This window comes from Trichogramma pretiosum, unplaced genomic scaffold, assembly GCF_000599845.2.
Source record: "Trichogramma pretiosum strain Unisexual culture from Peru unplaced genomic scaffold, Tpre_2.0 scaffold7, whole genome shotgun sequence".
NCBI lineage: Eukaryota > Metazoa > Arthropoda > Insecta > Hymenoptera > Trichogrammatidae > Trichogramma > Trichogramma pretiosum.
Genome location: NW_019641639.1, coordinates 596,608 through 738,098, shown reverse-complemented (window position 1 = coordinate 738,098; position 141,491 = coordinate 596,608). Strand labels below are relative to the sequence as shown.

Here is a 141,491-nt window from a genome sequence, read left to right as displayed (position 1 = left end):
TATATTTTTAACATATGACTTAGGCACAGTGCTGTTAACTGAAAAATGCCCATTTCTGACAAAAATTAATAGCAGCAACCGACCTACACCACCTTGTAGAGGGGGTATGTGGGAACATGTAGGGGAATTTCGTTGCGTATTGGACAATAACTTTTTTTTTTAACAAAAAAAACAAAAAAACGTAGTCCGGTTTTTGATTTTTCTAATATATTTTCGAAACCAAGGCAGCTACCGTGATACTTCTATGTTAAAATGTAGGAAATTTAATTACCTTTCCAACTAAACGAATTTTGTTTCGTCCGGATCGGATTAGTATTTCCCGAGAAAAGTAGGTAAATGTTCGGAAAAACGTGATTTTTGGGCAATTTTCGAAAATTCACAGCTCCTTCAATTTTCAGATTTAAGAAACGAAATTTCGCAAAAAGGTAGCTCTCATTATGCAGAATAACTGTGCGAAAGCTAATTTATAGTTTCCGAGAAATTCAATTTGCAATTTTTTTTTTGCGAAAAATTAGTACCTTGGTTTTTGGCATGCAAAATCTTTGAAACTTAAATTTTTGAAATTTTTCCAACGAATTTGAAAATTAGAATGTTTATTCTTCAAAACATATAGTCTGTTGAAACCTTTTTAAAAAACGCCCGCCAATTTAACGCATTTTTGGAAAAATTCATTAAATCTCGCCAGGCGGGAGTGCTAGTGCGACACTATGACTGTGACACAAGTGATACAGGCTTATGTCTACAACTACTCCACCACCACCTTCCAATCCGGTTAAAACAAGAAGCTTTTGGTTTTAAACTTAAAGAATCAGATCGCCAGCAATACATTTTTGGGGGTTTCAATAATTTTTTCTGAAGCACTGAATTATTTGAAAAATCTAAAAAAAACAAAGTTTTTTAGATTGTTGAAAGGTCCTTCTGTGAATTTTTTTAGATTTCACAAACCAAAAATTGTTTCGAGATTGATTTTAATGGAATCGGCAGTCCGTACAGTAAAATTTGTGGTGTATGCAAATGATAGACGGATTAGAATCTCGGATTCCGGACTGTTTTTCTTGCAACTCTAACTTATCAAAAGTGCGTCCAAATCTGAGGTCTTCAGACGAAAAAATCTGAACCTTACCCAAATATTTTCAGTATAGCTTTAGTACTAAAATATGATAATTTATTTTTTAATTTATTTTTCATTTTTTCATGAAAATTGGATTTAGTTCGATAATAGGTATTCATGTAAAAATTGCACAAATTATTATATTTTGCATCTAGGGAGTGAAAAACTGGAAAGTCTCAGAGCACGTGCAAAATATACTATTTTATCACTGCGTGCAAAAAGTGTTCATTTCCAGCACAGCTAAACCTCTATAGAAAACCTCTTGCATCTGTTGTATCATGTACTATTTTGCGCACGATTTGCCCTAAAAAGACGAGTGAGGGCCACGGCGGCATTCATACACTGGGCCCAAAATAGTATATTTTCACTCCCTAGGTGCAAAATATACTATTTGGGCTCTTTTTACATAAATAACTATTATAACAAAAAATTTTTAATTTCTGCACTTATTGATATTAATACTTTGACTTGGTATACGCTTAAATTAAATTAATTTTTCATTCAATTTTTTAGTATAGCTTTTTTACCAATTGTGAAGAAAAAAATGTCTCTCGTCAAACCTGTAACTAACGTTTTATTTTTTTTTAATCTTTGAAATTTTATCTTTAAAAACGAGTCTTAATCTCAAAATTCATTTTCCAACGCAGGAATGCACCTGCCTTTTCGTCTTACTTTTGATGATAAGTGCCAAGAAGCGATATATTATTTTGAAATTTCAACCATATATTAACTGAAAGATATAGCAAGAAGCTAAGTCAGTTTGATAGCAATAATAGCATATAATGAATCGTCGCTCTGGTCTTGAGTAGAATTCGCGGTAAGATTGAAATAGAAGCATTTGGTTTCAACTCATATTTCTAACTCGAGTACCAAAGCGATACAAAGTATGCTTGATATATAAGCTGATTAAAATGAAGCGACACATTGAACGTCTCTTGGTGTACCTTCAGGTTTTTCTGTCTTAACGTCATCAGCGATTATGATCTTATGTATACTTTAAAAAGCAGAGGCGTTTCCAGGGTGGCCGAATAAAACCGGTTCGTAGAAAAGCTACTAATGTTGCACTCGAGCAAACTCATCGTACTCGTTTTCAATTTTGCAAACTATTTTTTTGCCTCAATCAGATATTTATAAAAAGATACGTAATTGTGCATCACTTCATGTAGCCTTTACGAATATGCCATGAAAACTGTTTGCAGAATCAGTAAAGTAGCTTTCATAATATGAAAATTTATTGACTTTACGGACAAGCAACTTTCCGAGGAACTGTATGTAAATTTAAAAAAAGTATTATCGTTATTTAATATTCATTGACTCACAATATCTACATAGTTTTAATATTTACCATGCGATACAAAGTTCATAAAACAATTCAGAAGAAAAACACTTGCCAATCGTTTTTATTAAATGTAAGCTTGAAATTTATCAAAGTCATTTTGAAATACAAGATTGTGGCCTAGTATATTTTAATCGCGAAAAATTTAATCCAATTCTATAGTTTGTGGTTTTATATGAAATTTATATTTTAAGTAATGACCACTTTGTGCAAATCTGAAAACGCCCTACAAGTGAAGAATACTTGAAGCTCAACAGCGCCATCTTCAGTTTGTATCTCACTGGCTCTTTCGGCAAATACCAGCTCGAATCTCAAGTGTTTACTTACCATACATAGGGTAACTCCGTGTTGTTTATCGTGGTCATCTGTTGAAAATATACACTCCTATTCAAACAGAAAACTTTTTTACCGACAGTTACGAGTGCATAGAATTTTCGATAACTCGGCGAAATTTTAAAGTTAATTCTCATTCTAGTGCCAAATATAGTTTAGGTTGCATTTTTCTCTTGCGTAGCTTTGAATTGAGTCTAATAATTCGCTCCATAAAGACTACAAGAATAATCCATACATGAATGAAAACTGCAAATATAGGTAGTAAGTAGCTTTTGCTTACTCAGCTTATCGATGGAGTGGTTTATAATATGGAGTTTCGTGCATTTGACTGTAGGTTCGCAACACTCGAACTACCCTAATTTATGAAAAATCAATTTCATACGGCAGAAGCAACAATATATTATGAAAAAAATAATTTTATGCGTTATATTCCATTTAGAAATTTGTATTTTCATGATTTATTTTAGTCTTTAAATAAATCTTAGAGCCCCATGAAAAAAACCTTGGTTGCAAGAAATAATCTATCGTTTTACTTTGAAGTCTTAGAAGAACGTCTATGCCAGAGCTTAGTGAAAGAGCTTAGCGAATGATCGTTAAAGAATAGCATCCAAGATATAAGTTCGCTGAGCGTGAAAACGAGTTCATTGGCTAGATTTCCGAGGTGTAAAAGTGTTATGCCGCCTGTGGCTTGTCGCATACTCACCGGCATTCTCAGCGTGTTAGCTAAGCTACTCTAGCATTATAGACTTAATGAAGTGGATAACTTGAGGCCTTCTGCGCCGGCACGAGCACGAGAAACTATAGGCAGATACGGTGACATCGTGAGGCCTTAGAAGATGCTTAGCGTCCGCGTCTTTATCCATATAACTGCTAGTCACAGACGAGCTTTCTATAATTATCAACAAATAAAGTGGCGATCTTTTTTGCATTGTCCTTCTGGTGGCTCAAGCGCATTGTTATTTTTACATAGAGTTTCCTCGATGCTTTTTCTGTTACAAGGATAATTGTAACTTTATCACACATGCATGGAAAGGATCAAAGGGAAAATCACATATTTGGTTTTATTGCAAGAGAAAAGACGTTTTAATTATTTTTTTATTAAGTTTATTTTATATATCGACAACAACACGTCATACATTAGAAAACAGAAGGTTTCTTGAAGCAAACTCGAATGAAAAGTTTTGTGGAACAATCCGAGAGACACTATGTGAGTGTGCCGCGCCTTCATCTATTGAGTCGTATATATATAATATCGTGTGTCTCGCATTATGTGTGTGTCCCGTGTGTAAATATTTTTTGCTTTTAACTGCCTTGTCCGATTGTGTAATATTCATGTTTTTTTTTCAGGATTCACTGGCTGTATGTATACCATATTTTTTATTTATTGCGTGTTCTGACCTTTTCATTGTTTTTATTCTTTATTTTACACATTATTTTATTTACTTCTCATATTACATCCGTATCATCATTATTTTTATTTTTTTCTCCTATTAATTTCGTTTTGCGTTTATCTTTTGTTTTTCACATTTTTTCATTTTGCACATTCGCACCTTCATTCGCTCGTCACATTCTCTCAATGTTTTTTGACTAATCGCGTATTTTCTCGCACATTTTTATGAACACTCGCAAATTACTTTGTCACTCGCTCGCTCAATTTTTTGAAATTGTTATATTACCCACAGACTTTCGCATCAATTTGGACTCGCACTCGTTTATCTTGGTGTAGCACTTCGTGTGTATCATTATTTTCTCAAAGAGTGGCCTTCTGATGCGTGGAGTATGTACAAGGCCTGTAGGTGGAGGCCGCTTGTTACACACTGGCACACAAACATGTACAAATGTCAATTATTCAAAACTAATATACAATTTTTATAAGACGTACAGCGCTAAGAACAAATAAACAACACAAACGCCCATCGTCAAATCAAAAAAGGATCGCGAAATCAAAAAATTTGATCGCAAAATTTTTAAAGAACATAAATTTACAATGAAAATGATATCTACTCAAGCGGAATAGTTCACTCTTGCTTCGATGACGTTGACTTACACGATTTCGTAGAAATGACGTCGAAGCAAGAGGGAAGTCTTTCTAACACTTGTGCGACGATGTGGCTTGCTCAAGAAGGGGTGGGTGGGTTTGCATAAAAATGCTTCGAAAATACATTGTGACGTAGTTGCGGACGCGAATCGACGGCCTTTTGACGACTATATATCCAAAAAACTTTTTTTACAACAGCCTGTAGCGAAACTGTTATTATTTAGATAGACTTTTCGCAATTTTTCATTTTTTTTTTCATTTTTATATCCTAAACGCCCGAAAAATTTGCTACATCGAGAAAGACGTTTGACTCTTCCGAGATTCAGTTCAGTTTTTTTTTTTCGATATATCCCTAACTGGAGGGATGAGCGAGGGTCGAACGAGTAGTTGCCTCGAAGCTCGCCAAATATGTATAAACGACCCAAAGTCGAAAGAGACGAGTTATCACCAAAAACCTCAACGTCTCCTCTCGCAATGTATGTACAATTTTACAACCTACAACAAGCTGCCCGACTTATACATATTATTATTTTTTCATTTACTCCGCATCACCCGCATTCTCGTGAGCTTGACTTGTTTCATTATGCTTGCTCTTCTTCGTACATGAGTAAAGAACCTAGACATCATTTTTTTACACTATACTAACGAAATCTAAACGTTAAATTTTTTATCATCTCACTAGGAATAGTAAAATTTTGCCATATCGTTAGTATACCATTTTTTCATTTATAGAAATATGCTTACAAAAATAGAATTTAGCGAGACGTCGGGGGTAGTGTGCGCCGCAACTGATTGCGTTTGGGACGGGCGAGCTTCTTTGTTGGCGTTTTTTTTTCAAAAAGTTTTTTTTGTCTTACTTACTTAAATTTTTTGTTTTTAATTTACCTAACGTCTTGAAAGAGTAAATTTTTTCTTATTCCGAAATAGATGAACGGTCGCTCGGAAATAGAGTCAAACGAGTCCTCGACAATAAAGCGCGCAAACGCTTTAATACTTTTTTACATGTAGTAACAATATGATATAAATATTTTTTTAGTGTCATTGGCCGCCGTGTGCGGTCCTCAATACAGTTAATTTCGTGTGTTATTATTTTTTCGTAGTCTTTTATCGATTATTTAGTTCCGTTTAATTTTAATTAAAATTATTTTTATTTTTTACCGTCGACATTTTTTATATAAGAATTACTTTCCATTTCAGAATGACTCGCCGGTACGTACTTTTTATTCATCTTCCAAACATGTACAGTGTGAATTTTTTCATTTCCAAAGTGTATACAACTCATATTAACTATGCTTATTTTCACATCTCTCTTTTTTACGTCATATACAATATTTCACTTTTTTATAAATATAATATTAGACGTAGCAGTCATGACAATATAAGAACCATGTAGTAATCACAAAGATTTATGGGACAATTATACAATAATCAATGACAGTGGAGGCATCGTGACCGCAAAACTCGGTGACATTACAAATTATACTCGTGTAATAACACAAAGCTATACTTAAACTCTCGATTTTTTATACACAATAACCTCACCTCTTTTCTTTTTTGTTTAAATTTAACTCACGATACACTTTTACGCCTTGCGTTCACCAAACGTCAAATTAATTTTTTTTTTTCATTTAGACTCGTCATTACAATATTACATTAGTAGATTACAGTTAACATCGTACGCTAGCTTTTATTCAATTAATTTTACATACTTTTTTTAATACGCAGTATGATGGTTCCAAAAACGGTCACCGGCCAACCAAATTTTGTTCACACATCAATACATAAACGTTCATCATCAGTAATCGAAGTAATTTGTACTTGTAGCCATATATTATAAATATTTTTTCGATAGCTCGGCTCGTTTCATTATGGTTTGCGCATTTTTTTGTCAACCATTTATTTAGCCTCACTTTGCTTGTGTGATTTTCGGATCGAGTCATTCGCGCGTCTAAAACTTATCCACTTTTATCAAGCCATGCATACCGTGTTACACAATATCATTACTCATAATTTTTTTTCTTCGTGCGTTTTATAAATCGCCGCTAGCCGGTATTACTCCGAGGCCCTCACACATTTCATGTTTTGATACGAACATTCAAATATTAAACTTTACTGACATATTTTTTTCATCGCCTTCTCTCTCGTACCACGCATCAACATCATCAACTTGTTCCATTATTCTTCTTTTTTTTATCTTTACCATAAATTTTTTCGAGACCCGTCGAAATCTTTACAAACGCGACAGCATCGTCTTTTTTAAATTAGACAATTTTTTTTTTATTTTATTTCCTTTTGTTGCGCTTAAATCTTATCGTAGGTATCGAGATATCGTTGCCAAAAATATATAAAAACCAAGATGCATTCTCCCTCTGAAATAAGCAGGGGCGCCGGATATTGTTTTACCTAAACATCACGTCATGCCTCGAAAGACGCGATAATTTCGTTTATTTTTTCGCACTTAATTTTTATAGCAGCTATACGGCATCGAGAGAAAGAAAAAAGAGACAAAATCTATATTGATTAATACATTATTTTATAATATAAACATCATCGATACTTAATCTTCATTGTAACAAAGATTAGAGTTTAAATTATTATGCCCGAGATACAGAGGTGTGGTCATTGCAATTGGCCTAATAATCACTTCGAAAAATTTACAATAAACTTTTTTTGCCATTCATTCAACGTTTGATTCGCAATCGCACAGTCAATACACATTATTGTTATTATTATTAACTTATTCGTCGCAATTATGACGAATATTGACATAAAAAAACATGCCATACATGCATACCACCTCGCATGCTTATGATTTCTCGTTAAATTTTTCTTTGTTAATATACGAGTATTTTTACAATAATTTTTTGTTTAATATTTTAAAAGCATCCTAAACCACGAGAAATAGCTCTTTTTATACATCCTAAAATTATTTTTACTCCCGTATTATGGCGGACGGGATACCGTTGCTGATTGCATGACACTGACCTCTTGTTTTTATTTTTTTATATATATCGATGATGAAAATTACGTCGAAAATTTTCGATCATATTTTTTTTCTATATGTTTAGATTTTTCGCTTTAATACCGAAAAGTCTCTTTTGTCTTTCTCTTATTATATTTATGTGTATTTCAACAGTCACATGCATTAAAACCATTACTCGCCCATTTTCGATACAATCTTAATCTAAATTAACCTTTCGCGCTTACATTCTCTCATTCTCTCATCAATTGGCTGTGTCTGCAGAAAAATCCTCCTCACGCTTTTTATATTTTATCATTTGTTGCTGTTATCCCCTTTTTTGCCCTCTTAATGCTCGAAAAAAACAACCATAATCCTTTGTCGATTGTTACATATATACTACGTTTTTGCATGTATTATTTTTTGTTTCATTTTTTGCTTTGATATTTTGATGGAAATCTCATTTGTGGGTATTTAAGATACAATAACATACTATACGTATATGGCTCTACAGATGTGTACGCTTGCACTGTAACTCAAAATTTGTGTCCGTATGTTCATTTTTCCGTGAAAAAGTAACGTTCACCAATGAGTTTCAGATATATTTTATGCGGATAATCGTTTGATTAGGCCTTTCACTCTCGCTCGTTTCTTCTGTTACATCTCTCTATGCCAGAACGGTTGATAACATATGATCAGAAAATTTTTCTTTCGGCGTTTATCATTATACTCATTTGTCATCGTTAATTTTTCACTTAAAAATGAATTTTTGGTTTGATATTTCATTTTTTAGTGGTTTTGTTCATTATCATAATGTGGATCCAGAAACTTAGGATTGATTCCCGCGCCCGAGACTCGAACAGAGCTGCTCGAACGTTTTCAGATACTCCTACCCGCGTTATGCTTCTTATTAATCATTGGAAAGGGGACTGCATTTGCGGTACGACACGCGTAAATTCGCTCGCCGTTTGAATTTTATTCCTTATCGATTACGCGCTTCTTTCGAAAAGAGCTTGAAAAGCTCACCTACGCACCGTTTTATTAATATCAAAATACATAAAAAGGGCCTTGATAGTGAAACTAGGATGTTAATTTTGTCTGCTTAAGAAATAATAAATTAATTTGCATAATTTTCACGTTGCCAATTAATTTGTCTAAACCCGTGTACGATTGAGAAGGTAATGTTTCACTCGACTCGCTAGATCGATCGTTTGCGAGTTTAAGAAATAAATGCTTTTCTACCCTCTCGATCGCACCGCATAGGCCGAGACAATGCGTAAATTCGAACCGCAAGCAAGTCCCGATAAAATGCAATATCTTTTGTACTGCTTCTTTCACATATTTTTTTTTTTTTTTAAATAAATTCTTGTTGACCAATGGATCATTCGTCCGATGGTACCTTCACTGTATACAAATATCATTAAGTTTTACAATTACAATTATGTTTAATAAATTACGGCATTGTATATACGCATTGTCATGGGAAATGAGAACCAGTCTTATGGCACCTAACACCTTGGTCGGTGCAGGTATATTTCTGTAACGTAAAAATATATACATCCTCTGTGTTGTATGTATAGTGCTGCTCTGTAACTCAAAATTTTACATACTGCTTTTTTATTTTCATCCTGTACAAAAACGTTTTTCAGCTACGAGGCTCAATATTCGCCCTTTCAAGTCGGTGAGCCGAGACTTTGTTTCACAACGACTTTTCCACATTTAACAATAACTCGTCATTATAATCCGTCTAAAAAACGTACTTGTAGTCTCGCCTTGACGTGTATTTTCGAGTACTTTGCTAGGAAAAACAGATCCACTTATCACTTCGCATTTTTATAGAAAAAAGTTAATGCTATCCTTTGCATGGGATCGTTATATTGAGAGCACCGTCGTTCTAAAGTTTGAACGAAGTATCACTTATATTATCTTTTTAAACTTATTTAAATACGTCAGATCTGTTTCCTGGATTGATTATAAAAAAAACGTCGCGATCATTGTATCGTCGCAAGACTGGAGGAACCGCGTTTCGAGATTGATTGTTAAATGTGAATTCGCGTATGTGTATCTCATCTCGGCTCTCCTCTTTTTTGAGGCGAAAAAACGAAGCGGACCCGCGGGTAGGTCGGTGGTTGATTCTTTTTTTATTTTACTTGTAATTATTAAGTAAATCATACGTCATTTTCTGCATTATCTGTATCTCATCTGTTTTATTTTTATTAGTATACTGTGTTATTTGCATGATGTGTATGTATCTGTTTTTTTCTGTTTTTATTTCTTTTATCTTTTTTTGTTACAAACTGCACGGCAACTAGTTTCAGTTTATTTCTTTTATTTTTTGTGTAAGTGAGATGTGTACTTTTATTCATTTCTCGTTCATATAATAATTACTGAAACCCGGACTATAGATGTTTTCTCTTAGAATTTTTTTTTTTTTTAATATAGAGAGGCTGCAGCGTTGACGCACGACGAGCCTCGTGTCTCAACAATAATCGCGCGAGGATCGTCACGCGCAAGCATCTATTCTGTTTATGTTCTTACTCTCGCTCTTTCTTTCATTACCATTTTTTTTCTTTTAAATAGCGTGTGACCAAACATCTTTCCATATCTTATCGTTATTAAATTTTTATAGTTAAATATCATTAGTTTCTATGTAATTGTTATATCGAAAATAACGAATAATATAACACATATTAAGTGATCGGATATGAAAAAGTAGGGACTTGTAGAACGGGGGAGGTAATAGCGGATAAAGGGTTAAGGAGAATCTCTAAGGGGATACTCAGCTTGGGCAAAGAAATCTTTCCCATGTTTTTCGAGTATATCAATCGTGCTCCGTTACAAAAAACATTTAACCTAAAAATCATCGCGCACCGGCTCGATCGTAGTTACATTCGTATTTTTTTTTTCTATCGAATACTAACCGCGTTCGATATTCGCGCATCAAGTCACTTGCTATTGTTGAAAACAACATTTCTATACATCCAGTAATTGGCTCATACGATTTGCTCATTGATAATTCGATACGCGAATCGATCGGTGCAGTGGTGTATGAGGCGGTGGAGCTAAAGTTACATGGTCTCCCCACACATGTGCGTGTTCAACGTGAATAAAAACTTTTACAAATTTGCCTACGAGAATCTAGATTGAATATATATGCCTAATACGGTTATGTGGTTTGTTACAATGATTAAATGATTTTTTCTGCTTATCTGCTTTTGCTCTATATTTCGTTTGGTCTTGACTATTTTTTTTTGTTTCATGAAAGATTGGATATTTTAATATTTTATTTTCTGCTATTTCCCGGTTCGTTTCATCGGTTCGGTTGCAGTTTTTGGCGGGTTTGTGTTCTGTTTTGGCTGACGATTTTTATCATAAGAAATTTTTTGGCAAGGGTATCGATACAAAGTAGAGAAAGGGGTGGTAGGGGGGTAGGGTTCAGGGATACTGATTACAGATTATAGGCTATTAAGTTTTGGTTTAGGATATTGTTAAGTGTTCGTAACTATTCTTGCCGGGGAGCTTAATCCTTAATCACTTGATTATTAGAGCGGATGACTGATACACCTGATAAAATACAAGTTTTTTCCTTTTACATACAGCTATTATTTTCAATATACGGTAGGTAGTGTAGTATGTAGTTGTCGACACACAATTCAATGATTACTGTTTTTTTCTCGTTACTGTTTAATACTGCTTTACTGTTTTTTTAATGGTTAATATTAATTAAGTTTACTTGTAGTTTAGTTAGTTTAGCTCTTACGTAACTCCGTCAATAGTCGTTTAATCATCATTTTCCATTATTAAATTGCGGTTAAAATCTACGTTTGTATTTGAAAAAAGGGAGTGAGGTGGGGGAAGTTTTTGGAGATTTTTTCTGGAGCTCGTTCAGGACAAAGACTCCAGGTTCGAGGATTTCGAGGATAGTGGGAGAGACCATAGTACACGTATGAATATTATGTAATTATATTTGTAGCATAATAAGTGGATGACGTCTGAGATACGGGGAACGTATCGACTGCTTAATTTAAAATAGCGTTCCGAACTCTGTGCCTAAATAAAAGCCACTCGATGTATTACTTATTTTTGAACTATTTTCATACAGAAATAAAAGTGGGAGATGTGTCGAGTGTATTTGTGTAATTTTGATTTTGTATATAGTCGCGATTGAACTTTTCATCTCCTAATTTATTCGATTAATCTTGCCGCGATGAATTCAATTTTGCTCCTTTATGTTTGTTCAGTGTTTTGTAATTAGTAGAAGAAATCAAGGGTTTTCATGGGACGTTACGGATTTGTGGATCATATCGGGGTAGCTGGCAAGCACTAGTCAGGCTTTGGGTGGGCGATCGGTCTATGTCGGGCCCTTTTGTACAATTTTAGTATTTTTTTTTTATCGTATAAAATCAACACTGAAGGCACATTCTATCGGACGAGTCGGCCCAGTGTGTGCTGTGAGTGAGATTTTGCGCGGAGCCCGTTGTAATCGCAGCTTACCAAATTTTTTTTCTTAAACATTACTCCGTGAAGAATTACTTTTTTGTTCGTCACATTTGAGGCATTATGCACCTCAACAAATGATTTCGTCCAACGCGTAATTTTTAGCATTATCGAATTTGTGAAGAAGTGGTTGGCGAGTAATTCTAATTTTTACGCGTCGCACGAATCAAGATCGAAAAGGAATAGGAAAAAGTCAAGTTGATAATGGACTGGGTGTTGATGGATATCGGGTGAGGATTTTTTAATTGGTATTTCCACAAATATAATATTCGATTGATACATAATTATCGTTATTGATTATTTAACTTTTACACGATACGTTAACCGTTTATATTACTTTATATTGAAGTGGTATAGCCGCGACCGGGTCCCGCGTGAGAGATACTGTTTCTTCATTATGGCTTTATTTTGAGATCCGGTTGCCTTCCTTCTATTGCGTCGGGTTTGGGGGTCAGTTATTCTTTTTCGCTTAGAGTCGAAATGGCTATTTCAAAATTGAGAGCTGGACCAGTGCTTGCCCAAGACACATACCCAGGTGAAACAATAAGAAAATCTCGGGTTCGTGGCTCTTCGATCCGACTCGATTGAGGATTCGTCGTGTGACACTCGCGCGCGCGCGATCGCAGCGCCAACTTACGCGACTTTCACTCCCTCGTTGCGTTCGTTGTGTGACTGTTTTGTGGATTTTTCGCGGGTGTGAGATGTCCCGCGCCCACACAAACAGCGGCTATGGCAAATTTCCGTGAAAACTAAGGCCGGTTCGTTCACAAGACCCATAAGCATTGTGCCGTGAACGTTATAATAAATATGTCTATTGTATCTGTTATGTGGCAAGCGCGACGATGGAACTGGCAAGTGGACACGCTTACTTTATTTATAGATAGAGATATTTACATAAAAACTATTGAAATGTAAAAACGTGTGTGATTTGTGATTTGTGAGGACCGACCGGTACGCAAGTCAGGTCTAAGGCAACGGACGAGTGGCACGGTACGCAGTTAACCACTCGTGTAAAAATACTGTATACTTCAATATAGATATTATTTTTATTACTTTACTTATTTAAAATCTCATTTCTCGCTTGTTCGCGATCGTTTCGTCGTCGCGTTTATTTGCTCGTATAAAATGTTATATATAATCATCGTTACAACGTATTATATTTATAGTTCGACGTTCCACTTGCCATCGATCGTGGCGCTCGTTATATATTTGATAACTGAAAATCAGTAGTTATTCTAAATATTTTGTGCATTATATATATTAAATAACTCTATGAAGAAAGTCGCGATCGGTAATGTTGAGCTGAGCTCGCGTTAGCAAGTCGAAATCATCGTTCGAGCGATCGAGTAGAGCCACGCGGAATCAGGGGTTGCGGGATCAGAGCCTGCGTGTAATATTGTGTATTTCGTGGTTACATATTTTATAATACAAGTATCCGCGTTTTTTCTTTTATCTAAATTCGTTAAGTCGACATCGGTATATCGTCATTAAAACTCTGTCCAATACTAATTCGATTATAATTCAATATAACTCTTATTATTTATCACATATGCACATTCGAGGGAGAACATTTCGAGAAACCCTTAGAAAAACACATTAATTTTTATTACTCGGAACCGTAACGTAAAGTTAGCTTTCGGCATATTTAACTAAATATCAACCGATAAAAATCCTACAATTATTGACTTTGTATCCTCTGATAACAGCAAACTAACAACAATTGGGCAATTATTATAATTATTATAATCAATATATAACGATTGCACAGTTAACGCATACAAAGAATGACGAAGCATCATTAAGAATAATACGCCAATTACGTTGAGCTTAACGCTGCGAAAACAAACGAATAATGATGATGAAAACGTAAATTCAACAACGTCTTTAAGAAGTTTTTTCTCAGTAATAACGAACGAATTCAGAGGGTTTGGATTTTATGCTTACTAATAAGTAATTTAGCAACTGACCAATAAAAAATCAACTAAATATACAACCGGAACGAGTTACCTCGAGCTTCTTTATCCTTCCTAGGAAATATAAATAAAATCGATCTGTCTGATATGTTGCGATGAAACCGCTAGAAAACAGCGCTCTCATTTATTTATTTATAAAAATGACCTAACTAGACGTCAACGATGAGCGATACACGTGAATCTGCAAAATATATACGCTCACCGCTAACGGAGTGTAGATGCTTTGGTGGAACTCCCGACTGCTTGTGCCGGAAGCCCATTTGGTGGCTATGGAGTTTTTGCGTTTTATAAAATTATATTTTCATAAAAATCTGTTCAATTTTTTGAAAACGATAACTAGTTCATTCGAAAGATTTGTGGTATATTGTTCAAACATTGCGATCGATCTTAATAATAGTTGATGATTGCGTTATTGTATGCCGGGGTGAATGTATGCATCTCGATTAACTCGTTATAAGTCTATAATGAACTAAAATTTATGTCCTCCTGTTTGTTTTTTTTAATTTCATTTCAAAATTTAGAATTTATTTTCTTTGTCTTCGCATCAATAAAATTTTTATTTGATTTGTCAATTATTTCAAATTCTCCGTTAAATAAGTAAGTGTTGATCACGATCGTGTATTACAGGTTTAGGAGGGTATTATCTTTTAACGCACAGCATAGAGTTCCAAACGCTCCTTAGTAGTCTACATACATTCAATACTTAAAACAGATCAATCAACTATCATCGCCTATTTGTATTATAATACCGTTAGATTAGTTTTATATAATCGTAAGTTATATCAATAATATAATTATATTTATATATATTTTTTTTATATATATACTTTTTTGCTTATTCTTATACAATAGAGATCATTAATGCTGAGTTTTTTATCATTTTTACCAATGTCCATATTACACATAGAAGTCTCGTTTTTTAAAAGCTAGCGCGTATAAATGATGGGTGTAAGAAACGACCACTTTCCCAAAAAACGTTGCATCCCCACCGGACACGCGACATAATTAAAGGTTCCTTGTTCATTTTTTTTAACATTTTTTTATCATTGCATTCGTTATTATCAGCTTCCTACTTGAATTTTCTCCCATAAGACGCCCTTTTATCACTCTCGCGTTTATTTTACGTACTCGAAGCTAGACTCTCGTGCTGCACTCGATTATTCAATGTTTTTTTGAGCACGAAAATCTGCTTTTTATTTTACTCGTAAGAAATTTTTAATTTTTATTTAAGGATTCGTATACGACGATAAAGCGAGGAGAAACGCAACGTGACATTAGTGTCGTCGCGCGATCCACGAAACGAAAAAAGTTTATCGCAATATTCATTATTTTACCTTTTTCCGATAAATCATTCATAGGTAGACCTTTACGTGTTTTTTTTATCATCGATAGGGTACCCGTCAAAACCGGTGCACAGAACCGTTTGCGCATATTTCATTCTTGATATCGTAATTGGCTATCGTGAAACGCTTTTTCATACATTGATTTTCATAAACTTCACATAAACCATGTACCGGATTTTCTTCGTCTTCCATTTTTGCAAAAACCGTAAAGTAGATCATTCAGCGCGTTTATTATAAGTTAGATTTTTTTGAGTTATCATACACATAGTCAATCATACAATAATAACCGTAATGAATATTATGATAATAATAATTGATAAATTGTTTAAGTTGTCTTTTTCCATTAATGTAGTCGATTTTCTTTTTTTATCAGTGTTATTATTTTTTTCATCGGTTAATATCTATTTTCAGATAGTATACTATAGTTTAGTAGACTATAGTTAGCAGACTACTATACTATGGTCTAGTAGACTATAGTTTAAAGGGTATCGAGAGAACTTGGAAGCGAATCTTACATATCTCCAGTCGGAAAGCGAGAGCGTTGGGACGATTTGTGACTGTTAATTTTTTTTCTATTTATATACCAATAGAGAATAAAAAATTCATTTCACTTTCAGCTTTTTTTCAAACAAGATACACTCGCATTTCGACAGTAGGACCAATTTATAATTTACATTTACTACTACGTAATAATGAGCAAATTCAAATCTCATTTTCATTTTCGTCGTTTGCAAGCTGTATACTTTAGTGAATTTGCGCCACATGACTGACTGCTCGAATAAATCCAACTACGATTCTCGCTTAATTCATTATTCTTATTTTTCTGCATATTTTTTTTATTCAATTGTCTTAAATAACCTCTTTTTCATCTGCACGGGCGATTGATTACGATTATGATCAGTGTGAACATTTTTTAAATATTTTTTTTTACCTTTTTCATGTTTTTTTTTTTTTTTTATTATACTTTTATAACTTAAACAATATATTTTTTTACTAGCATTAGTCACACAGGCCAGTAAATTATGAAGCATATAACTGGCGTGCATGTCCTGAAATTCTCGCTTGTGTCTCTGATTATAGCGCATTTTTCTTAAGATCGACTTTTGGCTCTTTAGACTGCTTCTAGATTTTCTCGATTCTTCAAAACTTTCACGGTCTCGTAATAAAGACAATTGATCCTAAATAAGATGTGTTATCATTCGAAGAATAAGCAAAATTGAAAACCGGTGGGCCGTTTTTGTGCAAACGGCACTATTGTCAGTGATTTCGTGAGATGATAAAGTATGAACTGTAAGAACTGAAAACTAGTCAGTTGTTTGCCGTGTCGGTTATTAATGAATCCGGAGGAAAATCACGCACAGTCAATTTTTCTTCGTTTATTTGAAACAGATTCGATTCTCTCGACTGAACGAGTCAAACAGTACGATCTTCTCTGGATGATGCGATAAGTGCTTCCTTTTTCATAATACATTTTTTAATTAATCCTTTAAAAATTTTATATCTGTTTTCTATTGCTATTTCTGATTTACAAGGTATATGTTAATTATTCAATATTGCATGCTTAATGTTACAATTGTGTCCACTTTCTTTACATCACTGCATCTTTTCAAGGTACATCTGTCGGGTTAGATTGGGTTTAGGAGGTTTGCACTGTACTACTTTTAATTGTGAGATGATTTAGAAGTTTATGTTTTTGAAGAGTTGAAGCTTTTTTGCTTTTGCTTTTTACGTGTGGAGACTTTTTGTTACGGGACCTTCGCTTTTATCAGAGATCACCGTAACGTTTTTTTTTTTTGCAATCTATTAGTTTTTCAATTAAATTTTTTCTTATGATATTTACAATTGTTATAAAACCGTTAGATAGATTTGTGAGCTGAACCAGCTGGCCTAATTAATGCGCATCTGATTTTTGTTTACATGTCTTGTAGACCATTGCTTAATCGATCAATTTGCTCCATGTGAATCAAACAATAACGTGCCTAAGACAATACATAATAAAAATCGCATTAAGAACTTTTTCTACACTTGAAGCATTTGCTTATTTTTATGTCATATAGTCACGAGAATAGTCCGGTCATAGAATATAGTTCATTTGTTTTATGCAGAACGATGAATTTCGACTGATATCGCCAAGTCGCCTTTTTTACTAGTTTTATTTAGGATTGACTTCCAATGATACATCAGTGATACGACAACTATCTACAATAAACTGTCGCTGATCGGCGCATGCGATTCTGAGTAGCTGTTATAGCCGGTTATATCCTTTTTGTCTTGATTTTTTTTTCGATCTTCAGTTTCCCTTTTGTTTTTTACAGTCCAAACAGGTGCCCCTATTGAGCTTTAATAGTATCGTGGGTCACCCGTTCACTCGCGTCGACGTGTGCAGGAAATGTTTTGTTTTTCTTTCTTCTTCTTTTCAAACTCTTTTTTCCCCGTTATTATTTGAAAAAAGATATTTGTCCATTGAATATACTGAAGGGGTCGTTTCGGAGTGGTTGTTGAAAAATTTTCTCTTCTCATTTGGATCGTAGGGACGCGCGACAATTGACCGCACGGGCGGGTTCGCATGATTTTTTTGTCATAATTTGGTCATGTACTTTCCTCATCTATTCTTTAATCGTTCAGATACTTAGAAAGGAGAAGAAAAGCGATTCCATTTCATGCCGATGATAATCCGTTGTTTTTGTTTCTACTTAAGTCTTGGTCGCTTCTCTCGTCCTTCGAACAAACGAAACCTGCCCGACGGCGATGCGCTGTCCATTGGAAAAGTGTATACTAAGGCCGATTTTGGTTAAGAATACATTTTGATCAACTTTTCATTTTTTTCTCTTAAATGTAAGGCGCAAACGTGAAAACTTGTACTTTTCCTTGATGTGTCCTTTGGATTCGGGCCGAAACTGCGTGTTTTCGTGTAATATTCTCGCTATATTGCGTTTTAACTGGTGGTACTTTTCTCATCTTCTTGTCTTCGTCCGGTACACACTTGCGAAGATGAGTCGATGATATTATCTTCATGATCGTCCGATGTTATAATATGCGAGTATGATGCGTAGGTGTAAATGTGTCTCTCGACATCGCGCTTTTGTAATGATGTGTTTTTTCTGTAAAGTATTTGGTTTTTTCATTTTTGGTGTATGCCGAAAAACAAGAATTTCTGTCGCCTTTTGTATATTTTTTTCTTTAAAAATTTTTTTTTTCACAGTGCTTTGGTAAAGTGGTAAATTTTCCTGATTAACCCCAACTTCACTCGTCGTCGTTTGAAAGTCGTTTTTCATTTCCATATTTTCGTCTCTGCGCAACCAAGAAGAACTCAACAAGTCAGATACATAATATACTAAAATGCTGTGAAAAATCCAAGTGTATTTTACGCATGCTGTTGGTAAACAAACTCAGACGTAAATAAATGTGCCGGAAAAATTGTTCAGTTACGTTCACGTCGAAATCGTTCTGCTATTATTTTTTTCCCCATCTATACATTGTACACGTGTGGCTGCGTACGCTGCGTAATTATTCTTAAAGTAGACAAGTTTCCTTTCTCTATTATCGCGTTTTTCAGTGTTCCATCGCAATCGTGGTTCGCTAGAATAATGCCTCTGAAATCTCTCGCACTGCAAGTATAAGTTATTTGTATATTGTGGGCACTGATCGAGACGACGCGCGTGTCTATACGCGGTGCAACTCGACGGAGACTATTGCAACGTATTATTTAAAATATTTGTTCAAAAATATGTTGTGTTTTTTTTTAAAGCTTTGATTTCTGTTTCATTTATCGATTAAAAAACTGTTGAGATTATGTTTATTGTGCGTATGGAAGACATGTACGTGTCATCCATTTCATCCTATTGTTAAGTTATGGTAAACGCGAGATTATCAGCTCGGAACCGATCCGATTTCCACCGATAGCCAATGGTATATACTATTGTTCATTTACATTTATATAAACTTTGAAAAATATAATATGGTAGAGCTGTGTTTGATCATCATCGTCTTAATCACTGTCAATAACAACGCAATTATTTGCCCGCTTTCAAGTTCACAATCAAAAAGTATATGTATGTAGGCAATAATAATCATTTCATATATTATTATATTGTATAAATATATTGTGTGCAGGTGGCTACCGGTGAAAAGCGCGTGGCCCGAGTCATTCTGGGAAAATATAGTAACAAGACCAACAGATTTATTATACAACTAGCTGACGTACGATATGCGATGGAAATTGAAATTTTCGTTCGTTTGCTGCATAAATTACGATGCTATAACAATGTGTGTTGTCTCGACGTAGACTCAAGTTACACCAAAGTCCCGCGAAACGCAGAAAAACAATTTCCACAATCTTTCTATTCGGAGCGGCGTACTCTTCTATCTGGTGCTCTTCCACTGCAGCTTCTTTTACCTTTTAATTTTAATTATCATATTGAAAATGGCATTAGCAATCCTTCGATTGAGCATTACTAATTGCTCGCGTGCGGTGGAAGCGATAGACGAATTTGCAACCTCTTTTTATACTTCTTACTATTTGTTGTAATTTATATAACGTGCTCAGTTGTTCCAAGAACTTGGTTGTTTCAATGATTTTTTTTACATTCGTTGAAAAACGATCCTCCATTTGCTTTTTCACATGTTATCGTTAGATATTCTAGTCGAGTGGTCTGTACAAAGAGGAAGTCGGTTTTTGTTTGACATTTGAAGTTACATATATATTAACGAAGGTACATGTAAAATAAACTTGATTACTTTTCTGCTTCTTTTTCATTAATATTATGTAATTATTAATCTTATAATTATTATTATTCAATATTTCACAATAATAGAATTGCCGGAGGGTCTGCGTTGTCTTCGAGGACTTGGACTCGAGTGTTAAAATGAGGTGTTATGAATATTGATATTCTCACACATCAACGTGGTCGCTGCTCCGCTCGTTTTATTTAATTTAAGTTTTTTTACCAATTACGTCATCAAGAGATTTTCTTAACTCTTTCGTTTCACTAATCTTCGAATCTTACTTCTCTAAAAGTTTTTATCTGTTAAAAAGTACATACACATATTTATGCTACTCCCACTGTCTGTTGATTCGCATTCATCCTTCTTTTCTTAACATATAGTCTAGTTATGTTTATTATTTCAACGGATTTTCTTTCAATTGCGAGCATCTTTATCACTGTTCGCATTTTACATTATTATCTACGGTGCCAAATTCGAGCTTTCGAGCTGGATGTCAAACTCACTTTTTCGCTTTTTGCAAAGATTCTTTCTTTTCCTCGACGATGTCATGTACGTGGACTTGTACGGTTAATATGCGCAAGAAATAAGATTTTATAATATTCGTATCTAACATGCCTGAAGTATAGCCGAAATAGCAAAATTTTTTTTATCATTTATAACATGTTTTATTGTCCAAAACAGAATGTAAAATAAAAATTCGAGTTGAGTCGTGGAGAGCCCGGTAAATCAGAGCCTCTCCCAGGAACTTTTAAATTTCATTATGCGTTTTTGCATTTTTTTACAATATTCTCTAATAATACGTTTTCTTTGGTCATTATACATCTTGAAGGTAATGTTAATTCAACCATATCCCTATTTATTTTTCTTCGTAGTCTCCGAGTGCATAGTGCCTCTCAGTTATTTAAGTCTATTAATCAGATGCGTTTTCTCTTCCATTATCTCAGCATTTTCTCTCTGGTATACGCCGTCAACGGAACCATATAGATTCCAATCTCATTCAATCTCTCATTCACACGCTCAATTCCGAAAATGTAATTTTTTCACTCAACATTCACTCTGAACTCACGTCAATCTTGATACACTCAAACGTTTTTTGCCAAAAGTGCGTTTTATATAAATGTGTATGTGTCTCCGTTTCATGTTCTACATAATGCCAAAAGAGTTTTGCCAAAGAATAATTGTCCACGAAGAATGATAATAACTTTAACGACTTAAATTTTTTTTCCTTTTCGTCTACATCTTCATCGTTTCGTCTTACTTTTTACACTTAACGGATACTATAATTTGTTCAATCACTTCATTTTTGTAGTCCTTTAAATTTATTCACATACTAAAGTTGTTTTTTTTTTTACAATATATTAGCGAACCTCCCGGTAGGCAAGGAGGCTGGCTTGCTCTGTATAATTTTTTTCATCATAGTTGTCGCTCACGCTTTGCAACACTCATTCATGCCTGATACTTTATTAAATTTTTTGCTTTTAAATACACTCACTCACTCACTTATTCGTACACTATCACTAACATCATCATCTCTTGGTAAATTTCTTTTATTTTTTAATTATCCTCGTCGCATCTCGCTTTTTTCGTCTTTTTTAGGATCGGTTTGCGCCGAACGTTTCCAGCCTATGAAATGACTCCGAACTCAGTCCAAAAATCGCTGGTTTTTTGGAATTTGATTAAAATTTTGCGTAAAATTTACGTTTTTGAATTTTGATGACCCTTATGTAGAATTATGAGTGCGTTCCTTTAGCAATTGTAGGTTGAATGCACACTTTGTGTATTTGCAACAGCGATTACGTTTTAATGGCGCAGCGATGGGATATTATTTTTCTGCGTCATGGCGAGATCGCGAGATTTACGGCTTGAACGACGGTCGCATCAAGGACACTTGACTCCCAAACGCTTTTTTACCATCCACATTAGTCAAACCAGAGATCGCACCTTTCTTTACTTTTACGTTTAAAGATGGGTTGAATTCTTACCTTTTCAATTTCTGACGCATTCGATTTATTTCACATTTCTCGAAGGAATGAGCAGCCAAAGTTTGCGCGAAGTTTATCCTTTCATCTATTCACACGCACGAACGACAGTATAAAAAAATACTCGGTGTATATCTGTTTAACGATAAATCGATAAAAATTGTCGAATATAAATATTCGATAGAAAAAGAAGCGTATCTTTGAATGAAGCAACGTACGACATCGCGAATGAGCTTGATTCCTTTTTAAAACCGAAAAAGTTTGCTATCACCGTATGAAGAGCTGGAGTATCGACAGACTCTTCCGACGCACATGTTATACCTATTTCAAATAATAAAGTGATTGAGTTTAGTTAAAGATCGTCATCGTGACAGGAGTATCGACTGTGCACAAATTACGAAGAAAATTAATATTCAATCTGTGAGTTCATTATAAATACATGGAAAAAGTAATCATGCTCACGCAAACGAGTCGATTTATTATATTTATATATATAAGCGAGAACCGGAGTAGTAACGTCGACGGTTCAGCATGATCTGTCAATTATATTGTATTATATTGGTATATAGATCGATCGCGGCGCGAAAGAATGAATAAAATTCAACCACGTGCAAGTGTGTGGCGTGTGGCTCGTGCCGCTCATCCCCTCTGGAAATTGTCATTTATCTTTTGTCCATTCACATAAACATATCGGAAATCGTCATATAAACCGCGTCATTAACCATATCCGTCTCTGCAGGTGATAACCGAATTTTACCTCCTTCTTCTAATTAAAGTCGCAGCTCTCTTTTCTTTTTCATCTTTTCGTTTAGGCTTAACCACGCTATGCGTTTAATGAGATTATCACACAGAAAAAATTGTTTCACGCGATGTCAACAATCGAGTTGGCGTAACGCGCACACGCAAATCGAGTGTCTTAATTTTTTTACTTAACTTTTAATTTTTTCTTTTCATAATTTTTAAAAACGTAGTGATTAGTCTCTTTCTCTTACTTTTTGGTTTACGTCGAAATTTCATAACGCATTCTTTCATTCTCTCACAGTTTCAATTTGCCATTTTTTTCACCTTCGTCTCTAATATTTTTCTCTATCATCACGCACAATAATTTTTATTTATAATAAGCACGCACACGATATATGCACATTTTATTTGGTTTACACTGACCTAAAATCCCATAATAATTTTATGTCACGGTTTTACATCTAAAATCTTTCACGCACGCATTTTTTATATATATCCACATACATATGACGTACGCATATATATATAGGTATTTATATTTATATATGTATTCATCGACTAGCATTTTGTTCAAAAGATTTTTTATTTACTTTTAGCTTCTTAAATCATCTCTTGCCCTTTTTTGGTTTATTAAATTTGAGTTTTTTTATCTCGTTTACTACGTCAATTTAATTCCTTTGAGTTTTCCTCCAATTCTTAAAATCTTACAAGCAATCACACGACTTTTTAAAGCAATTTATAATTGCACGGAGGGCATGCTTTCATTTCTTATATAATTTTTTGTTTGCCCTAGCGCTACGAAAAAACGAAGAAAAACTTTGCACCCTCCGTGTTCGCATTAAGTCTCCTTTCATTTTTTTCATCCCGGATGCATACGTGCATCATATTATCGCGTGTTGACGCAAACACTGTTTACATATTTATTATATTTTCAAAGTTATTTTTCTTCTTTTTTCATCAATATGCTCCTAGTAGTCGAGAAATACGCTTCTTTTTTCACGCCACAACTCTTCAATTGTTTTCTCTTTGAAATCTCTATGTTTACGGGTTATAATATTTTTATTCTGTGGCAATCGTTCATGCCCATATTATAATATCTCGCATCATCTATATCACTTCCTTAAACGCGAAAACTTCGTAGTTTATAATATATATATATTTATATATTTTGTATAAGAATCGTAATAATCATCGTTATCAATAGTTTATTAGTTTTTAAAGGTAGTTTATGTACTCCTGTACCACGTTTTAATTTATCTTTATAGGTATTCATGTGTCGTGTATTTATATTTAAATATTTTGTAATTATAGTTTGCAAGTATTTAACATTATCCACTATATTACTCAAAACTTTACGCTTTTCGTGATATCGTTTCGAACACCTATGATGTTTTCATAATTTAGCATCTTGCTGCGTGTTTTCAATGAAATCTTTAACGCGCTCACTAAAATTCAGCCATCGCTATCGCATGTAACTTCAGTTTTATTGATGCTAATCAGGGATTGTTCTAAAGATATGAAAAGGCATCATCCCCCCAAATATTTTCATGATTCGAATTTTTATTTATGCACGATTAGCATTGGTATCGTTTCAAGTATTCTTATATTCTAACGAAGAAGAAGATTTTGCCGTTAAACCTTCGACAACTCTTTCAAGTTTGCTATACTTGAACCTCAAGATCGACGCATCTCGTTGTGAAATGGGAAATTTCTCTTAGATCATCAAATTTTATTACCGATCTTGCTCCATACGATTCATATGGATTTATTTTTATTTTTTACGAATTTAGTTATGAGACGTTTAAATTATTTAAAAAAAATATTTTAGAAATTTAGCGGCGTCCCTTTTTTACACTACCTTAATAACACTTCTTGAAATTTAATTAATATGTTTGTTGTGTGGTTGTATATGAATGTATTAAAATTCAATCATAGTGTTATCAAAAAAAATTGTTTTCAATCAACGTACTCTGTTGCATTGTCAAGTGTAAACTTTTTTACGTCCATCACATCATCTTTTTTGTAATTTAATATTAAATAAATTTTGATTTTTAGGAACATTTTGCCGAACTGTGTCGTTCCATACCGTCACTCGTCCAAGAGACTGCGTGCGTTTGAAAGCACCGCTGAATCGCAAATCCAAAAAAAAAATCGCGACATTGTTATAGATCCTGAACCAGACACGCGTTTTTGCGCGTAATAAGTTTTTTTAGGCACAAAATGTTTATCAATTTAGACCAAACGACGAAAATGCCACAATCCAAACATTCTTTACATGTACATATATAAAGAATGTCCTTAATTTTATTTATTTTATTTATTTATATAAAATATGTACATGCCACTAATAGTATTATTTCATAATAGTAATATTAATAGTACCGAAACATTTTGTTTTCTTCATTGAAATATTTATCACTCTCTCGCGTTAGGCCAAAATCGAACGAGGAATTCATTCATTCTTTGTTTCACGTCTGCCGAGCAGCGAATTTTTTTTATCTTTTTTTGTTAAAATATTTAAATAGTTTCTTTTGTCGCGCGCGCACTGGTCGGGGTTTCTTGATTGGATTTGCGGCGCAGCACTGAAAATTGATTAAATGCAAGTCTTTCGAACGCGAGACGTTAGCGATTCCAAAACGTAGGCCGAGACGTTCTTTGACAGCAAACAGAGCAACGTTAACCAATTGAGTTTCTTTTTTTCGACTCCAATTTGAATATGTGGTAACCACATTTCAAGAGCATATATTCAAGCTTTAAAAAATAAAACCCATTTATCATAACTAAGCAAAGCATTAAAAAATACACATAATTTAAATAATTTTTAGGAAAAAGGAAATTGGGTTTAAAATGATAAATCATAATAAATACATTGCATATTCATTATTTTTTGTTTTATTTAAGTGATAATAATGATAATAATACCAATAATCATGCGAATAATGATAATAATAATAATAATAATAATAATAGTAATAATAATAATAATAATAATAGTAATAATAATGATAATAATAATAAATCATAAATAAAAACTAATAAATCGGCTCATATTAATTAATTAAAAATTTAGTGACTCGTGACTAGGTTAAGACTCACCGCTTGCAAAAAAGTGTATACGCGTGGTGTCATGCTACATGAAATTATAATATAAAAATCAATAACTATAATATTATACAAGATCAAAAATAATAACTAAAATACAGCATTTATAAAGAAGTTAATTGTAAACGGAAAATCAAACGCAGATCAAATAATCAAGCGGCAGAAGTGAGACATAAAAAGTAAATATTGAATACGCCGATCACATAAATAATAATCTTAAGAGACTGGACATTGCTTAATTATTTGCAAATTCGTAATAATCAAAATAACGCTGAATCGTGCGATTGCAAAATTATCTAATAAATATAATCATCTTGTACAATTGTAAAGAGAACTTTCGGCGATGTTATTTTTGTGGATATGACAATATCATCGTCGAAAGTGTTGCTATTACATCCGTGATACTCAATGGAAAAATCAATGTAATTAGCTCGGATCATATTAGTAACTAAAATTATAAATATATATTTTATAAATATTTATATCCGTAATTTGCATATTATTTAGCGAAAAAATATCTACAAAGTGCGATCTTTCAAACGAACTGAAAGACCGGGTAATGTACTGTAATTGTACAGCCACGTGCTTCGTTTATGAATGTGATGTGTGTAATTTTTTGACTCCATTTGTGCGTGATTTTTATAACACTTAAAATGTGGACAATGTTTCGTCAAGTGTAAGTGTATTTTAGTACTTAATACATTGTACAATCTAACGAAAAACAATTTTCGTTTAATTCTATACATATGAATTTTTAAAATCAATTTATTTTAATATATAATCATTTTTTATCCGTATAAATATTCATTCATTTCATCTTCTTTGTATTATAATCTACTCTTGATAGATACGTACCCGCGTCTGGTTAGTTAACATTTTTGTCGTTTTTTTTTATATAATCGAACCAATTATAGGACGCCGCTTTTTAGATAAATTTTTAGTACAACTTATAATTTAAGGCTTGAAACATGCTTACATTTTTGCTATTGACTTGTTTATAATTTTGCATACAATTCGCGAATAAGAAAATTTCCGAAACTTTCGACAAATTTTATAAATATTAAATCAAATCAACATTTTAATTTTCGAAGATTCTAAAGAGGTTTTGAACGATTAAGATAGTAAGTTTACGAATAAAACTCATTTTTTTTAAACCTTTAAATGTGTTTATATAAAATGTGTCATGTTTGATTTTGTGTGTAAAGATATGTTTATTTTTTATTCCTAACAATGAAAAGAAGTTTTGTGAGAATTAAAAATGATAAAAATCATTCGTTTCTAATTTTTGACTCAAAACATATGATTTTGTACACTCAAGGATCTGCACCTTTACGTGCTCGAACCAAAATTGATCAAACGTTTTTCGCCAAATATTAGACAAGCAAAATTCCACAGATAGTTTTAAAAATCATATCGGCATTAACAATGATATCAAATGAAGGCGGACAGCATTCATTTGACATCACTGTCAGAGCCTTAAGATTTGTGTATGAACACGATTTTGAGTGCAAAAGTAAAAATTTCATTGTTTCTTTCAACGCTAGATCGATCTCAGTAACGAATTCGAGTACGTTTTGCTGAGTTCACTTTAAAATTGTAATTACACGATTTCACCATGTACTTAAAAATTGGGTCTTATCGATTATGTTTTACCATTAAAAAAGTAATTAACCAGATAACGTAGCTTCTGTGTTTTTTAAACAAGCTTAAAGTTATTTAAATCGATAATTTTCTTTGCATTTGTACAAACGGCGCTAAATAATTTCCTCAGAATTTCCCACGTTTCTTTATCAATTACGACATGCATCGATAATCGTTCTTCCATTCAACACCTGACTTACTGAACTAATAAAACTGCGTAACGCTTTCGTGTCCCCTTTTTTATCGCTTCGATGCGTTGACGGCGGATCTTCGTATCGTCTTCTTCGTTTTCTTTATCGTAAACGTATCACGAGACCAATTTTAGAACACTGCTTCAAGAGTCCACGAAGGCGAAATTCGAGCGCCGCGCAGGAGAACAGCTCAATATTTTATATATCACAACGACGCGGCGACACAAACGTTTTTGTTTCATTTTTGTAATTGACAAACAACACTTCATTATCCATGTGATATCTACACATTGTTTACGTTCAATCACACTATATTTTGTTCCGCTTTTTTATGGTCGTCGCTGTTTGCAATTATTTGCGTCATTTTTTTGTCATCGAGCTTTCCGTTTCGAAGCTCGACTCAGTCCCTGAGCGTCTCTCTGCGACGGCGCGACCTTTGGTTCACTCTTGGCTTACATCACGCTCAGTTATTTGGTTTGTTCGCTTAATTACGTGACTTTTTTTCGAAACTTTAAGGATACCTGCTATATCATATATATTTGTAATACGTTCAACCATATCGTTATAGTTAAGGGAGGACTTATAGCTCTTATGTATATCTCGTACTGATTGGCTTTTTCCAAACCAACTTTGTTACTTAGCGATAGTTTTGTTGCGATGCACTGAATCGTCGCGATGATCCCTGCTCGTAGTCCTCTTCTCCGTAGTTGCAGTGGTGCACTAGCAGTAGTAGTAGTAGTAGCATTAGTAGTAGTTAGTAGAAAAAGTAGCCGCGCGAGGGCTTTCCTTTTTCTATTAAAGTTTTGATAGGCCACGACGAAGCGACGTGTTTCATCCCATTTTTCTAATGCAGTAACAACCGAGCGTAAAGTGAGTGGCCGCGCGGCTTCCTTCACTCGAGTTGCTCCAGAAAATTGGGAGTTTTGAAGTACTCCGGCACAGGATCGTCCAGCCTTGAGATCACTTTGTAAATGGATTTCTTCCAGGACTGTTCCGTATCCTTACCACCTTGGATCGCCTTGAAGAACTCTTTGAGAGTCTCTTCGACGACCTTTCGGAAGTTCGATGGTACCTGCAATGATACCAAAAAACGATCGTTAGTTATTATTGTCACTTATGATGAGTTATTTTACCAAAAATGATTAAAGCTCAGTAATAAGACTAATGAAAATAAAGTATGAAATTGATGAAGTTGGGTACTGATAAACAAAAGAATGGAAAAAAAACAACAGCGAGCGCGTGTTCTGTATTGTGCCAGTTGCGCACCTGTGGGTTCCATACCTCAATGTGATTATTTCGGTTGTAGTGAAGATTTAGCACCCGGTAAATCTCAGAATCTCCGACGACCTTAAGGTCTTCGACGCATTTGATGCCTTCGGCCACTGCTTGTCTCGCATACTTCTCCATTTGAATGTAGTAGAACTCCCTGCGGAAATGAAAATAACAGTAGGTTAGTTGGTTTCTAAGCAACAAACTGCATTAACAACGTTATTTATTGCTATTGCTTGAATGAAAAAAAAAAAAATGAATAACGATTGAAGAATGCGAAAGACGAAGCTCGAGTGAACCCGATAGCGCACTCGAAGGGTAAAAGAAGCGTATACGTTGGGATAGGCATATGCAGTGCAGCTAACGAGATCTTATCGAGCATCAATTTTTGCTACCAACATTCGAACGAGTTGCGAATGTACACACGGAGCTTGAAACTTCTCTTATTATTCGTTAATGCTTGGACGGTTTCTTCGTATGCGCGAGCGTGGCAAGAGCACAAAAGACACACGCGCTTGTCTCTCTCCAAGTGTATAGACGTAGCGCACACAAGCGATCGCGCGTGCAATATGGAATACTTGGCAGCCGCCGTCTCTTTCTCTGTCTCTCTCTCGACGGGCGAGAGATGCAGATACTCCGTTCCGTACACCACTCGTGTACATCTCTTTCTTTTGAGCTAATTAGAACAATCCGGAGCGTCGAGCGAGGTCAACGTCTGATGATCCTCGAGGCCCTTTTTTCAAAGTGACGCGCGATAAGAGAGAAAAGGCGAAAGAGAGTGCGGGTAAAAAAAAAGACGAAAACACATTGACTGCACGGCTCGACGTCTCTATGCGCGTGTATACATGTACGTGTGCGCATGGCATTATATATGATGCTCATCTTCGATGCTGATGCGACAATCTCGCGCGCGCCGAGAATGTGCCGAGGCACTCGAATAAGCCATTCCGCGTTCTCTATGATCCTTAGCCAGCGAAGCGTTCGGAGCTTGTATCGGAGCTTGACGCGCGCGCACACCTAGAGTGTCTAATTAAAGCCAGCACCCATCGTCTCTCTCGTTCGCGCCGCGCTGTCGTCTCTCTTATCGCCGTCAGAGAAAAGGGCTGATTTTCAGACGTAATACCGGCGCATCGGATGTATAAATCTACGCGTATATAGATGCACCTCAGGCAAGTGACGTACCGAGCGAAGAAGAGCGAGCTGGAAAAAGTGGCCGAGCGCGAGATTTGCCACTCTTTTTTTTTCATCGAGGGAGTCGCGTATATACATAGGTGCGCGCGTTATAGACACTTGAGAAGGAAAAAAGGGCGTGGGCTCGCGCACGTAAGCGCTCAGCGAGCGAGCGGATTGCGCGGCTTGCTGCGTTGGCGTTCTATTATGAAATTACAGCGATAATTAGGATCGTAATAAGCCTCTTCAAGGCTTTAAAGTAGCAGTGAAGACGTGGTCTGGCGTACTTTTTTATACCTTTTCGGAATTTCCTTAAGAATCAATTTTGTCGAGATATCAATTTTTAAACTGTATTCATTGAGATGCTATAGATACAACGTTAGATTTTATCTCGAGCAATTGCTATTCGCTCGTGTTTTGATATTCGAAAAAAGTTGACTTAGATCGCTTTACAAGGATAGAAGATAAGTTTCTTTTGCTTGCTCGAGAAACGGTTTGATGTTATTCACCTCGAACAAATTCATTAGCCGCGTCTACGGTTACTTTCCTCGCAGCAGCATCGTCCCGAAGTCTCTCCAAGGGGGTAGGCTCAGCGCATAATGTTTAAGTTTTAGCAGCGCACACGATGGCGTCAAAAGTCGTTGGAATTGTGTACGTAGGTAGGTATATGCGCACACAGTCAACGTCTTGAATTTCACGTACTCGTCTTTCTACCCTCTGTACAAAAGTTGCGGCAGTGAGAGTCAATATATAGCAGTTGCAGCGCGCTGCAAGCAAGCCTCTCTCTCTCGCAACGGTGTTCCCCCTCCGAAACCGAGAGAGCGAGAACGTATGTGTAATCAATGCGCGCGCTTTCTTACTACGCCACTAGAGCCGGTCTTGAGTCTGAAAAATGTCTTTCCCTTCGTACTCTCAACGGTCGTCAGAAGTAGTTGTCGACGTCGTAGCTGTACACCCCTTATGTATGAACAGTGCGACACACGCACAAACACATCGGTGCTACCGTCTTGGTTTCCCACGAGAACGAAAGCCGAGATGTTTTTAAAGTCCCCGGTAACGCCCAAAGTTCATTGTGTCGCAGGCGACTCTATTATAAGAAAGAGAGTGATAAGTCGTATTTCGCGCGCACACAAGACGTTTCAAAAACAATTAGCCGTACACCTGAGGGGTTTCGTTTCTCTCGCTCTTTCATCTACATCCATGTATATTCTACCGTACGTACGGAGGTTGGCCTGCGAAAGGAGGGTCGCAGCGCTAACAAAAAAGCGACTTTTTGGCGGGATTTGTCATTTTTTCTCTCTACTCGCGATCGTATTTAACTCGACTCGTGCGCTGGGGAAAGTCAGACTTTTTTCCTAGCGTAGTACGCCAAGTTGGTTACGCAACTGCACTTTTCAATAAGTTAGAATAACATTACTCGGGGACAATGAGAAATTTTTTCTCCCCGAGCAACTCGTGTAATTAAGACTAATAAGAAAACGCATCAACACGCAAATGCGTTGAATATATATCGCTAACGCGAATGTGTAGCGCGAGTGCGTGCATGTATCGCTTCGCGCATGCAGCTCAGAAAGTGAGAAGCGTAATTGCCGCGACATATCAAGGCAATTTCACGAGGCTAGCAGCAGCAGCTTTCGTTTGAAAGGCGAAGCGCGCAACGATGCACCTTGGCGTCGAGGGGGTGCAGCAGTAGCGACATGAAAAAAAAAAAATAAATAAAAAACAGAGCGAGAAAATAAAGTGCGCTCGCACACCTACGTTGTACGCTATATACGACGACGGAGCCTCGCTACAGAGAGCATCGCAGAGCATGGCTCGAAAAGACGCGTCGAGACGTGTGAATGTGAACGCGGGCGCGTGTGTGGCATGCGCGCGCGCGAGCTTATAAATGTTAGCGTCTTGTAAGGCATGAAATTCACGCGTAACGCTTCTATTCAGCGAGGGTGCTACGATTTCAATGTGAAAGGCGTCGAACCAGAGATGCCGGTGCGCGAATATTATACACACGTATACGTATAGCATTGGCGGACGACGTGCTGCTCTTCTTAATTGGTAATTAAGCCTCTCGCTCGGAGCAACGCTTCTCACACGTGTGACTTTTTATTCTGCTCGCGCGAGCTTGCACGACTGTGTGTATGCGAGGCAAGGCTGCTGCTGCTGCTGCTCGCACGAGGCAACCTTTGCTCCGACGTACATCATTGAGGCACTGCTGCTGCTTGGCGCGCCTTATCAAACGATTAGCTCGTTGCAGCGTGAACCTCGTTCTTTCCCGCTCTTCACGAATGTATATAAATTACGTAGAGCTACGTTATGTGTGTACATGCGAGACACGTACGTACTTTTTTCTGCTCTTTATTTAATTAGTTTAACGACGGTTTGATGTTGAGCGTGGTATAGAAAATCGCCGAGTATCTCGGGCGTCTTGGATTTTAATCAACGCGTTTTAGCGATTCTTTATTCCCGAACGAGCCCACATTCGTGTATATTAATAAATAACGAAATTAAGACGAGTTAATTGATCCTCGCTTAAATTTCAATGCAACACGGCGAAGCGCATCAATATTTGTCGTCTACGCAGTCGAGCACAGGCAGTTGATGGAAAATTGCTAGTACGTATCGCGGCGATACCGTGCGGCAGATGTGCCCCGTGCTGCAGCCAGTGACAATCAAGTGTCTTGGCTTTTGCGAAATCACTCGGTATATAACGTACGCCGATGCGTGCGCGTCTGCGCACAATTGCAATGGGACGAAGCAACGAAGCATCGGGCGCACACACATGCACAAATTTTATAAAGAAAAAAGAAAAAACATCGCAGTGCGTATGCGTGTGTGTGTGTGTGCTACGTGCAAGTCGCGCAGGGGTAGGGGTAAGCAGGAGTCGTACACGCGCCAATCTTACAATGAATACTTTTTTGCCCGGCTATGTGCGCTCTGCAGTCCTTATAGCGTTCTGCATAGACGTCTCGTTTTCCCCTTTGCATCTGGCTTGCCTTTCGCGATGCTTTGCCCGCTCTCTCTCTCTCTCTCTCTTCGCATATAAGAATCGACTGTAAACGAGTCTCCCCCTTGGTTTGGCCACCCTTATTGGTGGTGCTCTTCTGATGGCCGTAGTCCAGGACTTCTCTCTCTTTCTCTCGTGCATCTCGATTCTCAATCACTCGGATTTTTTTGCGGCTCCCAAAGTTTGCTCGGATTAAAGCTTGATGTTTTCATGGCGTTTATATACATATATATAAAGCAGCTCGAGCTCAACTCTCTTGCTCTTGGTTATTATTATCATGATAATACTTTTTTAGATGATGCCAGTCGAGATGTTGGATGCTCGGCTGCTGTTCTGTTCCGTGCGAGCGCAGAAAGATGCGCACACGTGCACTGTCTCGTATTCCCTTGATATATGAAAATTGAATGACGTATTGAGAATATAACGCGCGTGCAGCACTTTGCTGGCCGACTACGCCTATTTATTTCACGCACATATTTACTAATCGCTTTCGATTGTTTGCACTGGCCCGATGATGCCAGACGTACGTACGTATTCCCGATGAATGAGGCCGATAACAAAATCAAAAAATGCCTGGAAAGCAGTGGCGATGCGCGCCTCTTGCATAGAGAACGAGCTCGATAAGCCGTGAACTTACGGCCAGCACGTATCCAAGTCTGGACTAAGCTGCAGTTGCAGCAGCCGCAGCAGCGCTTTGAGCAAGTTTCACTCTTGGTTGCTCGCGAACTGCCAAACCCTTTTTTGCCATTATATATATGCGCACGTAAACGATGCACTTAGAGAGTCCACGTTTGGCTCCGGCCGTGTTCTCGCCTGGGTTATATATATAAACGCTGTTTTTGTCGCCTCGCTGTCGACGTCGTCGCTTACTTTTTATCACGTGAAAAGTGCAACGATCGATGGACACTCACTCGCACAGAGCTTTGAGATAATGCATCTACGGCGCGCGCCCTCCCCCCCGCCCTACTACTTTTCGTCTCCAAAGTGATACCGGCTGCAGAGCCCCGTGTCTACCTGTGTGCATTCTTGTAGACGCAAAAATTTCAATGTTGCTTTTGAGGTTGAAATAATATACCGAGCCGACACACACAGGCTGCGATGTGCATGCAGCAGCGGCGGCGACTCTGCTTAAACAAGTACACGAATATATGGACTTTATACTTTGTGGACATCATATTTTACGCGAATTTGGTTCTTCTTTTTTTATCGATGATGCCTGCGTCGTTGGCGAGCGAGCTCCACGACGCGGGGAGAAAAAATTCTCGCCTATGTTTTCGGGGAAAAAATTGCCGTTGACGGCGAATCGGGCACGCGCTATAATGCACTGCTATATACAGGCGGACAATAGCGAACACGAGAAAAATGAGAAACGAAAGCGATCGCGAACGATTAGCTCGTGCTGCAACGGTAGCCAAGCCTAGTATACACCGAAGAAGAGACATTGCTCTCTCTCTCTCTCTCTTTCTTTCTCTCTTTTTGTCTTGTCGTTCACTTTTGCACACCCTGGGGAACTCGAAAACATATATACGGGGTCCGTACACGAAGCGGGACTTGAAAATTTTGCACATCTGCTCTCGGGGCTCTTATGCGCGTCCATATATATATACACGTCGACAACTAGATGAAAACCAGTGACCCTATTTATATACGCGGCATATTACATACTCTATTGAATCCTTCGATTTAAGTAGACAAAAAATAACACAGCGGAGATAAGCCATTGCACGGGTGTGCAAAGTCGATAACGAATTCGTCGTTGTTCTTTATGGGCTTGTACGGGATATTATTGAAATGAGTGAAAGGACTTGGAAGACTTTGAAGCGAAATTCTGTACTTTTTACGCTTTACCTCGTCTTTATTGTAATGGACTCGCTGCACGAGATTATACTCACATAAAGACTGCAGACAAAAATGTATAGAACAACGCGATGGGGTCCATAAGATATTACCCGTCAGTAAAGCTGATTTTTGCGCATTCATATAAACTGGTTTTCGTGGACTATAGATACTGCGAGTTTGCTGCTTATATAATAAAAAAACAAATAAAAGATATAAGTTGAATTAATTGACCTCAACTTTTTCTTTCTCAATACTTTCAATGAATGAACTGCGAAAGTAACGTAAAAGTATTTATAAATTGTGAAAACGGAGCTCATCAGGCTAGAAAATCCGAGGTACGTAGGATGCATCCGATAAACGCGTTACATCATTTACGGTTCGCAGTCAACAGCAGTACGAACAATTGCAAGTAGGGATATGCAGAGGCTATCGAGTTGGCGAGATATTTTCATCATCGCGTTATAAACTCGTTGAGCTAAGAATCGGAGTTTATTTTTAAATTGTGTGTATGCAACCTTTTCTCAATGAACTCGATGCAAGCAGTCTACACGCGCATACGGGCTGTTTCGCGATAAAAACGCACTCCTCGCGCTAAATATCGCAAAAAGGTCGCCGCTATTTTCCTTCTGCTTAAAGAAGCTTCGAGCAAGAGTAAAAACTTCTAACTAGTGCACGCACTCATTTTTTCATCCATCCCTTTGAGACAATCTAATCGCTTGGCATAAACCGACATAGTTTGCTTCCAACGCGACTCTCGAAGCGGCTGCGTAAGCTTACGTTCTAGAAAACAGCCTGACAGCCAAATGTCTCTTTGTGTTTACCAAAATAAAGATACCCCGCGAAAAACTATTGCCAGCTCGCTACTTTCTTCTTCGCAGAGAGAGCTTCTCGCATGTTATCTTCTTCGCCCTTTGACCGACCCCCCTGCGACTCGGTGCGTCCGCCGTTCAGCTTGTTTTCGTTCGATCATCCACGTACAAGCTTTTTCTTTTTTTTTCTCCTCGAATGCGTTGGCAACAAAAGGCGCGTTGCACAAGAGAGCGAAAAAGACGAAGCTGATCGAGCGCGTTGGGGTGATTTTTTGGACTACGCGCCTCTGTTCCGCCGTAGATGTTTTTAATACTGGGGCACTAGGTTAGCACGTGTTGAGCAAGAACGATACGTGTACGCTCGATTCTCTATCTCTCTCTCTCTCTTTTTCTCGGGGGCTAAGAGATCGTCTAAAGAGAATTCGACCCTTGCGCGAGCGGCAAAGTTAGAGCGAGAGAGAGAGAGAGAGAGAAAGACTATGTTTCTCGTGAGATAGAGGATTATAACGTATGCAAGCGGGTGTGAGCAGGCCGATGGGTGTGACTGTGAGAAAACTATTGCCGTGGGAGAATTGAAAAATATTTCATTACAAGAAGCTTTTAAACAGTTTTTACATTTATCTGTTCGAGGTAAATACAGATAAACCCCCCCTTCGCTTGATTGACATTGCGCTCTGGACTCGAGCTTTTTTTAGCTTTACATTGTTCGTTTCTTCGTTTTCTGCGCACGATACACCCGTTACCGCTCATGAATATAAATACGGCAAAATCGATTGAGTAATTTGTTATACAGCCGAAATTATGCATTGCTTACACAGATGAAAAGTTGGCAAAGTTTATCGAAAAACTAGAAGCAATATAGCTTGAAGTATATACACGCGTAGTAAAAAGAAAGACAACGTAAAAAAAGAAAAAATTGTCTCTGTATACTTTTCGTGGCTTTTAATGTATCGTACGAAAAATTATCAAATTATGACTCAGAGCCTATAGGCAGACTGTTTTATACGATACACACGAATCGGTCCTAGAGCTACACAAGTTTTGCTTATGTGTCCGAACATTGATTGTGTATATACTCATTATTTGTTCGATCGAATCTCCATATGTACAATGGTCTAGTTGTCTTAGAGCGAAAGCAGCCCAAAACAACTAAAATCAATACGATAGACTCTTGCGAAGGCCCGACAATGAATTCACAACGACGGCTTACTGGTAACCCGTATGTAAGATAGCGAAGAGTTTACTTTAGCGCGCGCCAAAGTGTCTCCGAGAGCCCGCATCGACTTGAGCATTAGGAGCTGCAATTATACATACGCCGAATATCCTTATTTACGTATGTAACTGTACATTCGAACGTGCTCGCGACACACTTGACTTTTGAGTAGGCACAAGCTACAATGCCAGCATGTTCCGTTTGTCTTCGAGCTACGCCGAGCATATTTTTTGCACATACTCTAGATGCAAGAGCCTTTTGCGATTGGAAAAAAAACCAAAGACATTGGATAGTCGAATTCGCGGATAAAAAAACGAGAAATGCTTTTCAATTTTTGCACTGGTACGTGTACAATAGCGAATACAACGATTTTTCTGAGCCTCGAAGAGAATTTTTAATACCCACAGACGTGGTTGCTGTTAAACGAACGAGAAAAAAGGGATGAATGTATATACCAAGAGAAAGGGAAGAGGTAGATCCGAAGGAAGAAGCGTTTTAATCTCGCAGGGCGATTTCATTTGATCTGACTTTCTGGTAGGCGCGGGTAAAGGACAGATGCAATTAGCTAGATATCGTTTTGCTGACAAAAATATCGGATAGTTCGACTGCGAAGCTCCGCCTGTAATATATATACACGCGATTGTATGTGTTGGTGTGCGTGTGTGTGTGCGCGCGCACGCCAGTGTCCCTCCTTCTCTTTTTTCTCGAACTTTTTCGCATTTTATACTCAAATTAGTCGAACCTCAAAGGCTAATGAAAATCCCTTTTTGACGGCTTGAACGTCTGCGGAGGGACGGATGGTGGCGGTATGTATAAGCGAATGAAATTTCAACTGCATACTTGTCAAAAAATCAGTTGTCGACATTGCCGCGAGTTTTCGAAAAATTTTCCATGTTATTCCGTGGAAACATGCATGCATATAATGGGCTTACAGGAGTATAGAGCGTAATCGGCTTAAAATTTTGAAATTTCGAATCGAGTGCTCGTTTGTATATTTGCTGCAATCTGCACGTATATGCAATCAAAAGAATTATTTCTTAACATATTAACGATGATACATTTTAAGGGCTTATGAACTCTTCTTTTTTTTTTTTTTTTTTTTTATATAAAATTTCAGCTCAGGCAAGGAAGAAAATCAAGTTTTAATCGATTGGAGAACAATCACTTGAAGTCTCAAGCTAGACGTCCAGTGGCACTGCAGTGGGGCGGCAGCAGCGAAATATGTCTAAAAACCGATAGGCCGTTCCGTAGCACATGCAAAGGGCAAAAGTTGAATTTTTGTCCGCTTCGGGCTTTGGTATATCTCCTGCACGACCACTGATTCATTATTCTCTCTCTCTATCTTTCTCTCAAAGCGAAGAGAAACGCAAAATCGAAAGGGATGCTGCTATGGGCAAAAAGAGGGAAGTAGCAGAGGCCGGCGGGACGATGCAAAAGCGCGGCGGACGCGCGCTTCACATTGCATAGCGAGTAGAGTAGAGAAGAGATAGATCTCTCTACGCGAGCGCAATACGCTCGTCGCAATACGGATGTGTTTTAGGTAAAAGTAAAGGTGCGAGTTCAGCGGCACGCATAGACAGACGGACGGATGGATAGTGCTTCAAACGAAATCAATTCGGCTATAAGAGACAAGCATGTGCCCTGCGTGTGTGTGTGTGTGTGTGTGTGCTTGTATGTGCGTGAACGCAGCAGTGCAGTCGAACATTGCAGTTGCAGTTCTGTAGCGCGGCCCCCTCCCCCCACACTCCTGGCCGTGTGCTGGACAAATGTTGGTCGAAGCGCAGTAATTTCACGCGCCGCGTTTCCAATTCGACGTTTGAAGAGGCCGCAATACTACCGCGCGCGCGCGCGCTCCCTGCGAAAGAGGCGTCGATGACAGAGTTGACGCTCTCCAGCCAGCGGACACTGCACCCTGCGCACACTTCGATTATGTAGCAGCGGAAACGTGAAATTTTTTTCTTTTTCGTCGGTCCTCGAATTTTCAGTCGAATTTATCATAGATCTACCGATGAAAATAATAACTAAATCGAAAAATTTAATACAAGACGAGCGAATTTTTCGCGCTATACATCCGTGGGTATTTTTTTTTCGGCGCAGTAGCAGCCCGTGATCCGACTAAATTAGCATCGTCGTTACACATACACACAGGCGTACGCATACGAGACGCAGCTCGAGCGTCGAACTTTGTACTCGTCGACGATGCTGCACACGGCTACAATATATAAAGAGTTAGCCGGCTAATTCATTTTGATAAACTGTTTTCCGAGCCCTCTCTCTGTCTCTCCTGCCTCTCTGCATCCTAGCGGCTAGCGTGATTGCGAATTAAATCCTCCGGTGCGGGGATAGCGCGCGCGAGGCTAAGCCCTGAGCGAGGAGAGAAAGCGCAAATTTCCGTATATACGCGTCGCCTCGCCCTCCGCACAGGCGCACTCCTGCATGTATATAGGTATATCTATGTATGTGTGTGTATGGCGCGAGTGTGCGGCGTTCGACATACAAAGCCGATTAGACTGGAACATATTATCATTCGACATTTTTGGTTTTAACCCCTCTGCCGACAACCACTGCCTCTCTTCTCTATCTCTCTCGCTCACTCACTTTCTACCCTGAAACGCAGCTACGTAGCATCGGTTAACGATTGACTGCACCAGTCTGCGCGCGCGAGAGTTGCGATGCATTTTGGCGTTCTTCGCTTCGAATATAATATATACTCGTGCGCGCGATCTCACGCAAGGCTGCTTTTATTTCGCCTCGGATGCTTTTTAGGTTCGCGCATATATATCAACTATCGCTGAGCCTATCTTTTTGTTATCCCTTTTTCTTTCTCTCTCTCTCTCTCTCTCTCTCTCTCTCTCTCTTCTGAATTCTAATTTCTAATGCATAAATAACATATGCACTTTCATTATTTGAATCGAGACAGCACAACAATGGCAGTCTGTTTTGTTCTTGTTTCACTTACGAGGATGCACTTTTCTATTCACAAGAAATAAGTACGAAAAATTCATCAAACGAAAAAAAGCAGTACGAGAGCAGAGCAATGGCAGTGCAGACGAACGAGGAGGGGGGGGTTAGGGAAGAGAGAAGAATAAATCGATCTGAAGATATGTTCATTTTATTGCAAAGCTCGTGGATTAGCCTTGCATCGCTGCTGCTTACAACGAGAGTTATATACTCTCTTCAGCAGAAAGTCTGTGATACCTCTCTGTCCCAGCTTTTTCCAGCCTCTCTCTCTCTCTCTCTCTCACTTTTTCCCTCCCTTATACATCCCTACTTCATTCTCTTTTCTCGAAACACAACGAAACCACCCCCGCGCGCGCAATAGCTAGCCCCGCGGCCAAGGTATTGTCTGTCGCCCAGCCAATACCTTCAGCACGGGCGCTCATTATCACGACTACTGCTGGCGCTGCGGCGTTGATGCTGATGCTGCAAAGGAGACTCGCAAGCCCGCGCTCACCACAAGAAAAAGGGGCCGAGCCTTTTCTTCTTCTTGTTTCCGAAGCTCGGCTATCGTCCTGGGTAGTAGTGATACTCGTCTTTTTTTTTCGTATATAGTGTTTTATGCTGCGCTGTTGTAACAGCAGAAAAAAAAGAATGGCACAATACTAGTTTCTTTAATGAGGAAGAAGTGACCCCAGGTAACCGAACCTACACTATCAACAAAATAAGTAAACATCATCTTGTACATATGGGAACCATTCACACCCCGTGTTTTATAGATGGCAGCCCGGAAAAATTAGAAGAAACAAAAAGATTTGCTCACAACATTATCCAAAAATACACTGGAATCGTATGTCATTTTGATAAAAAATACAATACGTTTACTAAAACGTTAGAAAAAAACCTACGGCTACTTCAACACCTACATGTAGTGAGGCCAAGCTTCCACAAAATGAAATAAAAATCTGATATGAATGAATCACAATATACGTCGTATGAAATATTAAAGACAGTCAAAAAATTGGAATTCGATTATAGTCTTTTTCTTGGACACTCAGATGTGAATTTATCTGACGCATGCAAAGCATTCGCAGATAATAAGCATTTCCAGCCACCGTTCATTTTTGGGTTGCGAGTTTTTACAAGTTCGCCCCCCAGCGGCTTGTGTGTGAAAAAAAATGTTCATAATTTTTTTCATTTTCTATACCCCAAAAAGCAGATTTCAGGAGAGTCAACCATATAAATTAACAAAAAGTGTGCGCTGCTGTTATAACAGCGCAGCACATAACAATAGATACACGAGTCGAAAGGAAGCGAATTCGTATCTTTTGCCATTTATAATATACACGCCCAAACATTAGCAGCAGCAGCAGGAGTTGCATTCATTCAAGCCCTTGCATTTCAATACCATCTCTTGATGTTAATTAGCCATTGTTGAAGATTGAATCATATTCTTTATTGAATCGTACTCAGCTGTTGAGTCGTTTTTTCATTTCTCGTCTTTAAAGGAAGAAATTCTTGAGATCGCTAATTACGAAAAGTTGTTCGAAAGCAAACAGAAGGCAAAGATTTAAGAAACTTGAGAATAAATATTTGATCATAAATATCGAAATCGACCAGCGGCGCTTCCAAGATCAAAAAAGACTATTGCAAAAGTTTGCGTTCGAGCACTGCGGTGAGCGAGTCTCAATGCACATGAAAGTATACATCGGTGGTAAAAGGAAGAAAAAAGCTCGATGCAACTCGCGCCGCTCGGCAGGAGGAAGGGGGATCGCGAGCTACCGGCTCACACGAGCAAAAGCTCGAGCTGCTGCGCTCGCTGTAAAAAAAAAAAAAACGTCATAAGAAAGAAAGACGAAGGTTTCCTAGCGATAGAAAGTTGAAGCAACAGAAAGAGAGCGAGAGAGAGTCTATACACGGTGTAGCAGTCGCGTTCAGTAGTAGTCACTAATTAGCGCCTAAGAACGTAATTAAGTAATTTTTTAATTAAGCGCGCACGGCAGCGTTTGCCCGTTTATAAACAAGAGGGAGAAAGGGAGAAGGAATGGAAGAGTACGCTCGGTCAGACAAACTGCGTGAGTGTATCGTGCGTGGCGGGGGAGCAAGAAAAAAGTAAGCGTGTGCCTCGCTTTCTTCTTTTGCCGCGCGACAGAAAAATGTTGCCGTCTCGTGTATATGCGCCACACTCGCTCGTCTACGTCGTCGCACCCTCGCAAGAGAAAGGTGTGTAAAGAGGTCAGAACATACGTACTCGCATACGCGAGAGGGGTGGATTTCATTAACGTACGAGAGTCCCGAGATTCGCAGCTAAGAGACAAGGTATCGGTCTTAATTGCTCGGCACTTTCTAAGGACTTAATAGGCCTACGTAATATTAGCTACGTGCTTAATTGATGTACTTAATAAATATTTTAGCCATGTAAAGCAGTAACTTTTGAGGCAATTTAAATAAACAAAGTGCGACATATTTAGATGGATGGATCGCATCTACGACTTGTAGAGAGAAACGAGAAGTAAAAGAGAAGAGAAAAGATTAGATCTTAACTTCTCGACAGTAGCTCGTTAACGAGTCTCGTCGAAAACCTCGAAATGCGTACATTCATCTTGATACATGCATATATATCTCCGTGGGTGTGTAGCTCTATATATATCGAAATTGCAGAGAAGAGAGAAAGAGAAAAGTTGAGGGGCGAAAGAAAAAGTCCGCAGCAGCAGCAGCTCTTAAACTTAGGTGGACGACGCGATATAAAGCGAGGCGAAAGGTCTGTGTCTCTAGTTCTCTTTCTTTCTCTCATCATCTTTATCCGTGTATATATACGTATATAGATAGGTATATATGTATAACTGCAAAGCTGCAGAAAAACCCCAAAGAGTTACCACTCCATTGTGCCGTGCACTGAGTTTTTAATTAAGGAGCTCGAAGCAGCTTGGAGTTCCTCCGAGTCGGAGCTAGAGAGAAAATCCTTCCAAGCAGTACGGCGCTACGATATATAGATAGTGGCAGCGGCGGCGGCAGTAGCGACCTGTAGATACTTTTTGAAAGGCCGAAAGCTTTGGGATATACGTAAGTTTCCGGAACTGCATACCGAAGCGAGACTCGCTGTGCATCCTTATGCAGTAGCTTCGGGATGATGCATATACATATATCAAGAGAGTTGCATAGTATAAATAAACAGCAGCGAGCGCGATAGGCGCAGAGAGAGAGAGAGAGAGAGAGAGAGAGAGAGAGAGAGAGACAGAGTTTCTTTTACGCTTTGTCATGCGAAACAGGCTGAGAAGTGGGCTCTCGTTCGTCTTTGACTTGTGCATTACCGTTGCAAGCTCCCCCAAGTACATATACCGGAGCGCATGGCATCGCCTTGTATATCGTTTCGCGGCACACTACATAGGTACGCGACTTCGAGAAAGTGCAGGATTCTGTACACATTCGAGTTTATTCGCGTAGCTGTGTGTGGGCGCGCATACACGCCAAAGATCGTATCAAGTGGCGCGATGCAGTTATCTTCGGGACTTTTTGCCGTATACATTACGAATATTGTTTGCCGAGCGCGCGACTGCTTCAAAGGGTCGATTGTTATCGTGGGCTATTTGTCCGATCGATCGGGTGAAAATAAATCTCGACTTTTAGGCGTCTTTCGCCTCGTTACTCGACTTATTAAAATATTTTACAGTCGGCGAAATAATAACGATAATGAAAGAGAAGCGGATAGCCGAAAGGAGCGGGAGCACCGGGCGGCCTCTAAAGTATACATAAGTATTTAAAAGTCGACGAGTTCAAAGACTTTGTTACAATAAGTTATCATCTTCTTCTTGTTCTTTTCATTAGAAAAGAAGCAGAAAGATAAGTTTTGTATAATCGCGATACACGCTCTCTCCCCCTTTCAACCCCTTTTTTCGCGGCCTGTCCCGTTTACCGGCTCTCTTCATACGTATGTACTCTTGAGCTCTTCGTCTTCTTCCCTTATTCACGAAACTCGGCTTTGTCTCAAAGGACTTCGCTCATTTTGCCGCTGGAGGATCTTGTCCCTTTTCTTTTTCTTTCTCACTCTTCGGTGGCAGATATTTCTCTTGCTCTTGTATAACTGTATTCTGCGCGCGTATGAATCTCGAGTGTTAAAGTGAAAGACGTCGACGTCAGACTCACCTCTTGCTCATCTTTTTCCTTCTTTTTTTTCTCTCTCTCTTCCTCTCTCGAATGTATATTTTTATATTGAGTAGAAGCAAGACCTTTCTCCTTTTATTTCAAAGTCGTCAAGGATCAAGTCCACGGTTTGTAAGTACATCTCTTTCTGTATATTCTAGCGCACCTTCGTAACGACAACGACGACGTCGTCGACCCTCTTTTCGATCTAAACCGCACTCTTGTACAAACAAATACGTGAAAGACTCTCGCGCAGACGCATCTTTTTTCTTTATATACTCTCGCTTGTTTCTCTGTTGATATTCTCGACGCGTTCTTCCGTAAAATATATGTTTAGTTTTCGCATTAAACTAAACAATACGCAAAGCGCATCCACGTTTTGCAATAAATTTTTCTTTTCTTTCTCTTGCAGCGGCGTTATTAGTATACTCAGTAGCTCGCCGCGTATATCCATTGCAGCTAAGAATGATGTGTGTAAAAAAAAAAAAACTGCAAATGTATGATAAAAAATGCCTCGGAGGCCAGTTTAGATCCAGTATGCACACATTCTTGCGCGCACGGCACACACACACACACACGCATAAGGGAAAGAACGAAGAGAATAAAAAGAAAGAAAAGGCGCGCCTCGAATTTCCTCTCTCATATTCTTTTGCAATAAGGGCAGAATAAGTGACGTGAATGTGTGCATGTGTGCGCGCGGGCGTACTCCGCAAGCCCGAGCTCGACGCGAGGCTGTTCTATATAAGCTGCTCTCGAGCAAACACACCTATATCATAGGCTAAATGGCCTTTTTCATACACCTGACTTCTGTGAGCGTGCACACACATATACATACGTACCGAGTGCGCGCGTATGTGCGCCATCAGGCAATCTTGAGGGATTAAAACACCGCCGTGGGAAGATGGTGAAATGCACATATATTCCAAGTAGAGGGGTAAAAAAGGGTTGAGAGGAAAAGAGAGCTTGCAAGTCTCGCACACATTTATATATACGTACACGGCGAGGACGACGTCGCACGCTGCGCCCGAGCAATGGCTCAGGCTCTTCTCCGAGAGAGCTGCAGGCGTATACATATGTGTGCATATAATCGAGCCCATATACGGTTTACTCTCAAGATTTTGGGTAATCCCCGGGACTTGTTCACTGCTGTTAGTTAATTAGACGCCTTTTTTAACTTGGCTGTGCATGTATGTCTGCGCGCTGCTGGGCTTTTCCTTTTATCCCGGAGCAATATAAGCGCGTATATAATACGCGAGGCACGCGAGCCCGTGTGTGTACGTATGCGCTTACGTGGAAAAGGTAAGAGTGCTAGTCTCGAGAACTTCAGTGGGCGCGCGCGCGCGGGTAAGAGAGTCTTCATATAGACTGCATTCGTATATGCGAGTGTGCGCAAGGTGCAAGTGCAAATGGGGACTAGCACACGATCTTGCGAAAATATTTGCCTTGACATGAAATCAAGTTCACTGAAATTAGATTGCAGCTACTCAAGATTGAGACTTCGGAGATTTTACCTTCACGCGTGATTAACTAATGACACGTGATTATCAGTCGATGGATTTTACGTATCATCGAATCAATTTCTGAATAAAGCATCGGTATTCCTACCCAAGGCCGAAATTGAGAAATCAATTATTCCCATCGAACTAGGGGCGCGCATGCGAGCTTGCATAACAAAAGAACACACGCGTAGCGGTGTAATGTACACATGTAGGAAATTCGCGTTTAGAGAAATTACCGAGTCATTACCGCGTGGCTTTCTTCTTCCTCCCTCTAAATATACATTCTGCGGGCTTGTGTAGTATTTTGCGTGCTCGCTGCTAATGCTCACGAGCAAAGTAGTAGGTAAGTTAGGGAGATGAACGCGCCGATAAGAAGGAGCTTGCGAGGCGTTGACGCGCGACCCAGCTATATACATATATACGCGCGGATCGTATATATTATTGACACACAGTCGCGCTCGTAAGATGTCAGCCATAAGATAAGTAGTCTACGAAACGATGTATACATTATGCTCGTCCTTGTTTCCTTTTCACATAATTACTCCATCTGCTTTTATATTGCTATCTTTTTCCCTTTTTTTATTCTTACTTTCGCGAAGGTGAAAAAATGTCGATGCAATTGACTACCCTGGAAAGCAAGGGGAAGAGCCAGAGTTGTCTAAATTCTAATAAGGATTTTGTGGAACTGCTCAATAATTCAATACGACGCGACTAATTTTTAAATGGTCTCAAAACGATGTGAGAAAGGGATGCGTTGGTAAAAAAATTATAATGTAAGAATAAGCGGTTCGAGGCTTAATTTTACTGAAACGCCAAGTGCGCATTAATACTTTACTCGCAACTGCTTGGTTGTCTTTTTTATTTTGCTCGGCGCGTTGAACACGCGACGATTTCTTCCAATAATGAATCGTGTATATATATGCCGACATTATTTCGTTTCTACAACTCTTTATGAATTCATTGGCACTCTACTTCTTTCGTCCAGCGTGGCTATATGACGAAAAAAAAAAATAACGAGCCAGCGAGCTTGCGATTATAAGCAATCATACTTACACATCGACAGAAATCAAACTTTTATAGAACTGTTTTTTTACATCTGACCATTACTCGCGGCATATATATCTGCCGGTACGACATAAAACTCTTGCCATCTACTCGCTGGCGCACATTATACGTACGTATACAGACACAGAAGCTCGCGCGGACAAACTGATAAGATCAGAAGCGCAAAGTCATCGCGTGTTAAGCTCGGCGTCGTCGTCGTGGTATCTGATAAGCAGGCGTAGTAGCGGCTATTTCGTGCGTTTTGCTCCAACGACCCCAATCGCATCATGCACGATGTGTATATACGTATGTATATAGGCGCATTTACACGTGTGCTTTTGCAGTCGCGCCGAGGCATAGCATTTCATCCGGACAAAAGCTGTCGATACGTAATACGACGGGCATGGGCTACTACTGCGAAGCGCCGCGACAGAGAGAATATAGAGGCCAAGAGATCGAAGAAGCCGATAGAACGCGGGGATATATCTGCCTGGCCGCAAAGATGTCTGCCAGACGTATACGATGTTGAAGCGTCTAGTGCGATTGCGTCAAGTTGTATAGGCGACATTTTCCATTTACATTGAAAATTCGACTCCAATGAAGCAAATAATTATTTATCGACGTCCGCTTGATTTATTTTTTATTAAAATTTTGATCCGTTATTATTGTGCTTATTGCACTTGCTCATAAATCATCGAGCTTGAGCTTTATTTTCCTGATGTACACTTTTTTTATTATCCCTTGAAAGACGAGCACGGGCGAAATCACTCGGCACGTGTAAGATTTTAGCGTCGCGATAGGTGTCTTCGTGTGCCGTCCACGTCTATATATGTCCGTGTAATAAACATAAGATAGTAATAGCAATCGTGCACCCCGTGTGTGTCGTGACAAAAGCATAACAACACGACTACGAGGCATTTCCTCGACGCGAGGAACCCATGCATTAGCCTATCAGATTGACACGTGCTTTTTTCGCATCGCGCACATGCTAGCTGGTGGCACACACACACACACACACACACACACACACACACAACTACCACCTCGTGTGCAATGCGCAAAAAGAAAAACTCGGACAGAGGGTGGAAAAAAAAAGTAGGAAAGACGTCGTGAGATGGTGATCAGCGATTACTGAACATGCATCGCGGTAAAAATAGAAGGACGCGCGAGTAAATAATTTCGTTCTTGCGCGCTGCGAACGTGTTCTTCTATAAATGAGAATGGAACACATAAAAGACGAAAAAAAGGAAAAAAAAATTGCTAAATTATATGGAGTGTTCTACGTGACATTGCACGTGCATATTTGCATACGCACACACAGTTGCACACACTTGAAACTCAGTCAATTATAGCGGCTAGCAGTGTCCATCCGCAGATCGATAATTAGCGGGGTATTACAAAATTCAAAGTGAAAAACTTGAAAATAAAAAGAGAGAAACACGAGCGGCCGGCTGTTACAGGCGAGGCGGCAGCACTGTTTTCGACAACTTTTGCTCTTTAGATTTGAAGCATGCAATGGTGCACTTTTATACAACGAGATGCATTATTTCTGAGCATTGAAAAGAGACGACTTGGTCGTCACCGCCGCCGCTGCCGTCGTCGACGACTAGCGACGACTTTTCAGGTCTTTGGTTTTGCGCGTACATTGCTATGTGCGCTGAACAGAAGCGGCAGTCTCACGAAACTTTTCGAATCCTCAAGCGGAAAAACGCGAAATAACTTTTTAGTTCCAAGAGAGAGAAAGAGAGAGAGAGGGAGAGAGAAAACGAGCGTGTTTCATTGCAGGGATGGTAAAAAAAGTATATATATAAATACTTAAAGCGAGCGGTAGAACGAATGCAGGGGGTGAGGAGAGTGCATTTCTTGTTTGCCTGGCGCTGCCACCACACGATGTGGTGCAGTCTATCAGAAAAATCGAGGAAAAAGAGCATGAGAAAAGAGGGCGACTGAACCGAGAAGCGAGACTGGCACTGCAGCATTGAAGCTGCTACACGAAGGGAAGCTTGTCGCAGTCGACCAGGACGTTGTAGCAGCGACGAACGAGCGAGAGCGAATGAACGAACGACGGCTTCTGTGAATATGTGCGCCAGTGTCCCCGGCGCTTTCGCTATTCTTGCGCTCGACTTGAGTAACGTCTATGTAATGGTTGGGCATGTAGCTAACATCCATCCGCGCGTCTTTTCGCTTCCTGTGGCAGCCTGAACGAATGTAATAGGGCGAGCAATGCGGAAAGGAACACAGAGTAACTCTTGTGCGCGCGTGCACTTGCTTGCTCTGTCTCTCTCTCTCTCTCTCTCTCTCTCTTTCGTTTTTTTTTCTTTTTTCAGACTCGCGAAATTTCCGCCAACGTACATCGAGCTTCATCATCGAATCAGTAAAATAATCCTCTGCGCAAGGCGACGCGCGTAAGTAGAGTTTTGATAGTTAAAGCATTCGGAAGGTAGGTATTACAAGCTCGTAAAAGTAATCGAGCAAAGCTTATCATCGCGTATAACGCACGCGAATGGCAAAAGTAGTCAAAAGGACGAGATCTATGGCAGGTTTTATTTTTGATCCGTGCGTACTTTAGCTAATTATAATCAAACTAATGCTTCGCTTTCGCGAGCGTTATCTCTTAGCACGTGTGCGCGCGCGCTGTCTTCGATGCTCTTTTCTACCTGGGAATATGTGTGTCGAGCTTAATACGCGTTATCCTTGAAGCCAGCGAGCCGGTAGTACATCTTTTCCGAGGGGCGGGATAATTTAGATTCGAAAGGAGCGAGAGAGAAAGACACACCCCAGCGCGCCGAGCGTCTCCTCAGCGCACCCAACCTGTTCTTTCCGCCTTCCTCCCCGAACAAGGGAGTGGTAGCTCGCATTTGCATTTTACTTGCGGTCATTTTCGCGTTTTAATATCACTTGGCCCGAGTAAAACTGTGTTCTTGGATTTGGACACGATCGCGCAGATTGGAAATTCGGGCAAATTCGTTCTCTCTATATATTACGTATGCGAACAATGATCTGTGAATTCATTGGGATTGACTTACCGAAAGTTGGAGAACCACTTGACGAGCTGCGCTGTGTTGTTCTTGTTGAACTTGATGTCGGGAAAGTACATCTTGAGGACGGCAGAGGACGGATACCTCACCCAGAAGAACATCAGCTTGGCTTTCCTCAGATGCATGGGTGTCAACGTCGACGAGTTCACTGTGGTTAAGGCTTATACGAGAGAAAGATTTTCATGTTTTTTTTTTGTTTATGCATAATCAAATTTCAAAATGAATTCTTATTCGACTCGATCGTTTGTTTCGGAATTCAGCCCAAAATAATGCAAAGAACGCGATCGCGAAAGCAGTTGGTTTGTTTTCCGTATCGCGCGCCAACATCTCAAACTTAATCCCGTTTTCTTTTTCCGATACAGATAGATGTGTGTATATATAAATAATGCTGCAAGCGGATTAGAAATCATACAAGCTGCAATGGACAAGATTTACGCCTACCGCCGAGTAAACAGCGGGAGAGAGCTCGAGGCATAGACGCGCGAAAATGCAGTCTGTTTTGTCTACGACGATGATGACGCTGACGTAAAAATGTACACGCACTGTCGGCCGTATCCTCAGATGAAGCCTTACACGAAACTCTCCTTATCCGTAATAGGATCTCGTCGTGTGGTTTCATCGCCTATTCTTTTCATTGCTTTAATCCGCGACCCGAGTACTCGGCGAGCCGAGCGCGCGCCTCCGCATTTACGTGCATATAGATTTATCTCATTCTTTTCTTATATCCCCGGAGTACTCTGTCTCGAACCCCTTCGCCGCTATTTTAATTCACTTGTACTTCAAATGCTTCTTCGATCGTGGCTCGCAAACGCGAATAAATAACGCAGCCGCAAGTTTCGCCAACGAGTATAGAGAGCTCCGACTTTTTACTTTTGTTTTTATACTATATATTCGCTCGACAAAATCATTAGAGTTGGGAAAAATGTTTTTCGTGCGTCCTCCTCCTTCTCCCCCGCGGTCGCGCTTCCGCTGGGCGCAAAATCATCGCGCGCACGGTCATCGTAATACGGGGAAAAACAAAAAGAACTTTTGTGCTGCAGAGCTGCACGCACGGGAGAGCTTGCATCTCTCTAGTGAAAGAGGAAAAAAAGAGCAGTGCACAAGCGAGTTTGTTCTGCGACCGAGTGGTGCTTTTAATGAGTTTACCGTTCAAAGTCATGGCTGATCCTTATAATAAAGCTCGCAGCTCGCTCTCTTCTCTGCTGCTGCTTCTACTGCTGCTAGTAGTACGGCTGCTGGCTAGTCGAGTATATACGTTATATATTTTTCGGTGCAGCGCGAAACGTCCGAGAAAGAAAAAAGAGGGGGTCCAGCAACTGCAGCAGCAGCAGCAACGTCAGTGGCAGTATATTACTGAACCTAGCCCCTCGGTAAAATGCGCCATTGATTTTACATCAAAGGCCGCTTCGCTCGCTCTCTCGAAAAAGCCGGCAAAGAAAGGCCTCGGGGCAGTAGCAGTAGCAGAAGCAGAAGCAGCGGTAGCGATCGAACCTACAATACGTAAATGCACACACACACACACACACACACATACGTACACTCACACATTCTCGCGATGCATACACGTATAGCTAGGCGTGCATCGTACACGATGCAGCAGCGGTAGCAGCAGCAGCGATGCATATATACGAGACGACGCGCGCCCCCGCCTCGTCTTCTTTGGAGCTTTGGCTATACGTGCACGGCACGTTAGCTCGACTCTTATGTACACTTACACATGTACGCCCGAGAGTACGAGGATCCCGACGATGCGCTTCTTTTTGCATGCGCAAGTTGACAGAATGACCTGAGAGAGAGAAAGAGCCAGTACCGTCCCCCCTCACTCGCTGATGCACATTTATGACATACACGGCTAGGTGCTATTTTCGAAAGTTCGTGCATGCGCGCGAGAAAGAGAGCGAAAGAAAAAAGGAGCACGCGCTCGAGCGGTGGGAAAATTCTCTGCACACGACTGATCGCGCGAATGACTCTTTTCGCGCTGACCACTGGAGGATGAAGAAAAGAGTCGATATTTTCTCGCTCTCTCTCTCTCTCTCTCTCTCTTGAGCAAAAGTGACCTTCGGCACGACGAGGTGGCAGCTTGGCAAAGTAATTCGCAAACAGAAGCCCGCAGCTCGATCGAGATATTGCATCGCGCAACGATAATGTACTTTAAGCTCGTGCAAGATTCCGTTTCTCGAGCGTATATGGGTGTGTTGCAGCGGTATAACATTCGAGCACGTACTCGCGGAGAAGCCAAGCTTAGAGAGACTGAAACAACGTCAGTTGCCGTATAGAGGGCCGTACAGTGCAGCGGCAACTTTGGTTCTTGCCCGAACCAAGCCAAACTATGCACATTGCCGTCTGGGCGCTATACATATATTTGATAAAGGAGTGGTGCACACACACACACATACATACAGGCGCACGAGCAGCTAAAGTTAAGGGCAACTCTCTCTCTCTCTCTCTCTCTCTCTCTCTCTCTCCCGGCAGCTCACTAGCGTTTAATATAACATTCATACGAACTCGGTGTGCGTTAAACTTTGCGCGCTACTGTGTTGGTCTACTCATATAGGCCTGAGCGAACGAGAGGCGAACCTTTGGATTCTCTCCGGCTTCCTCTTCCTCGTTCGGCCGAATGTTTGACCGGGAACCGACCGATCCCCAACTCCTCGAGCTCTCGGGCTCTCCCTCTCGCAAGGCTAAAGGCAACTTCGGCCAAAGTTTCGCGATCTTTTAGCGTATATACTTAAACTTTCGCGCAACTGCTCGCCTTGGACGACGATCGCAAAGTAACCAACTGCTTTCGAGGCGCGTACCGATTTAAAATCGCGATGCGCAAAAACGAAATGAAAATATAAACGAATGACATATATCGTTCTTGATCAAGTATTAGAAAAGGATATTGTAGGCTGAATGCCGTCGTAGCTGATCTCGCCCGAGTTGCAGTCGCTACCCCGATCGTTGCTGTCCATCCTGAGGTGCGCGTAGTCGGGATTGCCGTGGGCCGCCGCCAGCAGAGCCGGATGCAGCATCGCCGGTGGATGGGGCAGGGGCGGCGAGTCCCTGAGCTCGACGCCGCCGCTGCCGGGCGGACTCGCGGGCAGATGGTGCGAGCCCGTGGGCGGCACCTGGCCCGCGTGACCCGCGGCCGCGTGCGGATTGAAGAACGGCGAGTACGGCGAGAACACCTGGCTCTCGTGCAGGCTGGGATTGGGGATGGCCACGGTGGTCGGCAGCGAGACCGGCAGCATGGGGACGCCCTGGTAGTGGCCGGGTCGCGGCGGCGGCGGCGGTGGCGGTGGTGGACTGTCGGCACCCCCGACGCTCCCGCTGCCGTTCTGCGAGCAGCTGCTGTCCTGCGCCAGGATTCTCGATACCGTGCGCGGGGTTATTCGTGTATCCGTTACCTGTGGAAATAACTAAGAGTTACAAAATTGAATGCTCGGCTTCAAATGACATTGGTTCTTTTTAATTCGATGCTTAATAATATCTTATGAATAATTAACGTATAAATATTTTCAATGCGATCTATGGTTATTAGTTCGATTCGTGTGCGGTGTCTGGTCAAAATTTTGATATCGACTTTGATCTTCCAGATGACCGTACCGAATCGATCTTGGTGAAAATAAGAAGCGAGATAAATAAAAGTGAATCGATATCAATGCCACCTACCTTATGGCGCTTCTTTTTAGGCGTCATGACGAGCGACAGAGCCTCGTTCTGTTCCGAGTCCCTGCTGTCCTCGTTGGCCCTCATGCTCAAGTATTCCTCTCTGCTGCGCTGCTCCCTCTGTTCGCGCTCCCGCTCGCGCTCCCTCTCGCGCTCCCTCTGCTGCTGTTGCTGCTGCTGCATCGAAGCCATGGCGTATATCGTCGGCGGCTTGGGCTGCTGGAACAGGCTGCTCGTCGCCCGGGCGTGCGAGGGCAGCTGATTCAGCTGGTTGAGATTGTTCTCCGCCAGGCCGCCGTGCTGGCCGGAGGCGTGCGACGAGCCGAGACCGGCGATCGGCGAGAAGCTCGACTGGCCAGGTCCGGCCCCGTTCAGGGGTCCAGCGCGACCCGATCGGTCGGACTGGGCCTGCTGCTGTTGCTGCTGAGCGCCCCGGTCGACGACCTTGGTCCTCGGTGACTTGCGCTCGAGGTACTGGCTCGCCAGCATGAGGTCTTTGTTGAGGTTGTTGAGCTGCTCGGCCGCCGCCTGTCCGGCCTCGGCCTGCTTGCCCAGGAACTTCTTTTGCTGCACGAAGCGCGACACTATGCTGTCGATGAGGTTGTTGAGATAGGAGCTGATCTCGGTCTTGAGGCTGTCGGCGAGGCCCTCGAGGTCGGCCCCGCTGATGTTGGGCATGGTCGAGCTGGCCGACTCGACGGCGCCGCGCAACGCGCTCAGACTCTCGTGGAAGTCTTTGTGCTGGACGGGCGTGCCAGACTTGGACATTCTGGCCACGGCCGTGGAGGAGGCCTGGGGCGTCGACGGGCCCACGCTGTCCTGCCTCGAGGGCGGCTGCGAGGGCGGCTGCTGCGGCGACGAGCTCCTGCGCTGGGCCTCGCGCTCGCGCTGCAGCTCCCGCTCGCGCTGCTGCTGCTGCCTGATGGATAGCACCTCCTCGCGCTGCTCCGCCCGCTGCAGCTGCTGCTGCTGCTGCTGAGCCTGATGCTGCTGCGCGGCGGCCTCGCGTTGCGCCTCGCGTTGCGCCTCTCGGTGCGCCTGCTGCGCCTGCTGTGCTTGCGCCTGGGCCGCGGCCGCCTGTTGCTTGAGCCGCTCGGCGTACCTCTCCTGCTCGAGGTAGAATTTTTGATTGACCATGTACATGGCCGCCGCGGCGGCTTGATCGTGGGGCAGCGCCGCCAAGGCGCCGTTGTAGGGCGCGGGCGGATGGGGCCTGTGCGGCCGTGGGGGCAGCTGAGCCGCCACCGTGTGGTGACTCGGCGGGCTCGGTGGCGCGTCCACGCTGTCGTTCGTGTCGGGGCCCATTCGGCTCGAGAGCTCGATGTACTTCTGCTGCATCACCGCCACTTGCTCGTAGAGCTTGTTCAACTGGCTCTTGAGATTGTCCTTCTCCTCGCGCTTCTGCCGGATCGTCGCGTAGTCCTCCTCCTCGTCGCTCTCGTCGTCGTCGTCGAGCATGGTCACGTCGTTCAGCACGTGACTCGACTGGAGCACGTGATGCACCTGCTGCTGCTGCGGATGGTAGAGCTTGCGCTTCTTGCAGCCGTTCACCGCGGGCGCGGGCTGCGGCAGGGCCGGCGAGCTGCGCATCGAGCTCACGATGTTCTCGACGCGAGCCCGCTTGATCTCGGTCGTGGGCGAGCTGCTCTCGGTCTTGGGCAGCACCGGGCACGGCGAGTGACTCGGCGAGCGCTTCAGCAGCGAGTCCTGAAGCTCCTCCTTGACACTGACCGAGCCCGAGCGCATGCCGTTCGGACTCGAGGGCAAGCTCGCCTCGCAGTCGGAGCCGTCGAGGTTCGTGCCGGGCTCCATGCCGGCCTCGGCGAAGGCCTCTTCCATGGCTCGCGCCGCCGACGCCGCGTCCTCCGCACTGTCTTCGGCCTCGGCCGGCAGCACCGGGTCACGATCACTGTGATGACTCCCGCTACCGGCGTTACCGTCCCCACTGTCTTCTCCACCACTGAGCACTCGCGCACTTTCACTGTTACTGTTTTGTTGCGTCTGCTGCTGCTGCTGCAGCGGACTTTCACGTTGCTGCTGCTGTTGCGACTTCAATAGTTCCGTGTTGTTGTTGTTGTTGTGTATGCTGTTGTTGTTGTGCATGCCGTTACTGTTGAGGATGCTGTTGTTGTTGGTGTTGGCGGCCTGATCGACGAGGGTGGCGCTGAGCTTGCGACCCTGGAGGATCTCGCGCAGCATGTGCTGGGCTATGTCGGGCGCCGTGGCCGGGTCGTCGCAGCCGACCACCGGCTGCAGGGGATTCGTCTGCGCGGCGTCCATGGCGCCGATGGCCCCGCTGAGGCCGTGGCTGCCCTCGGGCGATGCACCCGCGTCCGTGGCCTGTTTCACTTGCCGGCCGAAGAGCTCGTTGAGCATCTTGCTGGGCGGGCCGAAGCCCGGTGCCCCGAAGAAGCCGCCGAAAGCTGCAGCGGCCTGCTGCTGCGACGAGGTCGAGGACGTCGTCGTACCGGCGGCACTGCTCGACGAGCTTAATTGTTGTTGTTGCTGTTGCGTTGATTGTCCTTGACTAGTCTGAGCCGAGGCTAGGCCAGAGGACTGCTGTTGTTGCTGCGAAGGCGAGTGCTGCTGCTGCAGCGGGCTGTGCTGCTGACTGCTCGCGCTCTGGTGGCTCGGAGACAACTGCTGCTGCTGCTGCGACTGCTGACAGCTGTTGGGCAGGGGGCCGCTATTGAATATAGAGCCGTAGAGGCCTGCAGCCGAGCTGCCGAGAAAGGACGGCCGCGAGCTGAAGTTCGGTATGCTGGAGTAACTATTGCGCGGCTCGCCGGCGTCCACGCGCTGTCTCGTGCGCTTCTGCTTCTTCAGTAGCTGCTGCTGCTTGCTGTCGGTGCTTGCTCCGTAGAGGGCGAAACAGTCGGTCTCCTCCTCCGATGACATCATCGGCCGTCTGGTTGGTCGGCCCCCCGAAGGCCTGCGTTTCCCCTCCCCGCCAGGGCTCCTTCTGCGATCCCCCCTCTGTCGGCCGTCTGGCTATACTCTGTGCTGCTACTGCTGCTGCTGCTGCTCCGCTCCGCCGTCTTCTTCGCTGTGGTAGCTGCAGGATTGCGGCTCTGCTGCGTCGCGCGTCTGCACTTCTCTCCTTTCCCGCTCGCGCGAGCTTCCCCTTGCTTGCTCGCTTGCTTGCGTCTGGCCGACGCACAGCTGCAGTGTTTCCTTCCTCGCTCGCTGCACTCCGCTTCTCTCTCTTTCTGTCTTGCGCTGCTTGTGCCCAGCCTTCTCCCACTCTTCGCTTCTTTCGCGAATTTCGATGCTTGGCTGCTGCTACTGAGTTGGCGGCACGCGACCACGCGTTGCTTGCTACCTGATGGCAATGACGACGATGATTGTGGCTGCACCTCGGCTGCACTATTCCGTGGGCCGATCCTTCCGCCGTGGAATCGGGCCCAGCGAGCTGTCCTGCTTTGGCGCCCGCTGACTGCCCGAACGACACCTGCCGCGATTCTTCTTGCTGATTCTGCCGCTTTTAACGCTGATCAAGTCGGCATCAAGCCAATTTGCCTGGCCCGTGGCCGCTGCTCGCTGCTGCTGTCTTGCGCTCTTGCTCTTAGGCACTGGTCCTGCGGATCTCCTGCTCCCTCCGGGGAGCTGCATTTCTTCGAGCGAGCCAAAGGGCTGTTTGCCCCACCCCCACACGCGCCCGCGCTTTCACTTACGCTAGTTTGATTAGTGCTTGCTCGATCTGTTCATCCAAGATGCTTCGTTACTTTGATTTTCGACTGGATCTGAAAAATACAAAAATCACAGTTTGTTAGTAAAAACGAAACAAATCTCAGTAACATTTTATTTCATATGTTTATGTATTTATAGGCAACTAATTAATCGAAACGTCTCGTCCTAGATTATAGACTAGATTTATTTATCTATTGCAACGATGGTCGCTCACGTCTTTTAAAATTTATGAACTTTGTCTACGCTTTTGTGCTAAATCGTCTGAGGCATGAAAAGTAAATGGAAGAGGTACTATGATTTACTCTGGGAGATATGTTTTTGTGTACATACTTTTAAATAATAATGTAGGAAAAGTTAAAAAAACCAATAGTAATATCAAAAAATTAGCAATTGTGAAAAATCGTAGATATTACATGGCAGTAAGTGATAGAATAATGTAAGTTTTTAATAACATTTTTCGAATGTAAAAATTTCCAATCCTTCCAAGAAAAAGAAAAAGAGTATAAGCTGATTAAAATATCGTCCAATGTAAAGTCCGAGTGCACGTCTCGGAACGCGTATTAAAGTACGATACAAAAGACGTAAAAAATAAAGTTATTCAGATGAAGGGCCACTTTACTTTTCAATGCAGTTTGACTGTAGCTAAACTTCTGCGGTCTCTCTTTCTTTCTGCGCGCCCGTATATATTTTTAAACTCGGAGCTCAAGGCAGAGCGAAAGGGTTTAAGCAGATATCGATGCCAATTACAAAATATACGAGTACTTTGCAGCAAAAAAAGAAAGAACGAACTAGCAGTTGAGTTTCGCGCAAGGAACGAAGCGCAGAAAATTTCGACAAGATTCAGCCAAGTACAGAGTGAATGACGAGCCTTTCCTTACGTATACACGAGTATCCAGCGTATAATTGCAGTAAAAAAAAAGGAGTTCGCCAGCCGTCTAAGGCACTTATTGTACATGTACAATAAGAGCTATGATATAAACTTTGAAAGACTTTTGCAAAGTTTCCGTACGCGCATTCGAGAAATTCCAGCGTATCATTTCTGCATGCAGCTTCTCTTTTTCAACGAGGAGGTATCGTTCGACCAGACAATTATGCTCCGAGCTTCGGGCTTGCGAACATTAAAATTCGAGTGCAGCCTATTATCCACTAAATACAATAACGTTGAAACAGGCCATCGGAGCAACTTGGAATTTATATTTGAGAAAGTCACGAGGTTTGAATACATCGTTACACGTACGAAGGAAAGCAGATCGATCGATGTCCAATATACAACGCAACTAGGCTCTGTAGCCACGCGCAAGACGTCAGCAAGTGTCACACTTTCATATATTTATAAACTTATAATAAAATCGTGTCGCTTTGACGCGAGGGAGAGAATTAAAAATTGACTCGAGGGTAAAACTTGTCTCTTTTCCATACATAAAAACGTTATTGCACACCCAATAACGTAATTATGCACACATGTATAGGATGCCACAGTGCGTCACAGCTCTCTCTCTCTCTCTCTGCGGCAGAGATGTTTGCATTCAAAGTGCATGACGTCGAGCTCGTAGTGCACGCATATACGACGTACACATAGGCACGGACGACTACATGCTTGGCGCGTTTTATTCCCAGACGCGCTTGGGCACGGTTATACGAGAGAATCGTCAAGTAGCCCTGCCGACACGTATTATAGTACGCCACCGCCGCATACGTGTAAGGACCAGTCTTGTATCACACTTGGCAAACATTCCGTGCATGTGTGCGACGACTGAAAACAAAGAGCACCCGAGGTATAACATGTAGCTAGCTAGCTGCTGCGAGCTCAGAGTCATATCTTGGGCTCGCAGGGCGCGATGATTCCCTCCGCGCGCGTACCTATATGTATGCACGCATGAGAATGCGATGACTGCTGCCGCGGTCCCTTATTACGAGCATCCTATTTTCTTAGCAGCAATTATGTGTCCCGTCTCGATTTCTAGCTTTATTAGCTATTCTCTATTTCGCAGACTGGCCAATTAAAACATGTTTTATATCGCGCTTGTATGCTCGCCCTCGTTTACCTTTTTTATCCGGTTGAAAATTAGTCGCGCGCGCGTGTCTCTCTGGCTACTTCTGGCCGCTCTTAGATAAGGATAACTCGTCGATCAATAAAATTCTTATCTGTACCTGCGTTAACGATTACGAAAATTATCAGGATTTCTCCTGCGTTAGGCCTCGTTACAAAATCAATCGTATATCTTGACCGTCGCTGGAGTACATGCTTTACCGGGACGTTATTTGTGTATATATTCGACTCCAAACTCGACAAAAGCAAAGCCCGTCGCTATTTGTATGTTGTATGTATATCGCCTATGAGGAATATACATCGCGCATAAGGCACGCGAGTATATATTATGTATATAGCCGTGGCGTGCGCGCGCGCGCCAGCGAGCAACAGCTGAGCGAAGGGCACCTGCCCCCCTGCGTTCAGTATACATACAGCGAGTGAGAGAGAGAGAGAGAGAGAGAGAGAGAGTACGTATAAACTATACATACATACGTGTACACACGGTAGAGTATAGAAAGAGAAGAGAATCCATGAGCGCACCCACGTGCCACTCGCGCGCGCTCGCGCCGACCGTTCAAACGCAGATGCCACTCTATGACTATTTGTGCGCGTGTTTGTGTGCGCTATATTATAATGTGCGACGACGGCTATTATTCCGGCAGGGGTCTTTTGACTTCTCGACGATCGATTAAGCCCCCGAAAGAACAAAACGAGATCCTATGTGTATATAAATCGGCGCGTATCTTTCGATGCGCTTTCCTAAGAACGCGAATATCGCTAACTATATCTCAAGATGATTAATCGACTCGATAGTCGGCAGAATTTTCGCGAGAAAAATTAGCCGAGCGGATCGTTGCGTGTCTCGGCAGAAATCGATTCGATGTCGGTCCTGTGCGAGGATAAATTAAACCTTACGCCAGGTATTGTGCATAAACAAACTTATCAGGGAAACTCGATCCCCGTTTCGAACGCGGCGACTTTCACACATACTAATCGCGACGCATTCTTTTGTCAACATTTTTTTTTTTTTTTCATCGTACACACCTTGGCGTTATACGAGCGACTCGTATTATACTTGGCGCGGCACACCACTTGCTCAGCTCGGTATAGGGAGGGTGTCGGCGGAGTCCGAAGCAACAGCTGGCCTTCGGGGTCATTATATCGCGCGCGCGTCTTTCCGCGATAAGGTCAGAACGAGCCGTTCTTTGCCGGGGGTCCCTCGGCTGCACGGCGATCGCGGCTCCTTATACGTGTGTGGTGTATACATGCATCGCGGTGTACGTACACAACGTTGTGCACCTTGACGCGCTCGAAGCTCGCGTGGGAGAAAAAGCGGAAAGAGCGGAAACTAGCGGCTACCTATATAGGTGCCAGGAGGAAGTCGCCGAGTACATAGCGGAAGACTAATTGCAAATACTCTATGCCGTGTACGCGGGCAAATCTATACCTGTATAGGAAAGTGCATGCGTATGTGCACGCAGCGGCGACGGCGGCTATTGTCTGCGCGTCCCGCGCGTAAGGGTTCACGCACTCGGGATCGACCGGATACGTTTTTTTTTTTTTTCATACGTATCACGGAGAAAGTGCACGTGGTATTTTAATGCACAAAGACATAGTTTGTTGCTAGGAAGCTGTTGCAGTGCTGCTTTGTCCTATCCGAGCCGTCATGCTTCGGCTCGCATCGATACGTCAAGCTATCGCCGCTACTCCGTCCTTAAATATATACGTCTCTCTCTGTCTCTCTTTTTATTATATTGCACGCACAAAAGTCATAGCCTCGTTTTCCTACCTGCCAGGCGTCTCTGCCTCTTTTTTTTTCATTGTGTTTTTTCATTTACAGCGTGACGCAACAATGATCACGGCGTATCTTTTCCTTCTGACCTAAACTCGTATACATAGCTGTAATGGAATAAAGGAGTCGAGCTTGCAGACTGAATTCCAGATATTATTGTAAAAAAATCCATGTTTCTGCGGCGCAAAGGTTAAAAAACGCTACATTAGCAGAACAGACAAAGGCACTCCTTCAACCCTTAACGAATTCCGTTGAAAGCGATGCTTACATTTTACCAAATAAGACAATTCACGAAAAGTAATGAGCGAGCGACATAAGCCTGTGGCATTTGGCAAACTCGCGAGCTTCACGTGCATATGGCGAATTACATTACAAGTACGGGGCAGCTGAGGGTGATAAAAAAAAACACAAGGAGATTCGACTCGGGTACACTTAAACGCACACATGACGTAGCATGTGCATCGGAATTCACGTTATATACTCGGCGCAGCGACGCAAAGACCCATTACACTCGAGACCCCGCGCGTATATATAAGTTTTTCGCTCGTGGGTGTCATGTGCGACTCGGACAAGTTCGCAGGGGGGCCTCTCGCTGCCTTCCCGGTGCGCGCACTAAACGCGTACATGGGAACCCAATAACGATCAACGGTCCATGTCCATGTGCCGGCTCGACTCGTAGCAGCCGCACTACACACCGACGCTTAAACTCGCATAATAATGATAGCACTTCCTCTTTGCCACGCTGTCTCGTGTACATGTATTAAAGCCTTTTTTGCGAGGAGCACGTGAACTTACGAGTCCAAGCTACTGGGGCTCTTGGGCAATGTGCGTAAGGGCCCCCCTTCGCGTTCGTTAACCAACACCGACGAGCCTATGGTTATAATGTAATATCGATCGTTGCATTTACCTGAACGTCGGAGATGGCTAGAGTATCGATACCCCCCTTGGATCGCGCATGCAGAGCTATTACGAAAAATAATGACAGACTGCTCGGGCGTAGAGGTCAGCTCGTTACCAAGTCTACGGATCGATGTAAATAAATTTTACAAAAATAACACGTGTTACGGTTTCTGCCTGAATTCTCGACACATTCCTTGAGTGAAAAAGTAGCATCTACGGTTATCATCGTGACCCAATTCGTAACTCGTATAGTGAAGCATTGCTCCGATAGCATATAGGTAACAATTGCACCATGTAAAGTTAGGCAAACAATGGCTCGTGGCTGCCGTCTTAGTGCATTCGATAACTACACAACGAGCGATCTATAGCAGTACAGTCTGATATAGCTCCTAGACGTGCACGTAGACTCATCGTATAATGCACCCACGTACTTAGGCATTCATAGGCCCTAATATATGTACAAATACAGCGAGCAGTACACGAGGCTTGCATCGTCACGTATACGGCAAAGCGAGCGAGCAACAAGTTGACCGATTCACGCGTGCATTATGGTATATATACATCGGATCCCTGCGCCGGTCAATTGGTCGTTTATGATATAAAATAATCCTGTATATATACGGTTAATTTTGTTATTACGCGTACTGCCGGGCGCTGGGATAATGCGAATGCAGCACGCGGAAAATTTGAAATTTTCTCATTGCCAAGGTATTTCGGGCGCCTCTTTTATCACTGGGCCCCCTCCCACGTACATACATGCGGATAATTTTCATAATTTACAGCTGGTTAAATGTCACTTTTTCGCCCACCGCTGGCAACTATACGCACGTATACTTGCACGCGTGCGCGAGCGCGAGGGTGTGTGTATCGCTGAATTCTCGCGAGAATTGATGGTGTAGCTGAATCTTTTTGTGCACCCTAGAATGTGTGTGTGCGTACATTATATATATATATGATATGTAACCGATGAGTCGATGAGATTTATATATTAGCGTAAGCGCATGTGTGTAATATTCGAGCCAGAACAATGACTATGGAAATTTTGCGTACAACTGATCATCTCGTTGACTTTGCTTTGAGATACTTTCGCTTTTTTCACACATCCGAACGCTGAACGATGTACCGGTATACTTTAGGTCAGGTTCATCGATGCACCGAGCTCAGAGCTCATAATACCTAGACTATTTTACTCCGTCTGCATTCGAAATGAAATTTGTTGCTCGTGCAGCAAAGTCATAAAAATCTAACGGACAAACGAGCTCGCTCGGTACATTGAAGATCCTGACGCTCGCTCGCAGTTAGTCAAGCAGCAAAGTTCACGTTGTCGAATTTTTCTGAAAAACCGGAGATAGCAAGTAGATCCCTTCGGTACTATACACGCACGCTGGAGCATGCACTTTCACGCTGCACAACCATAACTGTGCAATGCTGCTACAGCAGTGGAGCTAACAGGGAAGGGAAATAAGTATAAGGAAAGAGATTTAAAAGATGACCCTGTGCACTTATTCGTACGTATATATACGAGCTATACTTGCACGACGGCCCATACAAACAGTTCCTCGAGAGACCCTTAGCTCTTTTTCCCAAGGTGCTCTCGCTCGCTCTCGTTCTCTCTCTGTGCATTCTCTCTTGCTTCCGAGATTTTTCAGGAAATATTTTCTTCAATATAAATGCGAGTATATAGGCGCAATATGTAGGTACATGCGCGCTATATGTGCACGTATTATAGGGGTGTCGAGCGCGCCTCGTGCGTTGTGTTCCCATGACTTCTCGTTTGCCGCGAAACGCACCGAACGCCGGTTTCTTCTACCCTCCTCCTGCCTTATACTTTATGTGCGCGCAAGTGTGTGCCTATGTGTGTGTATTCTTGTGGGAAACGCGCAGTTATGTGCGCGAGGCTCTACGCGCTCACAGCACGTTTGATATTGAAGGACGTAAAAAAATCTTATGCCACTGCGCGCCCTTCTTGATTCGCGTCGCGAAGAAGCTCGGCAACGGTTCTTCTTACACGTACAACACAGCTACCCGTATGAAATCTGCACGAATCTTTCCGTGGTACGTGAATGCTGCACTTTTGTTTACTTGCCTAGGATTTGATTTTTCTGATGAGGGGTGCTTATTCATGATACGTAATGCAGGCTTTTTTTCTCTACGCTCGGAATCTTCGAGATGACGAGATTTTTTATCGATTAAAATAACGTGAGAACGAGAATTTATGAACTCTACGTAGCAAGAATGACTTGAAAACGAGAAATTCATACGCTTCAAAAGTTTTCGGTGCTGACATTTAAATTCAAATGAAACAATCATATCGTTTTCTTACATGATTCTTTGAAAAATAAATATCAAAAGAAGCAACCTATGTAGAAAGAATAAATAAATTTGAATTTTCCGTAGACCAGTGCAGAAGCTGCGGAAATAAGAAATAAATAAGGAATTCTGGTATCGTTGGCTTACACAACGGACTAACGTCTTTGCCCGGCTAATCCAAAAATTTAAAGGGACCCTTTTCGATTCACCCCTATACCTGGCTACATAGTACGCCGAGTCTACGAAAGAAGGCGAAGGAGAATAAGAACTCGGAAGAAGAAAGAAAAGAAGCTGAAAAAAAAAACAAAATGGGGGGCCCCTCAGGTGTGTGCGAGCTGTATACAACAGGCTGTTGTGGAGAGAGATCGGTGACCTATACCCGAGACTATTTAAATGCCCATGAGTTTACAAGTCCCCTTCCTTGGAAGACTTTTACCTTTGCCCCAGCGTCATATGATTGCGAGCGGCAAGACTTTACCTTGCTCAACTCTGGGATAGTCCGTGTGTGTGTGTGTGTGTGTGTGTGTGTGTGTGTGTGTGTGTGTGTGTATACACTATAGAAAGGGGAGCAAAGAGGTAGGCCCACTCGCGTGCCAGCTGGCTCAACTTCTATATCTTGGGCATACACGAGCGAGTAACCGACGTTTCGGCTTCTTGGCCCCGAGACCATTGTAACGTCTTGGTAGCAAATATTATACATACATACGGGAGTTATCGCATTGTACGCTCAGCGTCTTTAAGAAAGTGCCCGCCAAGAAGACCCCTTCTTGTGTACGAACGCCTTGAGACGACGACGCGTGCCGTGTGTGCTCCCGAGTCGTAACGTACGACCGCGCTAAGGGTGTGCGCTCCATAACGGACTTTTCTCTTTCGCTCGCTGCGTGCGTGTAAGGCGCGAGCCCGACACATGGGGCGACCGTCTTGGATCGATAGTCTTGGACGACGACGACGACGACGACGACGACGCTCGCTCACACGTACGCGTAATAAATATGGGCTGTTTGCGCACGAGGGGGACATTTAAGGAACATCAGCGACTGACGGTTAACGGAAATCCGAGCTGACTTCGCTGCGCGCCCGTGCGCACAACAGAGGAGGAATGCACGATTTGACTTTTCCAATTAACTTATCGAGAATGCGGTTTTGGCCCGACAAAATTATGAAAAATGTTTCTGACTTGCGTGTCGCTGCGGAGAGCCCGAGCAGAAATTTTTTACGATTTTTCGCGTTGAAATCACGTCGTATATCCTAGCGTCGTCGTCGTAGCCGAGTAAAAAAGTAGCGCTATATTGTCTCGGAGAATAAATCGCGATACTTTTCGACGCGCGGCTGAACTATGTACAACTGCTGCTGCTGCTGCACAGCCACTCGAGTACCAATAAAAAGAAAAGTCGCGCGAGATTACGAAACGACGATTGCAAGAAGGCCGCACGACGTCGTTCTGGCTCGCGCTCCGTGAGACAATTGCAACCAGCTTCATGACAAAACTTTGTCCATTGAATGTAATTATGTACACGCATAAGGTCGGGCAGGAGCAGGAGCGAGAAACTGCAGCAGCTCGAGCCGAGCGATATTGTGAGCCGTATATAGCCGCGGCGCGCGTCTCTCGCTACGGAAAAAAATGCGCGCATTGTTATTATATCCGCGGGAAAAGTTAGCTCGGCGGCGGCGGCGCTCTGGCTTGCTGCCACAGGACTTCTTGCCCTGCAACTTTGCGCTATATAATAATAACTCGCACGCGCGCACACCGCCAGTTATACGATTGCAGAAATAAGCAGCAGAACTGGCAGCTTTAGCTCGCGGTAATGCCAATATGGCTGCTGCCGCTGCTGCTCTCAAGTGCAGGCTATTTCGAAGCGAAGCAGCAGAAGCAGCTCCTTCGCGGAGGAGTAAAACACGCCAATAAAAGACTCGGCGATGCCGTGTCGTAGTCGCGCCCACCTACCGCGTGTATATATAGCGGAGTCTCGTTTACGCCTCCTACACAGCCTCGAAGCAATTCGCTGCCAGAAGCTTCTGCACTTGTTTTTGTTGCGTTTTTACGTAACTGATCGCGAGTCTTCGCGTTGCAAGTGGCTCGTCGTATTTTTACCGATATCTAGCACAAATAATGACTTACTCTATTGAATGGCAAACTCGAAACGCGTAAATCGTACGCTGAAAATAGCAATCGACGTTATTTGTCCGAATGGCATGGATAGCGTTAAAAAGTTTCAATGATCGTACAAAATACGAGCTATAATTCGTTGCTCGAGTGACACTGTTATCGTTGCGTAATGCCGCATTGGCCATCGATGCACCAGCTGGCACACATCATTACATTAATATTCTCATTTGAAATATATGAAGACAGATCAGACAGATTGAAATGGCAATAGGAAAATATTTCAGCTTCTTAGAAAGCTATGTAAATAAGCTACAGGAGAAAGCGGGAGGGGACGGCGAAAAGGTGTTAATGAAAGAAAAAAATCAATACTCGCTGAGACTAAAAGTCTACTCTACATGGGCAGGCTATATACGCGATACGAACTGCGGAGTCTGAAAATGACAAAAGTGCAATGCATCGAATACATTAATTCTCCCTTGAGAAGATGCCGCCACTGCACATCATCGACAGCAGCTGCATCGAGTTCGTATACATATAGTAGCATCGACAAGACGAGGCTATAGGGCTCGCTCCATAGGTATACGATACATGCGCGTATATATATATATATAGGAACGTGCGCGCGCGCGAGCGGTCCGATCGTTTAAGCCAATCACGCAGTGATTGAGTGTAATGGACTTGCTTCTTGTCCCCTTGGCTACTCTGCCGCCGCGTACTTGCCGTACGTCAGAGGCTCTCATCGAACTCGCTTTGGCCTCGCGCCGCCAAAAGATGCTCGAGATCTTACGCTGGCTTTGAGAACCGCCGCAGCTGACCAGCTTCGCGTAAATGCGCTCGCTATTTGAATTGCGCCTTTGCTCCGACAAACTGAACTGCGCTTTCAATTACTTTATTTTGGTAAACTTCGATTTTTCAATCTATTTTTCGATAAAAATTAAAAAACAAAAAAGTTTGAATAATTGAAATGATATATGCATCGAAATATGTTCTTCGACAAAACGTTTCTTTTTTCAAGAGTCATAAGTTATGTAAAAATTTGCGCGTAGTATTAAAAACGTATAACAACGATGAGATTGTGATAGTAGAGTACAGCGAAGTGTTAGAGAAAGAGAGACAATCTCCTAATGCGCATAAAGACTCTAGCCAAGCAGTGGTCAGCGCAACACAGCATACATTCATATAATAATGAGGAAGGTGACTTCCGACGATATACGATGCATCATATTATATATAATATTGAATCCACACACGCGCGAACGACGGAGCTACGTATGACGGCGATGATGATGATGTCCCCGATAGATGATACGGAGCACCGGAGGAGGAGGAGCAGCAGCAGGAGCTGCAGTAGCAGAAGCAAAGCGACAAAGGCAAGAAGCGGTCAGTAAACAAGCGTCGTGTAATACAACAAGTATATTATATTACACATATCTGCAGTAAAGCAAGGAGCGAACGACGTGCGCGCGAGCACGAGAGAGAGAGAGAGAGAGCGACAGATATAGCGAACCCTTTTTCGCACTTATATATTATAGGTATCGTGCCGTTCGAGATTCACGCCTGCACACCGAGATGACGTACTAAACGTCCAAAGGCTACTTAAGCACGTCCGGGTCGCCGCTGCTACTGTCGGAATTATTAATCGCTCGGCGAGTCTACACTGCGGCTGTGCTCGACGGCGCGGTCGTAAACGAATGTACGAGCGATTGATTTGTCTCGCTTGTCATTTACTTACTGCGCTGCGCGCTTCTTACTGTTTTTTCTTGCGCGGCATAATATCGTGTGTAGCGTCCACGCGCGGTCCCCCTAAAAATTCATATTATACGCTCTATCATCTGTCACGTGTTTACATATACGGAAGTCGAGCGCTGATACGTTCATCCGTTTCGAGGAGACGGATACGACCGAAGCTTTGATTTTTTTCTTCGAGCGTAATTTATACGAAATACGGGGCCCATGATCCCATAGGCCAGTTCACTTGCTGCTCTACACTTATCTTCGCGATGATTTGGGAACTCGAGCGATGAGTGACGATCAGCGTTTTTCTCGGGGCATTAATGAAAGCGTTTAGCATGCGCGCGCGTACTTATAAAGCGCCACCATTGACGAATAACGCGAGAGCGAAATTGTATTTTCCAATTTGCAGAGGCGAGAAGGACAAAAGCGCTTGAGAATCCGCGGAAGAAGAAATTCACACAGCGACACAAGATGTTCCGCAAGAAGCTTCGCGCGCTCGTCGTCATTTACATTGCGCGTAATTTATCCATAAACTCGCGCGTACAGCCGCGAAATGCACTGCAGACGTCGCACGATCATTTGACTCATCAACGAGCGAGCAAGTCACGCGCATGTATAATAGCCGCGTAAAGTGCACCACGCCGCGTTCGAGCAAGTCCGCGATTTCAATGGGAATGTAAGCCTCGCGCGTAAATAGGCGAAATAATTTTTTGTCACTTATTCGTGTATTTTGCGAATAGGAAGACTCGTTGTTATGCGCATTCGTTGCGCAGATTAACACGGCACATCGTCGTTCCCGCAAGTGTCGGACTCCGCGCCAAACGACACTGGTTAATCCAATTGAATCAATTTGGGTTAAACTTCAAGTCGTCTAAACAGCTTGTTTAGTGTCGCACATGTATATATTGTGTACGCGCCTGTGTGAATATATGCCACAATGCATACAAATTCGTTTCCGGCTTTTGCACACATACATTCAACTTGCTGGCTTCATTGTGTCTTGTCCTTGATGAATTTTTTCAAAAAGCTCGGGCTTTTTATTTTTTTGGTTCATTTTTTAAGCTGTCCGAGCAGAACATTGTATATTACATAAGCGTAATTCAAAATCACTGCATTTCTTGAGATATGTGAAGACGCATGACGAAAAGGGGTGTCTATATTGAGCTCAAGTCATCATCAAATCGTTGAATATAAGCATGCATATTTGCTTCAGGTACACATTTACCATGGGCTTTAATAGGCAACGAGAGTCATCTTCAATTGAAGGATTAAAGGGTCGCGATGACTGTTTTCTGCCCCCGAGGACCTCGAAGTAACGTAGCTTTGTGCTGCGCAAAGCTGATGACGACGGTTTCAACGGAGTAAACGTCGTCTTCTCTCGTCATCGTTATAATATGTCCTGAAGAAAATTAATTATTTCTCGCCGCGTAGATTATTCAGGATCTTGAACTAGCGAGCGGCAGCGAGATAAAAATTGAGAATAATCGATAAATATTTAATTTGAAACTGTCTGCAAGATTAATTTCTGTCAATCTATCCGCTAATCTAGGAGAACGAATTTTTTCTGGAACTCAATTTAACTTAACTGCACGTTCTCTTTTCTCCCTCTCTCTATTTCTCTCCCTGTCTTCCTCTCTTCCTCATACTATATAGCGGGACTTTTCAATGCACTAGCAATCGTGCAAAATAAGCTCCACACGCTGATACGCACATACGTGAATGTGGGAGCTGCATATGTGGAGCCTCGAACTCTGCTCCGGCCGCTCGGCACATTTCTGCACATCTATCTTGCTTCACTTTGACGGACTTGTACGACGATGGACCTTGGCGACGGCAGCGGCGGCGGTGGCAACGACGACGCGTCGACGACGGCTACGACGACGACTAGGGTGGGTAGTCAGTGAAACCGATCGATCACAGCACTCCGTGCATCGGAAATTCCTCTTTACTTTTCATGTACAGTATATACGCGCGTTCACATATCAACGAGAGAGAGAAAGAGATCTGCCTGCATACAAGAGAAAAAGCGTTAATTAAAAGAGATTTGCTTGCTTGCACCAGACGGTTATAATATAGGCGAGGAGAAAAAACGAAGACGTGTCAGAGCAACGAGAGAGCTGCATATATGACGAAAAATAAAGAAGAAAAACTCCAAAGCTACCTGCAGCAGTGCGATCGAAAGATAGGATGAGAAAAAGAGAGCGAGCGGATATGTATAAGAGAACAATTTTTCCATTGCAGAAAACGGCGAGTAAAGAATTTCCTTTTTTTTTTTTTAATCCTTTGCAAGCTCGTATAGACGGAATCGTGTAGACCTTTGCAAGTTCCATATATCTCTCTCTCTCTCTCTTATATATGCAAAGCCATATATAGTACGATACACGATGTATTTGAATCGATCGCTTTTTGCCTTTGACGTAAAGCTCTCGAGCTGCAGCTCGGAGATTTTTCCCCCGTTACGAAATCTACGCGCTGCGCCTGCTCGTCACGATTTCAACTTTTGCGCGTGCACGAACGTGCTCGCAAGCTGTCATTATTAAGTTGGCGTTGATAATTGAAAATACTAAGAGAGTAAACACGTAGATCGTATACGGTCCTTCCTCGCGTGGCTGTATAGCATTGACAATCGCTGCTTTTTCTCTATACATCAAATTATAATCTAGAGAGTCAACCAACCAAGGTAATACTTTATGCATGTATATTATAGACGAGCGCGTATGGACTCCTCCTCCCGGTGACCCTTTTTTTTTTTTTGTTATTCATTAAGTTAGGAGCGTGCATCGGCACGGCGGCGCAGCTCGCCTGTCCTGGCGCGTCGTATATATGTATTTACATTTACAAGAGAAAGACTGTATAAACAAGGGAATTCTCGCTTATTAGCCGCACACACGGGCGAGAGTTTAACCGTGGAGCTTGCAGGTTGAAAGAGCTCGGGCGCGAGAGAAAGAGGAACGAGGCATTTCTCTTTGGCGTATTGTGCGCGTTGCCGGCTCTCGCGAATATAATGCTCGCGTCGAGCGCGGAAAAAAGGCAATATACGTGCGCTCGTGGAATAAAGGCATGTCTCTGCGCTACTACGCGCGGAATATAAGTATGTCTCTATCGAATCCGGAACTCGTATATAGCGGAGCGACAATAGCGCGGAAGGCGATACACTTGGACGATCGGGGCCGGTCAAACTTTTGTCTGCGTGTCTCTCTCTCTCTCGTCCGCGCGCAAAGAATCATCGTCACTCGTCGCTCGAGAGTCGAAGCTGCGGCCGCGGCGCACAGAGAAAAAGAGAGAGAGACAATATCGTTGAGCGATAGATTGCTGGGCAGTCGAGCTCGTCTCCTCGAGAGAGCGATTGCCGTGTCGATTATATCGTACGATATATACTCAAATTGACTTCCGAAACTGCGAGAAAACGAATCGAAACTGCGCCGTCACGCACTTCTGGCTCCTGGATGTAACGCGGCGAAAAAGACCCCCTTCGAAGCGAGAACGCGCAGAAAGATATTTGTCGCGAGCGATAATCAGCGCGGCGGCCTCGCGTGTGCATTATGCGAGCCAAGTGTCCGGAAAATCAACATTAGTTCCGACCTCTGGAATGTGGAAGCAGAGTTCGTGAGCAAGAACCGATACGTGAAAGAGAGAGAGAGAGGGAGAAAACATAAACTTATTTACGCACACATTCGCCAAGAGGAAACAGCTCGCGCTCGCCCCGATCTTCCTTCGGCGCAGTGCGCGATACTGATTATCAACGCAAGTATGCTTTTGTGCTTTTCGGAATACAATAAGCTGGCGCGAGTAGCTGAGCGGAAAGTAATTTCGAGTTACAGCGCGACAAGTGCCTCGGGCTGCGGTTAATAAATTTTCTATCGTAATTTGAGAAGCCCGCGCGTCCCATCAATCAAGTTCTTCGTCTACGATAATATCTATATACATCGGGTGCTACACACTCGAAGGAAGATGAGACGCAATTTAAAGATTGTTCTAATCTGTGTGCATATATGAGCGTTGGCTCGTATCATGAATAGATAATGGCCGCGTCTATCATTGCTCGCGTGCGCGATAAAGAGAGAGAGAGAGAGACACCTCGCGCGTCGATCGCACAAATGTGTGTGCGCTGGCACACAGAAGCTAGCGGAGCAAATTATTTGACGCGCAAAGTGGCCTCGAAGACAAATAGCGTATCTCTTTCGAACAACGCGCGTACTTAAATGTATAGTCGAGCTTTATGCATCATCGTCTACGTAATTGGTAAGGATAAGGCGATAGACCACTGCGAGCAAAGTCGTTTGCTTCCCATTGAGTCTCGTTAGATTATAATCGGGTAGAGTCGTCGACGACGACGCCGATCGTCCTAAACGGATGGAAAAACTTTTTTTCAACGAGTTATCTGGATTCGTAAAAGTCAGAATTAAAAACTGTACCGAATATCACGAAAAAAATACGACGTACGTGGAAAAGATGTGGGCCCGTGTACGTATACGCTCGAGTATATGGTACACATACACACGTAAATAGCCGGGTCAGTTCTCAGGGCTATCATCGCCAAGCGGCCGGAAGACTCACTTATAGACCCGTCTTGAGTTACCCCTTTACTCGGTCGCAATGCGCATGTGTGTATCGCGGATAGCGACTAGCGAGCGAAAGACAGAAAGAGAGAGGAGACCCCCACCACCACCACTGCGCTGCTGCTGCTGCCGAGCTCGCATGCATTTATGTACGCACATACATCGAGAATAAGATGCGCAAAAAGGAATACAGTCGTTGAAGGTGGAGGAGGGTGAGGATAGCGACGAGAAGAAGAGACAGTGCATATCTGTATACTCGGAGCCGGAGTCGCACGGCGCAACATTTCCTCGTTCTTATTTCCGCTCTTGAAGATATTTCGCTGCTGCTGCGCCTGCGAGCACGATACTGTGCCGCACTTGTCGCACGCGACCGAGAGAGAGGCAAGGACGCGCGACCCTTGCCGTACTCTGCCCACCTATACGTATATATGTGTATAATATTCATTGTGTACACACGTAATATACCGCGCCGCAGCTTACCGCAACTATTGGTGTAATCTTACGACTTTCTCACATGCGAAGGAGTATACGTGTCATGTCCCCTGCGGGCTACGCGAGATGCACGAAAAATTCACATGTGTCTTGATTTTGCGGATCGAACCGAGGAAGCCCTGTGGGACTCAACCAACTGGTATGACTCTTCGCTGTATCCGAATTGAAAGATCGCTCAGTGCGTGTATGTACAGTCGAGTATCGCTGAATCAAACAAACTACAAATTCAATCGAATTCGGCCGGAAAGTAAGAGCCAATCGAAAATTTGGACTATCTATAGGAAGCATGCAACTTCGTGACTAGTGCCATTTAAAGGCCAACTCGAATGTAGCTAGGCGATCATTTAGCTAAGTGATAATTGAAGCCTTACGTAATGGTGCTGTCAGCGTGGCGAGTGCAGCAGCAGCAGCAGCAGCAGCAGCGCCTCGCAAGGAATAATTGCTTTCAACCCGATTTCCTCCGGCTCGCATGTGGCCTCCTTAACCCTTGCGTATTGGTGGCTGCACATATATGTACGAGTATACATGTACGCATATACTATACATAATACATGCGAAATGAGCGTATACTTGTTGCAAAGTACGTACGCGAATCGCCCTGTGTACGAATAGTATTCAACGGGCAGCTTTTTTCACCGTTTCGTAGGTGCTTAATATACACGAGATACATGGGTTCGTTACAATCGATATTCACTTGTACACAGTTCTGTGCGCATTACACGAGCTCAATGATCCCCAAAGCTGCTGCTCTAATCATTTGTTTGGCTTGAGAATTTGTCTATTTTATCGTCGTTGAGGTCATTCTGCAATCATTCTTATTCATTTCTCATCTTATTTTTTGACACGTTTGTGGTCATGTATGTTCGTATACTAAATAAACATACAGATACATATTTATTGTATCAGTTATACAATGTCACTTTTCGAGCATGCTTCATAATAAAGTACTTTACTGACTCTCACAAGTTTTTTTTTCGTTACTATGTTAGAACTTGACGACGACAACAAGCAGAAGTGACACCGACACGCATTTAAAAAACATACAAATAAAATACGACTACAAGAATTCATACCCTTGTATCTGCATCCAACGCGATTTATTATCGTCTCGGGAAAACTTTTTTATATACATTTGAGTTTTTCTCGCACTTTTTCTTACGAGCTTTTTTCTCCATTGTCGTTGACGCTTATGTTTAAGTACAGAATCAATTTTATTATATCACCCGCTCGAACTAGCTGAAACTAAGTTTTCTTGTTCTTTTTACGAGCAGTGCTGTAAATTAGTATGTATAAACAGCACTTGGAAAAATAACTTTACGAGTCTTTTTCTACGCAATAATTTTCTGTCTAACAGTTAATGATGTACAAATAAAAAAGTATATTTTATTCTTTGTGATATACTTCTTGATTTGAAGCTATATCGTTAACAATCTTTATCATTCAAAAAAATTATCACTCTTCAACCAAATCATGTATGTTCTTTATAATAGCTACTGAAGCTGAGATTTTTGATAAAAATTTTCAACAATATTTAATATGATTATTAGAACAAAAATTGTAAGTCAGAGTTTATCAAGTTAATGCACATTACTTTTTTACAACATTTTTTCAATAGCTCACAAGAAAATAATTAATATTATTTTATTTACCATTAAAGTATTACTGATATGTTTAAATAGAGTTTTAAATTAATGAATTTTTTCTTCAAACGCATTATTAATATCTCAGTAACTCTAAATCATGTGAACAGTTTTTTTAATAAAACCATTCATTGTCTTACAATATTCAAACTGTCAATCTCAAGCCTATATGCTAAGCTTTCTACAATCGTTTCACGAAAAACGCTAATAGCAGAAAAATCGAACTGCGTATTGAGGCGGAGGGTTCGGTAAGTAGAAGGGTTTGCCACGTACATGAAATACTACACAAGAGTTGTTAGTGGTAAGCAATCGATTTCTCATAAAGACGCAAATTACCATCATATTTAAATCAAAGATTCGCAAAAAAATAATCGCTAAGACGTTGATAGCACAAGACGTCAAACGCTTCATAATCCGAAAAAAAAGATGATACTCAAATATTAAGTACTGTGCGAGCTTTAATGGGTGAGAAGTATGAGTCATCTTTTATTCAATGAGAAATTCCCTATGATCAAGCGAAAGTTAAAGAGCTGTTATGAAGTTAATATTATGTCAGCCTTTTGTTAAGAAGTACACATTTGACCTTAACAGCTATTTAAGAAGATTTTCTTGACAAAGAACGAAAGAAAAAATGTACGTAAAAAGTAATTGAGAAACAAAGGTTTACAAACGCTCGAACAAATGTATCAAGTCTTGCATAAGTGTTTGTGTGTATACCGAAAATCATAGAGCAATTTTTCGTCCTCTCAATGATTATATTAGGCGCGCACGCGCGCTGCGCGCACTTATTATTACACGCGCCTCGCTTGCTCCCTTTTAAATATATATCCGAGCGAGGTCGCAAGCGCAGCACACGAAAGACACCGAGTCATCAATTACCCAAGTGCGTGTATATATACATACATAATAACATCCCAAGGTAACACGTCGTCATCGGTGCAAAACGTTCATTTGTTCCTTTCGTTTGTTTTGTGCGCCTCGGCGCATCGTGTCATTTCGCGCCAAATCGTCTATGCATGGGCACGCGTGCGCGAAACGTCGAAATTATTAATTTCACGATGCAAGGCAGCGAATCGATGGCTTGTGTCTCCGCAATTGTTAATTTACCTTCTCGTTTTTTTTTTTTGTTTTTTTTTTCATTTCGCTGCCAGTTCGCTATGCAAGAGGTCCTCCCCGTCCACTCAAGCTCGACTCGCTCTTTACGCGCTTTTCTCATATCCTGCACTCGGATCGGTTCCTCATTTGGCCCTGTCTACGAAAGTGCAAAGAATGGGGCAAAGCACGGATACGTGATTGTAACAAAACAACGGACATCCGGACGCGGTGGTGGAGCGGAGAGTCGCACAGGTATCGCACCGCGCTCATATATGCACACGTACATATACCACGCGTATATGTAATTCGCGCGCACCGCACTGGGCGCTAGCGTGCCTACGTCTCCCACCACCCTTTGCCGTTGATCCGCGTGCCCTTCCTTTTTTTCTTCTTCCGACTTGCTCTGATTTTACGAGCGATTATTAGAAAAACACTTTTTGTACTTTTAGCCTCGATTTTCCTGGCTACGAGCGCTGATTGACTTTTATGGCTCGAAAACAGGAAGCCTCGCCTCGACAATAGTTCCAATTTTATTTTATTTCCTTTTTCCTCTTTCATATTCAAAATATCACACTCGAGCGAGTATGTGTAATTTTTGCGACGTTCTTAGTATAATTCTTGCATTTCTTAAACTTTAAATTACTGTTTTACTTAGAAAAACACTTACATACATCTTTGATATAAAGCTAGCGCGCTCGTAACGCGGTGTTTTTCGCACTTTATAAAGATGCGCGCAAATTTTTATTGTCCCAGAAAAAGCAAGAACGAAAGAAGCGCCTAAGAAAACGTTCTCAAAAGAGGCATTGATGCGCAAAAGACAAGGAGTCAGTGAAGGTATTCTTTCTTTTTTCGTTCAACGTTTAAATTCTCCTTTCAACGAAAAATAAGAGAAAAAGCATATTTTTCTCGAGTACGTCGTAAGTAATGGGCGTCTGATTTCTGCGAGGCAGGTAGCAGTAGGTTTACTTCTTTCTTGTTTTTTTTTTTTAAAGTAGCTCACCAGTCGCGCTTTCTTTTGCATGCTCGCGCGAGCTGATTGTTGGCGTATATAGCGCAGCGTCTTTTGAAGACAAAAAAAATGTTTGTGGTGCTGCTGGCGTAACCCTTGCGCAGCACAACTTCTCAGCTCTCTCTCTCTCCCTGTGTGCGCGGGAGCAAAGTCACACTGCTTCATGCAAAAGGTGATGCTTTATAAAAATTTACATGCAGTCGTGCGACCTTTTTCTTATATATAACAAGTGCACAGTGAGAAAGAGAGAGAGAGAGAGAGAGCGAGTGCAAGCATATTATGCAATAAGTAAGTACTCATCGTACTTGGTAAAGAATTAATTGGACCCCTGGATACACTCCGGGCGTTTGAAGTACAGTCGAAATTCGCTACTCAAGCTGCCACCCAAGAAAAGAAAGAAATTTTTGTACTTATTATATTTCTCAAACTGGAGTGTCAATTAATTAACTCTATTATACGCTAGAATATCATTTCCACGCGAGGAAATTGAATATAGATAAGAAAAAGCGAATGAGTGCTGTCGCTCGGGCGTCGCGCGAGAGAAGATACAAAAGAAGACGAAGGCGCACGGATGGAACAAATAGCGGATGTGCAAGAAGTGGCACTTGTGCGATTAGGACGGCCTCGATTTTGCGCGAGCGCGAGAGAGATAGAGAGAGACGACGCGACCAAGTTATTGCGCGCGAAGAAGTAAGTCGAATGAATATGCATGCCCAGCAGCGCTGAGAATCAAGACAATCGAGACGCTGACATTCAAAAGCATCGCAACATGTATACACGTAGTGTATCGTGCAGTCTCAATCAGAGCTCGAGTGACAGATATCGCGTCTAACTGTTTAATTGAGAGCCTCGATCTTTATGTCTTGGCAAATCAACGACATCCGGTCACGAGAGGCTAGACGTTGCGGCGCTGCTGCGACACAGTTCGAGTTAGCAAAGGCGAAAGACCTTCTCGTTGAAGATGCTGCTGTATGCATACACTCTCGTATTCTCCCTCGAGAAAATCTTCTCTCGTCACGCAGCGTAAGAATAAGGTTTGCCTTAGCTATGGGTATGCTCTCGTGCTTGCCGAGCTCGCTCTTGATTATAATCCACCGTCTTGGCTTTGTAACGAGCTTCAAGGATGACGACGCCGGCCTGGAGCTGATTAAAGATGCCCTCCCGAGCCGCGCATACTTTTAAACTTTATACTTCCCTTCTCCGATGACTTACTGCGCGAGCAGCACTGCACTCGAAAGAATCTTCTTCGTGGATGCGCCTGGATGGAATATTCAAGAGCGGTTGGGTGACCCTCTTGCACTTGATACGGTATGTACAAGCTCGCAAGACGTAGTTCAAGATGTCTCTAAGAGCTGACTTAATTATGTATACATCTCGCAATTTAGAATTGCATATCCCGCGTGCATTAATTATCTGCAAAAATTCGTTTTGATACGCCACGGGCTATAGCACTTCGATGGACAATAAAATGTCGCTGCGAAAATCGAAGCAACGAGAGAGGAAAGTAAAAGTTGAAATTCGACTGCGTCATGCGGCATAATCGCGAGGGTGTCGGACGCTCTTGCGACGAAACAAGTGTAGGTGCGTCTCCCCCACGGCGCCTGAAACCGCATGCAGCTTCCTTGAGAAATGTCTCACCCCCTCCGCGCGCCAAAAAACAGCGTTGACGCGACGACGACTGCCTGCCCGCGCTATATACATACATAGGAGGTATACGCGCACTTGCTGCTGCTGGCGCTCTCAAAGAAAGGAGCTGCCGCTAGCTAGCTAGCTAGGCTGCAGTGCCGCAGTCGCGCGCGTATACGCACCGAGGAGGAAGCTATGGCTCAAGGATATATGCTCGCGACGCGCGGGGGTGCCAACAAGTCTTGGGGAGCTGCGAAGAGAAACGGAACAAAGAGAGACTGCAGCAGCAGCCGCACAGGCTATACGCGTATATATAAGGTGGACTCGAGGATAATACAAGGGTCTGCCAAGGCGTTTTTAGACTCGTATCGTGCGGGGGGACAAGGCACTGCACGACTGCACGAGCGGTACAGAAAGAGAGAGAGAGAGACTGCGCCAGCAGAAGACGGCAGAGTCTTATATACAATGTCCCGTATATATTCTCGGGACGAGCTCCGACGTACTTGAGAGAGTTTCTTTCTCGCTCGCGAGCTCTATTATATACAACTGCTTTCTCTGTCTCGCGTGCGTATACGTATATAGTGCGGGGGAAGACGCACCGAAAAGTCGGACGCAGCGCGCAAGCTCGATACGTACATGTAAGAGAGACAGAGAGAAAGCCCTTGCATATCTAAACTCGGATCGTTCACTCCCTTTATTTCTCCCTCTATCTCTCTTTCGCTTCTGCATTTCTACCCTTACCATTCACTAGTACTACTGCTGCTTGCAACTTTCTTACATTTCTTTGCTTTATGCATCATGTTTTTGGTATTTTTTTTTTCAATTTATACTTTTTCATTCATTCTATAGGCTACAGGCAATAAACAAATATTTATAACGATTTATGTGTTTCGCTCATTTTTTAATGCCACCATTGCATATAGTTCGATTATGTTTAATAAATAGAACGAGTACACTTTTTTCTTTCTGTACGAGTATTCGGTAGTTGTGGGAAAAAAAAAGATGAGTTTGAGGTGAACTATCAATGTCAAGATTAATTACGAAAAAGTCACGGATGCAGCAAGAGCTGAGAGATAAATAGAAACAACGACAAGTAATATCCACGTGTATAAAGCTAGGACGCTTTTTGAGAAAAACAATAAGACCAGTCGAGCAATCAGTCACGAATGCAGAAAAGAGAAAGAGAAAGACGTGCATCTTGTATGTTCAACGATGCACGTCCAGAAGAAAAAGAAACAAATACACGACATCTTTGTTCGCTCGTCGATTGAAAAGAGCCCCGCTACACCGTAGAGATATTTGCTAGGAGGAGAGGATGAAAAGAAAAGTCTAGCACTGCGCCCATTGCAAACACGACTGGATGACGATGACAATAAGTTCTCGATGCTGCTCTTGAAAAATGCCACTGTGGCCTAGCTCGAACATACACGCGAATACAGATAAGAAAAGCTCATGGCTGGAAGAAAATTAAGAAAAAAGAGTCGTGAAAGATATACGCTGCACAAAATGACAATATATAGTCTTTGGAGCTTTTTCCTCTCATTGGCGAGTTGCGAGGGAAAATGAGCAATCAGGAAACTCCTGTGCGATTCGCACGTCTTATAATTTTTTTTTCTGCCAAAGATAGGGTTACACGGAGCCAGAGAGCGCAGAATAGAATCTATTCAGCTTTCGCACTCGCTGACGGCTAGGGAAATGGTTACAGGAAGATAGGTATTGTTTAATACGTCGTCAACGTTACTAAAGAAAACGAGCGCGCGCACGCGCGCGTCGACGTCATTCTGCATCCCGGAGTACGGGAGGGACGTCGGGACGAGGTCGAAAGATATTCTGCCTCCACGACTCCGAGGGTTCGTGCAAGTCCCGCGGGGTTGCAATGTCTTCCCTGCATTCGGAGCTCATTCTCTTCCGGATTTTTTTCTACCCTCTTCTTCGTCTCCTTCTTCTTATACTATATATACTACTACCAGCACCGATACAGAGTTGCTACTTCGTCTTCGTGCTTCCGTTTTGTGAATTTCCAGGGCTCCCTCTTGCACTGCGCGGCGGCCGCTCGTCTTCTTTCTGCAACGTCGCAAGGGAGAGAAAAAAGCAGCAGACACGAGACGAGAAATGAGGAATTTAATCTCTCGGAATCGCTGCTACGTTGCGCTTTCGGGAGTACATTGTAACTAATACGCTTTGGCCTTATTTTGGGTTTATGTGCTGTTGGCCGTATTGGGGTGCCCTCGCCGCGTTTACAATTATCTCAGTGACTCGTGCGATGGATTCTTTTCGGTCTGACCGAGCATCTCCAAGTTCGGCGAGACTCTTATTTTTCTTTTTATACAGCGGCTAGAAATTATAGTATTTTTCTGTTTTAGATTTTCCATTTTAGCACGTGGGATTGAATTCGAATTTAAAGCACGAAACGCCGCTTGCCAAATTAATCAGCGCGAGCGGCTGCAGAGGTTGCAAGAAGAAGCAAAAAGCTCCGTGAAAGAAGAAAAGAACAGGAATTAAAAAGAATACGAAACGGGGATAGATTGATATTGGAGTTCGGAGAGAAAAACTGCATCCTGATGGAAAAGAAGAGAAAAAGAAAGAGAGAGAAAGAGAGAGAGCGAGGCCAGAGCAACGTGCAGCGCAGCGCGCGGGCGCTCAAGTTCAATATGTTTGTATATACGCCGTACGTACCACGAGCAGAGAAGAGAGCCAGAGAGCAACGAACCCCCTTCGGGTCTTAAGAAATCAATTAAACGAAGAGAGTGAGCTGTGCTGTGCGCGGCTCGTGGAGCTTGAAAAACTATTGAAGAATATAAGCGGAGAGAGAGAGAGACGGAAAACGAAACGAATGAAGGGGTTTCGATCTTGACTCGACTCGTTTCGAGCGCGCGCGCACTGCCACGGCTGCTGCTGCTGCTACTGCTGCTACTGCTGCTACTGCTACTGCTCTCTGAAAGGGAAAGAAAAGAGTAGAAAGACAGCGCTAAAGACGGAATCCACAGTAATCAACGAATTTTCTGATATTATACATAGCAGCCGACTTTTCTCCTCTATCCTACTTAAAAACGAAAGATCGCGAGCGCAGCAACGTTACTATACCTTTCTTTCTCCCTGCTTTTTTGGCCCTCGTTGACTTTTGCTCCAATTGCAGTCGTCTATTTACACGAATTTTTTTCTGCTTTTTTTTTGCTCCAGAGGAGAATGTTGTATGTTATGCAGGCGTAGTTTGATATTAAAAAATGATCAAATCTAAAATCGTTTATGAATCGAATATTTATTTATCGAAAAATCTCGAAGAAAACCACGGGCAAATGCCTCAAATTCTTAGCGATAGAATAGAAGGTGGGGGGGAATTCAATGCAAGCCAGCTTCTGTCTCAATTTTTTTTTTCGCAACCAACGACTCTTCTGTGGGTATACATAAGAAGCATTGGAATCGATATCACTGCAATGTGCGCGCGGCGACGGCAGTGGCGGTGGCTTCCCTGTCTCGATGTATATATATACGTGTATGTGTGTGTGTGTGTGTGTGTGCCTCTTAACTCTTTCCTTCTTTTTCCCCACTCCCGTCTCTAGTTGGTCGTGCAGCTCGCGCTCATCGAGGCGTGCGCTTGCCAACTTCCTCGAGCGATTGGAGAATAATTTTTTTCCTGTTTCTGTCTGCTTCTCTGCTCTCGCGTCGCGCGCGCGCGCCTCGACTCGACTCGGCTTGCCGTGTAGAGCCACTGTAGCACAGGGCTTGTCTTGTCATTTCTTTCACATTTCGACGAATGAATCTTCCGATATTATTCCCTCGGCTCAAGTCGTCGAACTTTTCTTTCTCTTATGTCAACTCTTTCTCTCGCGCAAGAGCTGGAGTAATTTCGACGATGGAGTCACGTATGTATAACCGGCGTATTAATGAGTCGCTCGTGTACACGAGTGACTTGCTTCATCTTTAAATTATTATTTTTTCATCGCTCAACGTACGGTCGTCGTGACGTATTCGAGAGCTTTTGAACTTTTTTTACACATCTGGCGAAACTTTTCCTAGACTATATGCGCGTGCTTTTTTACAACTTACAAGGTAATTTCAAAAATCATATGTTAAGCCTGTGCTCTTGAGGCTCGCAGATACGGAAAGTTCCTTATATTGTACTAAAATGTTCATACAAATATAAAATGTAATATGAGCCTGTTAAAAAACGGTGTATACGACGAAACTTACTTTCGTATGTTATTCTCGAGCTCTGTCCTAAAAGAGTTTGCACGTTATCGCAGTTAGAATATTATCCGCGAGTGCATAATTTTTACATTCATCTGGAGATAGTGCGCGCGCAGAACAAGTAAGAGATGAAAAATCATTCAAGCAGAAATGTAAAAAAGTTGCGGAAAATGCAGCGCCTCCGCCCGCAGGCTCGGTTTTCGGGCGCGCTCGAGTACATTTTATTAGCATAGCGGCAGTTAGCTTATACCACGGATAGTAGTCGATGAAATTCGGCCAGCGGAATGAGTCGAGTCGGGGATTAAGCGAAGCATCGCCAGTTTCTTATATACCCCGCGCGCGCACACAGCTATACACATACTTTCTCTTTTTCGAGGAGTCTGCCTGCGTGCAATGCATTCGGCTACAGGAGGGTCTGTTAGGGTGATTTTTAGCCACCCTACGCTTCGCATCTCCTACACTGCAACTTTTATTGCAGTCTATATTGAGGGAGCTCTTCTCTCGCTATATATAAAATACGTGTGTATGTGTCTGTAGGTTGGTGTAAGTTCACAGACACAAGTATGTACCGCGCAAGCTTTTGTCCAAGTCGATGTACGCACAAGTACATCAGACTGTCCAGCAGTGCAAATATGAATGGCAATCGAGTCACAGAATATTCGAGACATTATCTCTAATAGAATAAGATGTTATTTAACTGGCCTTCATCAACATAAGCAAATGTACTGTTGACCCAGAAAATAAACAATACTTCAAAAAAAATTATAAATAGCCTTTGAATAAAAACAAGCTCTAAGATGCGAATCTTTGGTTGAGTGACACAATACAGAGTAAAGTATTTTTTTAATGGCGATCATCGCGCTTCTACCTGATTTTTTCTCACTCCATCTCATTGAGAAATCTCGCGCTAAGATAGAATATACATATAATAGTCAAGTGGCTTGCAGCTCTCCCGCAGCCCGATGCGCGCAAGGCATGAACACATGCAAGTGCACCAGCTGCAATTTATTTTTTCAACATTCGTATATATAGGTATAGTACGATTCGTATATGTGTGTGCATGTATGTATGCTTCTTTCTCTCTCTTCCTTCGCGGGGCTAATAAAGCCAGCAGACTAGTTGGCGCAACGTCGGCGGTCGTTTAATGAAAAGGAAGGGATATAGGGAGAGAGAGAAAGGGAGAGAGGGAGAAGTTTATATATATCTACAGTTTCCCGACATATTAGCGCAAAGTCCACTGTTTTTGAAACGTAGACTCGCTCGTTCAAGATTGCAAATGGACTTGTGTTCTCTTGGCGCTAAGTTACAGGTATTCACATTGCTCTAAGCAGCTGCTTCGTTCTATTACGTAACATCATGCGTGATTCGCGAGCAAGAGCTTACAAACATATAGTGCTTTACGCGCCTGCGTGAATGGTTCGAACTTGTGTACGTTGCGAGTTTTTTTTCTCCTCTGCAATGCCGTGCCCAAAAGTCTATCAATGCAGCTTGTAACGCTGCATCACCGTTGCGAGAAGCTCTGGTTCGAGCTGCGATCCACATACGCGTAGACTCCCCTTCCATTTAGCTCGTCAGACCTAGGCTTTTCTTTTACTCGCTCTCTCGCTCTTGCATTACATATGTTTTCTTTTATTCCCGGTCTTTTCGCTATCCGTCAATACGCCAGGCTGCTTGCAGTTTTTTCATCGAAAACTATTCGGTTTCTCCATCACTAATTTCCGGACACCATCTCATTTTCTAATTGTCGCACCGATCAAACATTTGGGCTAAAAAAAGGTATTGTAGCTCCGATCTCGTAATAGTTTAGAGAAATGTAAAATCTTTTCTCTCTTAATCTGCACGAAGAATCATTGAATTATTCGAGCGTCGAATGCCGAATGGCAATTAATCATGTGTGTGTGCGAGCGAATAGAGCCGACTGCACGTACGCGCGAGCCGTTAACTCTACGGTGCAACGAGACCTCGATCAGCGATATCAAGAAAAAGTCATTAAGTATACTCATACACACACACACACACACATCTAGAAGCCGTAATCTAACGATTGCCTTATTCGGGTGAGATTCGAGGCGCGTAAGCTCACACATTTCGGGCAAAGTTTGTGCCGGCGCAGAGCCACGTGCGGTGTGTCGGCGGCAGCGACCCCTATACCAACACCAACGCGAGTCGTGCGCTGTTTAGGCCAAAGCGAGACTCCGAGAGCGAGAGTCGAAGTTTCAACTCCAATTTGCCATTTCGTGACTGCAGCGAATCTTGCATTTTTCTTTTCTCAACAAACGTCTATCATTCTATCACACGGGAGCAATCGGCCCGGCCGCGCTGTACGGAACTTTTAGCTGCACACGACCTACCTTACGACTCGCGCCTAAAGCAGGGCCAAGTAGACACCTTCCCGCTGCAGCACACAGTAGTACGATGCGTCTACGTGTGCTTAATGTTGCCAAGAGATATCCAAGCAAAGAGTGCTGCTACGTTCATGTATACCCTTCCGTGCGGCCGCGTTAGACCGAATGCATTTGCAGATAGCGGATACTTTGGCCGCCGGGCGGAGGAGAAGAGAACGCGAGGGGCCACGGAGCCCCGAAACTTATTAATCGATGCGCAAAAGACGAGAAATAAACCTTGCGCTCCGCAAAACTTCCGGTTTTACGTGCGCGCGAGGCCACTCTCTTTTGTGCAGTCGCTCGTACGTGTGAGCGCGTATACATTGGCCGGCGTAGCTTGTTACATCGCTCGTATATCATTTTGCTTAAGCACAGCTTTTGAAAGATCCTTTTTTTTTAGTCGATACACACGCCCAGGTATTTTTATTTTTCAATCAAGAACGCAAACAATGACTCTCGAGTGCCGAAAGAAATGACTGCGTGCCGCTCGCCTGGCCAAATGAAAAAGCTACCGAGCTATATATAAATTTTGATGCATACGCGCCCGCGCTCGTAGGTAGCCTGCAAAGGTGGAAGGCCCAGGCAAAAGCGTCAATTTAGCGCTGTCCAGAGCTTCTGCGTGATCGGCAATCATCGAGCGTTTTCCATGCGCACGTGTGCGTGTGTGTGTGTGTGTCCGTACGTATATCAGCCATCACTCGAAATTTTCAAATTTATGGAAAAAAAATATAAAACCATATCGGTACTCGTAGGCGTACGCATAGGTAGGAGCGCGTAGCTGGACAAAGAGAAATAAAAAGCTCAGATATACGTATAAATGATGAATGATGAAGCGAGTCTCTGAGCGTACAGATGCAAAGAAATATGAGAAAAAAAGCATATTTTCGTCATTTCTCTTGCTCGTTCGCTGCACTTTCTCGTTCATTTTCGCCGAGAGATGGGGNGGGGGGGGTGGTCGGTGGGCAGGTTAAAAAAAAAAGGCTTTGATCGCGCGCGCGTTGCTTGATTTTCATCTTTTTCAATCGACTGAGGCCAAGGGTCATTCAGCTAGGAAGATGATTCGAAATTGAACTGTGCGCTTGGCTGCATGTGTATGTGTGTGCACAGTCAATCAGCAAAATCATCGAGTGGTCTAAGCGGAGATAGAGAGGCAGAAAAAAAAGCCTAGGGGTGGATACAGCTTTGCCTCGCGAGTTCACTAAAATGAAAAAAGGACGAGCGAAAAGAGAGTATACGAGATCCGGCAGAAGAGGAGGAGGCAGCAGCAGTGGATGGAGGGTGAGGATGCGAAGAGAAAGACCATACATAAAAATGGCCATCAACTGCACATTTGTGCCGAAGAAGCGCAGAGGCAGAGAGGCAGCAGTGGCAGCATTGGCTCGACAGAGAAGGAGCGCAAAAAAAGGCTAGCGGCGGCAGGCATATCAAGAGGGACGTTTACAAGGAAGGCTACGCTACTGTAAGGGCGAGCAGCAGCAGCGGTGGCGGCGGCGGCAGACGGCGCGCAGCAGCTCTTCTATATCTGCATGCGGAGTGAGAGTGAAAAGTCGAGAGCCGCGCGCGTCTCTCCAGCGCTGCATGTGCAAACACTGCACATCGCGAGCACGCAGCACATACATGCAGGAGCTTTGCGCACACACAGGCACAAAATCTCACAGAGGGCCTATTTGGTCGTTAGCCAGTTGGCTAATTTCCAGTAGGAATCATGAAAGCGCTCGCGAGTAAGAGAAAAGGCATGAAAAAAAGAGAGTTGAAGCTGTATCGACTGACCGGTCATTCGATGATGTTCTGCTCTCTCGCTGCTCTGCTCTGCTCCTCATCCTACATCTCTTCCGCCAGCTCTTCGCTTTTCTCTCTCTCTCTCAGGTTTCCCCGGGCGTGTTTACTGCTACTGTAGCCGTCAACCAGGCAGTGCGGCAACATCAGTCAGTCATTGCCATTCAATGATTTTTTGCCTTTTTTTTTGAACCGTTGTCCGCCATGCATGCACACGGCAGCGATCCGTAGTTGCATTGAATGACCCCGGAGCTTCTCTCGCTTTTCTGTGCTCTCTCACCCCTTTGGTCGCGTATAAAGCTTTTTCGATGACTCGTTTGCCACTCGCCGTTGCTGTTTTTTCCTCGCTTTCTGACAGTTCAGCAGCTCTTCCTCTTTTTCACTCGTTCTCTCTCTCACTCGCTCTTATTTTGCATAGGCTGGCAAAGAGTGAGAGAGAGAGAGAGAGAGAGGGAAAAAGTGCACATGACGGGTTTTCACAGTAGGTGTGTGTGCGCGTGTGTGCGGTATGTGCACCTCTTTGGGTGCGGCCGAGAGAGCTGTTTCGCAGGACTTTGTAGCGCACACATGCGCACGTCCACGCAGACCGAGGACGAATCGAAAGGCAGTGCGTAGCAGTGCGACGAGTGCAGGCTCTTCTACTGCCTCCGGTTGAATTATTATCATCTCCCTCGAAATATTCGCAGCCACTGAGATAGGTTATGCAGCTTATACTCACATACATCTGTATGCACTTGGATGACTACCGTGCATGTGCTGCAGCGTACATATAACGTATCGTGACTCGCCCTCCTTCCCTTTCTCTCTCTCTCTCTCTCTTTCTCTCTCATCTTCTCTCTATCTATCTCCTGCTCGTCTTGTAATTATACCGTGGAGGTTTCGGAAATGCGTATAAGGGTTGCACAATGAAGCTGCAGCGGTGCTACTACGATGAGCCCCATTGCAATATATATACACGCATGCGAGACAAGCCGCATTTGTGTGCGTAGCATATATATACATATATATATGGCGAAAGTCATGATTGATAGGACGTTAGCGCTTTTATACTTTTTGCGCATTGAAATTTTCAGTGATGAAATCGTTGAGCATACACTTGCTCGCATCATTAATTCTTGACAAAAGATCAGCCTTAGCCTTTTTTTCGGGGAATTCATAAAAAGTCAGTTGAGAGCTCATCAAAACTTGGACGTGTATCAGGAGGGGATCATGAAGTACAATAATGCACACGTATACGTGCAGTCATGCACGCACGTACGACCATCTAAATGAGCTAAAACGTAGTTCATAAAAGTGCTCGCAGAACGTAAGATGTCTCGAACGCGGTCTTGAAATAATCTATTGTCATGAGCACGATTAACACGGTGACACCAATATTAACAACAATAGAGATGCGTCACGGATCGCGCTAATGTTAATGAGCAATAAGCCGAGCTTGCGAGCTTTCAAGAACGCGACGGTTTGCTCGTAATCGTTATCGCGAGAGTAAGCTAGAAAGCTCGGCTCGGAATATTTTGACGCTTCCGTGCTGCTCCTTTTTAATGATGAATCTTTGCAGCGCGAGCTAAGACAAACAAAAAAGCACGGGTAGTCGAGTCCTATAAATGCAAGCGCGCCAAGAGATAGAGAGACAGAGATTCAGCTCGGTGAGAAAGAGTTCAACCGGCAACGATACGTTTCCGTTGAGTGTACTCGTTACAACGATCGAGCCTCTCCCTTGCCTGGATCTTCACTTCCACGGCTGCCGAATAAAAAAAATAGTGAGTGAGTGAGAAAGAGAAGAGAGAGAGAGAGAAACGAAGCGTGTTTAAAACAAAACGAAAAGAGAATCTACGAACCCCTTTCGCGCTAAACGGATGTGCTGCAGTACGATATTCACTGTATCTTCCGTCATTAAGATTAATACCGCCAGGTTGGTGTACACGCGTGTATATATACATTCTAAGCAGCCGAGAAAACTCGCGCAAGCTACGTTGCACAAAAAAGCTCACGTCGTCGTGAAAGACATAGCGTAAAAAAAATCTACGGTCGCGGCGCGCACCAGCCGTGCCTATTCAAGGAGCTATACAAGCTTCACAGAAATGAGTTTATTATTATAAGCACCGAGAGAAAGAGGGAGAGAGAGCACGAGGAATTTTGCTCGGATTTAAAGAACCTGCAACGGCACTAATACCGGCACTGCACTGCAGCTGTGCTTTTGTAAATGCCGTGTGCAAGCTTCGGTGTAATAAGGGCATAAGTTGTGTGAATTTCTTAACGCGTGTCGCGTGCATAATACTGGCGCTCGAGGGCACGACTGCGCGCGTTTGTCTTACTCTCGCTCTTTTTATCACTCTAGAGGTTTTTACTTGAAATGTTCTCGCTGCCGCTGGAAAGAGAGAGAGAGAGAGCCAGAGCAGAAATGAAGTAACTTAGAGCGCACCAGGTCTCTAGGAGTAGTCATGCAAGGATATTCTTTGTGCACCGCACTGGTACGAGAATTAATGTCTACAAACTGTATACAACCATGAATACGGCAAGGGCGACCAAAGAATAAAACGTTTAACCTCCGTACGTCTCGCTCAAATGTCGCAGCAACGCGATTTCGTATAGAATATATTCGAGCGTGCATTTACGCGCCTGCCTTTCATAGAATCGCGCGCATGAAAGCTGCACAGCCGTTAATATCATCATTAAAGGCTGCTCGCGCTGAAAAATAAATAAATATTTACAAGGCATACGGAAAAAAGTAAATATAGACAAGAGAATCAAGCTAGGGCACGAGCGCACGAGCAAAAAAAAACGCTGATGATGTGAGTTACAGGCAGGCGTCTGCATGTGCTCGCAGAGAAAAAACAAATTTTGCTCGGAAATCTGCCCAATCATCATTGCGTGCCAATTATGAAGCGATTGGCGGTGGCGGCTTCCAAAAATGCGAGTATGTGCACACACGCTCGCGCGCAGATCATTAGCCGAAAGCTCGTGCATAGCCCGCTAATAAGTCAATACTTACACGCATACAAATGCGCGGCGCACCGATACTTATATATGCTCGCGCGCACAAGCTCACCGGAGCGTATCGCGTCGATGATTCTCCCGAGACCGAAACTTTTTTTTATCTCGCGCTCTCCTGCTCTGGCTCTGCGAAAGCAGAGATTACACGGAATAATCTTAAAAATTGAATGATTAACACCGGCTGTGATAGGTGTAGCACGTTTCTGTATACGCATGCTTGGGAGCTGTATTCATGTGCGCATATCGCGCGCGTGAATGTGTGTGTGCGTGTGTACGAGTGCGCGTGTTGCCGAACAATACGCACAGCGCTTGAATATTTTAATAAGATATACGGCGCGCGTTGCTTTTGCGCAAGTGCATATAGCAGCTTCTCTGTGAGTAGCAACATGGAGAGAGAGAGAGAGAGAGAGAGAAAGGCTGACGTAAAATAGAAAATGATTGCAGCGAGCGTACATTGGTCATGTGTGTGCTTGCGAGTGACTATGCGCGCAGTGTGTGCATGAATGTGTGGGGGTGAGAGAGAGAGAAAGAGAAGCCGTTATATAACGAGTAAGCGAGACAGGCAGGAGAGAAATTTCGTGTCCCACGGCGAATTTCATCCTGGCCGTCCCCAGAGCTCTGGCTGCAGCTAGCCAAAACGTGCACTGGAAAATATATCGCGAGCATTAACCTCCTCCACCTCCTGCTGCCTCCTCTCTCTTTTACCTTCCTCGGTCGTTGGTCAGTCCAGTACATCCCTCTATTTCTGCACATACAAGGCTCTCTTTCTCTCGCGTGCGCTGCATGCGTTACACACACACACACACAGACACGGACGCGCGCCCAAAGCCACAGAAAGATGTGTGCGTGCGTGTGGGCAAAATCATGCAACGTCATCGATTCGATAGGAAGAGCGAGCCAGCGGCACCCCCGCTCTTTTTGCCAAGCCAGAGTACCGCTGCAGCGCACTCCTCCCCCGCAGTAGCAACAGTAGCAGCAGCGGCAGCAGGCGAGGTCATCAAACGCAGATATAGGTTCGCGTTGCTACTGCGGGAAAAGAGAGGGACGCGGCGATGGTGAACACAGTAGCCAGCCGCGCGACCGGCCATTTTTTTGTTTGGCCAGTCAGTGAGTTTCCAGGGATCAGCAGCAGCAGCAGCAGCAGCAGCAGAGAGTCGCGGGGGTGCCGGGCATCGATCAGTAACAGCAGCAGCCGTAGCCTCTAGAGTAGTTGCAGCACTACGCGCCTATGTGCGCGTGTAAGAGTGCCTACTCTCTGCATGTGTATGTGCCTGCGTGTACGTTTTCCCTGTACCTGCCAATGATTTTTCGCTCCCCCACAAGTGCATTACGCACACACGCGCGAATTCGGTGCATACTCTCACACACACATGTACGTACATAGTGCTGTCTTTCTCTTGATCGTTTTTCCCCGACAGTCTCTCTCTCTCTCTCTCTTTCGCATGCATATATATCGAGAGAGAGAGAGAGGCTCGTTGCACTGGCCAAGCTCCTATATATTGGCCACGCCTACCACCCACTCACGGCGGCGACTCACCGCCCGGTGCACATACCGTCGACGTCCAGCCTAGTAGCCGCTCTCTCTCTCTCTCTCTCACTCTCTTTCTCCGTCTCGCTCGCACCTATGCGCGCGGATACGCGATCTGCACATGCTCAAGAGAGCTGCAGAGAGCTAGATAGACGTAGGCCAAGTGCAAAGTCTACAATAGCCGTTGCTGCACCCGCGCTGCTCCCGGCTGCGTTCTCTCTCTCTCTGCCAATTCGGCCTCTCGCTCACGCACGAATCTATAAAGGCTCGCCGCTGCTGCACTATATGCACTCGATTCGTTTTTTTCATATTATCTCGTTTTCGCAAAAATATGCGGACGCTAATCCGTTCGGTCTCTTTTTTTCTTCTCTTTGGCTATGGCTAATTCCTCGCTCCTTTTTTTCCGAGTGCCACCGCTCACTTTCTCTCTCTCTCTCTCTCTCGTGTGTTTCGTGAAATCACACTTTTTTATTCACCCTTCCTCTCCTCTCGCTTACTAACTCACTCACCATTTATTTTGACTGCAGGTTTCTCTCTCGCTCTTTGTCTCCCTCTCGGCTTTCCGAACGGTGCATCTTTCGCCTCCAATTTTGTCTCTCCCTCCCTCTCTCTCTCTCTCTCTCTCTCTCTCTCTTTCGCTCTTAACGCAGCCAAACATTTATTTTCTATATAAACGTAAATATTGCAAAAGAAAAGAGACGAAAAATATATCAGAGAGGGAACTTTTGATGTTCTTATCGATCCTTAGATAATAATAATTGCAAATGTATGTCTGTGTAAAAAGGTAAGAGACTTCTGGTTATGATTTTTTTTTAACAGCTATACAGAGAAATGGTATATCTATAGACGTATCCGACGGAGCTAGTGAGTGATAAAAAAGCAGCAGTGCCACAATGTTTTTTCCAGGATATACCGGGAACTTTTCACGCTGGCGCGATTTTGACTTTTTTGTTGTTATCGGGGTAAAGGGACACAATCTCTCTTTGGTCTCGATGCTCTTGCGGGAGGTGGTGCTAGCAGTGATTCTGAAATGACGATGGGAGATGCGTTGCACTGCTTCTGCCCACCCACGATACTCTTTCTCTCTGTTTCTCTCTCGCTCACGCTTTGCACGGCGCAGTGGCAGTGGCTGGGTTGGGGCTAGAGAGTGAGAGAGAGAGAGAGAGAGAAAAAAAGAGAGAGAGAGAGAGAGAGAATCGTCGAACGATGATCGCGCGAGGCCGTTACTTTTGGGATCTGCCAGGAGTGCAATCCTGTGTAGATAAATTTTCATGTGCTCCATACAAACTCACACTCGCGCATTCCTGTGCGTACTCGGTACGCCACGTATACTGCACCGTAGCAACCGAGGAAGATTTAGCCCGGCATGTTTTTTTTTATTTTATTTTTTTTTCGAATTCTGCCTCCTCTCTCTTTCAGTACCATCAGCCTCCCTCTCTCCATCTCTTTCTCCTACTCTCTCTCTCTCTCGCACACAGTTTCCAGTATAGTATTTGCGCTTGCAGTTTTTTTATTCGTTTTGTTCGTCGAACGGGAAACGGCCCGAAGGCAAGTTTTCGTATATCTTTCGCTGTTAAAGGTATAGGATCCATACGCGTACACATACAGACTCGCGTACACATTTACACGTACATGTACACGCGTACACACATGCAGGCGTATAATAGTTCGATGCAATTTTGATTAGAATAGCCTAGAGGTGAATTTATGATTTGATGCATGACGGAGTGCGCTTCGATGGCAGCACCAGCGGCAGCATCAGCAGCTCGACGTTCTACTGAGCTTTTCGTTGTAAATTAGCATTCATACAGTCGAGTTTGTATATTATGCCTACGAACATTGTAAATAATTAATGCTCGAGATGCTCGAGATGTCAAATTACAATTTGTGAAATTGTGCACTGTGTGCGCGCGTACGCTTGCATATGCCGCGCGCAGTCCACATACGCACGTGTGTATTATACGCGCCGCCGTTCTCGTAGCTCCGAAGCTTCCGAAGCTTTTTGCCGAAAGTCGAATCACGTCGCGATGTACGTATATAATTCGTTGTCACGCGTGTACACATAAAATAATGATAATATAATATAACGATGTAATGCAGCCATCGCAAAGATTTCGCGGTGAAGCGGCAAAATCGCGCGGTTTCGATATACGCGACAATTGCACGAGCGCGCGCAGACTCGCCAACTTTATTTATCGTTTGACTTTGCTCATCGTCGCGCTGCATCGATCTTGTGACGAGTCCATTACATTGTTCTCGCGCTCGAGCGTGCAGCAGCTGCAGTACGAGATAATCTTGCGCGCTCAAGATTTACACTGGCTGGTTCAATCCCGTAACGCAAATGACTATTTCATGCGCTTACGCTGGGCTGACGTATTTTAAATATAAAACGAGCAGCGCTCTCCGGAGCATAACGCATTTAGTTGGCTTTTTTTGCGCTGGGGAAGGCCTATACGTGGCACACGACACATACTTTATCTTTGCCAAAAAAGTGACAACTGCCAGTCTTTTTCCACGAGTGAGTTAGAATTTTCGTCCGTCCATCCGTTCGTCCCTCTCTCTCTTTCTCTCTCTCTCTCTCTCTTTCCCGCTTTCTCTCTACAAGCTGCTCTGCTCTACGAAAAAGAGATTATTTCGTGCACGGCAGTAGCAGCTACTATATGCCGTATATGCGCGCGGGCCTTATGCATTATGCAGAATCCCGTTGCACACACGCGTAACATTGCACCAGAGAATTTTCAACGTGTCGTCCATCAGGGGTTGCACGTTGAAGCTTTATGTTCGTCTTTTTTTTTTTTATATTTTCCTCTACGCTCGCTCTCACCAACGTACGTATACACACACATATATAGAGATGCAGACATTGGATGCATGTGCCGCTGCAAGAGAGGAGTGAGCGATGCGATATACGTATGTATGTGTGAAGAGTAGAAGCAAAGCAGACACTGACATTTTGCTGCTGCTACTGCCAGGGCTTGCTGGACGTGAGAGCGCGAAGACTGATAAGCGCTTCGCCGCTCCGTGGACGAAAAAAGCCTGCAATATTCGTGTAAATATATATATGCTATACGCGCAGATACGAGCGAAGCGAGCAAAGACAAAAGTACAAAACGCCTGTCTTTGTAACTATGAGTATAGATATACGCGCAGAAACGAGAAAAGTACATTAACTGACCATTCTTTAACGCAATTAATTATAAATTATCGTTGTGATTGAATTTTGCCTTTCGATCGAATATGATACGTGTGCGTGTCCAAACGATATAATGGACATCTCACTCAAGTTATTATAAGCCTGTAATTAAAGCTTTAATAGAAAAAAATACTATTCAGCTCGATTGAGATCGATCGAAATAGCAATGATTTTGTGATAGCGAGATTTCCAATCGGTTGAACACTTGTGAGGCTTTTTTTCGTTAGAACAAATAATAATCAATATGCATATACGAGTACTTGAAATGGAATACAATACGCACCAATAACATTTGTTGGTCGATTTTGTAAGGCTATGAGCCCCGCCGATACGATCAAATCTATTTGAGAATTTTACGCGTGGAGATCGACACTTGCTGTATACGCAATCATTTTATCAATAGATACCCATCGCAGTGCGAAGTAAACACGGCAACAACAACAACAAAAAATACAACAAAATTTACGTATTCTGATACCGCGCGGTTTTGTTTAAACTATTAACTATAAAGCGTTTTCGCGAAAAGCTCGTAAGCCCGTATGTTTCTGGTGACTTGCAATTAAAAACCTGTTTGTTCAACAGTTTTGAAAATGTACGAGTATTCGTTGTAGTGTAGCTAGAGCCAGAAGATTTTCGTATCACACAGATGACGTTTTTCCGCAACTACTAGGGTCGTTTAATTGAGCTACGTATGACTTGCGCATAAGTAATTTTTTCACAGAAACAAGAGCTTGAAATAACTTGAACATAATTATTATTGGAGTCTTGGTTATTATCAAAAGTCGAATTACTCACAATGAATGTGCATTAATACATAAATGTGATACTTGAAATTTTAATTTGATAAGAATACTATAAAACTAAATTTGCCAAAGGTACAAAAGAAAGTAGAATACCGTATTAAACATTATTCGTTCACACATAAATATTGATAAAAAATTAATTTCTTTATAAAAATAGTGCAAAAAGGAATAGATGCGTTCAAGAATATAAACCCATTTTAATAACTTCGTGTGGTAAACAGGTTTTTGATTGGCCATTTCCCGCACAGCTTACTGATTAATTAGCTCATTATATTAACTGTATCACTGTGCTTCGGTCGCTTTATCTATATCTTCGTTTCGAACGTCGTAGTCTTTTTTTCATCTCGCGAATTCTTTCATTTCTTTGGTCACCACCATTGGCGCTGTTAGGTATACCCTTTTTTCATTAAAAAACACACACAATTCGAGTCGAGCACGATAAAGCTCGACAGGAACTTTTTTTTAATTTTTGTACTGGGCTAGGCTCGATGTGTAACACAAGGCCATCGCACGTCATGCAGGATCGCCGTTGCTATTGCTGCTTTGACCATGCACGAGGCTGCGATTACCGAAAATTGCATTTGCAATTTCCGAGCCCTCATAAAGATCCCCCTCCCGTACCTGCTGGTTCCCGGTATCATGTATATATTGTATATAAAAAGGCAGTGGCTCTGGCTGAAGTGCAACTAGAAAAGTTCGAAATTATGTACATACCGGATACTCTCGTAATTTTATTTGGGTATAAGCAATTGAATCTTGATGTAAAACATCTATTTTAATTTATTTTATTTTTCAAACTTTTGTACAAGGATCTACTTGGCACCAGCTCATCGAGCAGCTTTTATCGTCTCCTCAACACTATTAGTATTTTACTTCTTTTTGAGATTCTATCTATGCAGCATTACTGAATTACATATTAGCCAGGGCTGATCTGCAGAAAATTTTCAGGGTAGGAGGGGACGGAGAGATGAGTAGCAGCTAGCGAGAAATGAAAAAGAGGAGAGCGCGAGAAAAAATACGAATAAAGCGAGCGAGATAGAAAACGCGAGAAAGACTACACGTCACGTGCAGCCGCAGCGGCAGGAGGGAAATGCATCGCCGTGCGAGAGGGGAATACGTGTCAGCAAGAGGGGCAGAGAGATGAGTCGTCAAGGAGACAAAGGATTGTGTCTGCTGCAGGAAAATAAAACTGCGAATCGAAAAGGGGGGAGGAGAGGCAGCCGCGCCGCGTAGAAGGAAATAACAGATAGAATTTGGTAGCTAATCGAGTTATACGATAGAAACCATCGGTGGTCAGAGCTAACTTGCCGCGCTCGCGAATCAGGCATTGTGTTTCGCGCGATGCAGCTCGAGCTGCAGGCACCGCCGCTATTGCGAACGGTGGCAGAAAGGGTTGCGCAATAAATAGCCATACGCGTCCGCGCTCGTGGATTTTTTCGTCGAGCCAAGAGCATTGCAGCAGTGGTAACTGTCGCGCCGAAATCATTTTTACGCGCAAGCGAAAGACCAACGAATAGCCGGCCCCCACTGGTTTTCGCGCTATGCGCATTTGTATTCGTTTTTTTTATCGTCTACTATTTTTTCTTGCGTACACGTTGTACTTGCGCATGTATGTATACATAGCGATCGCTAAACACTCAAAAAACAATGGAAGTAACCACCGGGTTCCCGATGTGGAATTTATAAAATTTGTTATTTCTTATTTTCACATTTCGTATACGTATCAGCGTATATATACCCATGCATTCGTGATGTACAGCGGAGAGTAGTATGCCCAATGCAGTTTTTTTTTCGCACAGGAGCGGCAAAAAATTTTTTCATCTCGATGTCCGAGCGAGCTCGACAACGCAGTTCACGAAATCAAATGAAACACGATGGAATTCCAAGTAAGCGAGAGTGTGTAGCGTGTCTACGTGCGCACGAGTGTATCCGCGTACACGCAGTGTGCATGTGTCGATGCGTACGTGCATCGGAGGGCGCGAGAGGCTTTCGAAATTTTTCTAGATTGATGACAAATCACGAGTTCGAATGGCACAAAATGAATGACTAGATGTTGGCTGCGTGCATATATACGCGCTCGCCTGCACGCGATGGTGAAAAATTGAAAGCTAATTGAATACTGCAACGAAAATGTATATTGTTTCTTTTCCGCGCGCAAATATGCGCTCGCACATTTTTTCATATTGCCTCGTCCGATTGTTTTTTTTTTTCTTATTTATGTTAAATACGTTACAACCTATCCAACCAACTTTTACGCGTAATTCGATTGTTACACACTGCATTCGGTACTGCATTATAAAACGTTTGAAAGAAAAGGATAACAGTCGAAGCTCGGCGCGCATCCAGCCTTTTGTAAGGAAATATAAAAGTTAGACCGACGAAGGGCTGATGCGACGAGCTTGGTGGCGCGGTGGTACTCGATTAGCTCAGATAATTTCATTAGAAACCAAACAATTAAGCGGCGTACACACGTATTAAAATCTGCAGCTGCGCTTGAGCGCGAGAGACAATTCAAAATTTACGCATCGCAAGAGCGAGAAAATCGACTCGGTGCGGAGCTTCTGGTCGTCGGTCAAAGGTACAAAATCAGCCGAAGAGAGAAAGAGAGTAAGGGTGATATATGTGTATGCTCGCTGCCTGTATACGGTGTAGCAACAAAATGCGGATCAGAATTCATGAGTGAGAGCGAGAGAGAGAGAGAGAGAGAGAGCCGGAAGTTAGCCGGGCAGTTATCAAAGCTTCGGTATAAAAGTTTACGAGTCGGGGACTTTCTCTCTTGCCCCGATGGTATATAGCTCACCGACAACTCGAACTCATACGTGCACACACAGAAACACATACACGCGCACAGATACGCACACACACACAGCAGAAGAGGAATGAAAAAATCCCATATAACCCCCTGCAGCGAGTAAGCGAATAAGCAAGAAAGAGGAGGTAGATAAACGCGAGAGGGCGAGCGGGACGAACGCTAGGGGACAGGCTTTGATGTACGAGCTTGCAGCGACGCGCTCACCATCGGCGGCAGCACTGGCAGCATCAGCAGCAGTAGCGGCACTGCGGCGAGGACAAAATTTTCGCGGCTAAAAGTATAAAATATACAATTTTATTTGCAAACCTGCCCATGTATTCCGCTCTTCCGATGCAAGCTCTACGCAGGCACAGTTTGGCTACGCTATGGTAGTTACGAGAACGATCTAATCGAAGCCTTTCTTCGACGCTCTTCCATAGCTAAGCTCGTATCTTTCTATACGCGTGAGCTTGGCTTTCAAAGAAAAAAGTGATTAGAAAAAACTGTTAGTGTTGTACCGAACTAATTTTGAATAATGGTCGTTAACTGAAAAATTGTATTACAAGTTGCTTTTAAAATCAACTCTATTTTTTATAATTAATATTCAACTACTAGACTCCAATGCGTTCATCCGCGTTGACGTACCAAATAATTTCGCCAAAAACTAAACTAAATTTTTGCAAAAAAGTTGATCACCAAGAGCGGACTGAAAGTCCCGCGAATTGCACACACTCAAAACTCGGCTCTAGCTGATACGTTGAAAAGATAAATTGTGCGTATGTGCGCGCCTACGTGTAGAGCGAGGCAAAAAAAAAGGTATCAGCAAAGCGAAACTAGAGTCAAAAAGAAGAAGAAAAAGATGAGACAGATGAGTATGGTGCTGGTCTAGGGGCTTGCGTCAGTGTGTACGCGCGCACGTATGTCTTTTTTATCCCTGCTACTACACGAGCATCTACACTCGGTTCAACTCAATTTTCTCTCGTCTGCTACTTTTTCCTCATATGCACTTTTCAGCCCGTCATGGCTATCACGCGTACATACACAGCGTATATATGTACGTAGAAGCTGTACGTATATATACTGGCTCCGCTGCAGCACTCGTCACATCCTGACGGCGGCGGGAGCAACGTTCATCTCTCTTGCTGCCTATTGCACTTTCGCCTCTTCCTTTATCTAATATACGCTCAAACGACGTGAAGATTTATCTTTCTCTCTCTTCCCCTACTGCAGTTGAGAGAGAGCGAGCGAGTGAAAGAGAGGGAGAGAGAGAGAGAGAGCATTCACATATGTATAAAGTCCAGTGCATCTATATCTGTCTGACTGCGCTCGCGTCTGTATTCGTGCGTCTGCGATAGGCAGCCGCGAGGGGATTGCAGCTACGAATGATGGAGAACTCTGCGCCTGTAAAGACACAAACACTCGAAAAGTATACGTAGCTCTGCCGGCTCTCCGCGTGTGCCTCACGTGTGTGCATGTGTGTGTGTGTGCGCAAATGCGCGCGTATGCGAGGATGCAACGCTGCACTGCACTTGCACCTAAGCTCCCTCTCGAATACTTCCAAAAGTACGTACATATAATATATAGACCGCCTCACGCAGACGCACACTTGCCGACGCGTACGTACGTACGCCTGGAATATATATTGAAAGAGTGAGCGAGACAGACGTATATAGAAGGGAGATCGGAGGGTTATACGACTGCAGCGAACGTAATGTCCGGCCAGCTAGGGTGAAGCTAACCGAGAGTGAGACAGAGAGAGAGAGAGAGAGAGCGAAGTGGAATTGGAAAAGAGAGAGAAGCAGAGGGAGGTCTCCGATCCGATTCCGTGCAGGCTGCATACACACACACACACACAGACACGCGTGTACACAGACAGGCACAAGCCTGTGACGAACGTCCTCGCGCTCGCTGCACATCCGAGCGAAGATACGATAGCGATAGAATCCAATGCACGTTCGTGTATGTGTGTACGTGCAGCCAAGTCCAGGGTAGAGCTGCATCTGCACACGCACGCAAAAAAAGAGCGAGAAACGAGTTGCAGAGTAGAAGTAGTAGTAGTAGTAGTAGTAGTAGTAGTAGTAGCAGTAGTAGTAGTAGCATACTTGAAAGAGGGGATAGACAACGAGCGAGAGGACGAAAGGGATGAAATTGGCCGTACGCTGCTGCTGCAGCGACCGTCCGAGGGCGGGTTGCTGACCAAAAAAGGAAGGGAAGGACGCTTCAATTCATCGATCGACTCTCTCTCTCTTTCTCTCTCGGCCTCTGTGCTGCCGCTGCTGGTCTACGACGACGCAACGACGACGGACGAGCGAACGAAAAAAATTGATAAAAAAAAGACAGCAGCGCGCGCAGAGACGACATTTTTGTTGCTGCAGGTGGATGACCGCACCACCAGCCACTGCCACAACCTAGAAAACGACCCAAGTTCTTTGACTCGATTCGCTGCATTTTTCACTGCGATTCGTAGTTCGGTTATTTCTTTGCAGCTCACGATGGCTTTGGATGCAGCTCATTTTTAACATTAAAAACTACCGGCTGCTCAAGATCGTGTTTTTTTTTACATCGATCGAAACTGGAACCTATTCATTTTCTATTTCAAAGTAACGACACTTTTCTAAAAATCCAAAAATCATCACTTCCGAAATGAACAATAACTTCCGTACATCCATTCCTGAATGCTGCAGAACTACTATGATCACCCCTTTGATTTTTGAAGACTTTTCAAAGACAGCAAATAACATTGAATATCACGCCAAGAATACCTTAGTAAGTAAAAGTAAGTAAGAAACCTACTGGTTTCTTGAAGAAATTGCCTATGCAAAAGAATAAATCAAAGATTTCAGTGGGTAGAGACAGTGAAAATAAATGCATGTAGACTGCGTGATCTATCTGCGGACGACAACACACCTGGCCGAATCGCATACGCCACTCGCACAGTATGGAAAAGCCTTTGATTCGAGAAAAAAAGGGGGAAAGAGTCGCGTGTCGGACACTAAGACCAATAATAATACAAATCCATCGGAGGATGGATCATCCTCGCGATGCACACACAATCGGACATCTGTGGATGTATTTTGTACGGTGTATGTAAGAAAAATGACGAAAAGAGCCTGCAAACCGGAACAAAACCCCGTCAAGATGCAAAGCAGAAACGAGACAATCGAGCAACGGCCAACCCTTTTGAATTTTTCTCCTCTACACGCTGTGTGCGGCGTCTAATGCAAAGGTACTGATTTATTCATCTGTCGCGCCTTAGCGTCGATGCGCGCACGGTGTGTGTCAACGAGTCGACGATATTAGAGCGAATCTAGCCTATGGAATGCCTCATTCTTCGATAGTCCGTATGTTATAGAACGGAATATTGATAAACACACCCCGTTCGTCGATTTTCTTACTTTTTCATAAAACGTGACAGAAATTGAAAAATCTGCGTTTTAGAGTAATTTAATGGTTCCAATTTCTCTTTATAAAAGCCACAAATTACGAGAGCCTTCCTATTCTTATTGTCTAAGAGTTGTCAAAGCCTAAATCTAAATCTAGAATATGAAGCGAGGCGTGGCAGTGACTTGGAAGCCAAATGATATTTTCTCCAAATAAGTTAGTTTGCGGTAGCAAGAGGCAACAGCCACATTGAGCAGCAGCATCCAAGTCGCGTGCCTCGGCAGATGCGTACACACGCACACATCCCAAGCACGAGGTACAAGGGGGGTAGGTCGACGATCGGGAAAATACATACGTGTGTATGCGTGCGTGAACGGCGGAGTGCCGAGCAGCAGCGAAACACACGAAGGGCCATCGTCGCAATAATAAGGACCCGAGAGCCGCGTGTATATAGTATAGTAGTGGCAGCAGCCTGTAATGCTCCTGCTTAATACCTAGGTTCGCGTGCAAAAATACTTGCGAGAATGCCGGTGCCTCGATTGCAACTTATTCAATTCGTATACTGAGCCCAGAGTGCGTACTGTACGCGTATGCCATTCATTGTTACGCTCGACGCACGAGTGAAAGGATTTTTTTTTGTTGGGCGGCATGCCAGTCCTGTTGTTTGACGACGAGCATGTGTGTACGTCTGCGTGTTTGTTGATTTGCTTCGAATCGCAGAATAGATTTTTCTTACACCTGAACTCGATGCCACAACTATACGTGAATCGTAGGAGGTTTCGATGCACATTCGCGCTCGAATCGATTGACCGCTCTGCACTTTTCATCTTATTACAACGAACATCGATTATTCATTTTCTCTACAGACGATCGCGTTTACTCATACATCCGCTGCTGAGTGCCCGCGGGAAGGTTTTATCAACAAATATATCCAAAAGTAGCCTGCAATAATACTACTCGTTACTATAATTAAAATGAAAGAGTCTCGTACACCCTTTCGACTTGTAATATTCATCACGCATAATAAATTGTTTGTAAGTCTGCCAAAAATTACGCCGAGTGAAGAATAGCCAGATTCATTAATTAGTCCATTCATTTGGCATTCGAGAAAAAAAACGAGAGCCCAAAGATAGAACAATGTCCAACCGTATACGCATATCGCGCGAGGGCCGCCAAATGACTGATAATGGCAGAAAGTGTGGCGAAAAAAGCGCCGACAATGTAAGAAATGACGCGAGGAACAAAAAAAAGGGTTGTGTCAGTTATTCTATATATGTATCCAAGAAGACAAGGGAAACGACGTCCACCGAGCTCTTTCATTAGCGTACGTCTGCTCGGAAGATTAGCAGAGCCCTGGCTCAAATCTCTGTGTATCCACAAACCCATCCTCGAGTTCAAGTCGTCGGTCCGATATGAGAGAATGAGCTGAGACTCCGAGAACGGTGCGGCGATGCCGTCGAGTCTCTCTGATCGCCTCTCGAGCCATTCGCCATATGCCAACTTTACCATATACTCTGATTAATCCCTTACCATTTCGATAAAAAAAAGAAACCGATCCTTCTGGCTTTATCTTGAATCCATATTTCTTATTTGCTCAAGTTCGATCGATTGTTCAAACAGGCCAGCGAGTTACTTGCTACGATGACTCGGTTAATGTGCTACATATCCGAGTTTGTTAAGCGAATTTTGCAAATAACTGTATCGTCGGGGAAAATCATTTTTTTGATATTTAGACTCGGCAAGTGCAGCCAATTTCGGATGTATTGTTACGTTGCAGGTTTGATACAATACAAGCACTTGTCTGCGGTAGAAAGTGAAAAATATAAAGAGACATGTCATTGCTGAAGATGATGGAAGGTAAAAGCGGATGCTCACGGCGTTAGTTTTTTTTTCTCGAGCACCGCCTCCACATTATAAAAGTTCCCTCTTCCTTGTATGCGTGCCAACAGCCGATACATTCTTGTGGTGTGGCAAGCAGCAACATTTGCTCGAGCATTGACGAGGATCTTGGCATTTGATTCTCCTTTTTTCTTTCTTTTCATTTTTTAACTTGTCTGTTCAGTGGATTTTATGAAAGAAAAAACGCTGACTCCGAAAGATCAAATCGAAGAATCAAAATGAGATGCGGTACGTGAAACGCCGTGATCTTTAGTGCGATCCATGACATTTTTGGGCGTTAATAGGTCACCCAATGAAAAATTTAAGCAATGATATCATTCTGCACGAAGAGTGTTTAAGTCAAAAACGCGTAGTATTTTCGAGCTCACGCAGGCACAATAAATCTGCGCTCGACTGTTCCACTCGCAATACATATTTACAATTGCCAAGCGAAAAAAGGGGGTTATCATTCATACACGTATATAAATAATAAGAAAAGCGCGCCAAGCCACCGAGAGCGTTGCAAGCGCAAGAGACGCGTGCCGTGCGCTCGTATGCGCGCGCACACACGCACACACACGAACGAGGGTGCAATCGTGCACAGAGCGCACCTTATAATGTACGTGAGTGTGTGTACGTGTATGTGCGAGCGGACTTGTACGGATCAAGTCCTCGTTTGGAAGAAGGGGACCTTTTACCTTTGCTATACGTCGGAGTATGCGTGTGTGTGTGTGTGTGTGTGTGTGTATACGTGCCGGTGTATAAGGGCAGCTGCGCACGCCTAAGCGTCATTCGTCGTTCTCTCTTTTTCTTTGTCTCAAAAGAACCCTAGCGGGCCCTGCTATGCGCGCGCTCGTCGTCTGGCAGATGTTGGGTTACCGGCGGGGTCCCCTCGTCGTTCTCTCTCTCTTTTTCTCTTATTCTCTTCTTCGTCTCCGATCCACATACGTGCACACACACATTAACACTCGTACTCATACGTACCCATTTCCAAAGGTAATATAGCGGTATTATATTGTGCACACGCGCGCGCGCGCGACTAAGTATATGCGTGCGCGCACGGCAACTACTACTACTACTGCTGCTACGGCTACCACCATTGTGTATCGCATTATAAGATGCGTAAAGCGCGTATATGGATTTTTAAGGTCGCCGAGCATAGAAGAGGCCCCCCCGCGGAACATTTGCCATTTGCCGCGCGTCGAGCATGATATATTTGTGTAGTGCAGCGTACGTACGTAGCTAGCATCTACGCATAAAGCTCGACGACAACTACGACGATTACCGAGAGAATTAACAAGGCCCCGCGTGCGCATATATACATAGGTATATGTAGAGTGCGTCGCAGGAGGTAAGTATGACCAGATGACTCGAGAGCTCATACGGGCACGCGCCAGAGTTTATTTACTATATTTCAGGATGTACGGGGACGTACGATGGACGTCGATCGATCCAGATGACTTGGCATTTCGTCATCGTCTTGTCTCAACTTTCTTCGTATTATTAACCACTTCGATACTCGTCATCTTATACGCTGGCGCGTGCTGTTTGTGTCAAGCACGTATTGTAGTGCACAATTGTCATCTAAAATTCTAAAGTATAAAATTGAAACTCGTAAGTAGGTGTCTTTCCCTTATTACAGGATAATTATCTGAACTTGGTACGACAAGACTCGAACGCACGCCGTTTATGATATCGTGCACCTGTGCGCTCCGACCTCTTCAATGCTGTGCTCTTGTGCTTCGTAATATATATCATACACAAATAGAAACTTGTACACGCGTGCGTCAGCTTTTGAAAAAAAACGAAAAGGAAACAATGGCACGAGCAGCGCGGCTAATAATCCAAGCTCAAGAATTTCCATGTATGCAGGCGCGCGCGCTTGGTGCATAAAAAATCTCCACATCCTAAAAACTGAAGAGACTATCATTTTTTATCTTCCTCGGAGAAAAATGTGCACGCACGCAGATAATGCCCCCGCACGAGCATACATGTACGCGCGTCGTCACATCCTCGCGCGCCGCGGCTCCCACCGCGCCGCGCGGTATATGTGTTTTGTTTCCAAAGAAGAATGACTGAAAACTGCGTAATTGTCCGTCCTTGCGAAACGAGAATGACATAAGTGCCAGAGCCGCATCCATATATACGTATGTACGCGCGCTAGCAGTGCGTATCATGTGCTTTAATACCAAGAGGAGTGTCTCATCATCCTCTAATAATGATACGTGACTGCGTCCCGGGCTATCATCTTCGCAGATGTCGCCCCATATGCGGCGGCGACGACCGCCGCTCGCCTCCTCTCGTCGAGAGGCAGATAAAGAGTAATTTGAAACACGCAGAGAACGCGTTTGCCGGGCCTCGCGAGCTCTTATATTCAGTACGTACACGAGTGCGTGATAGGAAAAACGCCTACCAAGAATAGAAACGCTTATCTCTCTTTCTCTCGCTGCGTCGACTCGCCGCTACGCCAGTCCTTCGTTCGTCTATACGTTTTATATCAATTTCGATACGTTCGTTTCGAGCTCGCCGTACGGTTTTTTAGATTTTGCTGAGTGTTTTTATACATTTTAATTAAGCCAGCAATTAATAATAAACTTTGTTTGTCGAAATAATTTGCACAACTGGATACAAAGCAAAGGCGCTTGTTTACTCGGGCTTTTGTCGAGGTGTAGGTGTAGCGCGCTCCTCGACTTTCCTGAAAACTATATACGTACGTTTGCGACAAGAGCGGGAAGGAGGTAGGGGGGGCAACTAGCAGCTGAGGAAAGGCGGGAGGGACGAGGATCGAGTCTCGCGCACTGTATGCCACCAGCAGCGGCAGCACCCCCTTAGCTCGACTGCACAGGAACTCGAGAAAGAGCGCGCCAGCTCGTCACGAGCTGCAATTATCCCTACTTCTCTCGTACTAATAGGGCACACGCAAGCCCGGCACTCGTGCGGCTGACTTGTGTGCGTTTATATGCGTCCATAAGCATATATTTTTCGTATACATGTATACGCAGGGATTATATCTGCTGCAGTTGGGACCGCCAACTCGACCAACTTCGTTATAATTTGTAGCTCGTCTTGTAAAGGACAAAATAGTATGCGAAGAAACAGCGAGTTAGATGCGAAAGCAATTCTGTTTTGCTTAATTGTTTCGCTCTTTTTCGTTGTTTCCAATGTTAAAGTATAACAATTTTTAAAAAAATTGTTCCCCAAATTGCAATAAAAATGAAATATCAGAATAAATGTCATAATAATTGTTTTTCTTGTTTTTACACTTTGATGCATCGAGTCGTGGGCTCTGAAAATTGAAACTCATCGGACTAATTATAGAGCGTTGGTAAATTCGCGATGAGCCAGAAAGGTGAGCATCGTATACGGCGAGTCCCTTTGGGTATTGCAATAAGGCATACGGTCGTGCAAGCCTCGCGCGCATACCTCTGCTGTCGGTGTCGTTATCAACAGCTTGGAGCAAGACAGCCGTTCGTCACACCTGACGTCACTCGAACGTCGTTACATGCGTATACGCGGGGGGGCAGATGGGCCTCTTCTCATGCGTGACCCTCTCTCTCTCTCCTTCTCTTTCGCTTCTCGTCCCACCTCGACTTTATAATGTAACGTAAGGTAGGTATATATAGGATAGGTAGCTGCGCGAAAAATCGAGAGTAAGCGCATTTTACTTATATACGCGATCGCTGCCGTACGCTGCCGCCGTACATAAAGTAGCTCCCCTTACTTAGCTCACTTTCTCTGTCTCTGTTTTGCACCCTATATACAGAGCGCTTACACACAGGAGCTCGGCGCTCGGTTCTTCAACTTGGAGCAGCTGCTCCAGGTATGCGATAGTACGCGACGCATTACTACTTTAGATCAACTAGGGGTTCTCTCTCCTTTCTCTCTCTCTCTCTCCTTCTAATTCTTTCTCGTTTCCCCTTGTGCAATCTTGTGCTGCAGCTTTTTGTGTTTGATTGTTAATGTGTGTGCACATACGCGCGCGCGCGCCTCGTACGTACGTGTGTGCGCTGAAATGCACGCGCTTACATTGGCCGCTTTTGCTCCTTTCAAATTGTTTTTGTTATGTTACGCGCGCTTATATCATGCGCGCAGAAAAACCAGCAGCGTTTCACGGCTTTTTTTCCAAACTTCGTATGCGCGCTTATTGCGTTCGGCAAATTTTTTTTGTTTGTCTTTTTTTTTACGTTGACGTAAATAATATAACGTGATCTTGTCTGCATCGGCGTACATCTGTTGCAATATTTGAATGTATTTTTTGAATATCCAAGACAACCGCATCATTTTAGATTCAATTTTTTATTTATAATTGACATATTTTTTGCTCGTGAGTTGATTATACGTGAATTTCAAACCTGGCAAATTATCTTACACGTATTGAACGAAAAATGCTTCGTTCAATTTAAATTTATTCTGTACTATGATTAGTCGATTCTAATGATGGGTGACTGAACCGATATTTTTCTTACATTATACAATATTCGATGACAATTTTTTTTCTTGTGTTTCCATTTAGCTACTTCATGCATCGTGTTATAGAATAACGTCAAAATTAAAGTATGAGTCGAATAAAATTTTAATTTCAATTTAAGATTAAAAGTCATTTGCGAAAAAGAAGTGCTAATAATGAACGAATCGCTATCTTTGCCAAGCATTCGAGCTTATAGAAGAAAAATCATAAGTTATTCATGTAAAAACGGCGGCCACACTGATTACCGTCAATTCATTTCGACCTCATTCATGCAACGGCATTCGACATTAAATTTATTTGTTGCATTATTTGTACGGTTAATTGCCAAGTAAATCCGAGTAAATGGTCCGTGCAGGCTGAATATCGTCGCGATTGTAAATGAAAGACACGCGTTACGCACTTTTTTACAGCTCATCGAGAAAAACATCTTTATTCAGACAACAACGAGGTGTTAAACGCTCGTTAAAGAAAAATGAATAGATCGGTCAAGCGTTACGGCCAATAATGTGTCGTTAATCGCCACACGGGGTAATATCCGGTGTGGAAAGAAAAAGTGAAAGAAAATAAGTGTCTAACTTGGTCGCAAGCTACACAGAAGGCGTTTTGTGTACGAAGGCAAGGAATAATAATATAAATCACCGATACGCGACTGCGGAGCGCGGCGGCAAATTTTTTTCCAGCGTCGTCTTTTCACGCAGGATCGAGTGACAAGCGCGTCTATTGTGCGCGCGCGCGCGCGTGCGGGGGAGGTCTAACAAATAGAAAATTGACTTTTAATGCTACAAGGGGATCCACGTTTGAAAATATTATCTGATCGTCAATAAAAAGATCTCTCTTTTATTATCCGACGCGCCAATGGATCTCTATGGATCATTTAAGTAAGTAATACGACTGAAGTAGAAAAAAGAGCTCGTGTTCCGCGTACGCCTAGGCTTAGTGACGCTCCGCAAAGTCGGCTATTCTTCTGTCAGAAAAGTGTGGGCGTTTTCGTCGGCGCACGCGCCCGTGGTCAAGATGTGTACCAATATATAATTTGGTCTCTTTCAGCGTCTATTGCCACTGGATTCATGGTCTTGTATTTACATTCATGCTTTCAACTTAATGGTTGTGAACATTTATGAAATTATTAAAATTCATGCGGTCCTGTGTTGGATCATGAAATTCTTCGAAGAGAATGAATAGATGCAATGAAAAAAAGTTCAGGAACTTGGCACTCGATTAGGCACGCTTCTACTACCCGCGCACTTATCAAACATCTGGAAATATTTTATTAATTTAAAGGAAGTAAATTTATGGTATGTTAAGCACTATACATTCCAAATTAGCAACGATCGATGCAGATCGACCCTAATTCGAGGTCGCGCGCGTCCTTAAGTGTCTATACTATATACCCTGCGTCACAAGAGGAGAAAGCATAGATACAAGGATTTGTCCCGTCTTCGAGAGAGCGATCGCATCTGCTGCGTTTCGGGCCATCCTTTTAAAACGCGCCACACCTTGAAAACCTGTCGCTTGCTTACTTGCTTTTTATATACACGCATATACCTACTCATGTTGCCACTAAGGCTCTTTAAACGCCGACGATCTTTGCACCGCCCTTACTTACGCTTCAAAACAGTCTTATGAATGAGACTTGTACTGCTTTCAAACGAGTGTGTACATACGTAAGAGCCAGTATGTGGGCATGCATGGCTGAGCGTAGACTGCCTCGATGAATTTTTCTTCGCGTTCCAAGTGGAGCAAAATTCCACGACAAGTACAATGCAAGAAATTGCTAATTCTCGAGTTTACACAGATGGAAAAAACGAGTGTATTACATAATCTAGTTTGCAAACCCAATCAAATTTTTTTGGTAGTATGCTCATTTCTTCTGTCTGTAGATATTTACTCATGGAGTTATTTACTTACGAAAAATCTCAACTCGAAGGCTTCTGTTTTTTGTATCACGATTAACTAATAAACGCTTTTAATTGTTTGTTTTATCAAAGTTATCTGCAGATTTTAGCTAATCTAATTTGGCGAGATCTTCTCACGCTCGCCAGTCATCATTCACGACTCGAGTTCTCTGAAGACTTTCGATCAAGCGCAAGATGAATGACGGCGTTTATATTTCTACATCTGCGAGCGATCGCGTCATGAGATTGAGAAAATCACTCGACGAACGATCCACAAAGAGGAAAAATCACTTTCATCATCGCGCGCGATAAATTTTGAGACAAGTAAGCAGCGCGCGCGCGTCAAGCTAAAATCAAAAGTTTCGCATGCGCTCCTAGCTGGTCTGCCGCAGTCATCAATTCGAACCCCTTCAACGTTCATCGAGCAGCGTAAATATATACGTATATATACGCGGGCACAAAGTCGATTTCCTTGCAGATCAGCACAGAGACATCATCGTCTGTACTGTGCGCGCTTACGAGCTATGCATGCAACGAAACTCTTTGAAAGAATCAGAGAAAAGAGATAGAGAGCGAACGAGGAGGGTAAACGTGGATATAGTGAAAAGAGAGAGAGAGAAAGAGAGACAACGACGTCGTTGCATCCTTGCGGCGGGCGGCGCGCAGGAAATTAAAAAAAGTGCAATTCGCAGATGGTGCATTGCCAAGCAGAATTTCTGACCCGTATGTGGGTGCGCATGTATGTGAGCGTGTGGCGTGGGTGCATCTCTCCCTTTTTCTCTTTCTCTTTATGTGTAATTCTCTACTTTTTTTCTGTCTGTATCGCTTTGTCTTATCCACTACTGCGCACATATATATTAGAGGGAGTTGCGGGATAGATAGATACGTGTACCGTCGTGTATGCATGTGTGTGCATCATCTGGATAGCTGCGGGCAGGCATCGCTGCGCCGTATACTCCGTACGCGTATTACCAACACGAGGATAAGAGTTTAGCATGTGTGAGCCTAGAGAAGACGCGACCGAGCTTTTGTGCAAGTTGAATCGTTCGCGAGCTGACAGTGAGACTTTTATTAGGGGAAACGAAGGAATCAGCGAACGGATGATTACACGCAAGGTTTTTATTCTTATGTCATACGTAGCGAGCTTCAAGTCGCTATTCGTACGAGCGAAATAAGAGTCGAGCCCGATGCGTCTGGGCTGCAACGAGACCGAGAAACGGAGCTACTTATACGCATCGAAAAGCTTGCAGAATAAATTTTTTGTGATACATATGTGCAATTAAAATTATTATACTTACAGTTGTTGCGATCTTGCCGATGCTCAAGATGTGGTTCTCTGCAACAAAATAATTTTTATACATTAATATATTGATCGAGATATAGTTGAGAAGTATATTTGTCGAAAATGTTCGCATCGTATCGGTACAGAAGCAAAGTAATTTGCGTCTGATTTAAACTTTCTTTTTAACCTCGCGTGAACGACGTCGAGTCGAAGCAACACTCTTGATTATTCTTGTGTCTGGGGGATTGCGAATAAATCGGCTTTCGCGAGTCGCGTCTCAAGGAGCCTTTGGCGTATACACTCGCAGCTCGCTCGCTACACCCCACATGTAGACGACAAAAAGCATCTCTGCATATAAAAAGAAACGAGGCGCGCTCGCGTAACTGCGCCGCGTGCATAAATCGAATGCACCGGCGACAATCGTACCCTTGGAGTCGTGTTGCATAAGCATTGATACGAGTGCCGAAAAAAACATCTTGAATAATGTATGTATAGAAGATTTCCTCACGACGGTGAAAGAGAAAGAGAAAGAGAGAGAGAGAGAGAGAAAGAGAGGGGGGCAAAGGGAGTTGTTCTTCGAGAGACTTTTGCACCTCTTTCGAAGCGAAAGAAAAGATTGATAATTGCAAGCACACCCGGTGCACTGCGCAGTGTCATCTGCGTGTTTTCTCCTACAACGCAATATTCATTTTTCGACGCGAACTCATACGGATTGGATACTGTACGCTCGTTTCACGCTGACTCGCGAGAGAAAGATCGCGAAAATTCACGCGGATGCGTATGTGGTTGTCTGGCCCTAAGGCAATATTATTGTCGTTCGGTGTGTATAGGTACGTATACGCGCTAGTGAATCCCCTTTTCTTCGAGCGTCAAACCAAAGTACATGCGAGCACATAGACACACACACACACACGCTTACATAATGCGCGGATCGTTGTATAAGCTGTCACGCGTTTTTGCAAAACTTTGTCCCCCTCCACGCGTTGCAGTCAGGCAGGCAGTCAGGCAGCTCGTCATCCTGCCTCGCGCGCGCACACGGGGTATATATATTCTCTTACGCGCCCGAAAGAACAAAGTCTCGCTTCGATTCGTTATTCGGTGATACTGCAGTTTATGTATTATACGCGCAGACGCGCGCATCGTCGAGTCAACAGACGCATAATATATAATATTGAAATGCTTTGTGCGCGAGGAGAGGCACGTATTGCCGCAGCACACGGCGCTCGCGCCAATTCGATTTTTAATCCCAAAGTTATTCCAATAAAAGGCTAAATTGTGCATTTGTACATGCGGTTGATAATGGAGTCGGGCCGCTGGACGAAGGAAAGAAGTGCATCAGTTATCTGGTGGCGCGCTGCGTATTATTGCAGTCGCTCTCTGGCCCGTCTAGCATATATAAACTGAATTCCCACATGCGGCTAGCTAAAACTTTCATCCGCCTGCCTGCGCGCGACGCCTTGGAGTCTAGCGACTCTCCTTTTCGTTTGGGTATTGTTTCCTTCGTAGATACAAGGCAGCAGCAGCAGCAGCAGCGACGGTAGCAGAGAGATGCAGTAACATTTCGGCTCGTATCTGAGTCTGTTTCAGTCGCATGCGCTTCAAGACTTAACAAATAGGCAAAGTTTCGCGCGCTCCTCTTTCCCGCTCGGATCCGAGCCATCCTCTTTGTTTTCCAAGTTTGTGATGTATTAGCTATGTGTGTCGTATCTGTGTATGCAGCAGTGACCGTCCGCCGTCGTAGTCGTACTACTGCCTGCTCTCCCGGCTGCGTCTTCCAGCAACCGACGACCATCTCCACTTTTCGTCGTGTGTATATAGCTCGACGCACACACTTGGCGAGCTGATACATGCCCGCGCCTCACACTGCAATCTCCGATGCTCGAGTTTGTTATTCTAGCCCCCGGAGTGGCTCGTAGCATTTGTACCACTGGGCTATTGTGTTGGAATCTCGACTTTGTACGAGCTTCCTTCGACGCGACTTGCACTCTCTCTCTCTCTCTCTCAAGCAAGTCGTTAATATTCGATACACGCAAATGCAACTTTTCTTCAGTGGCTCATCAAGCTTCTTTGTACATTGTATACGTTTCGAGTACGCAGAGTGATCCTCGTATAGGGGTTTTCAGCGTGCTTCGTGTAACAGGTAAATCAAAGCTGGCAATAACCCGAGCTGTAATAAGCGACTTGATCCAAAAGTTGTATACAGTCTAGTCGGCACAGTCACCAGCACTGATTATTCCAATCAAACAATTGTAATCTCACGTGATTATTATGCGCGAAACATAGCAAGATCGGAAATCGTAAAGTAAAACTTGATTATTAACCGGTGGCGTACACGAGTTCGCGCGATGATGCCGCGGGATTTTAGAAAAGATAGCGTTACATCGATCCACTCCTCCCTCGCTGTACGCAAGTTCGCTACGTGCGTATTATATACACGCCGTATTACAACAAAATAATTCCCTCGTGATGATGCAGCAGCAGCGGCATAGTGCAGGCGCGCCACTACCGGTGCCTACTTTATTAGTCAATCCGATAATCAACGGATAGCGTAATGCCAAATAATGACGATTCGTAATCCTTTAATGGCGCTAGTGGGGATTTTCGTTGGAATAGCTTCTCTATGCGTACTTAGCGATGCCACTGTGCATGTACCACACAGTAGCCGGTCTAGTACCTTTGAACTCTATGCTGCATGTATTTGGTTTCTACAAGTGTACAATGCACTGGAATAGGTATTTACTCTCATTGAACTCTCGCATGCGCGAGCGGAGGCAGAAAAATCCGACTGGGCATTATTGTAAAGCTCGAGCTGTGCGATTTACCTCGAGTCCACGTCGTTGGTCAGACCGAGTGCGAAATCCCATTCGATGTAGCTGCTAGCTGCAGCCGCTCACTGGCAAACAAACTTTTACGGAAAGATAAGTTGGTATTCCCAGTGCTCGAACGCGAGAATATAAGTATAGGTGTAAAGTACATAAATCGATACTCGTCGTATACGGACTCGCTCCAACGCATGTGCGATTCTCCTACGTAAACTTGCGCGGCGACCATCGCATTATGCCCATTATCTATCTTTTATCTTTTCCAACTCACATGGTCAGCTGTACATATGCTTGACTGAAGTAGCAACAAAGCGGCCAATCTTATTCTTTGATAATCGACTCAATGATGCTCGTCTCTCTCTGACATCGATGACGCATCATTGTACGGACGCATATGCCCGTTCGCGGTATAAGCGCGATAAATGTTGAAGGTCCTCACTTTTGAGAACGAGCTTTTTTGCGTATACGCGAACCGCGCACGGGGCTTCGCAAGATAAAAATCTCGAGTACGACTTTACTCTCTCTCTCTTTTACAGGGTTTTGACACGTTATCAATTTTTCATTACTTATATAATTGTCGATGATAGCCAAAGAATCGATTGTCTACTATTTATTAATGTACCGTATCTACAAAAGTTTCTGAAAAAATATCCTCAATTTTTATTTTCATTGCGTACATGACAGATGACGCGTGCCTCACGAAGACGCCAATAATAATAAAATTCGATAACTGGATGATCGATGACTTTTGAAATGACAGACTATGTACTTGTATCCACCCTCATTTTTAGGAGATTAATTTTCTATTAAAAGCAGCAGCAGCATCGCCCTGTCTGTCTGTATCTCTCTCTTTTCTTTGCTCTTACACGAGAGCACATGGTGCTCCGTTAAGATTTATAACAAATTTTTGAAAACCAAGACTTGGCACGTGCCTCAACAATATCGTAAGCCACTTAGGCTTTTACGCGGTTGCGCGATCGATATACCCAAAAACACACGCGCGCGACTTTGCGCACAATGGTATTACAGTCATTTCATCGACGGGAGTAAACTCGATCGGAGAAAAGCAGCGACGAAAAATCATCGAGGATTTAATATGTATCGCTCGCGGAGCCAGGCTAACAAGGGGGTGACGAAGAGAGAGAGAGACTTATATCGCTCGACACGGGGGAGACGTTTCGAGATAAAGAAAAAGTCGTACGCGCACACACATACACACACACACACACACGCAGACCTATATAGTCGCGCGCGTATCAATACGAATATATTGCACGTACATGTCCGCACATACACATACTCGGCTCGGGTATAAAGGAGGGTGACAGATGGTTCGCTAGACAAAGAGAAACTGGACTGCTTTTCATATGACGCGCTCTTGTAACCTAATAAAAGGCGCTCGTGGTTTCTGCTGCTGCCGATGCCGCTGCTACAAGAGCTAGTGCTGCTGCACCTCAAGAGAGAGACTACCAGTCCATAATATAGCGATATCGTCGCTGCCGCACCACCACGCCAGCAGAAGCGCCGATATGGCCTCAAAGGGACGATGGGGTTGAAAATCGAATCTTGCGGCGGCTCCACGTGCCTTGCAAGGCTCGTCGCTCTCCTCGTAGTATGTCTCTATATACGCGCGCCTGTGTGTATGCAATTGACTTTTAATTTTTGCGTTTTTTATTTGTCTCCTTGCTCGGCGGTGCCGCTCTCGTGCATCTGTTTCGAAAGCAAGGGATATGCCCACCGAGGGACGAGATGTACCAGGCAGCCAACGTTCTAATGTAATGTTTTTCTCGACCGATTAAATATACAAATCGCAATCAATGCCCGAGGAGAATAATATTCTCACTCATCGTTGCGAATTGCTTGAGTCAGTAATTGTCAGATGTTATCATGGGATAAATATTGACTTAGCATTTACCAAGTCGTCAATTGTTTCATAAAATCGAGCATCTTGCAGTATACCGCAAGCTTTATAACGATGACAAAATCAATTTGCTGTGCTTCGAAATCCCTTTTCAAGCTCACGTAAGACATGTTTTGATTCTAGTTCTTGTTCCATATCATTGAGTATCCTTCCGATGTATATTGGCTGCCCGATCGTGTCAACGTACTCGCAGAGAATTGCAATTCTCGCGCCTCGTCATGGGCAGTATAAAAAATCTCCATTGACAAAGACGAGCTGTATTATTATCTTTCAACGTTGGTCCCGAGGCTATAATGCGCTACGGGCTGCTCGATAGTTCTCGACCGAATGGTCTTATGCGCCGCAGCGATGTACTCGCGATGTCTGTTGGGGGGTGTCACGCTAACAACGCCAAACGACGGGCCACGTGCCAGAATCTAATCATCGCTCAACTTAGTAGATTCGAGTACCTCCCCTCCTCCCCCCTGCGTAGATGATACATAATAAACACGGCTTTCTTTGCGAGCTCGTCCGATTCTTCTTTACTCGGAGCCCTTGTGCGTGTCTATATACGCTTGCTGTCCATTCTGTATAAGAAAAGGGAAGTACCGCGTATATACTTTTGTCTCTTTCGCGTACGACATGGGCGTGAGACTTGGACTCATGTAGGATTAAGCGTTTAACGACGCTGCTAGTTGTCTATACGTAAAGGGTCGTTATACAGCAAAGTCAAAAAGATCTAATTAAAAGTACTTCTCCTCGGTTCTTGCAATGGAAAAATATTAGAAATGTAACTCTTATCGAGCGAATAAAAATACCTCGCGTACTAGCAATGAAATGACAATTTTTTTTTCATTGTCCTGTACGGTGCAATTAGAAAAAAAATAAGTACGCTTGTCTTCGAGAGTAGCCATTTAATAGCAGCGTCGGTTTATGTGTATCTACGCGTTGCACGCTCAAGCTAATAGATAAGACTAAGCAGACTGTCAAATAACATGTGTTTCATATACGTACACGCCTCGCGTACATATTTACGGATATGACGAGAGCTTTTGAAGAATGAAAAAATAAAACATCGCCATCAGTCGATAATTCAATAGTTCTTTATTGCGTGATACGTGTATGCTGCACCGATGTACGTAAGAGAATGCCGGATATATCCTACGTTTGCATCATTACGTAAACTTGCACTCTGCCAACGCGTTTTGTATCAATTGCATAGTTGTTTTTTCATTTTATTATTCATTTTCTTTGCTCGCATCGGTGATCTATACTCGCTTCTTCTGTTCTTCGGATAAACGTAACTCTTTTCCATCTCTCTTATTGCAATCGTGTTAAGTGACTGGAAATTCGATTTCGCACGCGAAAGAATGGTCATTCGATCATATTTTTCTTTAAAATATAGAAAATGTTCGTAGTTTTCTTATCGACTTGCAGTAGCGAATAAACTATAAAAATATCACATTATAGTTCTATGATTCGTTTTTATACTAACAATTGAAAAAAAACTCACAGACTCCTGATAATGTCGAAATTGAACTTGAGAGAAAAAAGCGTCTGACAAGTTAATCGATTAGAGTCTAGTATAGCGAACGATACTTGGTGGGCGTTATGAGATGACGAGGGACAGACGCGCACAGACACGCACACATACACACATAAACAGCATCGGCATAACACGTGGCCTGGGACTCTCAGGAGACGCCCCTGCAGGCGCGCAGTCTAATCTCCACTTGCTGCTGGCACGAGCTGCTCACCTACTCCTCGACGCGCATGTTTATTTCTAACGCCGCGTGTACAAGTGCAATAATATTCCAATAGCTGTCAAAGACAGAACAAATAGGCGCCGAGATTATTTTTGAAGCTTAAACGATAATTAGTTAATTGAATCGCATGAAGGTGCTGAATTGCATCAGAGTCGGCGTGAATTTATGCTTTGCACGGGGTTACGAGAGCCTGACAGACGCGCGAACTGTAAAGCGGAAATTGCGCGTGACTCGGGGCGGTTTTGCCGAGGCGCCCGTCTTACGTACTAGTATTCCGAGATGGGCCGTTCTCTTGGGTATGGAATTTCCTTGCCCGTAAGGAAGCGAGAAGGCAAGAGTGTGAGGTTTCAGCGCAACAGGTGGCTTCTTATAGTTTGTACAATCTTAGACGACGATACCCGTCGTACGGCAGAGCCAACTCAACAAGTGTCTTGTGTGTGACGTCTATGGCTTTGTAAGTATCTATATGTATATGCGTGTACACGTCACGTTTCGTAGAGCGTCTATTGCTTTAGTGCGCCTGAGCTGCCATTGCTACTGGTGACAAGTAGTGTAACGCCTTGCTGACGGTGCCAGTATCAAATTAACGTAACTTTAGTTGCTTATCGAGTCAACGACATTGAATTATGATCGGTCTAATTCAGTACATTGCATTGTGTTGTTTACTTATATTTTTCATCGACTGATCAATACGATTAATGCCAAGCAATGAACTAAAATTGACGCACAAGTTATTTTATCGTTCTAATCCCTTGGGTTAAGCAGGCGTCTAAAGATAGGAAACTTTTTCTTAGGGTTATATCGGAGCCCGATGTCTACGAGCAAGCATGAAACTTTATCCAGTCAAGTAGAAAAGAGAGAGAGAGAGAGAAGTACGATCAAGGAGCATCTTTGAAAGCGAGCGATAAGAAAACAAGCTCGGGCCGTCATCAATCTCTCAACCCCCGATCATTTTGCCGGTGGCTTGGCATACTGCTTACGCGCGTGCTCGCTTGGGGTAAAATAAAAGAGGCAAAGATCGTGTATAATACGTAAACGACGACGTTCCAACTCCTAAGAAAGATATCAACAGGTTGCTCCTTTTTCCTTCAGCCGGGCCGGAAAATCTTCTGCGCGATTATGTATATGCGCAAGTATCGGAACGGGGGAGGGTGGGAAAAACTCGAGCGAAGAAGAACAAGACGGAGCAGAAGATGGTCTCGAATTTCAAACAAAGGGAGAGTCTTACACAAGAGAGTAAATATACCCACTATAGCTTTGACATAGCGAGAAGCGGAAAAAGCTGAGAGCAAAGATCTCTCTCTCCTCTCTTTCAAGTAAAGTATTTTCTGGAAGCTTGAGCACTCGGCTCTCTATAGAGTCTTTAAAAGTGTTACTTGGGCGTCGAACTCGTTTTTCTTTGGCAAACCTGTTGAAGCTACACGACGCACCGAGAGCGTGAATATTATATACTCGCGGCGCCGTGCGACTCGGCTCACGGGGTTTCTTTACAAGATCTTTAGTGAGCTACGAGTTGACGATACCCTGTGCAAGCACTATATACATATAGCAGCTTCTTTGTCGTTGTCTTTTCTTCGCTACAAACTTCGCGTCAAAGAAAAGTATCAAAAGCTCGAAGGGTTAAGTCAGGAAGGCAATGGCTCGATAATAGTTCTGATCAATCGTCGAGTTCGCTCACGATGGCTGTGTACATTTTGACAGGCTCGTATCAATTACGATATATTTGGTTGGCATTTATGACGTTCCGAATACATTTGCACATGTAAACGCGCAATGAGCAAACACACAGACGCAGAGACGTGCTCGCCTGAAACTAGTCGCAAGCAAACTACGTGGGAGTGTCGCGACGTCAGCGAATTACGGGTTATACGGGGCTATGGTCTAGAGATTGGTACTCAAGCTCCCATACAATACAACTATATATACATGTATATGGGCACTGAGTTAGGTGTATATAGATTGGCGCGAGTGAGGATTGCTTGTTTAGGCAAATCGACGACGTATCGAAGCTTAATGTCCAACTATATATTCGCTACGTATACATATGAGCTTTAAGTACCTTGACGATCTGTTAAACGCCTAGTGGTATTACAAGCTCGCGGAATTCACGATTAAAATTGGCAGCTTCTCTTTCTATCGAGTAAGTTGATATTTTAGCAGTTATTATTGCAGCGAGACTCGAGACACTTTAACCTTGCAGACATTTTCACTTACGATTATGCATTGGTGCGAATCTCAGTCGACGAGCTCGACGTTAACCCCATGGATGTGAGTTCTTTGATACGTATCGAAGAGGTCATCGATGTGCATCATCGACATTCACCAAAGAGAGAGAGAGAGAGAGAGACTGGATCGATATTCCCGACTGATGTGCATAAAATCGAGGACGTCGTGTGTGCAGGCTGCTTGTGTATTGTAGACGTTGTTTGATGCTTCATCGCTTCTCACTTACAGCACGTATGCAACACTTTACGTATAGGTGACTGTGCAGAGAGCGTCGTAATCGAAACTCTAGGGCCGACGACGAAACTTGAACTTGCGAGCTTTTCATAAAGAGTAGAGATGGCTTGGATTCGTACGAGCTCTTTTTTTTTTATTGCAATATAGAAGTTACAGAAGGATGACGCGACGAGAGCGTGCCAAATTGTCCACTGAAATAAGACGACAAAAAAGCTGGAAAAAAATCGTGACTCTTTCGCGTTCGCTGCTTCATTTCGCACCTCGAGTGAGACGAGCGAGAACTCGAGCAAGAAGAAAATCTGCATCTCGCATAATCTTTCTCGCTTGGCTGAGGCTCGAGGATCCTTTGAACTGCGCTCTCTTTCTCTTATTCTTTTTCTCTCTTTTTCTCATTTTCTTCCTCTTCATTCGACGCAACAGCAGCTCGTCGGCTGACTCCTTCCACGATTGCTATAGAGACACGGCATGCGCATTCATCCCCAAAGCTCTCTCTTGCTGCACGTCTCTCTTTCATCGTCTTTGCAGTCTCGATCAACGTCATTTTCTTTCGTTAATTACTAACCCGGAAGAATTTCGCCGCAAAAGAATGCGCGCGCGGCAAGGAGGAAGAAATTCATTTGCCGAAGGAACGAGCCAGCGAAAAAGGAATCAGGATCCATCCAAAAAAAAAGAGCACGACGGGGAACGAGCACACCATGATACCCCAGGAGAGACAATTTAGCCCTTGAGGGTGAAGCATCGTACGCGCGCGAGCGAGCGAACGACTGGGCGCCTTTTTTTATACACGCTGTATTTTGTCGCATACGGAAGTTGCACACCATCGAAACTCGGGTACAAAGGATAAATATTTAAACGAGCTCGGTCTGCGATGTACTTTTCTTACTTCCGCTGTTGGTGCAGTTTTCATTGGGTATTGAACGTGTATTTCACACTCCAACATGAGGGTTGCGTCCTTCCTTCCTTTTTCATCTCATCACGATCGTGATATAGAGAGCACGTAATAAAAAATTGTCCGAAAATAAGACACATTGATAGACGATCGACGGCAAAAAGAACTTGATCTTGCCTGTTGGCCAGCTTTGGGAAATTTAAATGCTCTCTAATCAATTTACACATTCGATCCCATAACTCATAGATATTGACATCGAATACCCCCGAATTTCATGTCGAGCACGCTCGCAAAGTAAAATACAATAGAATATGAATAGCCGCAAACAAATAAAAACCACAACAGCTTCTAAATCGATGATTTCTATGATATAATAGATGCAGAGTCGCGTGCCACTAGTCAGTCCGGGCTATTGCGACACAAAGAATTAGTGCTACGATGTTTGCTAGCAACGCAGGCGCAATCAGAGGCAAGGTTTATATATTTGTGGATCAGCGCGCGTGTCTGGCTTATGCGCGGATTAATTTTCAAATCCATCTTCTTTCTTCTTCGATCGCGAAGCGCGCCCCAATGTATTCAGGCACAGAAAGAACAACTCGATAGAATGGACGCGCGCTCTATCTGTATCTGTGCGCTTATGCGTGGGCGTAACTTGAGAAGCGACAACGACATCTTTCTCTTGTTAAGTACATCTGCTTAGATGTGCACTTTTTCACTTTTTCATTGCATTTACACCCATCATTGTTGGTATTGTGGTCTGCCATATAGGTTTCTTTTCGAGGGCAGATGCTGCGATACGCGTGCAAAACAACAAAAGTTAAGAGACTGTCACCAAAGTATCTACAAACCTCAATAGTCACGAAGCGCGGCTTTTCGTGAAATACGAGAAATTTGATTAGATTTATTATGGTGCCGAAATCAGCTGTAGTCTCGAAAAAAAAATGTTCACAACAATTTGTGAAATCGATCGCTGATAAGTTCAAAATGCCTTGATCGATTCGATCTACTGTCAATAAAAACATCTTATAGCATCTCCAAAGTATCGTTTAAAACGACTCGAATTTCCAGGCACGAAATTACAAAGACGCATCTATCTCGGTCGTCGTGAGTGCTTACGTGTTTGTACTTGAAAGAAGATGGAAATAATAAAAAAAACAAAAAACCACAAAACAGATACAGTGGTACGAGCACACACACACACACACAGACACACACACACACACACACACACTGTAGATGCAAGCTAGCTTTTAGTGTTTTTACTCTCTTACGTATCAAGAGAGAGATGCATTTCTCTCCCTTCATCTTCGCATGGCCATTAGTTAGTGCTGCAGTAGCATCAGCAACATCAGCAGCTGCGCGTACTCACGTAGCCGAGCATAATAAAGAGCGCAAAACTCCTTTATCTCGCTCGAGCTCGACCGTTATCAGAAACTACACTCGCGCGCGTGGGCGTGCGTTGTACTGTGTACTCGGGAAAGGCCGCCAAAGAACGCGAGCTGCTAGCGTAGGTAAAAAGCATATCTGCGCAAAACTCTTTTTCTCAACGCGTATCTCTGTGTGTCTGTTCGTATGTGCGCGATACACACTTTTGCTCCAACCCTTTTGTCTCTTCTCCTCTCCACGACGAAAATTAAGAGACCCGCCCGAGCGATCTTCCTAGTGGCGTAGTATGCTGCTCTCAGTGTGCATTTATATGTGAATATCTGCTTGCTATGAGTATAAAAACCCTCTTGGCTTGTACGACTTTCTCACCCTCTCTCTCTCTCTCTCTCTCTCTATTTCTCAGTGCGAGTACTCGTTTTTGCAAGAGCAAGAGATGCACCCACGGGTTTTTTTTTCGCTGAAAGCAAACGAGAGACAGGGAGAGAGATTCATTGTCCATGGACACCTGTGGACTACAAGCATGCAACCTACGTTCTGTGTACATATACTAGCCTGCATGGTAAAGCAGTGTTTGTCACTTAGCCACTTAGAACTTGCTTTCGTGGTCTACGACACTGTTGCTTCTTCGCTCCCTCGCTGCGCTTTTCTCTCTCTCCCCCATGATATTACTCGCTGTGTATACGCTTTTTACCTTTATGACAATTGTCGTGACGAGATTCTTATAGGCGTGCAAGTGCGTCTCAGGCACCTTATGAACGGATAAACCACCTCCCCGCTTTATCGAGACGTTGCGGCTCCTTCTAAATTGTTTCAACGTGACGGAGATTATTGGTAATTTTTGCTTCCGTACGTGAAACACGTGAGCGAAAAGAATTGCCTATTTTCACGGTGCAATACAGGATGTTTTTGTTTCGCCCGAGTAGTTGCAAGTATCGATACACATGTATGCACGCTTTTTCCTTTCCGAAAAAAAAGTTTAATTTTTATTCGTGCGTTACAAGGGGGGGTCTTCTCTACGAGCACTGCGCACGTTTTCTTCGCTAAAAATATAGAATATTATACGGAAAGGGAGTACAGAGGGGTCAGGGGCATGTGACATTTAGAAAAGAAGAGAAAGAGAGAGAGAGAGAGACAACGAAAGAAGAGCATCTGCCCGAAAACGATGCGTTCTGCAAACCTGCAAATACTACGCGGCTGCACCTGGACTTGCTATACGCCCTTGATGTACTGTTACGCGCGCGCGCCACTTATTATTATGTGTACGCGTGGGTCTCGTTCTCTCTTTACGCGTATACGAGCCGTGCGAGGGGTGACAAGCACGCGGCTCCGATGAGCAGCTTCTGCCTGCTGCGCTGCACTGCGTATTTTATTACTCGCTCACTTTGACTTTTCTTTTGTTTTGACAAATTACGCGCGTGATTTCAGTTTTTACGGTAACGAACGAAGCGATTTCTCAAGTTTATTTCAGAGAGAACGGCGAGGCTCGATTCGTCCAACAAGACTATTGTTTGACCACCAGCCCGGGCACGTATAGACGCGTGCCGCACATAATTTAATACAGAGAGCCGAGAGCGAGGCACCGAGCGAAAGAATCTATATACGTATACATCTGCGGTTGAAAATTCGAAATCCGCGCTGATCACTTCTGAAGCAGCTTTCGGCCAATATTAAAATTGCCCAGAGCCAGCATCGGGTTCGGTTGGCACTGGCTGGCTGGTTGGCTGGCTGGCGCTGCCGCTACTATACTCGTCATTCCCCAACTTTTTTTTCATTTTCACTCTTTCTAGGCAAAATTTGCAAACTTCAATTCTCTCTGCATGGGCCTATGCGTGCGTGCGCGCGTGGCTATCCGTGTATGTGTGCGAGTGAGCGAGCGAAATACAGTAAGCGCATGACGCTCTCCGAGAGCGCGCGAGTCGATCGATATTTTCAAATATTCGACGACCAACGCCATAAGAGTGGCACCGCGCTTACTACCTCGCCCCTGCACGACTCTGCACCTGAGTGTATGTGCTGGTGTGTGGATCCGGGTCGTTGAATTTGCACGTTTATTCGTTCGTGCCTGCACACAATCGTGTGTGCATCGCGCCACAAAATTGGGAAGAGTGCAGTAGCAGCGGCGGCGGCAGCAGCAGCAGTCGTAGACGCACACGTAGTGCTATTCGCAACGAACGTGCGTAGAGTTCTCCGAGCTCACTTTTATCACGAAGCAGTGCCGCGCGCATGCACGTACGCCGTGTGTATAGCAGCGAGATAGAGTGATGAAATTTCCCTGACCACTGCGCATCCACTGCACTGCTGCAGCTTTTTCCCTTGATATTTTCGCTATTTTTTGCGCTGATGACGCTCTGCGGAGTGCTTCGACTCCGAAACGACCGAAAGTAATTAACTGGAATTAAGAAATCCACGTATGATGCGCGTGTGCGAATGTGGAATTTAAGTTTCTCGATTAAACAACCTTCAACTTAGCTCATGTGCATGTGGCAACTTTAATTGATTTAGAAATAGTTGTGGACGACGATAAAGAACCAGGCGTGGAGAAGGGCTACGCATGTATTACGCCCGCGAGAAGCTGGAAGACGACAGCTCGGTAAATTGAACTTGCGGTCAGATAGCTCAGACTCTAGGAGGCGAATCGGCAAGAAATAAATTATCAACGAGCCCAAGAATGTCCTTCTTCGCTGCTGCAAGGTCCTCGTGCCACCCTCGCTTAAATCCACACCCAACGTCCCAAGTGGCTCCCTCTCGAACATTTTGTCAGGCCGGCAAACTATTCGTCCATACGCATGTGTGCGAGAACAAGTTCGGAAAGGTCGATATAATTCAAGCGAGACTCAAAAAATATAGCTACATCATCGATTCGTCACGAGGGAGTGTAACTCGACTTCTTTGTACGATTATTTAACTAATAATATTGAGAGTTAATAAAAGTAAGTCTACAGTACGATATAACCCTGTAATTACGTTTATTACAAGTTTTTTTTCAGCTGCACATTGATCCGAGATTGAGATACACTTGTGGTATAGGAAACAAGAAGCAATTCGTACTTTGGAATGTAATGCCTCGCCTATATGCAACAACTACAAGACGAGGCAAGCTCTCGAAAATTTTTCAAATACAACGGCTAAAGGAACTTCAAGCGCGTATGCAAGTACAAGAGATGCAGACAGAGTTTGCTCTGCAAGCTACATGCTTACTTACAAGCTCATATCACTTTTGCCGCATTCAAGAGAGAGAAAGAGAGAACACAACTCTGCACGAAGTTATTTTTCGCGCACTAGTGCTTTTCAATACTCAACTTTGAGCTTTGAATATGGCGCAGGACTGCAATAATTATCGATTCTCGTCCGGGAGTTTTCTGATATACCGCAGGAATGAGTAAAAGAAGAGAGAAAGTCGATTGAAATGGCGTTCGAGAAAAGGCAAGTTCGATGTGTACGACGCGGAGATGCGCCACTTGTCTGCGCGAGCTTTGCTCTGCGTGTGCGCCTGTGTATTTGTCTGTGTGTCTGTGTGTCTGTGTGTGAGCCTGTGCACGCGCGCGAGTATGTTTTTCAAACGAAGGGAGCAAAGCGAAAGCTCGCCGAGCGTACGATGAAAACTTTGACCGTTATATATCAGCTCCCACGCTGTTGGCGCACAATTAACTGCAACAGCAGCAGCAGCAGTAACGCTGACAGTGAAGCGATCTCTGCGGCCGCCCTTCGACGTTGCAAAAAAGAAGAAACGTTGCACGAGCCTCCTCATCTCTAGACTTGGACTTTAGTAATCGATAATTCTTCTCTTTATGAGCGGGTGGTACTGGCGCCTTTTTTCAAGCTAACTTCGTATCGACGCATCGCTGCTACCGCTACTGTTGTTCGTAATCATCGAACGAATGGATATTTTATTTTCTAATTCTTTTAGAACAAGTTAAAAGTTCATCGAAAAACTTGAGAGATTTTACGTCGTTATATGATATCCATTGACTGAACGGAAATCTAAAAGTAACCCTAACCAGCTATCGGTTACAAAAAGTTGATAAGTAATTAGGCTTTATCAAAACTCAGGCGGCCACCTCTTCCGCCTCTTAAATGATTGTAAGCAAAGAATAGAAACATTAAGAGTACATCGTCGTGTTGATAACAACACAAAAGTTTTTGATTTCTCATTCATCATGCGAGAGAAGGACAAATTTAATCTTCCTTCTTCCGCGCATGCATGTGTCGCGTGAAAAAGGCGAAGAATATACGCCACCGAGTACGCGAGATAACCAATTTTTTTTATCTGTGTCAAGCATGTACACAGGCCTTTTTCGTTGCCATTTCTTGTGCGTAACGTTTAGTCGCTGGTTTCACGATATACACGAGCTTTCTAACACGGAAAAAGGAAGTGCCACGGAGAGTAGATAGGAGCATTTCTGCATACGCATATTAACCGCTAACCTGTCGTGCGCCGTTTCCCAAGAACAAATATGTAAAAATTATTGGATTACGATGTTTCTTGCAAGCACGTGAATAATTTATAAATAGTTCACGCGCTGTAAATTTACGAAAATAGACGGTCATGATCTCGTGCACGACAATGTAGCATCACTCAATCAAGCGCGCGTCAATTTCGCCAAGTACATATGCGCGCTCGCCGATCCTAAACTGCGCCTCGATCCACTTGGAAGGTATTTCGTGCACAAAACGATTACATGATCTTATCCTGAGTATATATTTTCTGTAATCTACGATGTTAGTCGTCCTTCACGGATGACCGCCCGACCAGGTATTATATCCATCGTTTCGTTGCATATATTGCGTTCGATATCGCGTGATCGCCGCATAAAGACTAGTTGCATCTTTGTGACCTCTGCCTTATGTAGCCTAATTGACAGTCTAACGATAATTGGAGATGTTCAATGCAACGATTCAGGAGATACTTTTATAATCAAATTCGATTGTGTAAGAGCGCAGTTTTGGTGTATTGTTCGCATTTAAATTGATCGAAAAATCTACCATTACAAAGCCACAGTCAATGAAACGATAGGCAAAAGATAAGTAAAAAATAAATATTTGAAAACAAATTTTCTTTCTCAACGATAATTTCAGTTGATATCTAAATTTTGAATATATTTTCAATGCAATTCCTAAAGTTCAAAGATGTCAATAGATAAAGTCCTAGAGCATAAATGTATCTCGTATGAGCCGGTAGCAATCTCGTCTATTAACCACACACAGACATACGAGGCAGGCCTCATACATCGAAGCCCATCGTCATCATCACGATCGCAGTCATCGTCGTCGTCGTCGTCGTCGTCATCATCATCATCATCATCGTTACCTCATTTCTCGAGCACTCCTCAATACGCGGCTATTGGTCGCGAAGCGAAGATCCGGCCTCATTCGTCCTCTCGCCGGAAAGAACTGCACTTCTATACGTTACATCTCTCTCTGTCTCTCTATAGCAGCTATTCAATAGGCGCGCAGGCGAGTCCGCCATGTTCTGCAAAATAAGAGAACCTCCTCTCCTCCTCACTGCTCGCATGATAGCTCGCTTAATCGCGATTCCGTTTCCTCTTTCGCGAAACTCCAATTGGACGTGCTCGCCAAGCAACATCAGCGACGACTATATGGCTTCTCCGCGTATAGAATCTTTTTTTTATCCGTTGACCGTCGTCGACCTTATAAAGATTAATTAACGGTGATGCTGCTGCTGCTGCTCTTGTCCCTATAGAGCAACTAGATGTGTCCAAGGCTACGCTAAATACTTAAATCAGCTACATTAGCGCTTGGCCTCGTTATCTCGCTTTTTTGTGTCTTTTGTTTAATCTATATAATGCCTACACATTATGTAAAACTTACAGCGTAGCAAGGTGCTCTCTACAAATAGAAGATATCGAGTGATGTCTACCCAAGCTGGATAAAAATCGTCAACGTTTTCACTTAACGAATCGATCGCATTGAAAGCGCGTGCAAATTTTATAATGTATAAAAAACCACAATGATATCTCGGTTTGGTTTCCGCTGTTTACATCCTTTACACATTTATACGACCGATCGATTCACAGCATTTTTCTGATCTCTATTCTGCAACTTGACGATGGAAAAAAAAAGAAAAAGAGAGATCGCGCACAAAACTCACAAGGCAAAAGAGCTCGGGGTTGCAGGCTAAAGAGAAGGAAAAAAATGCACATACGTCTTCTATGATAATGTCATCTTCAGCCTCTCGCTCGCTCACTCAGCCTCGGCTCTTTTTCTGACACATAAAAGCGTTCCACGTGTGTATAGGCGTGCAACACACACAGCCGCGCGCACACACACACGTACGGCCTAGTGCATAGTACGCGGGTCGTGCGAGCTCGCGACGAGTAGTAAAGAGATTCTTACTTTGCATTCCTTTGTGCTTCGCGTACGTCCTTCATTTGTATCGCGCTTCCTACGCGCCGCGCTTTCGCCGTGATATTATGACGTTATTTCTTTTCTTATTCTCCTTCGTTCCATAGTGCGCGCGGTGGCAGTGAAGCCTCTTCAGTTTGCGAAAATTTCATTCTGCGCTATACCGAGCATTTTAATGCACTTGTCTACTTCACGTCTCGAGCTTTTTCGCGTAGCCATATATATATATATAATGTACACCAGCTTGAGTTTAATTCTGCAGCATCAAGAAAATGTAAACACAGCGAAGATAGGGCTCTGTCTCTGCCAACCCACATACCATTGTTATTATTGCCCTGTACTTTGATACAGGGACGACCCCTACTATTTTAGATTTATGTTTTCATCGCTGTATTCAACTTAAACCTGGACATACTCTCCGCTAAACACTTTCTTACGAGATTTTTTTCTGCACTCACGCTCGTTCAATTTTCTAACTCGTTTTATTATTTTCGACAAAATGCTTTTGCAGATGACTTACCCTTTGGGCCGCTATATCCGTATTGCACAGCCAGATCACGAGGGCTCAGAACCTTATACGATGAATCTGCACAGAAATAAAAAAACATACGGTCATTACTTTGTGAAAAAGTCAACTTGAGCTGCAACCCCCGCGTATGCGTAAGCACGTACGCATTTGAACGTATTCACTTAAGTGGAAAATCGTCAACTGCGGAACACAAAATAAAGAAATGGCTGCAAGAGACGCTGAGCATTATGCGCCGCGTATAAATAAGAACGCGCACGTTCAAATGAGAAGCCAGGGCAGAAAAGATAATAAAAATAACGATTGCGAGCGACTACGATGATAATTAGCCACGTAAACGAGCTCGTCTCTCGCGGCAGCCCTCCCTCGAGCGCAATACAAAACATCGAGATATTTAATAAGGCAATCTTCTCGCAGGAGTTGCATATGAAAAGCATCGAAAAAGTCTTTTATTCCCCGACCAAGTCTCGTGACTAGGGATACGAGTATATCTGAGGCTGCAGTCATCGTCATCTTCACTGCGCTCGTATGATATGTACAATGAGCCAAGGGCAGGGATTGTCTCGCTCAGACGCGGGCGCGCGCGTCAAGTAATTCAATGACTCGAGCTCGAGGCAGCACGCGACGACTTTTTTTTTATTAGCCAGCGCCCGTCTTCTCCCTTACACTTCGATGCAGTTGCGACGATGATGATTACCTTGCGTAAAAGTGGCATTTGCCAGAAAAGTCAATTGAATCAGAAATTTAACGCAATGATAATTAAAGTACCATGATATTACGCCCTTCTTTTTTTCTTTATAGTTATTGCAAATTTATTAAATAAGGGTTCAAAGTGATTTCATCATAGAGTGAAAATTGTTACAACTTGATTGTTTAATTAAATTCTACAGTTAAATTAATTCACGATTTTCATTAGGAGCCACTTAAATGTCAGCCGCAATATCATAGTTGCATTTGAAAAAATGACCTCTAATAAGCTATAAAATTTATAGTAATTCTGTTTGAAGAGTTTTTTAAATAAAACTAAACAATTTTATTAATGATAATAGAAATGAAAATTGAAAACAAGTTCAAAAGTTGAGAACGATCATGCGCATGCAAAGCTATACGAGTTCAAACGACGAAGAACTACTGGCTCGTTCATTGAGTATGGTCGCGCCACCTACTGAGCAAATGCTCAAAGTACTACCCCCCAGCTGGATCTAGGATATGCATTCAAATGGTTAAAATCTCATTGGCAAATTCTACTCGCTTTCATGAAATAACTCTTTAAATTCTAATGTTTTAACAATTATTAACTGCAAAATATCTTATTCATTGTATTTGAGAATTTTTCTTCTACCTTGATTTATTGAATGATATCAGCCAGTATTTATTAAACTCTTACCTAGTAATTTATGTACAATAAATGTAAAATCATACTTTTTTTATTATATAACAACTTTTGCGAGAGTTAAGTAATTAATCTACAGATCTAATAAAGAGTCAAGCTTTTCTTATTTTTTTCGCTTATTATTGGTAGCAATGTGCTTTTTGTTAATGCACAAGCAAAGCTCGCTTGTCAAAATTAAAAGAATCACGTAAACCGATCGCACTCACACGCACAATTCATTGAAAGAGCAATGATAGATTTCTGGGTCAATGCTACACACGCCGTTTTCAAAACGAACGAGCATCTCTACTTACACAAGCGTACACAGTTCGAATGTACATGAGAGTGTGTGAATACGAATATCGAAACCGCGAGCGAGAGAGAGAGAGAAAGTACGCGCAACGAACTTTTGCATAATGAGTCAAATGTATGTATGTGTGCGAGTGTGAAGGGGGGAGAGAGAGAGAGACCGGGCGGTAAAGAGGACGAGTACAACAACCCTTCCACCCACTTTATTACAATCGATGTATGCGTGAGTGTGTATATGTGCTTTAATTTTATTCGCGTGCTCACACACAGCCACGCATACTTTACAAACGAATGTCAATGCTGCTGTTGCAGTGCGAGCGCGAGAATATTTTCATTTGATTGCGTTAATTAAATTCGTTGACCTTTGAAGTTTGCCGCCTGCTCGAGCGCGCCAGCATTATTTCATATGTACCCGAGCTTTCTCTTTTCATGACCTGAGTTTTTGCATTAATCGAACGTTTAGTGGCTGATAATAATGCCCGCTACAACTTCTAACCTGCGCTTTACTCGATCCAACTTTTCGTTTTCGCATCAAGAAGTCAAAAATATCATTTGATTTAAACTTACATTGATCGTTGGAAATTCAAGTCACAATTCAAGTCATCCGTTTACTATTGCAGTAGCGAAGTATTTTAAATAACTCTCTGAGTGGCCCATTATGCATCAAGCTTTTGTTTAGTAGTCGATTATCATTACGTGCACAGAACTTTTTTTTCGTGCGATTGTTCGAGCTCGCGATTGTACGAACTGTACTCGATGATACAGAGCTTTTCATTGATCCAGAGAATGAGAATCGATATAGAAAACTAACTGGAATAAACTTTGTACAAAGTTCTCCTACCACTCAATATTCATGCACTTATAACTATTTGTTTTTAAACTTTCTAGTGCTACCAGACTCAATTTTCATCACTACTTGGTTTCTACGCGCGTTTCAAACTCAAAGAATGCAAAAAAAAAGAAGAAGTGAAACATTCTTAATCGACTAATTGTCTGAAGAATGATAATTATGTTTCTTGAAGATGAATATTTGTAGTAGTTTGGATGTTCAAAAATGAGTATAAGTAACAGCATTAAACTGTCGAATTACTCTAAACTAGTGTATATTATTATTGGGCTTATTTGCTGTTGCAACCGCATCGCTTCGGCTGTAAGTCAAATTATTATACCATTCAAGAATTGAATACGTAATGAAAAGCTATTTAAAAAAGTTAATCTTACAAGTCGAGGAAGTAATCATATTTCTAGAAAATAATATCCGTACGTCTTTTACTCCAAGTTTTCTGCCAATAGTTTGATATTTGCAAACTAATAGAAATTATTGATACTTTACCGACCCAAACTATGACTATCAGAAAACCATTCATCATTGTTAGCATAAGTTTTTCGATACAAGTATTCCGAGATACCTAAATAACTTATTGCGATTTTCGCAAGAGAATAAGTTGTATCTATACAAGTGTATATATACGTAACAAATTAAAGTAAAATGACTTGAAGGCGTCACGCATAACTTGAGCATTTCTAGATTAATCCCCAAAGCCATGCACGCGCTGCAAGGCACTCAAATCTCAGTCCCGTCTTAACCTCTTAGCTATATAAGTTTGAAAACTTAGCTTTGCCGCGTGCGACTATCTCCGGTGCGCTTTCGCCAATGCTACAGTTTAATCAAGAATGTATTCTCTCTATTATATATTGTGGATATTATAAGCGTCGCCCGGGAGCTATCGAGCTAATTGGCTGTGGAAAATTCATTAGCAAACACACAAACAAACACTAAGCAAAAGAGAATATGATACATCGAAGAGGTAAGTATCCGTTTTAGTTGTAGTAAACTGCCGAGCGGTGTCTGTGCGTGTATGTAGTCAATTCTACGTTGCGGGGTTTGCGGAAGTGCAGATAAAGAGTGTCATCGTCGTCAAAAAAGAGGGGAAGCGCGAGTAGAGTCATAAGATTGGTCTCTTTCGCTCTCTCTCTCTCTCTCTCTCTTTCTCGTTCTGGCGCGTAATGGAGACGCCGAGTTTAATTCTGTCGCTGATCAACCACTCAAGCAATCCCTCTAAGCCCCCTGTCATTCTCGTCTCTCTTTTTCACTCTTCTTTCACTCTTACAAGCTTCCGCCTTCCGAGTTACTCGGCTACGTGTACGTGAATTATAACGTATATAATTTTACTTCGATTTATTCATCGCCTGCATTCTTATGCAAATTTGCGAAAACGTTGATTTTAAGCTGAAAATTAATCCGAATAAATGCAGTTCAATCAATGTCAACGAAACGACACATCATCGCATCGTGACTCGCGCATCTCTCGACCCTCTCGTTCTATACATCAAGTTTTACCCCATCGTACGCGCCCGCTCGTATAACATGACCAAAAGCTCTGCCACGGTCTCTTGCTCGTATCGGCAGACGACAAGCACGCGCACGCACACACAAATACAACTGCGTGGTTTGGTTACCCGTGCAATATTATAAGCATCCAGCTTGTACACACGCATCCCTCAAACTTCCCTTATTAGAGAGGGCCTTTCTGTAGCCGCGCTCTCGAGTCCCTTCGGAAATTCATCATTCACGCTGCAGTAGCGGCCGTGCAGACTGCATGTATCCTCTTTCGCTCTGCTTCTCTATACTACAGTCGATACATGCACATTGCACATACTTAGGAGTGTTGTCTGAGGCGTATAGTTCAACAGTTGCCTCTCCGTTATGTCGATGTTATATCACGGAAAAGTCTCGTGTCGTACACGTACAAAATGTGGAAAGAGGATTTGACAGGATTTGACAGTCGCATAAAGGAGATTTTTGTACATTGAAAAGTGAAAAACTGATTCGAGCAATTTAAGAAATATAGTTTAATATTGTTTAGTAAATTTAGTAAGTTTAGTAAAAGTTTAGTAAATTTAAGGAGATATAGAAGCCAGCCGAAATATCAAAATTTCAATCCAATTTTTTGAAACTTCTACTGAATATTTCTCGAAAATGCTCTATGGCGACCTTCATTTTGATGTTCTTAAGGTCGCCATAGAGCCTTTTGGCAAAATATTCAGTAGAAGTTTCAGAAAACTGGATTGAAATTTTGATATTATTACTAGCTACTATATCCCCTTAATTTATTCTCAAAGAACTAAATGAACCTTTTGAACAAGTAAAACATCTAGTTTGAACTCGTAATCTTGTCACTGTTAAAAGATCTTGCATATAAAAAAACTACTATTCAAATTTTCTTCCTACTGAGCTTTAAAGCTCGTGAATCTGGTCAAGTACTAAATTTATATTTGAAATAATATTTTATATAGTTTTAGGGTATGCTCGATGTAAAATGGGCCGTAATGGATCTTAAGGGATGCGAAACGTAAATAAAAATAAACACAAAACGATGCACAAGCTCATATATTTTACGAAGAAAAATATATGCCAATTACAATGAGAGTCTAACTCGAAAAATGTTTTGTACTTCAGCGGCCTCACTACTAACGCAAAAATACATCAATTTTTTTAAGCCGGTACTCAAGTACGCCATATAAGGAATACGCTGTACGTATGCGTAGCATGTAATAAACTGTACAATTGGAATTATTCCGATTAAAGGTAAATAATGCATTCTCTAATTCACAAGTATAGGCGTTATTTTGCTTTTTTGAACGTTTTTACAAATTCAAGTAATTACACAGGCTTTTTTCTCGAATAGAATCGATACGCGCTGTTACACTAAACGTGCAAGCTCGATTCATCGATTCATTTCGCACATGATTAGTGCTTAAAAGTAAACTTTTTCAAATCATTATAAGAAAGTTTACCATGGAGTAAGCTTTCTAATAAACATTGAGTACGTTTGCGTTTTATTTAACAGTCACTAATAACACAAATAATGAATAGTGCATTGACAAAAATACCGATGACATTTGGAAAATTCAAATAATGAATTCGATAATTGCAATCAGCTCTGTTTGATTGCGTGATGCGAAAACTGGTTCATCGTATTATTGTCAACGCACTGCACATAAGCACATATAAAATTTTTGTAAATAAACTTAAAATAAAAAATAAATTTAATTCATAACATTAAAACTACTAAAAAGAAAAGGGATGAAAATTTATTGAAACGATACAAAATTATATAATTTATTAATAAGCAATAATGTTAGTAATAACAATAACAATAATAAAAATATTAATACTATTGATACTTCATGAACACCAATTTCACGGATATGAAATAACTAAAAATTAAAAATTCCTACTAAGTTTTTTCGAATCTTCTTCAATGTTATTACCTTATGAACAATGTTAGTTAACGCATGTGTCACTGGTGTGTACTTTTAATTTTACGCAAAAGAAAAAAAACACCAATTATCGACGAGTCATGTCCCCTTCGACCGAGAACTGTACTTCACTATTCGCTGCAACGGTGAACGTATAACTTTGCACTCGATTGTTAAGCGCTTTACTATATTTGGTTAAAATTCAGTAGCACCACATGTTCTTGCGAGAAAAATGAAAAATTGGAAAAAACTGTAAGTGGCACTAAAGACGAATCGTTGTTGAAAAATTGCGATAAAATCACAATAAAAGAAGACGAAGAACAACACCCACTCACTGAGAGAGCACACCGGAGTTAGAAAAAGACACTGTTGTTGCAATGCACAACCGGCTCGAGTTGATTAGAAGAAGCGAAGTTGGTTGAATAATCGCGGACACACGCCGCGTGTCCTCCTTGTTCGGTGGTCAGCGCGCGTTTGAGAGAGATCTGAGCTAGCTGCTGCTGCTGCTGCTGCTCTCTCTCACGTGCGCCTTATCTTTCTCCGGCTCCGTTTGCTGCTGCTGCGCCGAGAAGGGGTTGCGATGCTCTCCTTGGCAGGAGGGTGGGTGGGTGGCCTCTCTCTCTCTCTCTCTCTCTTTCTCTATGGGTGATGGTCAAGGGGGTGACGTGTGTGCTAGCACATACGCGCGCACGCGGCGACGTTACACAAGGTGTGGTGCGCACTAGCTGTGGGCGTCTTAAGTGATCGGTCGTGGCGAGGCGCGCGCGTCTCCTCCAGCCCCTTTCCTTCCTTCCTTCCTTCCTTCTCTCGTGGGCGCTCTTTTCTCTCTCTCTCTCTCGCGCGCTTCGCTACCGCTATGTATATAATTCTCGTCTGCTGCTCGGTGTCGTCGAAGCGTATGCGAGAGGTGGTGGATCGTCGTCGGTGGGTGAACCGGTAGCACCACGCGAGCTACCCGCGGCGCGGCACACAGCACACCCGCGTGATAAGGCCGCCGCTTGGCTACTGACGACGAGATAGCGGCCTAACCCCACACGCGTGCACACACCCACACGCCAGCGCACACGGATAGAGATAGCTGCTGCGAGAGCTGCAGTCCGCCGCGCGCGATATGTGTACCTACGTAAACGTACACGTACACAGCTCTCGCGCGTAGGGTAGCTGTAGAGAAGCAGCGGGCGAGAAAGAGAACGAGAGAACGAGTGAGAAAAGCAACCTCCCCCACCAGGCGCAGAGACGAGCATACAGCCACCCTCCTCCCGTTCCGAGCCATCCACCTCTCTTCCTCCACTCTCAGCCTCTCCAACGTGTGTGTTGGTGCTCTGTGTACACACACTCGCGTAACCGGTTAGTCTTATCCCCACCCCTCTGTACGTGTGCGAGCGTTACCCCAAGTTGAGGGCGCGAGAAGAGGGGTTGCGCTTGATGTTGCTACTGCTACTGCTGGAGCTCCGACTCGCTCTCCACTACCCCTTCGTGGCCAGTCGACGTTTACATCCCCTGCCCTGTACCTATACCGTTAGCCCGCTCTTTGCCCAACAGACCTGAGCTTTCCTCCTACTCTTAAAACTTGACTCGTACGTGTGTGCGCCTTTTCTTTTGACCCCCCTCCTACGACTCGGCTCCACTGCCGAGCAGTGGCTGCTGGTCAACCCTGCGCTCGCCCCTCTTAAATCCTACGTCTTAAGATAAAAACACAGAGGTGGACGGCTGCTGCTGCTGCTGCTGCCGCTGCTACTTTTTTTCTCGAGCCCCACCGAATGTACTCGACCCCTTTACTACTCTCTATACCTAAGCCAAACCTTCATTCCTTCCAACTTATTAAATCTTTTTGAATCGATTTTTTATTTTCAAAATACTTCTGTGTAAACAAAATACTTCTTAATGTTTTTTAACTTTAATGTTCCTCGTCTTTAATTTTTGAAAATGTGGGTGTCATCGCGTTAAAATCTCGAGCTAATTGTTTGATAAGAAATGTTAAATAACTGATTGAATTACTGAATGAATTCGCTATGACTTGTAAATACTTCTACCAGCAATCAATCATTCTGCTGCAGATGCATCCCAGAGTGTTTATTGCAGTTTTTTTATTTATAAAACCGAAAGGTTATTGTTCTCTGAATTACCGGGCGGTCGAACATCTTTTATGTAACTGTCAGCCGGTCGTCGTGCTGTTCATTGTGTCCAACTGACAGCTTGTTAGATGGACCAAAAAAAGCTACACATAAAGTATGCCCAGGAAAGTATTTTTATTATTAAAAATCCGTCAACGTCTACTCACGTTCGCACCCACGCATCACACACCTATGTACACAAATGCATGAGCATTATTATTAAAAAAAAGTTTACGCGAAAAAAAACGGACAGGATCATCGGACTTTTCAACACGTGCGGCAATAGCAAGCAACTAATTCATTGTCACATGTATGCCTTTTTCTCTCACTCGTGCACATGACCGTGACATAAAAACAGTTCATTAATCGCTGGCGCGAGCAGAACGCGTTGATGTTGGTACTGTTGCTACTACTACCTCATTAAACGATCGATTTTGCGCACGATGCCGCATATTGAATGCAAAGTCTCGATGTATCATCGTTTCGAATGTGTGCGTTGATATTTGTTCGATTTATAGGTTGTTTTACCCGACGTTTTTATCGTTCTTCTTTTTGCACGAAAAAAAAGACTTTATGCTACAATAATTCAACTCACACCTTCTAATATTGAATTTCATAGTTTTCAAAATTTTGCTCATTCCGAATCGAATAATTTGTGGCAAATTTTGAGAAACGCCTGGCTACAACTCGTTTTAGCTTACCCTTAATTTCGATTTCTACACAAGTTATCATTCTAGCGTGTAGAAAACCGAATCACTCAGATTAATTCACAAATATCAGCAATGAAGAAAATTGATTCATTACTTGTGGTTGAATGTGAAATAATATGCTATATAACATAAACAAATTACGGGCAATTGATTAATTTGGAGCCTCTTGTATCTTAAAATAACGAAATTACTACCTTGCATTGGTACAAAAGTATCAATAGCGAATAACGATGAAAAATAATCGATTGTATTTAGAGAAAATGACGAGGAAATGTTTGCCAGAATAAATAGCTAGATGAATAATGAAATATTTACAATTTTGAATAAAAGCTTCATCAATTTATCAAGCTTTAATCATAAAGTTGAAATTTAATAGTACACAGTATACTGCTATATACGGGGAACAAACAGCTATTTCAATAGTAAAAAACAACTCTACTTTTTATTAAAAATACATCAATTATAGTGAAACGCACTTATCTCCTAACTAGACAAAGTGTAAAACAAAAACTGCTTTATCTGTCTCTCTCTCTCTCTCTCTCTCTCTCTCTCTCTCTCTCTCTCTCTCTCTCTCTCTCTTTTACTGACTGTTTCCGACACGCGGTATTATATTTTACTCATTTGATATACTTTGCGGGTCACTCGCGCCCTCCCACTCATTGATGTATAATCAGAAAAAGAGAGGGAGGCCATTGGCCTGCTGCTTGTGCAGGGCTGTGCGTTTGATTTTTAGAATTGTAGCAGTAGTGGTGAGAGCATATCCATGAATGTGTGTATCCATGTACTACAGTTTATGCTGTGGTCTGCTTTTTTACTTTCAAGTTTTTGAAACTTTACTTTTCTTTTGTATCTAAGTGCGTTTGCGTTTCTATACGTATGTACGTGCATATATTATGTACCGGATGAATGACTGGATTGACCAGTTTACGCGCAACTGCCGGTCTCGCAGTATGTTCCACCTTTTCACGATTCTAAGTTTGAAACGGTCATAGTTTGCGTTTGTTCGTCAGTTGCGAAGCTCCGTCGCTGAGGCTAGTTTTAACTGCTGATTCTTTTTTAAATTTACACTAATTTACACAGAATTTTTGTGTAGTTGCAGAGGTTGTAGGCAATTTTGATGTTTTTACAAGAATGATCAGAGCATTTCTCAGAATTTGTTGTTATGTTGTGTTTTGTGTATAGTTGAAAAATTACGGAGTGTATTGCGAAGTTAAAGAAAGTTTAGTAATATTTGTTATAGCTAAGAATTTTGAATAGAGGTTTTGTCGCGAAATTGAAATAATCTATTATTTAGGGATTTGTGAGTACTTATTAAGTATACAGGATTGCACAAAACTCTACAATAGATCATGTTTGAGAACGTAGAAAAGAAAATTAACTTTTGAACTAAAGATAGAAAATTAATATGATGACCTGTGTCAAAAAATTGAAAAAGTATAAATTACAGTTGATCGCTAAAACAAACGAGCCTTCCGACGGACCACACAGAATAGTAATAGCGCTTCGAGTGCAGCATGCACGGTGTTAGAATAAGCCATTCGTTCATCCACTTATAAATTTTGAATAAATTACAATACGGACTCTTTTCCCGAGAAAATTTTATTTTTTAATTTATAGTGAAGTTGAACCTTATTTTTCTTTAGTATTTCACCTTTTTGCAATTATTTTTTTATATTTTAGAACACATTAAAATTTTTATCTGACCGAAAGTTAATCATGGATGTGGAATTTGAAAAAAAGAAGTTTACTTGTTATTCATTACCAATAAATTGCCGGTTCAGACAAATTTCATGTTATTTAGTTGTATAAAAATGTGCAATTGTAGACTTGAAATAATTAATTGATTTTTATATTCATCATGCCAGCAATGAAAACGAATTTATCTTGAATTAAGTTACTTTCTCACTAAGCGTTTATTCTAAACGATAATTTTTCGAATAACTCACCCGTAAACATTTTTTTTTAATTGTTGCTCTGAAAATTGGATCACCAAGTAAAAATGAATTATATCATTGATTTAGGTACACTTGTTATTTAGTTTCTTTTTCAAAGCTCACATTTTTAGATATAAACACTCGCGTTCACTAAATTTATTCATTTGCGATCTGATTCCTTACTATAATTAATTAAGAGAGAAAGTTAAAAAAAAAGTAGAAAGAATTAAAAAAAAAATTTAATTATAGTTTGTTAAAGGATGCTCTGGGTGCAATATATAAAACTTACCCTATTCCATCGATTGGAATCGATTTCGATGATGATTGTCTTAAAAAATTGTTGTTATCACTTCCTCTTAACTCCTGTCTTTCGCGGCCCGACACACAATGAACAACAATAACAGCCTTGGGCAAAAGGAAAAACCAAAGGATTCTTGAAACGAATCTTTCCTTCAGCGCCCAACTTGTCTCACCCACATACACAGAGCGATGCGAATCGACAGTCGTGTCCTTTCGATCACTTATAATGATAATGCAATATATTGTCCACCAATATACTATGTTGTCGAATCACTTTTTTTTTTTTCTTATACTTAAGGTAATCTCAAATTATCACACCTAAACGAATTATCGGAAAAACTCACACACTCGGTTATATCACTCTGCAACAGTCAATCACGCAACGAATCGGTTATATATTATGACATATGTCAAAGACAGTCTCGCTGACGAACGCGTACTTGAACGACAACGAGAACGAGCAGGTTGTTAGTTTTGCAAAAATTGAAAAGGAAAAATCCGTGAAAAAAGAAAACGATCGAAGTGGCTTGCGCAACGTTCTTAGCTTGTCTAAAGAATCGAAGGCCCTTTAAATTGTTGGTTGTTGGGTTTAATGCGAAGTTTGGGATGCGAGCGCGGCCTTAGTTGCTGCCGTCGACACACTACTTGTGCTTGTGTACTGCTTGTGCCGTTGCGTCTCGTCTGCTCTATCGGAGAGACAGAGAGACGTGTGCGCGCTCCTCGGACACGAGTCGAACTTGCGGGCTTGCGGGCGCGCGACTGCAGGCGCCGGCCGCGTAGGCGGAAGATCGCAGCACAAGCGGGATGCTGTGTGCTGGTAGTAGTGTAGGCGCGCTATACGGTGCGCTCGCTGTGCTTTGCTCTCGCGCTCTGCCTGCGCACGCAAATTCTCCTGGCGCGTCGGACGTCGACGTCGGTCCGTACAGTGGCGCCTCCAAACTGTAAGTCCTCGGAGCTTGCAGCGACGGACAAGAGAATACACCGTGTACGTGCGCGATTTTCGCCCACACCGACGCTCCGCTGGCAGGCTCGCTCGAAGCTCGCTCTCCGCCGTGCGCGCGAGCACACGTACACGCTGCTAAGAAATTCCACCTACGGCCAGCCCTTGGCGCTCGCCTTTTCGTTCGCAGAGCTATCTCTCCCAAGCTCTGTATATCTGCTCTGTATAGCTGTATACGTGTGTGTGTGGGTGAAGGAGAGACGTGCGCGTAAGGGGCTGCTTCTCTGCACACGTATTATACGTACGTGTAC

At 42.8% G+C, this 141,491-nt stretch overlaps 1 protein-coding gene and 1 long non-coding RNA gene across 4 annotated transcripts; both read right to left on the bottom strand.

Annotated features, from left to right (window-relative positions):
- Positions 1–26,079: 26,079 nt before the first annotated feature.
- Positions 26,080–56,480, bottom strand: LOC106656055 (homeobox protein prospero-like). Of its 2 annotated transcripts, none has more exons than XM_023459536.1 (5): positions 53,583–56,480; positions 52,814–53,329; positions 49,917–50,071; positions 29,236–29,395; positions 26,080–29,041 (listed from the first exon to the last, which is right to left on the bottom strand). In XM_023459536.1, exons 1-5 carry the CDS (start codon positions 56,478–56,480, stop codon positions 28,862–28,864), a joined length of 3,909 nt encoding a protein of 1,302 aa, XP_023315304.1. In that variant the 3' UTR covers positions 26,080–28,861. The 2 variants fall into 2 exon arrangements, with proteins under 2 accessions (XP_023315304.1, XP_014232178.2); XM_014376692.2 differs by having other exon boundaries at positions 29,251–29,395; positions 52,814–53,317.
- Positions 56,481–56,590: 110 nt separating this feature from the next.
- Positions 56,591–140,977, bottom strand: LOC106656152. Of its 2 annotated transcripts, none has more exons than XR_001339471.2 (4): positions 140,230–140,977; positions 129,233–129,298; positions 111,143–111,180; positions 56,591–57,322 (listed from the first exon to the last, which is right to left on the bottom strand). It is a non-coding gene; the product is annotated as an uncharacterized LOC106656152 (long non-coding RNA). The 2 variants fall into 2 exon arrangements; XR_002763489.1 differs by lacking the exon at positions 140,230–140,977 and adding an exon at positions 135,195–136,171.
- Between the last annotated feature and the right edge of the window lie 514 nt (positions 140,978–141,491).

Coding starts and splice junctions, on each gene's coding strand:
- LOC106656055 (XM_023459536.1), bottom strand. CDS start 56,480: ATGATGTCATCGGAGGAGGAGACCGACTGTTTCGCCCTCTACGGAGCA. Junction 50,072..52,813: donor ACGACGGCATTCAGCCTACA/ATATCCTTTTCT, acceptor ACCACAGTGAAC/TCGTCGACGTTGACACCCAT. Junction 29,042..29,235: donor TTGAGGTATGGAACCCACAG/GTGCGCAACTGG, acceptor GTATCATTGCAG/GTACCATCGAACTTCCGAAA.